The sequence below is a fragment of the Pipra filicauda genome, unplaced genomic scaffold, assembly GCF_003945595.2.
Source record: "Pipra filicauda isolate LSUMZ 115617 unplaced genomic scaffold, ASM394559v2 scaffold169_size1572857_pilon, whole genome shotgun sequence".
Lineage (NCBI taxonomy): Eukaryota > Metazoa > Chordata > Aves > Passeriformes > Pipridae > Pipra > Pipra filicauda.
Window position 1 is genome coordinate 153,395 of NW_024104206.1, and position 144,179 is coordinate 297,573.

The 144,179-nt window shown below is 37.0% G+C and overlaps 2 protein-coding genes and 1 long non-coding RNA gene across 3 annotated transcripts; 2 read left to right on the forward strand and 1 right to left on the reverse strand.

Annotated features, from left to right (window-relative positions):
- Positions 1-37,280: 37,280 nt before the first annotated feature.
- On the reverse strand, positions 37,281-93,219 carry ADGRA3 (adhesion G protein-coupled receptor A3). Its single transcript, XM_027713793.2, has 19 exons — positions 92,945-93,219; positions 79,148-79,219; positions 71,635-71,706; positions 70,256-70,327; positions 69,255-69,326; positions 67,600-67,760; positions 66,524-66,737; positions 65,505-65,669; positions 57,246-57,447; positions 53,978-54,127; positions 51,117-51,278; positions 50,651-50,854; positions 49,320-49,533; positions 48,964-49,172; positions 44,119-44,243; positions 43,449-43,572; positions 41,452-41,597; positions 39,057-39,152; positions 37,281-38,868 (listed from the first exon to the last, which is right to left on the reverse strand). The coding sequence occupies exons 1-19, from the start codon at positions 93,217-93,219 to the stop codon at positions 37,626-37,628; spliced, it is 3,978 nt and encodes a 1,325-aa protein (XP_027569594.1). The 3' UTR covers positions 37,281-37,625.
- Positions 93,220-93,596: 377 nt separating this feature from the next.
- LOC120322917 lies at positions 93,597-98,452 on the forward strand. The gene is made up of 3 exons (XR_005562884.1): positions 93,597-93,800; positions 96,244-96,392; positions 97,157-98,452. It is a non-coding gene; the product is annotated as an uncharacterized LOC120322917 (long non-coding RNA).
- A 23,224-nt stretch (positions 98,453-121,676) lies between these two features.
- LOC120322918 (cytosolic beta-glucosidase-like) lies at positions 121,677-132,582 on the forward strand. Its single transcript, XM_039379484.1, is given in 5 exon segments — positions 121,677-121,722; positions 122,067-122,129; positions 126,296-126,597; positions 131,494-131,631; positions 132,448-132,582. Coding segments are annotated over 5 exon segments (684 nt in total).
- Positions 132,583-144,179: the final 11,597 nt, after the last annotated feature.

Consider the following 144,179-nt stretch of genomic DNA (forward strand, 5'->3'; position numbering starts at 1 on the left):
GCATTTATATTTTTAATTTAATTAATTTACTTACAGATCTGGCTAAGAATCTCTTTCATATTGTGACCACTAAAGCTAGGAAAAAAATATTTAAATTTGTCAAGTTTGTTGCATAGTTAGAATTCAATTTATACAGCCTGAGAATGTCATCCATGGCATTATGTCTTTTCTGTCTTTTCTCATTGATGAATGACAGACCTTATACTGAAATAAGATATAACAAACCTAAACATGTTTTTGAGCTTGATAAATGGAAATGCTTTTAAAGGATGAATTAGAATTACCCTGTGGAACTTATTAATATAATATCACTGATCCTAAAAGTTTATCTAGGATTATTTGGACAAGATGACCTCCAGAGGTCTCTTCCAGCTCCAACGTTCTGTGGTTACAATGATTAAGAGTTTAAATAGCAAGAAAAGTAATACAGTAATAAATTTAGAGGATTTTGAAAAAAATACACAGTAGGGGAAAAAATCTCACCTGCATTATGCAAATTTCCACAGAAAAAGTAGAAAGAAATATTCCCCAGAGAAGTATTATTTTATTATTCTTGGACTTTAAGTCATTGTTCAAAAACGCCAAATCCTTTCTTTAATATATACTGTAAAATATTTCAAGGTAACAGTCAGTTCTGATAGGAATTTGCAGGACATAAACTCCAGCTACATTGGAGAATTGACTTATGAAGTGTTATTGGTTATGTATTAGACTATTTTAGCTATGAATTTCCGTTCTTATCTAGTTTTAATTTCCTATTTTTCAGCCTTCAAATTTTTGAAATACTAGATAAGAGAGTGTGTTACTCTGCCTCTTCTTGATATTAAATGAAGTTGGTGGAATTTTTGACCCTGAAGTTTAATTTTAGTGTAGTAAAAACTTGAGATCTATGCTATGTACTCATTCATTAAACCTAGGTGTTACTACAATCATATTGTTAGAAACTCTATGCCATCAAATATAAAAAGATCAGTGCATTATGACAGAAGTTTCAAACCATTGAAAAACATCATTTTCCTTTATGTCTTCAGGTAAGTGTGCAAATTATGCAAATACCAAAGAATATGAGGGGAAACATTTGTAAGAAGTGAGCAATGGGTCAGATCTCACTCGGCTATCCAGAGTTGTTGCTTGGTGCTCATGCGAATGTATTTACAAGCATACCAGTGCATTTTTAATTCTCCACCATCAGGGAAACATTACAGAAAGAAATACAGGGACAAGAGTCTGAATATTTTCTTCTCCTTAACATTCTGATTGGAGAGAAAAACATCTCTTCTCAAGTATAACTGCTATTACACTTCAGAAGATTTGAGCATTATTGCACTGAATATTTTAAAACTATAATGTACAAAAGACAATTCAATTAGTAGTAGGCATATTTCTGTATCAATTTATATCTGTATTCCTTTAGCATGTAATCTGTTCTGGACATCAGAAAAATAAGAATTTCCTTCAGAGGCAGCAAGTGCTAGGAAAGCAGAAGTGACGTTCATGGACAAATAAATGAGTCATGGAATGCTACTTGTTCTGTGAACCTAAGCATTGTGTTAGTCTGATATAAACAGTTAAAACTAATATCTTGAAAAATTAAGAATGTTATGTTGTAAGCTACTCCAAGCTGTGATTAAATATTGATGTGGTGTATATACATGGGTCTTATGGAGTAAATTGCAGAGGTCAGTGTTATTCTTTTTACCAAGTCAATGGTAGTTCTAAAGCCAAAAAAGCTCTGTCCGGGAGATGCTTTATTAAGTTCCATTTCATTGCCATATTTTAAGCAGAAAAGAAAGTAGCAGCAATCCAACTATGAGAAGATGATAATGGGAGATTCGACAGGTAGATGCTCCTATAGGTACCTATGGAATCATTAGTGCACTTCCTGGTATTAAGAATTAAGAGAGGCTCATCACATCTTCTGCTTCCTTCCTTCATCTTCTACACGTGTTATAGGTTATAAATCTGAGAGAGGAATTTTTATTTCCCTGCTTCCCTGTAAGAGAAACAGAGTTTCGAATAGGGAAGAGGGAAGGGAGGTAATTAGCCTTACAAAGGAATTAGCTCGCCAGACTGCATTCCTCGCTGATGGACCATCAGAGAGGCTGGGGAGGGAGGAGGGGCTGGGTCTGTTCAGAGGGGAGAGGGGCAGACAGCGGAGTTGGCTCTCGGAGAGAGATGGGGGGTCTGCGTGCAGGCATTTGGGGAGAGGGACTGGGATCTGTTTTTTTTTTTGGTCATCCTGGTCAGCTCGGACTGCTGGCTTCGACTTGCCTGGCTATCCCGCTCCCCGGATCTGCTGTGTTTCATCGGAGAGTTGTGTGCCCGCAGGAGAGAAGGGAGGATCGGAGAGTTGTGTGCCCGCAGGAGAGAAGGGAGGAGTTTTGAGATGCCATCACCTGGGACAGCGGTGAGTCCCGTGGCAGTGGACTGCTTCCCTTCCCTTTTTCCTCCCACTGAGGGAAGGGTCCCCCATTTCCTTCTCGGCTTCTCCCGTGGACCGGGACCGCCCTCCCTTCCCCCCCGGGCCCCCTCCGTGCGTGGTGACTGACAGAGCCCAACAGCGCCCCCTGCAGGCCTCGATTAGGACTGTGCTAAAGGACAGAGAAGTATTCATCCAGACCTTTTTTTTTTTCTAGGATTACTGTCTAGTTTTTTTGTGTTCTGTTACTGTTTTTGCCAACATACATATATCTTTTAATATAGGGTTGTTATTTCTTCTGTTTTTTCCACGCTTCCTCGATTAAAGCCCCCTTAATTATGAATTTATAATTGCTGAGAGAGAGGAGTTTGGTCTATCTTATAACTCATCCTCTTTAGCAAACATTCCAGTCTCCTCAGATTGAGACAACACCTCATGAAGAATGGGTGATAAAACAAGTCTTGTGATACTTCTTGGCTTTTGTTAACAGAGGTTCTTCAGGTTGGAGGCATTCTTTAATTTGTATTCACTCTCTTTCGAGAGTCTCTGTATGTACAGTTACTCTCACTTTTAACCTGAGATTGAAATCTGTCTGAAATCTAGTTTGGACTAAAAAGTCTATCTTCTATGGATTTACTTCTTAATTACATCTATATTTTAAGAGTTATATTAGCTTCTATTCATTGCTCAATGTTCCCTTTGGTTCCTGTAGGTACTACACTGTTCTCATCCTTTTACATGGGCTCCAGTAGCTTTTATTAGTCCTTGAAACTGTCTGGTTTAGGCTGCTTTAATTATCAAATGGAAAAGAAAGATTATTTATTGACAATCTTAGCTTTTTGGTAAGGCAGGAAATAATATAAAAATTACTGAATTAATTAATTAGAGCAGCAGTTTTTTCCTATATCAAATTATCAATGAATTCCTCACTTATTAAAATGTGTGGGGAGTAGATTTTTTTAAAAAAGCAAACAAGTAAAAGCTGATGAATATTTGTTTATAATGCTGATCAATATGTCTAATAACCTTTGCTATCATTTCCATGAGCAAGAGTGTTTTTCAGTATTTCTAAATTAATAAATTTTTCTTTGGCCACAGTGTTTATGATTGACAGATGGTGGCTGTGCAGTATATTTTGGAACAAATGCAGCTACCAGACTGTAGGTGGGTAGTACATAGAGCTGGCCAGTCTCAGCATTCTGTCCATGTATGAATAGCACAGTGTATACAGTAATTTTTTTGTTTGTTTCCTATTATTGAAAATACAATTAAATACTCTGAGTGTGAGTACAGGAATTTTTTGTTATAAAGGACCAGTTCTTCAGATGGTGGGAACTCTGTTCACTTGACTGATCAAGCATGGAGCTGATTTAGGTAATTGAGGGTGTGGCCACTAGTGCATATATCAGGAGTCACAGAGAGATATAAAGAAACTCTACTGCATTTTGTCTTATCCATACAGAATGAAAAAAGTGTGGTTTGTTCTATTGGTTTTATCCATCAGCTAGAAAAATGGTATCTCAGTCTCTGACTAGACTTTGCAAGATGCTCTCATAACATGAATAAATAATCTGGATTGTATTGCAAGAACACCAGCAGGCCATCAAAAAGCTAAACATGTGCTGTAGAGCATTTAAAGGTTGGGGAAAAAATGGTATATTCAGTTCTGCTTCTGCTCAGGAGACAAAACCAAAACATTTTTTCACATATCCCAACAGAAGGCTTCATTGTACTCAAAGATGAGTACAGTTTTAGAGAAAATGGGGGCAAAATTTAAAGGGATTCTAATTTCTAAAAATTTGATTTCTTAGATACAAACAACTGAAATGTGCTTATTCTCTGATAATTCTCATCCTAATCAAACTATAGATATAAAAGCTCTATCATTCCTGTTCAGCTGCCCTATCTAACCAACATGCTTGAAAAGGAAGAAGGTAGCTTCTGTAGGAAACTGGGTGAAACAAGGACTGGCAGACTGTGACTTGAAGACGGAGCTGAGCCAGTTGTGTTGAAAGCAAAGATCAAATGAATGGTAAGTTGCTGAAGGTGGTTTTGATCTTGACTTCTTACAGTGGGCTTGGCTTTTTGTATGCTGAGGGATCAGGAAAAGGTGGCAGTATGAATAGAATCTTTGTGAAAAGAAGAAGAAGCAGCAGAAAGAAAAGTGCTGTTGGAAAGCTGGAAGCAGGAAATGGCTGTGAAAAGGAATTTGGTCACCAAGGTACCCTGCAAGAAAATGCAGCAGATTGGTAAGAATAATGTCCAGGCAGGAACTTTGCAGAATGTAGAAGACAGTGTACATCAGTGTCTTCCATGTTGGGAAAGTGTTAAAATCTGCTGACAGAAGGGCTAAAGGCAGGAAAAACACACCTTTTCTATCACTCAGAGCAATCAAAACTGGGAATATGTCTCAATACTTCTAAATCAGCATGAGGAGAAAATGAAGCATCAAAGAGAAGGGTAAAAAACTTTCCCTGCATTTAAGAAGTTAATTTTGAAAGCAGACTATTGTGCAGGGTGATAGAAAATGCTCAACAGCAAAGGGAGAAATATAAAAAATTTTAAGTCAGGAACTGGCAGGAAAAATGGACCCTGAATTTCTAAAGACACCTTTCATGGATGCAAACTCATTTAACTACAGAAAGAACTAGAGAGGTGTGTTTTGTAGTTAACAGGCATGAGGTGAAATTGGCTGCTGTAGATGAGAATAGAAGGGAGACCCAAAAACAAGGTTCTACCAGGAACTGGTTTTACTGTGCCAGATGGGTACATTGACAGATGACTGTTATTAAACTCTGCCTTTGGTTAACTGATGTGTGAGATAAAATCTGAGAGACAGAGGCCAAATAAGGGAGCAGCTGAGGGTCTGAAAACCTTCTGGCAAAGAATGAGGTAAGAAACATGTTTTGTATTGCAAGTCTTGGCCTGTGTTTGAAAAAGACTTTAAGAGGAATGTGTACAATAGCTAGCTGGATTCTCTGTGGGTTGTGAGGTCTCGAGACTAGCTGTTAAGGTTTTGTGCTACTTCACTACTGATCTTGAGAGAGGAAACCAGGCTTGTGGGTGGTTGGAGGAGGAGGATGAAAATCACCAGGCATTTTTCATACAATCTGTCTGAAACTCATGATATGCTACGAGATACTGAGGTATACTACTGTCATATGGTGTTCTAAGAGACATGGCTGTCATACACAATGAAAAAATTGAAAAATGTCTGCATTTGAAGTTGTTTGCAGTGAACAATGTCTTAGCATGCACCTGTGTAACTGGAGCACAATCTAACAGCAGTAAGCAATGGACACAATATTTACAATGATGACCATTAATGTCAACATTCTGTGTTTTTATTCTTTTCATTCCAGATAAAAACTTGTGATTTACTTCTCCTCTTGTACAAATAGATCAAGGTTATCACATACCTGACTGAGTTCATCAAGTTCACCACTTGCATAAAAAATTGAGCATGATTCTTCCTTCTTTCTGTAAAATACAGAATGGCTGAAAGTAATTACATTACCATCAAAATATGTTTCATAATTGCTTATTTGTTCTGATTTTGCAGGTAATTAAACTTTTTTAAAAAGCACCGAAGCTTTAAAAGATTAAATAATCCTTGGCAAATACCTCTTGACTTTTGACTTAACCATCTGCAATGACCACAGCATTTGAAAGAATTTTTGTGAGGCAGCTGAAAAGTACCATGATTGATCCTTTTCTTTGGAGATGTATTGAATAGAAACTTAGGCCTGGTGAACAAGTGAGGCACAGCTTATTTTTGTATTGAGCTTAACAGTGAAATTACCATGGTGATTCTCCGAGATTTGATGTAGATAGGTAGGTGTGACTTGCTATGTTTACAGATATGTAAGCTAAGTTAGTTCTTGAGGTGTCTCTGTAGAGAAAATCATGGATGTATCTGTCTCAGCGAATTGGTGCGATGCAAATTTTAAGTAATTACAGTAATACCTTATTTTGTCTCTAAATATCATGTTGTTAGGAAAAGAAAAAATATTGAGTGGGGCACTGAATAAGAAGACTGTTATTCAAAAAGTGTTTGCCTGAAATTAGATAAAGCTATGAAGGGGAGAAAAAAATATCTGTGTATTACTGTCACATACATAGACAATGAGAGGGAATGAAAACCACAAGTGAGAGAAGCTACCTGCAAAAGGATGGGCGAGTAGAAACCAGAAGGGTGAGGTTGGGAAGTAATTACGAGCTCAATGATTAAATCCTTTAAGCACAAATGGGGAAGGAACACACACTTTCAGAACAGTGAACTTCAGTGTTGTAACTGGTGGTAAGGAGACTGTGTCTGGTCAGGAGAACTCAGGTGGCTTTTTCCTTAAAGGAAAGTCATAATATTTTTGGACAGTTATGCAAAGAAAGCCAACAATCATATTTTTTGAACAATGTGTTTCTAAAAATGTAGGTGTTTGGGAAGAGCTTAATAGATGGCAATAGGTAAAATTAATTGGTTTTGAGATTTTATTAATAACATGCTTCATGTTGAGAAGAGGAGAGGAAACACAAAGGTTTTGGAGCATGTGAGGAAGTTATTGAAGAAAAAAGATATTGAAATCTGTATCAAAAGTTTTCTTCTTTTCAGTGTCTCTAGAAGAGATCTAGTGGTATACATACAGCTAGACATTAAAAGAAAGAGCTAGCATTTCACTGAAGTATAGAGGATGACCACTGGCATTTCAGGAGCAGTAATTATCTTGAGTTCTGCTTGATAAAGTAGCTGTGAAATGAATTTCTGCTAATGAGTTGAAGTTTCCCATTTTACCTGAATACTTCTTTTATCCACTTTTATACCTTGTTTAGAAGGCTGCCACTTTGCTATTATACCTCAGTTTAGCTAATGCTTGATTTGTACTGCCGTACCTTGGAGTCATCAATGCTGTAAGTGAATAAACAGCTGGCATTTGGAGTAAGGTCACTCATTTATTTTGACCAAATGACTTATGTGCGCCCCATGGGCATCACTGCTCTATGAATCCCAGCCCACACGTAGAAGTAAGCTCTTCTGTAACTGCCAGTCTGCAGACCCAGCCTGGCTTAATGACAATCAGACAGTGATTTTCTTTTCCTTCCTTTCTTCTTTGTCAGTTAGCACAGAGTCTGCAAGGCAAACTTATGATCTATGCTTGAGGACAACTAGAAAAATATCTCTTAAATGTGTTTCAAGAAAATTGATCATTACGAGAGAGCTTGCCCTCAACTTGCACTTTTTGACTGCAATGGCTTCAATGGGAAAAATGGTTGTTTAAAATGTCAAAGAAAAATACTGACTACACAAAATAAAGGTTTGTTGGGTACAAAAGCGCTACTTTACAAAGTCCCAGTCAAATTCAAGTTGAATACTAAGGAATTCAAGGAAGATTATATAGAACCGAAGGATTTGACAGTTCAAACTGAGTACTCACGAGACAATTTCTATAATAAAGTGACTTGACAGACAATTTAAAAACAAACATAAACCACTATTGCTTACATATTAATAAACAGCATATTGTAATATTTTCTTTCTACAAGTAGCTGTGAGAGAGATAACAGCTGGTATGGGAATCAGTAAGATTTTTGTCTCAACTTACAGATACTGGTTAATGGTTCCTTGTATAACATGTGAATGAGTATAACTGAAGTGTCATAAACCTCAGGAAATTCCCCAAATGCTCAATAGTAAGAGGGGAAAATCATGTATGATTTTCAAGAAAACTTGTTTTGCTGTTTCTTAATGTTAGGAAAGGTTCTATCATGTGGGCTGAACAGCTTGGGTATGCTATTCCTGCTCCTAGTCCTGCCAATTGATTGAAGTTCATCAAAGTCTCTCAAAAAGACCTTGAGATCAGGTCACTTAAATTTTTACATATGAATGTCACTGTTGGATTCAATAAACAAATTGTATGGATAAGATGATGATGATCATCAGAACAAGCAACAGTGCAAATCATTACTAGTGCAACTTCACCACTTCTTTATCTAAGTACAAGAAATGGTTGCTTGTTACTCATCTACAGTAATTAAATTAATATGACCCACGTGGTATTTTTATAGTTACTAAATGTGTCCAGATGTGGAAACCTCCACTTTCTTGACAGCCTGGGAAGTATTACTTCAATAAAAGGTATTGAAAAGGACTTAATGCTCTTGACAGTTAAGTTACTGATCAAATATTGACTGAAATCTGTGGAAAGATTTCATTAATTTTATGATATTTTGAACCAGCCCTGAGACTACTGTTTTGTGTATTAGAGACTTCCCAAACCAGTAACCAAACAAGGCATTTGTACTGCAGGTACCAACATATCATAAATGGGCATATCTAAAGTAAATTCTTCTGGCATCACAGAACTAAATACTTGGCTTTGATGATCATCTTCTGCTTTTCTTGCAGCTCAGCTACATTTTATAGGTGACAAAGAAGACACTCTATTTGCGTACCTAGAAAGTGCCCAAGTCTCTTCTGTGCTGTACTTGTCCCACATCATGAATATCCTTTCCTTAGACATCTTACTCAGGTTGTGGATTAAACATGAAATAGTAGTTCTAAACTTGACACTGATGCATGACCCCAGACACTGCAAAGGCTAATTACTTCTGAGAATTATCTCAAGTGCCTTGTACAGTAATCAAACGGGAATACTGTGCTAATACTGTAAATGGAGCAAAGGTCTCCTGAGTCCGAATCTTAACTGCAAGGATTTTTCTGTTGATGGGGGAACTTTCTGCCCTTGAACATATAACTGATGGCTTTATGATGATTTTCACTTAATCAAAACCTATCTGTCACTGGAGTTTTTTAATCATAAAGGTCAAAAGCTTTTCATATGCTTGCTATCATTATTTCAGTCTCTAACAGAATTTATTATTGAATATGTGTAGCTTGCAGAAGGAAATATGCACCACAAATTATGTTTGGCAATTCTTTGTGTATTTCTGAATAAAGCAACAAATCTTAGATCTGATATAGGAGGAGTACAGAGGAGACCTAAACATAAAAGCTCCTTGAGAGAGACGAATTAGCCAGACAAAGAGAAAGGGTAGACAGACAAATGCCCTGAAAATATGCTCTGGCTCCATTATTTAAATGTTTGCATGTAATTACAGAATGTACTGTACATGAATTTTTAGACCTCATCAGCCAAAGTGGATGGCAGGTACTTAAAATATTTCAAATTAGACGTGAGGCCCTGTTCTCCCTTCCTTTTGATGTCTGAATGCATTGACATTAGGTCTAAATTACAGTCTCTGTTTTGGGATGACTACATTTGAAACATCATGCCAGTTTATAAATCTCAAAGTGCAGTGACTTAATTCATCAGTACCTGTCTTTGCTTCTTACTCTTTTTCATCTTCTTTTCCTTCTATATTTATATCCATTTTATGTAGTTGTTCTGGTGTTTGTGGTGTTTGTGAAAACAAGGAAGTGCCTTTTAGAGAATATGCTGAAGATGGGATATAATAGATCTCATACCTGAAATGTTATTTTTTGTTACTTTGTGCACCAATGTTTAATTTTTTAAGCCAGAAAACCACTGATCAAACTTTCATACAGTGATTAAAAACCTGAAGTAGACTTGAAGGACAGTAAATCAATGGTTTCCATGTTGAAGCACAGGCTCTGTAACATATCAGGAATGATGAAGACTCATACCTCTTAGTTGTATACTTCTTCAACAGGGCTGGGGGCTTGGCTACCTTGATTCAGTGGGAGATATTTCTCTTCTCTCTGCACCTGGAGACACATCACAAAGCAAGCTAATTGCCCAGGGTTTCAGAAAAGCTTGATTAGCTTTGGGAACATTGAGGAATGCCTCCCCGTGCCACCCACTCTAGCTCTGCTCACTGCTGCAGATTTCTCTTCACGTACTCACAGTTTAGTTATTCACAGCAGTGTCTGTTCGCTTCACAAGAGAATAGCTGCACCCCCATTTTCAATGGATTCACCAAGAAATGAAAGACATAGATCTCTCCAAAGTGATCCAAAGACACCAGTTGTTTACCAACAGGATGGGAATGCTGGATAACTAGAGCCAGGACTACTTTGGGTGCTGGAGCTGCAAAATGGAACTTGGGTGAGAAAATACAGTTTGGAAGAGGCACCAACATGCCTTCAAAATGTCTCCAGTGCTAGTTGCAGTTTCTCTGCTAAGAGTCTTTTCAATGAAGAGCAGCATGTACAGCCTCCATTCATGTAATAACCTAACAGATGGAGAATCAAAGACCTATAAAAAGGGGCAGATGGAGTTCTAAAGGGAAAAGGAGCATCACACAGCACAAGAGGTGAGGGAATGAACTGCGAGGAACCAGGCAATCAGGCAAGTGTCCCTTCTGTTAACAGAAATCTAGATTACAAGGTGTAGTGGAATAGCCAATTTGGTATAATCAACTGATTTTGTGTGCTGGGAGATGTGATTTTTTACAGGCGTGAATGGGAAGCTGCTTTGGCAGATCCTGTTGGGTTACTGAGAACCCTTTAATTCCCTTTGTGAGAACTGCATGCTCTGGGTTGTGTTTCCAAACATTGTTTTTACATCTTTCACTATCTTTATGTAGTATGTTACCATAGATGTCTAATTGAGTGAGGGTAGGGGTAGGGAAGGATGTAAAAGTTTGCTGGCATGTTATGTGCTTTAGATCAAGCAGAACATAACTTGCTCCTTTGGCAAGTGGTTCTTCTGCAGAATTGCAGATAAATACCAGATGGGTACTTACTTTTTTGGCTCACATTTTTTGTTTTGAAATGTGTTGAAACATTTTTCTGAGAAGGACATGGTACCATCCAGAATCTCTGTCAGCCTTGCCTCATTGATTTGACTGGATATGTGCCTTAGCTGTAGACTAACCCAGGAAAATTTGTGGATTGCACACCTATTTCTCAGCTCGAGGACATAAACTGGAGGATAGAGTGCCGCTTCTTGCTCTTGATGTCATCACTTTTCTGAAGGGTGATAAATATGTACAAATAGAAAATCATAGATGAGACTGTCATCTAAATCTGAAAACATCCCTTAGTGCTGAGGACACCTGCATTAACTTAGGAAATTCTGAGCTTTCTGCTACTTTGTTACTGTAAAATATTGTCTGAACCATTTCTGTGGTAGCTTGTTACAGAAAGTTTGATCAGGTATATAGTATTCTTCCTACATATTATCACAGATACTCAATTTATGCTTCCCTCTGACTATCCAAATCCTAAATTAACACATAAAAAACCATGGGTAAAGGCACCCAAATTAAGCCCTTCAATTTCTGAGGTAAAGTGTTTTCCAAGCAAATTTGATGGTGCAGTAGGGATGACTTTTGAGGTAATGAAACTCTCGTGGAAATAGACAATTGAAATGCCAAGTCCTTAGCAGAGGGTCTTTCTTAAAGCTGCAATTCCTGGCTCTTTTCTTGAATATCACTGCTGCCTTTCCCACCATTGAAAACATAGTAAAGGAATTTTGTGGCGAGGCTTGTTGACACTTCCTTAAAAAATGAGTAAAATAAATGCACAGCTGAGAATACTCATCATTGTTTGTTGTTTATTTTACAGTCCACCCTGATCCCTCATCCCGTTTTTGTTTGTTTGTAGATTTGTTGACCTTCTTCACCTGTTTGTAAATCATTTGCATTGTTTTCTGAGTGTAGAGGACAGAAAAAGGGAGATATTTTGAAGAAAACTGGAAGAAGAGGTGTAGGAGTAAGAAACTTTTCATGTTGCTTCCTAATTCTTTTGTGTTCACTTAAGCTTTCCTGGTATGTTTTGGTCTCTAGTGTTGATTTGAGTTTTTCCATGTCAGAGAGATTATTATTTTAAAATAAAATAAATTACAGCTGTGAGAAAGGCTCACTGATGAGGATTTTGCATTACAATCATCCATTCTTTTGTGGTTTTTATTGTATTTAAAGAAAGAGAAATATGGCTTCTTCACTGTAGCCTTTTTAGAAACACTTCAGAAACTGGCTGAAGGTAAAAACCTGCTCCTTTTGATGAGCTATTGCTCTTTTAAGTAAATCAGTCCTTATTAAAGTAGTTATTATGTTCCGTTTCTCTCCCTTCTCAGCCTAGTCTCAGCACCTTTGCAAATAGAACTTATAGTAATTAAGTATATCCAAGGAATTATTTTGATCACTACAGCAACAATAGATTTATCTGCACACAAAATCCTTCTCAAAATCCAGAGAGCTTGCAACAAGAGCAAGCAACAACAGACAACTGCTACACAGCTGGACAGAAGATTGCCAGAAAAAATAGTCAGATCCAAGCTTCAAGAAACAATTTAAAATGTCTGTGGTAAGTTCTGAGGCATGGAGCATGAAATGTAAACATGTCTCTGGTTTAGCCAGTGTTTTTGATAGAAACTTGCCTAGGTTTTAGAACGTGTTTGCATGATCCTCAGCTTTGCCACTTATGACTTACAGGGCTAGCAGCTGAGTTCTCCAGCAAGAATCAGCTTCAGTCACAATGTGTTTATCCCTTTCCCCTTCACATTTTGATTAGGCTTTCAAGCTCACAATTGGACACCCGAACATAATTTCACTTGAACTTTCAGAGATCCCATGTTGCTGAGCTGGAGTCCTGGAGCAGCAGTTCCTCCAGGGCTTTGCTCCTGGCTTCACCACAGGAAGCCAGTATCAGATGGTTCCTGTAACTTCCTCAAGCTGATACCGATACTGCCAACAGTTGAACAAATGATAACTGTTGCCCACTAGTTCTCAGGGCTTGGTGGTGTTAGACTCAAATAACAATCTGTTATTTCTTTCTTCCATCTTTCTTTTAGGAATTACATCTTTTGCCTTTGTGTATTGAATATCTCTATTATGTAGGTAGAGTAAAACTGTTCTCTTTAAATCATTGTTATAAATAATTCCATATATGTCTATATGCCAGCACTGTAAATCTTTCGTCTACAAATTTTTGAAAAATAGTAGTTTTGTGTCAGTTTATAATGACATATTCTAACCTTCTTAAGAGAAAACTATTAAATTCAAGCAAATGTAAGCATTACGGCAGTGAAATTGGCTTTTTTTTTTTTTTTTTTGCTTTGGTTTCTGCTACTTAATGCAAAAGGGAATTGCTGCCCTTATAAGAAGACTGACAAATCCTATTGCAAAACTTGCTTAAATAATTTTAACACCATATATCCTCTTATCTACCCTGTTCACTTCTGAAAGTAGCAAGCTGGGAAATTATTAGGAAACAACTAGAGTCAAAACCAGCTTAAGTTGTGTCCCAGCCTATGCCATATAGAGAGAACTTAGTGAGAACTACGCTGAGGAGATAAAAAGGGTTCTTCAAGTACTCTTTATGCATAGAGCTGCTTGACAGTGACAGATATTGCAGGAGGCAACTGAAAAAGCAGGGCTGGGTAAAGAACTGATTGCAAAATCTGTGTGAAAAGTGAAGTATTCCTCATGGGGTTTGCACAGCATCTAGGGACAACTGAACTTTCTATCTTTCAGAAAGGTCCATGAGGAGAAACCACCATTGATTTAGGAATGAAAATAAGATGTATATTTTTTGTAAGTAAATAAAATGAACAAAAGAAATACCAGATCCCTTTCAGACCAATACAGTCGATGGAAATAACTTGGTGAAGGTCCATCTATCTGCTAGTTCTTAAAGGTCAAAAAGAACAAGGTCTGTCTTCGTCTGGATGATAAAAGCAAAAGGCTTATCAATATAGAGCTAAACTATATTGTAAGGCAGAAATTACTTAAACAGAGTTAACATACGTGATTTCAAATATTCAGTTTGGGTGTTTGAATATTTAAGCTTGGGGTATTTAATCCAAACACACACACCTCTCCACTAAATTAAAATGAATTTACTGTAATCAAGACTTGGATCATTATAACTTAAATACCTATCTCACAGCATACAGCTCTAAGCTGACTTCATGCTATGCATGAAGTGAACAAATTATTTGAAGACATGATTTACAAGAATTAGCATGCAAAGAAAAGAGATATCCAGAACTATTATTAGTAAAAGCAGTAGCCACTCTTCTTACTCTATTCGTTAAATCATTTCATTCCACGTGAAAACACCTTAGTCATGAAAAAGCCATGTTGCTCTGAGTGTCCTTTTTTCTTTTTTTTTTCTTTTAATTTAGTTTTGCTTTTCAAAGTCTAAAACCTTCAGCAGAAGGGAGTTGAAGCACATGTTAATCCAGTGCAGCAGGAAAACAGCAGTGTGTGTTTCTCCTTGCTATGAACATGAGCGAATGAAAGAGTTCTGCCACATCTTAAATGTTTTATACATTCACTTATTGCACAAAAGGATTTCCTTGTGACCAAGATTAGTTTTTGAAGGAAAGAAACAGAGTCTTGTGGGATTTGTTCCAATATGGTAGATTCACATCTGGAGATTCCTATAGTATGAGGTAGCTAAGATTACATGGGGAAATGTCTTATCTATGTGAATCACAACAAGACATAGGTATCCCACTAATAAAAAAGGTTTTGGAGCTTTGGTTTTGTACTGTGTGCAGTACTGCTGTGGTGGCAAAACTGAAATTGCATTGCTCACAGATTAAACGACGAAGTAGCAAAAGTTCTTAACTTATCCAAGGAACTAAGTTCATTTTTGGAACTATATTATCAAACAGTGTCTCTATAGAAGTGTTAAGAGAGATGCATTAAGCAGCAAGCAGAATTAGTACTCATTTTCACATGGACTTTATCCATACCTTAGTTTAAATAACATTTCCTGCTCTAGTGTATTCTGCTGGCACATTCATTATAAATTACAAATAGCAGAGGAACAATGTAGATTATGGTATCTTTAATAAAGTTTAATGGCTAACAAAAGATAATGTTGTAAAACAATCTCATCACTTTCCAACTGAAACTGATTTTCACTTCCATGATCTCTAAATAGTATTTGGAATCCATAAAAATTATATAATATTTAATCAGATTAGAGTACAAAAATCTATTGACTCTCCTTTGAGACTTTTTAAAATTACAGCATATGCTTTGTTAATCAAGCTCCTTGTTGCTGAATACAGGAGTCACTGTCCTCCTAGGAATGGGTTTCTGTGCCCATTTAATGCAAGAAGTGACAGTGTACACTAATCTTACTATATTGGTAGAAAGTATGTGACTTAATGCTTTTACTTTCCTCAACTTAAATTTTCCAAAAGAAATGGATTGTGTTATTCAGGCTTGTGGAATTCCTGTGCAAGGAATGCAGCTAAACTTGCAAATCAACTCAATGATGTTCAAAGCTCTAAAAGATACCTCAAAACTAATCTCCCTTTTAGCCATGGTGAAACTCAGAATCAAAGAATCACAGAACATGCCAAGTTGTAAGAGACCAACAAGGATCATCAAGTACAACTCCTGGCTCTGCACAGGACCATCCCCAAGAGTCACACCATGTGCCTCTTGCACATTGTCCAAATGCTTCTTGAACTCTGTCAGGCTTGGGGCTGTGACCACTGCCCTGGGGAACCTCTTCCAGTGCCCAAACACCATCTGGGTGAAAAATCTTTTCTAATATCCAACCTAAACCTCCCCTGACACAACTTCAGGCCATTTCCTTGGGTCATGTCACTAGTCATCACAGAGAGAGATCAGTGCCTGTCCCTTCTCTTCCCCTCACAAGGAAGTTGTAACTGCAATGAGGTCTCCCCTCAGTCTCCTCTTCTCCAGGCTGAACAGACCAAGTGCCCTCAGCTGCTCCTCATATGGCTTCCCTTCAAGGCCCTTCACCATCTTCTTTGCCCTCCTTTGGACACTTTCTAAGAGCTTTCTTATATTGTAGCACCCAAAACTGCACACAATATTCAAGGTGAGGCTGCAACAGCGCAGAGCAGAGCAGGACAATCCCCTCCCTTGACTACCTGCCCTGATGCCTGACTGCCAGGGCACTGCTGACTTATATTCAACCTGCCATCAACCAGCACCCCCAGGTCCCTTTCCATGGCACTTCTTTCCAGCATCTCATTTCCCAATCTGTATGAACATCTGGGGTTGCCCCATCCCAGGTGCAGAATCTAGAAGTTTCCCGTGTTGAACTTCATATGGCTGGTGATTACCCAGTCCTCTGATTTGTCAAGGTCTCCCTGCAGGGCCTCCCTGCCTTCAAGGAAGTCAACAGCTCCTCCCAGTTTTGTGTCATGTGCAAACTTGCTTAGTATCCCTTCCAGTCCTGTGTCCAAGTCACCTATGAAGATGTTGAAGAGCACAGGGCCTAAGGTGGAGCCCTGTGGAACCTCACTAGTGACAGGTGGCCAGTGCGATGTTATCCCATTCACTATTACTCTCTGTGCTTGACCTGTGAGCCAACTGCTCACCCACCACACGATGTGTTTATCCAGCTGTGTGCTGGACATTTTGTCCAGAATGATCCTGTGACAGACAGTATCCAAAGCTTTACTGAAATCCAAAAATATTACAAAAATTAGCTTCCCTTGATCAAGTTGGTGGGTTACCTTGTCTTAAAAAGGAAATCGGGTTTGATAAGCAGGACTTTCCTCTCATGAAGCCGTGCTGGCTGTGACCGATGATTGCGTTGTCTTTCAGTACCAAAAAGGTGCTTTTCAATACCTCCCAGAATAATCTCCATAACCTTACCAGGCACTGAAGAGAGGCTGACAGGCCTGTACTTTCCAGGGTCCTCTTTCTTCCCCTTCTTGAAAATCGGGACAACATTTGCGAGCTTCCAGTCAGCTGAGACCTCTACAGATTCCCAAGACCACTCAAAAATCATCAAGAGAGGTTGTGCAATAACATCAGCCAGCTCTTTGAAGATTCTTGAATGTATCCCATCAGTGCCTATAGATTTGTAGGGATTCAGCTGGAGCAGCAGACTCCTCTTTCATACCAGGCTCATTACATATAATTTAGAGCACCTCTTGAAGTAACAGTGAGTGACATCTAATACCACTATGAAGCAAGAGTCTGAAGGAGTTTCCCAATTTGGACAAAACAGTGCATTCAGTTTTCCTTCTGATATTCCACACAATGCATTAAACAGGAAAGACACATTTCCTGACCAGACTAGGACTGATTGGGAACGACGCAGACCCTAAAGCTGTCATTGCTCAAATACACCAGCTGAAACATCTGTAGGACCTGCCTGAGGCTATTTCCTTGTACCCACCTCTCAAAATCCTACGCCAGCATTCTGTCAGTTTTGTGCACTAATTGTTTCATATATCCAGCTAGAGTAGTGGTAATTAAGAATAATTGGGAAAATGCTGGTTTTAATCTTTAAATGAAACAACCAATAGAATTTAAACTGTAACAGGAGTAACAATTACTTAATAAAAGTTGTCTAATATTTCTCTTACTAGACTGGATTATCAATAACAGTGGCTCATTCCTCTTGTAGGAAAATATAACAGCGGCAGAAAATCAATGCTTTGAGATAAACATGAAGTCCCACTCCTGTCTGACAGCAAAAAAAATTGTGCTCGTCTTCAGTACAGATGATCTTGAATTTATAAATTATATTGATGCTCCACCCTTACCATATTAGTATATCACTTAGCTATAAACTCCACACACATAAATACTTGATACATTTTAGACCTCCAAATTTCAAAAGCAAATCTTAAGTCATGTTGTATTTTTGTGGAGCTGGGATAATAATAGGAGGTGTCAGCCAGCAGGAAAGAAAGATTTAATAAATTTTGGAATTAAAACTGAATCATACAATATAAATTCAGTATTCTATTCAAGAAAACATTAACATTTTATAGGTCTTTGGTCTTGTTCTCCATTTTCTCAATTTAGGCTCCAGGCAGTTCAGGATGCTCGATTTATACCAATTACATGTGATTGCCTTGTGTACTCTGTAATGCTTGGAACAATCAGGGGAGGTAAGCATCTCTGTTTCTGAAGCAATAATAGGTTTCATTTCAAATATGTTCATTATATAGCACATACTTTGAAAGATAGATAAATCTGATTACTTTTTTGTTTACATCCAACTACATGGTAGGATATTGCTTGCCTCAACACTCTGCTTGTGGATTCTTGGTAGGGTAAAAATCAAAGAAAAATAAAGCTCTGAAAGATTTTTCTTTTTTTAAACCAGTAAAATACTTCATTTATCTGGGAGCGAACTGTGTTCATTTAACAAAAATCCAACATTAACAATATTGTGGGAATGAATTACACACCAGGCTAATGTTGCTTCAATGCCTTTCCTTTGGTTCAATTAGTTCCTGTGTTAACTAATAAAGAGGACAATATTACTTAGATAAAATCTACCTTTATTTTTAGTCTTCTTATTATAAATTAAGGATTCGTATTTTGTTTCTTTAACACCAACATGGCTCTTGACTGGAGTCTCCTGAAACTGATTAATTTTCCAGGTCTGCCAGGGGGAAGCAGACTCTTGGCCTTCTCCTTGAACAGTGTTGGAAATGCCAGGCTTTGAGTGTGATCCATTATCAACCCCTGTTATGTCACTGTGGATTCTCACACTGCAGGGTGTGTCAGAATGTGCAAGATGAAGCATGGAGACACTCTTCTTGCTGCTCAGAGCATGCTCATGGAGTAGAGATGAAGACACCAGCAAGGACTACATATCACCTGAGGTGAGCAGAAGTTGTGGAAGCAATGTTCATAGCAGAACCCTCAATGTCTCCTCTCCTAACCAGACCTGCAATTACAAATGCTTGCTATCATATTGCACTCCTCTGTGTATGTGCTCCACTGCTCTGTTGTGCTTGGTTGATCTTGGGATTCCTTTTTTCAGCCACAGAGAGGGAGTGCTCCCTTGCTGAAGTTTTCTCCTGCCAAGTGGTGTGGATTTGAGGGAAGGGGCTGAACATAGCATTTCTGCTTCCTTACAGTCTGATGTTGCACAGAACATTACTGCTTCTATCCTAAATATGACCACATACTGTTTTATGTGTATAACCTGTCTTACGCATGGCATGAAAACACCTACTATTTGGATCTTATTGAGTCTTGAGTATGGAGTGGAACAACAGCAACGCTCTTCAGGAACTTCTAAGTATGCAATTTATTATTGAAGCAGTAGCTGGAAGGAAGAAGACCAAAGAAACAGAAGGAGTGAGACCTTATGTGTGCCAAACACCTTGGACATTACAAAGGTGGGTCAAGGATTGCAGGGGTGCAGGGGCTGGTGAATTTAAGCAAGCAGATCAGGCACATGGCAACCTCCTGACTCCTTAATAACTTGTTTTTGTACGAGTCTTCTCAATTAGCAAAATCCCCTTTTATAATGCATAACTGTAGTTAAAATACTTTATTTTAACCTGGATTTTTTTTCTGTACCACAGGTGTAGGGCCTTTGGGATACATCCTCTTGTATATGACTACCAAGTTTACTCTTCGTAGGAACAAAGATGTTCTGAACAGAATTAACTTTAGAAATTATTAATAGTGACTCATACTCTCTCATAGTCTCAAAGAAAATGAAATTGGTTGAGTAAATGAATACTCAGCATAAGGGTTTGTAAGAGCAGGGCCCAGGACAGAAGCCTTTGTCAGTTCACTTCCTTTCAGACACTTACTTAGCAAAAAGTACATTGGGACTGTGGTTTGTTTTTCAGAGATTAAGTTAAAATACCTTTATGCAATTCATCACGAGGAATTTTCAATGGTCAGATGGGAGGCTGGAAAAAAATAGATCTTTTTTCTGAGCAGAAAAACAGTCCTGTCCAGCTAATCCATTAGGGATTTAAATTCTTCCTTTTGTGGTCCGCAGCACTTAATCTGATTTTATTCAACCTGTGTTGCTCTTCTGGCCCTCTAAATCTCTACAAATATGAAAACAAAGGACAACTTATTAATATAATCTTCCATATTTACCAAAGTTTATAGGTTAATGGTTCATGATGTTGCCCTTTCCCTTCTCATTCCTCTCTGTTTTCACAAACATACTTAATTATTTAATTTTAAAGCCTACTAGTTCCATCTCAGTAAAACTAGCTTCCCAAAAACTAAATTATCCTTGTTTTAAATATTATAAGCAGGTGAACATCAAAATTTTGAATGCTTAAAAATCAAGTGCCCCAAGTATTGCCTCAGCTATTGGTGACTCTCACCAACTTTCTCACAGCGCAGGTTGAAATCACCTGCTACTTCTTCTCTCTCTTTTTACTTGGTATCATCTTCAGGTTATGGGCACTGAAAAGAAATGGAGCTGCACACCACACACAGTTCATTTCGGGATTTGTCTGCCGACCTTTTTCGGTGTTCCCCTTTTATTAGGGTTCCTTTGTAAATAGCACCTGGTGTTGTCATTCAGTAACCAGAATTCCCAGGATCATCCTAATCTAGTGCTTTGATCCCACACATTCACCTTGCATCATGTGGCTGTGTTCAGCCATGAGAGAACAGATGCTGCTATGCAGACCATTAAGTGGTTTTCCACTTTGAGAAACACAACATTCTCTTTATCAAAAACACTAGTCAAGGTCAAAACACTTCTTTTAGATCCTAATTAACTAAATGCAGGTGCTGCTGGCTTAACTTGTTCCCACACAAATTTGCTTGCGTTTTTTGTAATTGATTTCCTTTGGCCATTCTCTGTACTGACTACACTGCAGGGATTGGCAGTGAAAGGGTGTCTTCATACCTCCTGTGGTATTCATGTGTGGTGAGATCAATAGTGCTCTGTTACTGCTCTGTTACTGTTCCTCAGTAATTAATTGTGGCTAGTGAGCCTGGTCTGGTCCTCTCTGATTCCTTTGGACATGGTAATTTCTGTTAATCCCACCATAAATCAGGCTGTTAGACAGTTGCTGTGCTAAAATAGATGGCATTAGCTTTCAATTTCTGCAGTTACTGATTACGAGGCAGCTCTTAAAGGCTACTGAATGACATATGCTAAAGATGACTTCTTCACACATACCAAGATTTTATTGCGTAGGAGTCTTGTGAAAGTAAAGAACAGAACAAGTACTCATTCCAGATTTTTTTTCTGTATTTTTGACATTATATTTTCTGCCTTTTTTTCCCCCCTGAAATTAACAGCTGGAGACTGCAGATTTAACTGTTACTCAGTGGTTCATCACCATGACAAGTGTCTGAATTCAACAAAATTGATTTAAGGAGAAGCGCTGAAGTGAGTTGCATGACAGAATTTGATTTAGAAACCTGACTACCAAATGCCTAAATTATGCAAATGAGATTTCGATACCAAAAATGTTTTCTGTCTAGAAGTGCATCTTGAGAGTTTAAACTTGGAGAACTCTGCATACTGAAATGAAGAGCAAGAAAAGACAGAGGAAAAAATGCACTGAATATGGGAGAAGAATATTTTAGTTTACTATGTCTATGAAAATGAAATTGAAAACATTGCAGGAAATTATTTAAAGCCAAATTCCACTAAGGCAAACTGGGAAAGTGCTTGTGACCTGTTTTAGAGGCTCAGTGGAGGAGCGAGAGCAGTCACGTAGTTCTGTAACTGCTCTCTCCCGTTCTGCAGTTTCACATCTGACAGCCCGGTGGCACATCTGCTTCAGCGTGTCTCAGCCCAGCTGCTTTGACCAAAGTAATAGTGCTTGTCAGGCACCTTTAGCAGGAAAGAGAGAAAGACAGACACATTTTGCCATATCCACAATTGATGTTCCGTGGTTCCACTGGTTGCAAATATACTTTTTGTGCCTGCTGGGACCTGGTAACCTCTCTGAATATACTACAGCTGATCCTTTGTCATGCACATTTTGAAGTGCTGCATTAATTTGAGATAGCTTGGTAAATCATCTAGAAACCTTAAAGTTGCTTTCAAAAGTTGTCAGCTCACTCCTTAATAAGAATTAGCCTTGTAAGTGCATGCCTAACTTGTGTCATTGAAGTGGAGGGTGAGGCATTGAATGTGATATTGATGCAGGGCAGAACGTTGGCAATCACAGTAAAACAGCACTGTGCTGGTGCTGCTCGGCCTTGATCAGAGTCAGGACTTGCCAGCTCAAGCCCGGCACCATGCTGATGTATCCTGCTGTGTTGTTGTCTCAGATAGCATCGCTGTACAGTACTGTACAGTACTGCCCACGTGTTTATACAACTGTGGCTGGAATACCTCAGAAGTCATACCCTTATATCCCATATATCCCATATTGTGATATGATGTGCACTATAAGTTAACTCCTTGTACTCCTTTTTTAAAATGCTACTCCTTGAAGCAGCTGTCTTCTTAGTCCAATTTAGTTGGAAGAAGCTCCTTTTAAATATTTACTGGGAACTTATGATCTACTTTTCTCCTTCATAACTTCCCATTTACAGTTTGTCCCAATCTCAAAAATATGTTTTCATTTTGCAACTTTGAATAAAAGTCTATAAAACTATTTGGTATTGCCGTTCTTATTACCCTGTCCAGTTTTACCAGAACAGTTTCCATTTGTCTTCCAGACTTCTTCATGTTTCAGTAACTAAATGAAGAGATTATAGATCCAGTTGGCTTTACAAGACAAAGCCAAGACTTTTGTAGCAAAATAGTTAAAATCATGCTTAGATATGAGATTGACCTGAAAATATTCTGTTTAAAGTATTAATAAGTGATAGTTCTGTGCATTTAGCCATGATTCATCATTAGCCTTACAGTGTTCTGAAGGGATCATGAAGATGACTTTCAGCAACACAAAACACATACCACACTTTATATCTCCTACCTTAATATGCAATTTACGCAAAATATTGTTGACTTTCTGTAGGAAACAGTGGTAGTCAGTCTATTCCATCAAGCAGGTCCCAGTCTCAATCTGATAAGAAGATGTCACTACTTTCTAATGGGACAGTATTATCCCAAATCAGTCATGATCCGCCTAGGGAAAGGCACCCCTGTAACATGCCAATTGGAATGACAATAGGAAAAATCTCTGAAGGCACATCTGGTTCTATGTCAGTCTGTTGAACCTTCTCAGGCAACTAATAGTCCATTGTCATGTGACTTACGGGGGGGTTAGACTTATAACTTGTTGGTCAACTTTTCTATGATGAGTTCTAAGAGCTCCTTTCTCAGACAAAATGAGCATGATATAAATTGGCTTGGAGAATAGCCTCATCATTTGCCTAGATGCAAAATGACCATTAATTTCATTATTATTATTATTATTATTATTATTATTATTATTATATATATATATATATCACAAGTATCGAGGCCATGCTGATGAGAACACAGCTGCGTTGGGCAGGTCATGTCTCCAGGATGAAGGACCACCACCTCCCTAAGATCTTGCTTTACGGTGAACTTGCCACTGGCTGCCGCATGAGAGGAGCCCCGAAGAAAAGATACAAGGACTCCCTGAAACAACATCTCAACCTTGGCCATATTGATCACCATAACTGGTCTACTCTGGCATCAAATCGGGAGGCCTGGAGACACACCATCTATAACGCAGCTGTCTCCTTTGAGAACACACGCAGGATCACCCTCGAGGAAAAAAGACAACGCAGAAAGAACCGTGTATTGCAGAATACACCATCTAAGGAGTCTTTCTGCTGTGCCTTTTGCAATCGGATTTGTCTGTCACGTATTGGCCTCATAAGCCACCAGCGTGCCTGCAGCAAATGTGGATAGAGCCTTCCCAAATCTTCGTTCGCGAAGCCTAGCCATGATGATGATGATGATGATTATTATTATTATTATTATTATTATTATTGCAGTGTAATGAAGTACAAATTCATATTCAAGGAATTTCATGCTACTTTATACATCTGTAATGCAAACCATTTCCACCCTGACTTCCACAACAGAAAGTAAAGCCGCAGAACTTCTAATGAATGAATTAATCATAGAGTTTCTTTCAAAACAATTTTTGTAATGGTAATAAATCCCAGAATTGCCATTGTTGTTCCTAGGAAAATGAAAGTGAAAATCCCAGACCCATTAAGAAACCAAAAAATTTGAGGCAAGATTTTGGAAACAGTCAGTTAACTGTTGCTGTTTTAATTCATGCATTCTCTGACCTAGTATTGTGGTTCAGCTTGCTCAGTGCCAGTTCTTTTCTTGGGGCAATTCAATTTGAGAAAATCGCAGCATGAGATCATATTTTTTGTCTTCTTGGGTATGGGCTAGAGGTGGAGAAAATTCAGTTTTGCCAAGGTAAATTAAGTTCCTCTCCTCATTGCCACTTTTGCTTAGGCAGGTAATAGGATTTGCATTTTGTTAATTGCTTACGGGTGAGAGGTATAAAAAGATTTTAATTTAACAAAGAATCTAATTTTGGATGGCACCCCTTCTCTCATCAATATTAATCTGAGGCTTTACAGTATTTTCAAGGATTAGTACTGACTTGGGAGAGAGAACTCCTCTTTATACCATGTTGCAGTGGTGGGAAGACAAGCTCAGTCAGTGATTCTGGGGAAAACAGAGCTGCCCTTGCCAGGGGATACCCACATGTTCTGCAGTGATTCACTGACTGTGGTTTTTGCAGTAAGGCTACTGGGGCAAAACAAAGAACTATGATCCAGGAAATATTTGCATATTTGCTGCATATTCCTCTAGCTCAGCTGCTTGCAATAAATCACACATGAAAGGATTTTACACTGCAGTATAGAAAAATGTGCACCTTGCAATACAGCCTTCAGAGCCATTTTCTGGGGAAAAATGGACATCTGCCAATGTAGTAAATTGTATTTTATAAACAAAGAAAAAAGCAGCAGCAGCAGCAAATAAAACCTTGATGACTTAAAAAAATCAAACCACAAGAATGTGAAATGGGATTTTACAGTGTGCATTTTGAGTCAGAAGAAAAGATGTCTGTGATCTCTGTGAAAGTAATTTATCAGCTCCTAAATCACCTGGGATCTTCTGAAAATATCCTCAGGCAATTTTACATTCTTTAATTAACTACCAGGGGATATTTGGAAGAGGGCGAAGCTGATGCATTTTATACACACACCCACACACGCATGCACACAACCCCTCTTTTAACTTGTAACAAATTCAAAGAAATTAGCAAAAAATATAGAATGAGTAGAATTACGCAGAGAATTTGTGTTCAGTTCTGACATCAGAAAACACAGGCTTCTGTTAGCCTGGACCCAAAGTTCTGTTCTTTTTCTTAGCCCAAATAAAGTTTCTGTTTGGCTAACAATAACACCAGCAACATTTCCTTGATATAAGTGGCTGGTTTATTTTTTGGTCATAGCTTTGTGCTTCCTTGCTTACCTTGTATCTTAAGTTTCAGAGGCTTTTAAGGATAGCTGAATATGGGGAACACTGGAGTCCATCAAATTAACAAGTCTGTCAAGACTCACCTGAGGTGCGTATGGTAAACATATACATAATTTGAGCATTCAAGAGCTATTGTTGAAAAAATGTTGTTAGTTGTTGCTCATGCAATGAATACTTGAAACTCCTAAATTCATTTCATGCTTTAAGCAACTTAATATCACTTGATAATATATTTCTTGTATCTTGAAGGAAGTTTGTGTGATAAAAATTGAAGTTATTATCTGACTGCATAGGTTTACAGATGGCATTACTTGTTTTAAGTAGTGCATTCATTAGCAAATAATCCCATGAAAATTATCATGACAACTCAAGACCTAGTAGTCTCCTAAACAGAATTTAAAATTGACTCTTCTAGCTCATACAAGATGCATGTGTATAGTTTGAATTCTATTGTTTTCCTGGGATTGTCTAAGGAAAGTTTTGATTTCCTGGTGTTTCTTGATACCTTTATGATCATTTTGCTGCCATTTTAGATAGAATCTTAATGAATGCTACACTTATGTGTAGCATCACTTATGTAAAAATGACCAGGAAAAATCCAGAAGACCAAATTTGTTATGGCATGGATTTGTTATGACAAGGGTTTTGTTATTGTTACATTCACATATCTATTTCTCTTCTGAGACTGAAAGGTGAATATTTCAGCACTGTACTCTTTCAGGAGTGCTGGGTTGCACTGAGACGAGCATATTCCTGTCCCTAGCTTTGAAATTATTTCAGAATCAGTGTCATTATGTTACAGTTAATAACAGAGAAGAATGTTTTTCATCTCCAGAAGCAATTTACAGCTTAGAATAAACTGGCACATAAACTCTTCAGAAGGATCACTTTGTGCATTAACTTCTACTGCACCTTACAAATCTATTTAACCGTGAGAGTCAAAATGTTTTGCTGAGCGGACATTAGAACCTGCCATTCTTTGATTAAACTTCTCACATGGTACAGTGAATGTTAAAATAGCTCCTTAATACAGGTGCAGAATACAAAAAATACAAGTTATGCATGCTGGGATTTTGAGCAAAAGCTTTGATTTTTGTTAATCTGCTAATACAAGAATAGCATATGAGGGGCTATTCTTCATTTTGCTGGTATTAACATTGGAACCAAACTTAAGCTTTAATACCAAGGCCAGCTGTTATCTGTTTCCCTACAGCTTTAACTTCAGTGTTTTGATACATTTTAAGGAGTGCTGATTTTTATTGATTATGAATCACCTCAATGTGTCTGACTCAATTCTTAACACATAAGTGGCACACACAAGACAGAGATGTCACCATAAATCAGGTTGCTTAATGCGACAAATATATTGGGCAGGGCTGGACAAGCAAGTCTGTATTCTGTGTCTGGGATTCATAGCTAGACTTTTTAAGTATTTGGAGTTAATTGTTTACTCCTTCATAGGTGATCAATGAAAGCATCAAAGTAATTGAATACATTATCTACAAAATAATGCAATTATTGGTTGGGAATACGTGTATGTTGTTGTTCTAATACGATTTCTATAAGAACCCAAATACAAAGACTTTGGCAGTTTGGGAGGGGGATGTTGGGGGTTTTTTGAGCTTCTTTTTCTTCTATTGCACCAAATTCAGAATAGGAGTTCAAGGTTTGGTAGTGCAGGATTTTGCAGAGCTAATAACAATACAAGGACCAGAAAACAATTTTATGTGTTGAATGCATATTAGTAAAAGGAAAAATAATGTAAGGATTTATTTATGAATGCAGTAATACTTGCCAGTTTTCTGCCAGAGCTGCACGCCACTCTGTTTTCTCTGCCACCTCTATAACTGAAGTAGACTTTCATTTCTGGAGATGATCTTGACTGTGTTCTCATTTGGGAACTTCTTCCATTTTAATGTGACTGCAGGCAACTTTGAAAGTCTGCTCTCTATTGAAATCCATGGCAACGCTCTCTCTGTGACTGAAACTGTCTATTATGACAGGCTTGCACTGCCTCCTCACCCTTCTGTTATTACTCACATTGTTACTTCAGATTATTATTGTTATTATTATGTTCCACCTGTATGTTTGTGATGAGTTTCCAATCCTTTATTTTGCCCACAACTGGTACAAGTGCCATGTCACTAGTAACATAACAATCTATTTACAACTTTGTCTTAATAAATTTTCTCTTCCATTCTTCCTTCTCAAATCTTCCTGGGATCTTTCAGGCCCTTGAAGTTATTTCTGCAATCATAGCCCTTTGGAGGCGTGGGAGGACTGAGAGGCAGGAGCAGCAGCAGACAGTGGAATCTGGTCCTTTTGGCCTCAGAGCCCTGTCATAAATGTAAAATCGTTCTATGAATCCCCTTTTCTTTCCCATTTTCTTCTTCCATTCCCTCTTCATCCATCCTTTTATGTTTCTTTGCTTCCGGTTCGCTTTTCCATGAATAAATGGAGCACAGTTCTAGGGAATTTTTGTCTCCCCACTATCAAATAGATTTGATTGTAATGCTACTGAAAGCATAAGCATTATTTAAGTCTGAGCAAAGGAAATGTCACACAACTTGCAACTTGAAACACACCAACTTTAATTTTGTCCTTGAAATGAAGAAGGGAATCTTTACATTATTAAAGGCTGGATTTTTTTTTTTAATTGCAACTTTCCTTAAAAAAAAGGCTTGTTCAGATCTGAACATTTTCCCATTTCTCTTGGTTCAATTCTTTGCTCTTTGTACTATATGTAGAATATTGTCTCTCCTGACTTTGTATGCTTTTAGTTGTCCTTCTAGGTCAGAGACTAGCTGTTGTCATTCAAAGCCCACAGAAAATTTGTGGGAAAAATCAGCTTTGCTGGCTTCTTCCTCACTGGGCTGTAGGCAGCTGTCTTTCTTTGTATGAAGCTTATACTTCTGGAGGAAAATAGAGCTGAGATGGATGGTGTACAGCATTCTGCATCTTAGGCTTGTTGCATAAAACCACGAATCAGCAGTTTCATTATTAATCTAAGATTTCAACTTTCTGTAGGTCATTTGGTTGATACATGCACTATTTCTTTTTCCTTATACTTATTGCCCACAAGTCAAATAATTCCAAATGAGTCTTTCTGTAATTCCTCCATGGGCTGAGAGCTGCCAGGTGATGTGCTACGGTGACAGCTCTCCAAGGGACAGCTTTTCCAGACTGAAAACCAGGCTTGTTACTTGCAGCTGTTATATGCGAGGTCAAGGCAGATCAGTTGTGCAGGTTAGGTTCTGGAAAGGAGCACGAATTTTCTTCCTGCTGCATTTTTAGTATGTTATTCTGGGTGAGCAACACCTTACAGTTAGTAGGTAACTCTGACTGCCAAGGCTGGATTTGATCATGGCTAGCGTGAGAGCATCAAATCACTGAGATTCCACATCTGTGAAACAAGGAGTTGGGGCCTCATTATCACAAAGGTGCACGGTACCAGCAGCTCCCCTTCAAAACACCTGTCTGACAGCACCCTGACTTTGATTTCATCTGTGCAGAACATGCAATTGAAATGGCAGAGCACAGGGAATGAGGTGTGAGCATTAAAAGGCACTCACTATAGCTCTGTAGTTCTGGACACCTATTCTGTAATAAATTGAAAAACTTGTCCTAATGTAAAAATACACCCTAACAGTAACTTGCATCTTTTCAGCATGCACAGTTTGAAAAGAAAAATTAACTTCCTTAAGGAAGTTTGCATATGTCTTTTTTTAATAGAGATATATAAACAGCCTTTTTTCAGTAGGCATATATTTAGAATTTCTGTCATGTGCTTTCAGAAATAAAAGGCTTTTTATTTTCTCAGGTATTCTTCTGTGCATTAAGAATGATGATTTAGCATTCTCTCGAGAAGACAAGGCTAAGGTGATACTTGTGGAAAAGCAGAAACACGTAAGAAAATTAACAGGAATAATATAACAGCTCTTAGAGACACCTCCAGACAAGCTTTCGCCTTTCTGTTCCAGATGCAAAATGACATCATGCTACCAGAGAGCCCATCATCTTTACATAGGTAAACAGTTGTTGTCTCCCAGAAGAAATCCTGTGACCTTGCAGAAATTTATCTTCTCTGCTTTCATTTCAATAATGTTGAACAAAGCTTTAAAAAACACTTCACAGTTAAATAGAGCCATCCTGCAGCAGAACCACTACTCCTGGGGAAAGGGGAAGGTTGTCCAGGGGACTTAGGGTGGGCTTTTTGGGTTTTGCTCATTAGATTACACAACTTTAGGGGGAAAAAAGTATTTTAGGAAAACAGAAAATTATATGGATCCTATTAGGAAAGATACTTGACATATGTGTTAAACAAGCTGAGTTACCAACTTGCTGAGTTAGCAGCTGTTACCTGTTAACTTCATGGAGGTGGGGAAGAGAAAAAAACTCCAAAAGGGCCTGTTTAGGTTTAGCACAAGCTGTTTGACAGCAGGGAAGAAATAATTTTACCCTAGTCCTAGGACTGTGGTAATTACACTGTCCTAAAACAAGGTGTTTTGGGAACACAGATCACTCCGCAAATCACTTTGGCCATTAATTGCTGCGGTATTTCTGGCACGAAATCTCACTCCAAATAATTTTTTTGTGACACTCCTGGGTCTGCCTGCCTGTTTGCAGACAAAAGATTCAAAAACAGCCTGGTAGGGGCTGAATTAGAACCATCAGATGTCAGCAATTAAACTCCAGCATTATCACCATGTCTAGACACGAGGCACTCTTAGGGCACCTCAGTGCAAGGAGCAGCTTCATCTCTGTGTCTTTACCACAACAAATACACTTTTACCTATTAAGCAGTATTAAAATTTTGCTCATTCCTTTTGGGATCTGCATCAGAAATCTGTTTGGTTTCATTGCCTGGGAAGGTTTTTTGGTTGTTTGCCAGCTTGGGGTTAGATTTTGTTGTTTATTTGTGGTAAGCATTGGACTAAAACTCTTCCCATCTCCTTTATCAGAAATACTGGGAAAGATTAGAAAATTCTCCTCACAATTCCCCAAGATTTCCTTTATACATGAGGTTAATTGGGAATTCTTTACAAAACTAATGAGCGAGACATAAGATGTCTTTCCTAGTCTTGAATCTAGTAACACTAAATATAAGGTGGCAAATATAACAGGCAAGAGGAAATAACACTGGTTGAGCTGATATATTTAATTAATTAAACTTGCCAGGTAGCTCACTTACATAAAAGAAAGGCAAGAAAAATCTCACACTATAAACCAGTTTTGTCAAAAAGATGGAGACAACGGCATTCTTCTTGTTGGCTGTTGAAGGTGACAGGAAAGCTATTGAGCCATGGACTGGAGGGAACAGTTGACACTACTCTGCCTGGTGTTATCATTGTGCAGGGGCCTTCATTTTAGATGGAAAGATGCATTTCTTGGAAACCAATAACATAAAACTGTCCTAACTCTAAATGAGGCATCTTTTTAAAGCTCATTTGTGCTATGCATGAGGTTCAGAGAAAGCTTCAGCTATGGGATAACCAATGACCTTACTTTACAGGATACGATAACATAAGTCACCACTAGGGACGTGTTGATGTACTGGTGGTGGTTTCCACATCCAGATCATGTTTCAGCTGAGAGGTACTGGCCAACTGGGTATGTCACTCCATCATGGTATTTTAGAGCAATCTGATGGGTTGTTCATTATCCACATGTGGAAGGAACAAGGTATTGGCGAGTGCACCCATTTTTCTAATCAAATCTTGAGACTGTAATGGCCTGAGAATAGGCATTTTTACATCTGCAACTGTATTTAATAAAAATGGCCTTTCAACTATCCTTTTCTGTTTCACATCAAAATCTTCTTCCCTACAAACACTCTCTGCCTTGTAGTTATAAAGCCGTGATTAAACTCAAGTACAGTTTTACTTGAAAATTTGTAATAGTAGTACATCTTCAGCCTATAAAAGCTGAAGATTTACTGCAGCCTGATCCGGTTAAGTGCTACGTGTCAACAGAATCGACAAGTTCATGTATTACAGCTCCTGTAAGAGCCTGTTGAAGTTGCATGTCTGGCACCTTTAGAGATAAGCCTCTTAACAAGTAGATGCACACTACGTCCGAGTATTTATTCTATTTTTAAATATCTTGCTCAGCAGCTCCAGATGTTACCAGGGATGTCTCTTCCACTGGGAAGAAAATTGTCCTTCCTACACGTTTCTACTTCACCAGTTGCATCCAATAGAAACATCATCACCTAACAGATGAAATTAAGTCTCTGCATACTGCAGATTTTTGCTGCTCAGATTTGGACTCTGCTTGATAGGAACAACTTACTCATTATGATTTAAAGGGAAATCGCTGCAAACAATTCAGAAAGCTGCTCCACAGTGTCACAATGTAGAAACATGCTGGGGATTGCAGCAGACAATCTGTGTTAATGTGTAGCTGGTAATAGATGAGGAACAAGGCTGCAGGAGGAACATTTGATGCTGACAGAAACAGAATGATCATAGTCATCAAATAGAACTTTAAGTGAATAAAGTGAAAATGTCAGGTATGTATTATATGAAACAGTTCATCCTATCAAGAATCCCATAGTGACTACACAGCAGGCCCTTTTTAGCCTTTGCAAGTGGGCTGAAGTTTTCCTCCTCCAGGTGAAAGCTGAAATTTACTTAGAACACAAAACCTTTATACAAAAGAAAAAAACAAGACTCATTTTATGAAAACTATGTCTCTGAAACAATCTCTAGATGCTTAAAGATTAATCTACGTTATTTTAACATTTAGTATTCTTTCATTCATGTAACTTGGATTTGAGGCTTTCCAGTGATGTGCCATTTGAAGAGGTATATTAACATTTTACTATATTCAGCATTTAAGTATCAAGTGCAAAATTTCAAGCATCTTCATCAAATAGAAACTAAAAATTTCTCCTCAATTTTATTTCCCTAGTATCTTAAGTCTTGCCTGATCTATTTCACCACAAAGCTCAAAGAACATAAGATTTATAAGTATTATTTTACTGAGTAAATGCTGACTTCAGAAAATGCCATGTTCAGCTAAGCACTTAATTTGTATAGTCAAATTGTATATTTTGGGATTTAACTGTGATTAATTTTCAAGAACTTCCATCCTCATTAGCAATTGCTGATTAAAGGCTGTTTGGATTTTTTAAACTAAAGTCACATTAGATATGTAATCAGCTGGCTGTGAGGCACGCTTTGAGAAGGTCAGCAAGCTCCATCTCAGCTTCTATCTTGCAACTTTGTAGAGTCATCCTTCTTTTGACTCAAGATTTGGTCTATGATATATGAGTGAGCCACAACTGCAGGCAGCAGAGAGGCCTGATCAGCAGCACCAGCTCTGCAAGGGCTTTTTAAGAAGTGGCTGATCAGTGAACATCAGGAAGAGGCCGCTTTCCTCACCACCTGTAGCCAAGGACGGCTATTTCCTACCTGCTTGTATGGAGGCAAGTTTCAGCGGTGAGGTGGTGTTGGTGGGCTAGTATTACAGAGGAAAAACTTTGTCATACTTACAATCTTACTAATCTAACAGTTTTCAAAATTTAAGTCTTCCATATAAAATAAATTGTACATCTGTATTCATAGATCCCACCACTCAATTTCCTCCTCCATCTCCCCAAATGTGCATATTCAACCAATCTTGGAACCAGAGAAGGTATATAAACCTAATTTAAACTAAAACCAAACTCCTACAACACAATAGACCCCATTTTTGAAGACAAGGATTAAAAAATCACATTTAAATTATTTTATGTTAATCTTGAACTACAAGAACCGTATTTCTCACAGATATCTATGCCATTAATCTCTAAGATCTAGAAATTGTGACCCAACAAAACCAATGCAAACTGATCCTTCACTTTGCTCAGGGATGTGAAAAAGCAGCAATACTACACATCAACAGCTTCAGCAAGCAGCAGTGTTAACAGAGAACTGCTAAAAATGGAATTAATTAAAAACGAAAACTTAGCAAAAAGTAATTGTTTCTTCCAACACCTGAAATATTCCTTAACCTACACAAAGTTAAAATAATTAGCATCAAAGGTGTTCTGATAACACATTATGTCTGAGCAAACAGTGATACAGAGAGCTCTTCATTCAGTAAAAGGCAAAATATCTGCACCTTCATGTCTTAATCATACATTCAAGCAACGACTGTTGCATGTGCTAATTGTCTTTGCAGATGTTCATCAAGCAAGTGAAAAGTCCTTTTCGAAAACATCTCTTTGCTCATGATAGTTTTTTCAAAGGTGTCTCTCTAATCCAAAAGTGAGTTTTATTTCCTACATGTATTTCCTACATTTCCACATGTATTAAATAACAAAAATACTTATGTATAATATAGTATGGCTACCACAACTCAATTTTTAAGCAACAAATGGAATAAGATTTTAAGCACTTGGCTACTTGGTTACCCAATTCAGACTTGTCACTGTTGGGTGTTCTAGTTAAGTGTATCTGAGCACAGCTACAGGTCTGACATTCTCTGTACTCAAATACTGTGTTAAACAATTTGCAATGTATGGACCCATTCAGGTAATTACTGCAGCCTCCAATAGTCGGTTTGATAGTCTGAATTGATCTTGGATGCATTGTACAAAGCTCTGCGACAGGACAGTGTTGTTAGGATTTGGGTTCTATTTTTCCTTCTTGTGAGTAGTTACCATTTAAGAATTCTTTAAGGAACATTTTGACAAGCGTATGACTCAGTTTTGATTGCTATTCTATTTTCCTGATTTCAAGAGAGTAGCTTTTAGCTTGTATCTGGCCTTACAGCTACCATACGGATAGGCACTCAACAAAAGAAACTTAAAGATATTACCAAAGAAAATAATTTAAGCAAATACCCAAATATATATAAAATATCTACATTTTAAAGCTATTTGGCAGCGTATCTAATGCATCTTAGACAACTGAATGCTTTGTAATTGCTGTTTGTGGGTTGCTATTTGATGTAGGGGCATTCCTCTTGGTGGCAAAAATACATTTTTGGATCTAGAAGTGAAACCCAGCAACTTGATCCTATCCCATTCCAAGTGCAGCAGGTCATGAAAACTGAATTGCAGACAGTAAGTGTAAGGGCATGTGCTAAGAGCAGCGATCATCTCTGAGACGAATTTGTATGTTGCACAACTGGCAGCAATTTAATCATTGAGGGCTCTTCAGATATAGTCTGTAGCCCAAACTCAGATACTTTTAGATTATATTTAATCAGCTGTCTACACTAATACAAATAATTTAAGCCTACTTTATATTATCTTTAAAATTATAGTGCTAGAAAAATATAATCCATATATGATGTGGAAAAATGTCAAAAGAGCCATAGATTGATTATTATCTGAACAAGGTATGACAGGGACTTAGAGTAAGATCAGTTATCCTTTAGAATCCACCTGCCCATTGCCTATAGCACTTGCCACCTTTTGCACAGGTTTTGTTGGAATTGAACAATAGTTTAGTCTTTCTTAAAACTGATCCTGAAAATGCCTTTAAAATTAATTCCATGTGTAATACTTCTGCATAGGTTGATGGTTTGCCCTGTTTTGATGAGATGATGAAGAACAAGCTCTTCTCTAAGTACCTAATAACTATCACTAGCCTTGGTACATATAGGGTCATTAATGTAAAAATATTTCTTAAATCATTGCACTAATAAACATGCTCAGTTCACTCACCACTATATACATAGCTACATTTGCTTTTAATATAAGAAGTGCTTTGGCTCAGATGATAACAAATTAAGACATTATTCTCTGATACAGGCAGACAAACACTGCACAATACACTTATCTGCTGTGTTTCTCATGAAGAATCTTAAATTGAAAGAACCTATGTAACAGAAAGATGGAAGGCAGGTTATAAGACTCTAAAAAAAAAAAAAAAAGTGGAGTTATTCAGTATAGTATCTTATTAAGGAAACTGGAAACATAAAATCTTCAGGATTTTTCATATTTTCCTTCCGAATAGTGTAAAGCAAGCTTCTTTTCAGAGCTGTAATTAAACTCTGAATGAAAAACCACCTACATCATTCCAATGGAAAAAAACCCCACCACACAAGAAACCCAGTTTTGCCCTTCTGTGGAACAAGAAAATAACTACAATCATTAATCAGATACCTAAAGGAGAGCAGATAACACAAAGTGGGGCAGTTTGTATTATCTACAAAAAAAAAAAGGGAGAGACTAGAAACAGCAGTAGTTAAAGCTGGTTGTCATCCCGATAACAGTGAGTGTATTTGCCCATTTATAGTAGTGGCAGAACAGACTTTGAAAAGCAAGTGTCACCAGGTTTAGAAGAAGAAGGGTATAAGCACACCCTGGTTTCTGGCTAAGAAACTTTTGATGGTTTTACCAAGGATAGGGATTGATGAGAGGAAAAAAAGTGTCAGTAGGAAAAAGGAGTTGATTGCAAGGAGGCATACGTGAAAAAATCATTAGAGTTTGCAGCCAGATGGACAATTCTCAAGTTCAGAGCTAAACTAGGCATTTAAAAAGCAACAGATGAGCCAAGGATCTCCAGCAACTGTGATGGCCTCACGGTGTGCAATACAAGTGACATGTATAGGGGAGTAGAGAGGCAGCATGTGAGAGTGCTGTTAACTGTAATCTCAGGGAATGCATTAACAAACATATTTTTATTTAATACATGTGGGTTTAGAAAAATGGGTATCAGTACCAGAAACAGGTAAAACCCCAAGCATTACTCTGCAACTGCAACATCAAATTTGTCACAGCAGCAGGATGACACAAAATATGATCTTGTTTACATTGAGGTGTCGGCAAGTATAGAAAACTACAAGTATAAAAAACCTCATAATTGACAAATAAGCTATTCTAGATTTCATTTTATATAAAGTATTTTTAGCTTGACTCTTATTTTTAATTACACTGTAATTAAATTTAAATTAGCTTAACTAGAACTTTTATTTTTCAAAATTTGCATTATTGTAACAAATTGCATTATTGTACATTATTGTAAAATATTAGCTATTTGTTCTGCAGGAATTTACATGCTTTTTAAACTGATAACCTGATTTACATAGTTCTGCTACTGAAACTTCCTTGTGTTTTTTTTAAACACAGACACTGTAGTATTAGAGATTATTCTGCAAGGGAGTGAAAACTGAACTCGGAACTCAAAATGCTCTCTCACAAGTCAGCTTGTACCGTGACACTGAACTCGAAGACTCTGATTTTGCATACTTATCATATTCTTACCAGGTTATCCCATGCCTACCTAACAAAACACCTGCACTATTATTCTCCCACACTATTGCAACAGAATGTGTTTTCACTGGTATTTACTGATGACCTTTGCAAATAAGCATCTGTTGTCTGTGACTGTTCATAACCTTCTCAAATACAAATGATTAAAAAAAATTTAAAAAACTCCATATGATTCAGGTAATTATGAGGGCAAAACAGATTATTATTCAAAAACATTATTGAGTAAGCTAAAATTCTGTACAATTGCAATAAAGTAAGTCACAACTATCTAAAAATATAACTAACTGATGCAGCAAGTACAAGACAATGATTTGGAGAAAACAAGTTGCCTGTATACTAAAAAATCCCTTTAAAACACAGCTTCTTCATTTCAACCAAATTCTAGGCCTTATGAAAGTGATTGAGCTATTTGTATTGTCTGTTTGAGACACCAAGCATTTTCTTTAGTAACTGAAGCTCCTAATTTTCAGATACTGAACTAGTAAAATCAAGATGGTATTCAGTGCAATAATATTTAAAAAAAAATAACAAAAAAAAATAAGTCCAACTTTTGGCTGCTTGGGAAAGTACTATTTATTATACATTTAAATACAAATTTGAAATGTGTTGTGGACATATCTGCAGGGTTACAGGTAAAAAATAAAAATGTACAAAGTTGTGTTCTGCATCTCTCAAGACTGATATTTCAAAAAAATTTTCACAAAATACCAAGAGTTCATCTCTGTAGGAACAGGAAGGATAATAACACATACAATCTTTTGCTCAGCAGATTATCTTTGTTCCCTCCCTGCATAAAGTACCTAGAGTTTGTAAACAGTCCTTAAAAGTGTTAATAGCTTTCAGGAATGTGTAATCACAGTTTATATGGACTTGTCCCATAATGAATTACAATGCTACACAGTAGTTTCGTGTTTCCATAACCCAGTTCTAATATTACCAGTACTGTCTGCAGTGAGCAAGGGTCCGTCCTGTCCACTGCTTTTAAGTGGTCCATTCTGAATGGCTAAATTTAAGCCGTAAGATTTTTGCTGGTTTTCCAGTTCAGCCACTATTGGTTTCCTTGGAATATCTTTTTTGTTGTTGGTAGCTATTGTTTTTTCAGTATTCCTACTACTTTTTGGAAGTGTACTGCAAGCATCACTGCTGTCTTGTTGGGACTGGTTATACTGGCGTTCTCTATATGCCAAATAGGCTCTTCGGCTCCTTGAGTGCCCTTCACTGTTGCTTTGTCGAGTTTTGGGTAAGCCATTTTGCACACTTCCTTCCACACTTGTGGGAACATCATATGCATACTCCCTCAATACTGCAAGCCTGCTGGCACGATGTCCCTTGCTTCTGTTCTTGTGATGCCGACTCGGGTGCCCGTTTGTCCGAAACTGTACCTCTAAGGGAGCTACGTGCATTTTGATATCATTATCTACTGAATGTTCAGTCAGGCTGTTATCAAGCTGAGGACCTGTGTTCAACGGCAAAGAAGTAGGGTGGCACTGAGCTGCTGCAGCTTGTAAGTTAGTTAGTTTACAACCTTGAGACGAGTTTTTTAGGCTTGAGGCACTTTTATTTGTGCATGAGGATTCTGCGCTACTGTTGGTGCATTTTGGGGCCTCCCCGTTAGTTCCGCTGGAACCGGAGGGCTGCACATTTACTTGCACTGAATACGTACTCCTTCCCGGGCAGCAAGTTGTTATCCAAGCATGCCTGACATCTTCCCTGTTAATGCAATGGTGCACCATAAGAAAGGCACTGAGGCATAAACATGTTGCCCCAAAAAAACAGCTGAAGATCAGGTCCATGGGATAATACAGGGAAACGGACAGAGCTCCGAAGATCCACAGTGTGACATACAAAACCAAAGTAAGGCCTACTCCCAGAAGCTGTGCTTGAAAACTGTGCTCATTCTCCAAAGCAGATGTGGAAACCAGTGACACTGACAACGAATCCTGATGAGCCAGTTCCCCGTGTTCGTTGGTGGCCAGACGCTGCTGTTCCTCGATGGGTTCCTTAAGTTCATATTTGCGTTCAGGGTGACGTTTTAGTTGTATAAATATGCTGAGAAAATACATACAGTTTATGAAAATTATAAAGCTAGCTGGTCCATAAAATGCTCCTAAGCTAGGTTCCCAAGTCATCCAGCAACTGTAAAAGAAACAAAACAAAGAACCAAAATTAACATCTTCTCACAAATCACTTATCTTTTATCAGTTCATTGAAATGATCTTGGCTGTGCTACATTTTCTGGAGGAATCAGAATTAATTGCAACAAGTATTGAGAGAAAAGTAAACCTATGAAATCTTTTCAGAATTCTCAGTTATATGGTACTTACTAAGGAGCATTAGGTCTGCTGCCATAATTTCGGATGTTTGCTGCAGCTGTTATTCCACAAACTATGATAGGGATCCCTCCACCGATAAGGTAGAACCTAAAAAGAAAATCCAGTATATCAATGTCTGCTTCATGGCAACGGATTTTATTCAGTCACTATGAAAGAAATAAGAGCTTTCCAGGATTTGAGAAATACTCAAGTTCTTTATGAAAATAAGGTGAATAAGCTTTGGGCTTTGGCAATATCAATTCTTCTCTAAGTCTTCCTCACAACAATTTTTCACCTCCTGTTGTAAGCTGCCTCTCTCACAGCTGCTCACTCCCACCTCCCACTTGCAGACACTGAACAGAAGTATACAGCATTAGAAGGAAGAAGCAAAAGCTGACAGTCAGAAGTTGTAAACTGCTAGAAGACAATATGAAAACTTAAAAGGAAAATAGTAAGTGGTATGTCTCGTGTTCCAGAGATGAACTTGCCTAATATATACTGTTAGGAAAATCAGCCATAAGAACTACTTGGAATTTTTTTGGGGTGGATGGCTTTGGTGGATGGCAGGTTGGTTTTTTTTTTATTTTTAATGGACTCTGTAATTTTATAGTATACACCTCCTGCTTCCCTATGGGGGTATTAATGAAAACTATACACCTGCACAAGAACAAAGGGCATATGTTGTTGGAGTATCTTTTCATTCCAATTTCTATGAATTCACACTGAATTAATTAGTGGTGGGTCAGTTATTACTGACAATCATTCCAATTAACGGCACTCAGTCCTGCAGCTTACATCAAACCAGTCCAAATTCAGATCAGAACACACAAGTGAAAACTACTACTGTGACATATGGGTGAGCAGTTTGTTTTATTAACAACAGACACCTATTCTGATGGTCCTGGACATTTCACCAGAAATTGCTCCTGTATCACTTGAGACACACAACAGTCTGAAATAAATTAAGACTTTCTTGTAAATTGAGATACACTGAGTGTATTATTTAGTTGCTGAATCCTACAAAGATCAAATTCAGACATTGGTTTATTCTGTATCTCGATGCACTAATCAGAAGCTGGCCAGATGGAGCAGATTTTTGTGGCAGTATGGGTACTACACAACAGGTAATTTTATTTTGAACATATGCCTAGAAGACAACTGAAAAAAACCCAACTTTCTGTGGCTCTTCCGTACAAAAACATCACACATCTATCTAACTGAGGAAATTCCTGATCTGCAAGAAGTTGCACACTGAGGAAGTCTGAAAAATCTAAAGCATGTTTGTTCTGTTCTGATACTTGTCTCCAGAGTTGCCACCATTGTCACTCATGAGGTGTTCAGATCTGAAATTGCATGTTCGTGTTTATGTCTACGCAAAGCTGAGCCACTGAGACTGGTAATTTTATTGCAACATTTTCCAAAGCAAGAACTTCTAAACAAATAATAAGGGATGAGGGGGAAAAAAAGTCATAACAGATGTTAAAAAGGCTATTCAGCATCCTGCTGAAGGCACAGCTGGTGGTGAGCATACAGTGAATACAACAGATTTACTTCTTAAAAGAAAAATAATAAAAGTTAAGGAAGGCAAATACAGTAATGAAGCGGTATAGTTACCTTCTAACTTCCCAATAAATACTTCTATATGCTGTATATAGTACTGCAAATTTTACTTGAAGATAATCAGAAAAGCACTTCTGTTTTTCTTCACTCTCTGTACTTCAAAAATCAAGCTCTTTAAATATTTGCCTATAACCAATCAAAGGTAATCAACTTCTGCCACCTTGTGGAGAATTTCAGCTTAGCAGTTTTTAATTAATATCCCCGGGCCCAGGAGGCAACATGAACAAAGTATGATAGTATTTTCTATGAAGAACATGTCACACAAGGTAAATTTCATAATTAGTTTTTCCCATTTCCGGGATTTCAGAAATAAAAATTCTACGAGGAATGCTTCACAAAGAACACTATTTTCATTTGATAATAAGTGACACCCCTATTTTTCAAATTATTTGGAAACAATCTTTGGAAAACATATTAAACTTTATTTACTGAAATTGCAGCATTTTTAACTGTGTGATAATACAGTTCTGCACATTCATTCTTCTGTGATAATTTAATGGGTTGTGTTGCTATCTAAAGTCTCTATCAGACCCTCAGTGTGATGCTGAAACACTACCAATTTCTTAACCGACATATCATCAACACAGCTTTGCATCTGTAATACACAAAGACCAACAATCCTTCAGCTCACCCTCCTTAATATAATGCTGAGGAACAGAAAATTCCAGAAGGAACTTTATTGACTTGGAAAGAACAAAACAGTAGTGACCTGCTACATTTTCTGCTCAGAATATAAACATAGCAACCTGGGAAATAATGACTCACAAAAAACAAACAACAGGCTCACCTCAGCATTGGTCTGGGTGGAGGAGGTGGCTCATCAGGATCTTCACACCTTTTTGCCTTTTTGGTTACCTGCTTGTAAATATTACGAGAAGTCACTCCCAACCACAGTACTGTTGCAAGAGTGGAATAATGGAGAATTATCCCAACCTTAAAACAAAACCAAGCAACAAAAAAAGAATTAACTCCCAAACACTTCCTTTTTACTGAGTTAATATATTAACCATTAAACACACAACTCGCCATAACGGAAAAAACCCACATCTTTTATTTTATGACTGTTCTAAGTGTCAAATCATTGTATTTTTCAAAAAAAGTAAAATATGATGTGCAAACCCATTTTTGCATCAGCTCAATCTGGAATGGCTACATAGCTGCTGTTGCCTCTAATGGAAGGATAACTCACTAATGGGGGAAGAACTTTACTAACAAAAATTTTTCAGATTACATATCAATCATACACTTGGAAACTGTATTTTACAAAAGACTTAACTTTAAAGTGTCTTGTGTTACAGGTATTATTCAAATTGAAACAAGTAAGGGAACAGCAAACTAATAATACTGTGATAAGTATGCAGCAGGTAGCAAAATACAGACAGGGATTTTAATATAATGCAAAAATAGAGAAAGCGTATTAGATATTTAACCAGCCCAAACATTAATAAAAAGTCTGCTTCACAGCAGAATCTGTTTGTCCTTACTTATAGGGCAACACTGTCATGACAGCACAAAAACAGAATGGAAGAGGTAACACTTTAGTTCCTGATGACTGCAATTTTCAATCACCAGTAAAAGCACAACTTTCAAACAGCCCATCTGTAACACAGGATTTCTCCTGAAGGATTACTGTCTCCAATGTAAGAAAAAAAAGTATGTGTGTACGTGCGTGTGCATACACATGTACGTGCACATAGGAGAAAGATCAAGGATATTTTTCATTGCAACATTTTGACCTGTCAACCCTAGTGTAAATTCAAACAAAAAGCACTACGGAATATTACAGTGAGCGATTAGAAACTGTTTTTGAATCATTGGATGCAAAGAGAAAACATGAAAAAAAATCCACTGACATTTTTCCAAAGCAGCAACTGCTATTATACTAAAATACTGCAACTGAATTGGAGACAGCCAAGTCTCAGAAGAGCAAATCACTAAAAAAGAGAAGTCTCAATAAAGCTAGTGATGTTTGTTTAGAGAAAGCACGCAGGTTTGAAACACTTCTCTCTCCCTCCCCTTCAGTTATACTGAGCAAGTGGAAATAAGTAGTTTAATACCAGATTTCACATGATCTGTAAAGGCCACATACAGGCCTATAAAGTAGTTTTACAATAGGTAAGTCTCAAAAATAAAAATAACAGACAAAGCTTATTTTTTGTGACAGCATTTTGGGAAAAAAATTTCTACTGCACTTCTGAAATACTTTCCTGGTTTTCCAGTACTGAACTAGTTTTATCTTCACTTGACTTCTTGAAAATAAAAGAGAATCTCTAACTCTGTTATGAAGACAGAAAGAGTTGGGGTTGTTCAGCCCGGAGAAGAGAAGGCTCTAGGAAGACCTTATAGCACCTTCCAGTGCCTAAACTGGGCTACAAGAGAGATGGAGAGGGACTTTTTACAAGGGCATGTAGTGACAGGACAATGGGTAATGGCTTTAAACTGAAAGATTAGATTAGATAGAAGTAATGTGGGTGGTAAAATACAAGCACAGGTTGCCCAAAGAAGTGGCAGATAAGGTCAGGTTGGACTGGTGCTCTGAGCAACCTGATCAAGTTGAAGTTGTCCCTCCTTATTACGGAGGCATTAGACTAGATCACTTTAAGGTCCCTTCCAACCCAAACCATTCTATGATTCTAAAACCAAACCAAAACATTAGTTTTTTGTCTAAATTTTACATTCTGATGAATGCCTATACAGCACTAAAGTTCTGTAGAAGGCAAGGGGTGCAAATACATACATAGAAGTATGAAACTGATTTTTTCGAGTGTTTGTATGTTTACTTACTGCTTGGCAAATGCTGGCATTCCTGGTCTGAGTTATGCCTCCAATAAACATCACACATGTCAGGAAAATATGAAAGCTTAGGTTAACTAGCATATGCCAGCTTTTTACACTGATCCTGATCACACTGTTAAAAGAAAAAAATTAGACAATATAAAACACAGTTGACATTCCTGGTTTTCAGAAACTAGCAAGATACACATGATAAATGACATATAATTACTGTTAATGATTGTTTGACTACCATATACTTTGTAAACAAATATGATCTCTGGCCTTTATCACAGGAAATTAAAACATCCTCCTATTAACCAGCTTTATACATCTATTTGGGGCTTGATTTAAAAATTTTAGGCTTTCAAGCTTTCACATCAACAGAAATGTAAAAGGCTGAACAGTTTGTTAAATTCTACCATCATTCTTGAGTGGTCTCTACTTTCATCATGAAGCAAAAGTCAAAAATCAAAGGAAAGACATGGTTATGAGAGCTAAATTATCATACTCAAGAAAGATGAAATAGCTATTTGCTTTATTGTTAGTCTTCATCAACAATTTTTATAGGGAAAAAACACCAAACGCATATTACTATATCATGCTCCAATCAAAAAGAAAAGTTAGTCAGTCCTAAGCATGTTAAAACTAATTGTTTTAGTCTAGTAATTTTGATTCATACCTGTGATGGTATATGTAACTGACCATGATCATCAACAGACACATTAGCAAAACCACGGCAGTGGCATAAGTTACTGGATGCAAAAGATCAGCTGGCTGTGTATATAATTCAGCTTCTGTCAAGTCCTGACAACAAAACCAAAAATAACATTAGTCCACTGTATCTTACTATTTTTTGAGGGTGGAGAAATGACAAAGCAAACACAAATTAAGAAGTAACAGGAACCTTCCAGATGAAATGTCTTCCTTCCCTCCCCACTCCCCCCAAATTGACTTTCCAATTATTTATTTGATGTTCCTGGGTTTCTTCTGCAATTACCTGCTATTCTGGCTGGATTCTAATCTTACAGAAGTAAACTTCATATATGCTTGAAGTTACATAGACGTAAGCAGCTTATAGACACATAGCATTTTCTTCATCTTAAAATACTTGTGTGTACAGCATGTAGAACAACTGTGTGTTTAAGTTATGATTATCTTCTTCAACAACCCAAAGAACACTACAGAAAGTGACCTCAGCAATTCTGTGAATGATGCTATAGACTGAGGGGACTGATCAACAGAGTGGAGGATACTCAGAGGGATGTCGGTGAGCCAGAGAAATGGGTTGATAAAACATCATGACATTTAGCAAAGGAAAACATTAAAAGATCTGCATCTGGGATGAAATAACCCCATGCACACAAAAATATCGGCTAGGCACTGTACTGATTAGAAAACAACCAAAGAACCACCCGAGGTACTGGTAGACAAAAGCTGACCCCAAGTCAGGCTACAGGTGACACTGCTAAGGCCACACTTGTGTGAGCACAAAGACAGCACATGGGTGAGCTGATAATTCCCTTCTGTTCAGCACTGTGCAGCACTCTCCTCAATTTGAGGCTCCCCAGCACAAAAAAGGCACTGACATACTGGATGGAGCAAGTCTAACAGATCACCAGGATGATCAGCAGGCTGAAGCACACAATGTCTGAGGCTAAAGATGTCTTCAGTCTTTAAGAAGGAATGGAAGAGGGTAGAAATCTCATTATTATATTGAACTACCTACTGGGGTGATATAACAAAAATGGAGTCAAACTCTTCTTGGAGCTGAACCATGAAATTATGAAAGGCAACAGACATTATTACCAGCAACATGGAAAATTATGATTAGATACAAGAAAAAAAATTCTGAAGTGGTCACATACTGCCCAGAAAGACTGTGCTCTTGGAGATACTGAAAGCTTGAATGAATACGACCTAGAGCAGTATGATTTGACTTTGAAGGTAGTCAAACTTTGAGCTGGACCAAATGGCACCAGATGTTCCTACCAGACTGTTATTCTATGATTACTGTTTGACCAGAATAGATAGTTGATTACTCAAAGAATTCAATGGCTCCATAGCATCAATTAAGTTTTCTGAATTCAATCTGAAGTGACATTTTCATTTTCTGAAGAAACAGTTCTGTTTGGAAGCAAGTTACAATTTACAAAACTTCCAGGGGTGGACATATACAGACACAACAGGATGACTCAAAAAAACCCTTTCAGTCCCTTCCAGCAGAAAATAAAGTAATTCTTCTTAGCTATGATTAGTGGAAAAATCTATTTTAAATAATTTTTCAGAATGGGTGGATACATAAAATTCTCTCACCTATAATTGTGAGTTAGTCACTGAAAGTTCTAAAGCTGGCAAAGTTCAAAAGTGTGATAGGGAAAAGGAGAACAAACCTGGCATTCAGAAAGAACAGTAAAACATTACGAGAAAGTTTCAGTTTGTTTTGAGAAAAATCAGTGATATACAATCCGGTTTTAAGCTTAAGACAGGTAATCTAATTTCATAGACAGGAAAAGAGTTTTTGAATTGAGGCTTACAATTAAATTAGAGTCAGCGGTCTCTTCACCATTCCTTGAATTGTTTTTTGATCAGAATATAAATGTGTTATTCCTAACTAACTCAACAACCTCATTTCAAACTAATTTCATCGGATTGTCAGTTTGATTCTTATGTGTTTCGTTTTCTTTGGCACTTGGAAAAAGATCATAAGATATTATGCCTCAGGCAGCCAGTGTCATCTGATTTCAACACTACCCATGGCCTGGATGATATCCAGCTGGAGATCCCTAGGAACTCACTGCTCTTACAAGCACGAGCTAATATTTTGTCACACCTGGACCATGATTATCGGGGAACTGAAAGTGCAGGACAATTCTGGTTACTGCTTCCAGACTGGCATCAGGTAGCATGATGTCATGCACATACTGGTGCAAATTTCAAGAATAAGAGCTAAAAATCACAAGATCTACAATAATCTAAAACATCTGAGAAAAACTCAGATGTTTGCTAGCTTTGCCGAGCTAGCAAAGGCCTTGACCCAATATACACTAACTCAGTGGAATTTTTATCAATTACTGACATTCTTTATCAGACCTACTAAATAGAGTGAGGGGAGCTAACAATGCTATTTCTGAGCTAAACTGATTCTAAATTCAGTAAAAAAGAATGACAGTAAAATAAAAGTAGAGATGACATTAAGAACATTAGGGAGTTCATATTCAACTAGCAGAACTCTTGTTTCTTCTCAACCACCACTGCTGCTTTTTTAACTTTGCTGGAAGCCTGTAATAATGAGTTTCCAGGTGAATCTCCTGCTTACCACTTCTATTATTAAACAGTAGTAAAGATAATTTCCAAATAAATACAAAGTTTTACAACTGTATCTGTCTAAATCACTAGATCAGACAACTAGACACTCAGTAATGTTTCCTTATCAGAGGACTTTACATGATGTTCTGAAATGTATGAAGACAGGTCAATATGTTACAATGTGCTTTCTTCTGCACACATACATACTAAAGTAAAGTAGCCTAAAAGATAGTGAAATAACTCCGGTTAAGTTATTCACCATCCAGCCAGCATGATGGACTACCATGTTCAGGTTCCTTCTACCACTGCTGTCCATGTATTTGACGTTAATGAGAACTGCTGAATTAAAAAGCAAACTTCTAAAACTGAACTCAAAAGAACTTCCTCTGAGCCTGGGATCAGAACCTAGACTTTCACAACACGATGAGAGTTTACAAAATGAAAAAGGTTATTATGGCTTTTTGGTTAATATATAGATAGGCAGTATGAAAACCTTTTTCAGCAGCCACTTAAGACATCCAGAGCTTCTGCAGTCTATTAACTGTGTCCAAAGAACATATATCAGCTAAGTATTATTACTCTGTGCCCCTCCATCTACCCCCATCCCTCCATTCTCTACATTTTGGTAAACAGTAAATATTAAAGGAATACCACTTTCAACCAAGTATACAATGGGAGCTACCAGCAGAAAGAAGAAAACTGCCCCTTTCCCTAACTTTTTTGATTTCTGATTGTCAACAGTTCTCACTATAATTCACAAAAAGATATTCATACAATCTTACCATGTATTAATTTAGAAATAGTCTTTACAGAAGCAGATTGAACATCCTTTTCATTTTTGTTTCTTCAGGTAACAGAAATGTGACCAGTTCAAAGCATAACCTCCCTTTACATGCATTCTACACATACAAGTGAAGTTTATTCCATTTTAAAGAATGCTGTTACATTTTAGGAAAGGATTATATATTTTAAAAATACAAAAAAAAAGGAACTCTAGGATTGTAACAGTTTAAAGTAATTTACAACAGTACTCTCAGAGGTAAAATGAAGAGTTGCTCTCTTCGAGCATTTTTTAAAACCTTGGCATTTAAATCAATTTTATTTATGTTTAGCTTTTTGGTATTCTACCATTTAATTCTCTTTTAAGGCAGATTTTTGAAACTTTGAGTTGCTAAAGAAAAATAGCAACTTCTCATCCACTGATCATCATAGAGGAATCCTCTTTCTTCCACACGATTACATAAAAATATATACGTAATTCCACACAGAGCACATTAACTACAACAAAACCCATCAGAAATTTAAAAGTTAACAGTTTCCTAAACCTCTTACTATTTCATTCAGCTTCCTATCAGCCTACCATTTTTATGTATCATGTTTTATCATTTAGTATCTGTGGTGATTACTGCTGAGCAGAGTAGCAGTCATCATCTGTAAAAAGGGAAACTGCTTAGGCCTGATTCTGAAATTAAGAGCTCTGGGAACAGACAAAGAAGTCAGTCTTCACAACTGAGGAGCAATAAAGAAGGTGTCTTGCTCCTTTTTCTTTCTCTATGACCATATTTTAGAATTGGTTAAACATTTTACTGATATCAATATGCTAAGACTAGAGTTTAGATACTTCTTTTAAGCAATATTTCAAAGATATTTTTGATAGTTACTAAGTGTTTTGATTTTTTTTTCTATTTCAATTGATGTCTTCTGGTAATAGACCTACATACTAGCAAATGAACAGTTAATTTGCAATGAAATAGCTGTCTTTGGTTATGGTTCACAGGAAAAAAAATACATGGGAAAACACTCCTGTCCTGCCAACACAAAGTCAACAAATTTAATCTAACAGAGAGAATACAGTTTAAAATAAAGGTAACAGTAGAAGAAAACCTGTCATTACTAGACTAAAGTTCATAAAAGCCTATTTGATTAAGGAGCTCATTAAAATGTCTTCCTATAATGTATTACTTGACATATGAAAATAGTTTTGTGTCTAGCATATTCAGTAATTAATTCCACTTGGACAGATTTTCATTTAAGCCTCACCTTACCTCAACATTTACATCAACAGGAGCGAAAACCAAAGATTTATTTGTTACGTCTAGTTTTATATGAAATAGAATGTGAGAATGCTTGTTCTCTTTAACACAAGAAAAACTCAAACAGAATTGCATCTTGAAGCATTTTTAAGTTCCAGAAAGAAATGCAATTCTAAGTGTCATACCATTAAGACGGCATAGTTGCTGAGGGAGTAGCACTGAATGGTAGTAATATTTTCGTCAGACAGAAGGATGTGACAACCATCAGATTTCCATCCCCCTTGTCCGTTCAGTAGATCGAAGTCCCACTGAGCTGCAACAGCATCTGCTCCATGTGCAATGCGCCGCAGTGTCACATTTATAGGGACATGGTGACTGGCCAGGTTTAAACCATCTGTTGCAAAGGAAATGTATGTGCACATAAATTTCTCAACATGTAAGGCATTAGATGCTAAAACCTTTTATTAGATACCCACTAGTCAAAACAAGGGAGTCAAAAATGTTTCTTAAAGATCATAAAAAAGTAATAATAAAAACAAACCTATCTTGGTGAGAATAACTGGAGTTACAACTGTGCGACGTTTCCCATCATCAGCCAGATTTGTTGAATTTCCTGTTGCTGGAAAAAGCTTTCCATTGCGAAATGCAATAAGCTGAAGCTTGTAGACAGATTCATCTGCTGGTCTGATTTCTCTTTTTTGTTTTTGGGTGAAAAGGGAAGCTGGCAACTGGATAGAAGCCTCTACAATTGTGTTCTAGAAATAAACAGATTTTTAAAGTTCTAAAGAGAAAGTGAAACTCTTTATAAAGACTAAATTAGCAACCCCTCTAACTGAACCATGTCCGAGATGAATGCATTTAGCAGACTGTGTATTGCGACAAACCTATTACACGGTGTTTCCAAGTAATCTAGGATAAAATAGCTTAATCAAGTTATTAAAGTCTTAAAAAATTAAAAAAAAAAAAAAAAAAAAGTTAAGATTCTGCAATTGCCTTACTTTTTAGAGAGAGTAAAGTTGAAGTCGGTTTCAGTAAAGTATTACAAGATTTGACTATCGGCAACTAGAAGCAGCAACCAAGGCAAGCATACAGACAGAAATGCTGTAATTGGGCACTAGTACTATTCAAAACAGAATATACAGGAATGCTGTATACAAACAGCATTTAACTTGTATATAAATTATACTTGGGTAGAGAAGAATGCACATAATTTCATAAAATTACATAAGCATAATTTCTAATATACACCCTGCAGTGACATTAAAGCAAATTAAGTGATAAAAGCAAACTGCTAAGTTGGTGAATGTAACTGAAAAAATACTTTTATGGAATATGAGGAAGTTTTTCCATTTTATACACACCCACATATAGAGATATATATACACGTGTGCGTGTGTGTATACACTATATGCACAGACAAACACAAAATTAACCTTTCAGGTCTGTTTTCTGTTTCACGCTTATTACAGTATCACTCTGAGCAGAGTATTTCAGATATTTAAGGAGACTGGTAATATCTGTTTAATATGTAATGAAGGTGAAAATACAGGAAAATAAAGACATATTATTATGAACTAGGGAGTGTTTCAGTTTCCATCCTTATGAAAAGGTCTGAAAGGATCCTTCAACTTAAGAACTTTGAATACCTTTCAATAGAAACCCACACCTATTTATTAAAAGCTGTGTCCATTAAAAAACCCACTTTATAATCAAAGTCTAATATCCCTTGTCCCTTTAATTCCTGTCACAGTCATTCTGGATTACATAAAAATGCTAATTTAACATTAAAATTAATAATTATAAACTTGCTTTCCAAATATTTATACATAAGGTATTATTACAAAGTCTGTAGGGAAACAAAGAGTATCTGACCTTTAACGCCAGACTTGACAGTGTATTTGAAACGTTGCACTTAAAGCTTAATTGTTTATCTAGATTTCCATCAGGATCTCTTCTCCCATAATCACTGAGTCCTGTACGGTCTGATGTAGCCACTTTCTGAAATACGGTGCACGTCATCCCAGTGAAGCCAGCAGCCTTTATTACGTAGGCCTCAAGAGCAATATTTGGAGAATACTGTGACGACAAAAATCAAACATAAAATAATTTCACACACCACAGAAAGGATAATAAATAAAGGAATTCTCTGCCTTCACAAAATAACCTGTCATGAAGACCTTTCCTGCTTATCTGGCAAGGATAAATCTGTTCAGAGTATTGCTCTTCTCCCTACAGGAATAGTAGACATTTCAGAAAACGCCCGCACTAAGAAAAATAAAAAACTATTTAAACTCAAGAGCAAGAAAACTGTCTTCTAAATAAATCAGTTCATACTTACAGTAGAATAAACTTGAGCTCCGTTTGCAAGCCGATACATAGCAATTTTCTGTAAACACTGTACAATTCTGGTACAAGCTTTGGCTTCCCTTTGTGCCATCCACAGAACACGTTCGTCAGCTAACATAATGTTACTTGCTATGTCCACCATCACATCACCAAGCTAACACAGAAGAGAAATAAGACTCTTTTATAGCTTTGAAAGTGTTCATCTAGTAGGATCACTATCACAAAATACAAAGCGACTTGACAGCACAAAAAGCAAAAGGAAACTGGTTGTTCCTGTTTCAGTCACCTCTTGTCATCTTGAGATACTGAAATACTTTGACTCAGACATTTACCTCCAGCAAAGAAAAATGTTATGCCAGTGTAATTTGTTTATATTTTACTTAGAAAAAAATCCATGATAAATACAGATATTTCATTAAAAGCAAAGAGAGGAATACTCCATGTTTGACTGTACTAATTGTTTAAAGGTGTATTTACAACCAACTTTAAAACCTAAAATAAACTTCAAATTAACAATAATACAGTTTGCACGTATGATTGAAGAGAGTAAGAGTAATACAGGCAAAAATTAGCACAGAACGCTCCTGTTTCACTTCCTTTCAGCAGGTCTAACTTTTTTTGATTGCTTTCTTGCTTGTCTTTTATTTTGCATGACCTGTTTTAGGTCACAGGAATACAAGAGACAGACAGTAAATACCTCTAAATAGCAGTACTGCTTTCAAACCATGAATTACATACTTTTAAGTTTATGTTCACAGCCCTCGCCCTGCCTTCTGTATGACAAATACAAACTATAAAGGGAACTCATTTATTGACGCGACAACTCTGCCAAAATTAACGAGCACCTACATTGACAACATTGACCTACACTGGATTTTCAAAACATTTAAGGAGCAGTGATAAATACTGGATCACAAAGCAAAGGTGAGTGTATTTTCTAGTTAAATTGATTGAAACGCAATTTATAGTTGCTAAATTTAGGGACTGGAATTTTCTGCTTGAAGAGAGAGAGGGTAGGGTGAGGAAGACATATCCTTTACCATCCAGGCTTCCCAATTTCTTTTCAGAGTATTACTAAAAAGGAGAGAACACAGTAGTTTGGGGTATTTTTTTTTTTTAATCTTTAAAAATAAAGGCCAGAATTGGAATATAAAAGTATTTACTACTTTTAGAACTGTCTCTCTGAGGGACAGAAATTATAATTACAACCAACACAGAGTCTCAAGTAAAATTTGCAGGCTGTAGCTGTTTTCATTATATTCTCCAGAACAAATCAAAGTTAAATTAATTGAAGGTCCTTATTTTAACTTATTACTACTTGAAAAGAGGTAGTAAGTTTTACACATCAACAAATGGTGATTTTCCAATAAATTATCAGTATAAGGATCCTGAACTTGAAGAAATGAAGTTGTTTCATACTTTTAAAGTATATTACACACTATTCTTTCTCCTGTTTATCAAGGTATGCACAATTTTTTCCAACTGTATTCTAACAAGACACTTTGATAAGAACTTTCTGAACATTTGTCTTGTTTCTTCTGATATTAAAGAGCTATTAAATGAACCTTTCTATAGTTCATAGTACTAATCTTTCAGAATAGCCACTGTAACACAAACTAAGGAACTAACAATAAGATGGTGTAAGTAACTAGATATGAATAACAGTGTCAATAACAAGTTTGTGGAGTAATACCCTCATAAGAAATTAGTCTCATTAATAGCTACTACAATTATTACATGAAACTGCACTCATGTTCCTTGAATATACCAGCAAATCAAAGGTTGGCTTCAAATCCAACCAACTGAGATAAAAAGAAACACTAAGACCAAAACTACCTATGAATTTAACCTATTTTTCCATATTATCCATTACCTTCAGATATGGCCGAGTAATGCCAGATTATGTCACTCTACAGACAATAAATCACAGCTGAGAAACAAATATCCTTTTAATGTAGTAAATCATGCAGTAATCTAAAACATGCTTCTATTTTAGACTAGGTAAAAAAAGCAGCCATTTAATGAACTGTGTGTGTAATTCCAAAATATGCAAAAAAAATCCAAGCTCTGATTGTGAAAAAGGAGATTTAGCTTGAAAATTCTCCAAGGAGTTCTGCAAAGGATGTAGAAATAGCATTTATGGTTTGCTGAGGGGTGGATGGGTAAAATTTGCCTTTTATTTTTTTGAACAAGTTTAATATTGAGGCATTGTAGTCTCCAACTTCCCAACATGCACTGTACAGTGAGATCAATAAAACCTCTGTTCAGCAGTGAAACAGAGAGTTCCTACCCATTGGTGGGATTATTCCACTACTTATATTTTTCTCCCCAGCAATGAGCATTCTCTAAGATTTTATTTTAATGTCTTATTTTATATCCTGCAAGATAGAAGAATACTGAAAACCTTAGAGATAAAGCTCAATATTGAATAAAGACAGCCTACCATGGTGGAAGGGGAGAATATAAGTCTTGTTTTATTCATTATTGAGAGGATCTCTGAGGCTTTCATTATTTGTATTTTTAAATAAGAGGATACCAATGAAAACCTGTGTGACCCACTCCATATTAAATAAAAACAGACTTACTGTACCTATCTCCCTGCTCCAGTGCTGACCAGAGGTGTTACTCACATTACAGGTCCAGTGAATGCTGGATCATCTCAGCGCGAATGCAAAGTCTGTGACCATGGGTCAGCAACTTCAGGGACCTACTAAACAAACAAAAACATGCAATAGAATCTGATAATCCACTAACTCAGTGCCTGTATCTAGTGTTGGGAAGGTTTCACTGCTCAGAACACTTAAGGACAAACACTATGATTATCTTTAAAGTGATGGCAAATTATCCAGTTACCTCTTTATATTTTTCAGCAAATCTTCCAAATTTCTCTATCATTTCAGCCACAAAAATAACATCCATCTTATCAGAAAAATTTGCTGCTTCAACAGTGTAAGCCAAGAGCTGTCTTGCCGTTGCCACTGCATTAGTAAGGTTGAGAGGCATCTACATAGAGAACAAAACATGAACATTTTGAAGTGAAAAGTACAAGGTAGAGACAACTTTTCATCAATTAATAAATAAGCATTCTCTCAAAGAGGAGAGCAATTTCCACAGGAATGACAGTGTTTTAAGTAACCAAGGACTACCATCCTAAGATTTTAAGCAAAACATTTCCTACAAGACTGAGAACCTGCAGATTTGTACCTGCAACCAGAAACTGGGTTTTGTGCTGTTGTCCTAGAAAGGAGAGAGGTACTGCACCAAAAAAAAGAGCAAAAAACCCCAAAACAGTACTGTCAAATGCTTATTTTAATTTTCACCAAAGCCTAGGCATGACAACAGAAAGTTCCTAAAATACAGCATTTTATAGCAAGAGAAGCTAAAACAAATTCAAACACACCACTGCTGTAGCATTCATTCTCAATTCTGTAATTATAGAAACATTTGGAAAGGAATACAAACATAAAAACCAAGACAGATCTCCTGTGACAAAGCTCATGATTTCATTCCTGAAGCAAGCCACATGCTGGAAAATTCTTCACTAAATAATACACAACATCAACATGCCTGAGCTAGCAGGGACTGAAAATGGGAAATTTTATATAGCACAGTGGAAAGCTGTGCAAATGTTATCAGCTCATGTTCAGATGCTGTTTATCCATGATAATCCAAACTAGAGAGGTTCTGTCTCTCTGGTTTGTGGTGTACAGATATCTAGTCTGCCCTACTAAATTTGCAATGTGCTACATAAGCACAACTCTGTCTTTGTCCCTGCTGTCTTAGCACTTGCACACAGATTTGAATGCAACTAACAGAAGACAATTTTTGCCAATACGTCAGAACTCATGTATTTAAAGTGCAAATAAAGTTTGAAGTCGTAACACACGCTGAACAAAGTCAACTTTCAAATTCAGATACTCTGTATAATTTCTTTGAATTTTTTCTTTAATCATCAATTACTTTTCAGCTAAAACTATACCTGTTCAATATACACAAACAAGAACAGTGCAATATACATGTTCTTATACAAATGTTACAAGGGCATCATTCTATTTTAAACTTAGACCCTTATTCAATTTAAAATGCTTGGCAAAATTCTAATGTTCAAAACAGCTCAACTACCTTTTTGTTCAAAGGCTCTAAAGATGCTTATGATTACATTTAAGATTAATCTCAGACAATAAATTTCTGCGCAGAATACTGCTAAAAATTCCAGACCTACTACATGTAAAAAGAAGGTGGCTCTAAGGAGTAAAAACAATGCTAAACCAAAATATGCGACTTCTTCCCTTAAAAAAAAAAATCTGAAACCTCTACTTCAGTGTACCATACCTGTGTACATGTATTTTTAAGCAGATAAGAGGAAGTTATCTACTTCACACATGAAAATTACACTTCTGCTTTTTTGAAGATACCAATCTAACCCTCACATTTTAAACTTCCTACCACGAAACTGGCAGTATTAGTCCACAACTGGATAAATGTTGGCTAACCAAAAACAGTTATAACAGGCTTAAGTAATCTAGGCTCTTAAGCAGCTGGACTACAGCACGTAGGCAGGAGTAGCATTGAGCTGTCACAGGTCCTGCAGGAAAATCTGAATTCCTAGGTGAGAAAAAAAGCAAATCAGCAGCATCAAAGTCTAAATAAGCAAACACTCAACCTTGCTGTGCGTCCCACAAAAGGACAAACTGATTCCCAACATTATCTTTCACCTGCTAACCAGCCATTAAGAAACATCACCCTTAAACATGTTTCTTGTGACCAAGTCATGGCATGCACCTCTAAGGCTAGGAATATAAAGCAGTAAAATAAAAATAATTATGTCAACCCTTAAGTTTCTCTTGGGCCAAAAGAGGCATTTCCTTTCTTTCCCTCCCTCCCTTGCCACCTCTCTTACACCAGTGCTCATGGGTTCCCAGGGAACTAGAGCTATAAAAAACTATGTATGCAATAGTAAGCAACTGAACACAGAGGAAACAAGTCAACAACAACCCACATACACAAAATGCAGTTCAATGCTTTTGCCTCCAACTGGATTTAGCCCCAGCAAGCAGACATCAAGACTTCACTATGTGTACAAATCTAAGACATCCAAAAGGGATGTTTAAATCCCAATTGTGTCAGTTAGGGGGCTGTGGTGCTTCTGATATGCAGCGTGAAGTTTACTCTAAAAGAATGTCACCTCACAAACTAAAACACTCCAAACTCACCCAACACAGAGAAATTCTACCTGGGGTCAAGCAACCACCATAGTCCCATGTTAAACATGGATGGTGCTACCAACATCATCAACTCAAGCGACCAAGCTGTATTATTAAAAACAAACAAAAAGAACAACCACCGTATAAACTCCAAAACACCACACTGAAGACAATGTCATCTCCATAGTTTCACCAGTTGCAATGATATTAGGGATCTGACAGCATGCACTGGACTGAAAAACAAGCTTAGACCAGAGGTTCAAAGCTTTATGGACTAATTTACAACACAGCACCTACACATACAAGGTTGGGTACATCACTGCAGAACAGTGCTTCTGAAAGTGTGCATTAACTAGATAAGCCTCAAATAGAGCCTAGAGCTGAAAAATTTTGTTTCATAGCTACATTTAAATTCTACAACACTCTCATATCCTGGTAAGTGCTAAAAGACTAAAGAAACCTATTTAATACTCACTTTTTTCACTAGTCAACTCTCATTGGTCACAGAGGTTTACAGCAACAAAAGCAGAGCAGAATTTGACTACTCTATTAGTAGAATGAAAAGAGCTGTTCTCCATTACAGCTTGAGCCCGCCTTGCTTCTTTATAGCACGTGGACAGGACAGAGCATCAGGTTGACAAAAATAATCACAACAAGCACCACCCTCTTATGCTTTATATGAGTACAAAGAATAAAATTTCCCTTGCACTTTCAATCTGGGGGCACTCAAGAGAGATACCAAACCAAGCTCTTAACCTAAACCTGTAAGTTCCACTACAGTACTCAGAGGCATGTGTTCATCGTAAGTGATCTAGACCACCATTATTACCAGCTTAAAAAAGATGAAGAGTTCTTTGAGGTTTTATTTTCATTAATCTGATTTTCATAATTTGATTTTAAAGAAACGCACAAATTACCTGATTGAACATATAAAGAACTCGAGTCACATCATTTGCATACTGGCACCTGGAGTAGTCCTCCTCTGCCCAGTACCCTCCCCTGTCGCATCTGCGCCAGGCTCTTCTCTCATCTTGTGAGTTGCCAGGATATATCCCACTGCCAGCAGAATAACGTGTACACAGCAGGTATGCTGTGATGCCTGCCAATGTTCTAGGCCACCTGGGGAGTCAAAAGGAAAAAAATCCCCACATTTAGACAAATTTACATGACAAGTAAATAAAAGGATTAAACACTACAACATGAAATAAAGAGACACTCAAAACTAAGCATCTCTAAACTATTGAAAAGGCCACCTTGGCTCATCTTCACTGTTTTCAAGCTGTTCATATTTGTTCCATTAACAAAATGAGTTCTAATGCTAACATGCTTTTTCAAAATTCTTTCATGAGGTTTCAGGTGGAGAGAAGAAGGTGCTTATAAAATAATTAAAAACAGTCTATTTTTTTTATAAAAACCCTTCCCTACTTCATGAAAAAAATCCCTGTTAACACTATAAAAACAAGCTGAATACTAGTTTTCTACTTGTCCTGTTTATATGCATTAATGTAACTTTCAAACAACTGCATTCATATCAGTACCAAACTGCAGATATGAACAGAAGACTACATTTACAGTACTTAAGAAATAGTAGCAGCAGTACAATCACTTTGACCGCTCCTGCAAACAAACAAAATACGAAACAGAATTTAATGGGAAAAAAATTTGTTAAAAATGTTAAGAAAGTAGAAAATAATTCCTTTCACTCAAGGTATATGAAACTAAGTACGTCTTAAGAAAACTTCTAACATTCTCTCCACTTTCTCCTCTAATTTTACTGTGAATTTTTGTCTGTATAAACATATACATAGATAAAAAAGAAATAAAGAATAAATACGAAAATTAGATTGCAATACAGCTTTAGTGCACTGATCACTCATGAGATCAGAATTGATTCAAGGAAAACTAAGAATAGAAAGAAATCATGCCTGAATTAAGCTGCAATGCTGAGAGGAGAGAAGGACAGGGGCAAAGAATGCCCTGATTCTGGCACTCTCTCCTGTTCATATATGCATAAGCAGTATTTTATCAATAATATTATTTTATCAATAATATTTTACCATAAATAAGTCAAGATCCTTGAACAGCCCTACGAGCTAACACAGTTTTTCTCAGTTTTAAGTATTTCAAAGGGCCTTGTCCAAAGCAGCTGAATCCAAAAACTGAACTGGGCAAACAAAAAGTTCCGGTGCATTACACCGTGATTCAAAGTTTGCTTTTATATCGGGACTGCCTGTTAGTAAATGGCCATATATTCACTGCTATGGGCCAAATTAAGAAATGCTGAGAATATATCTATCTTGGAAAAAAAATAATCCTGTGTTTGCAGGAGGATGAAGTAAGCACCTTGAAGGGTGTTCCATTTCCAGGAAATTAAAAATTTAAATACTATTGCCAAAACAGACAAACTGAAAAAGTCAGGACCATTTTCACTCCTTATTCATCAGTTAAGTAACTCCTCTTACTGAAGATGCTAGGATTAATCACAGTTCTTCCTCAGAGAAGAGAATTAACTCCAGGGATGGACAAAGGCAAAAGGCTACACTTCTCAATTATATTAAATAATAGAAGAGATTAACCTTTTGAGGTATACTGAAAGTCTTTATCTCAAATTCCTATTTGTGGCAGTGAATCTGATGAGAAACTTGTTTAAACATGTTTTAAAATGGCTCTTTGTGGTCCCTTTGCAAACACGTGTTTCTTCTTCCCAACACCCCCCCACAGCAACTGTTATCTCCCATGCAGCAATGTCCTGGGAAAGGTGTCCTGAGGCGTCCCATTGGTCCTTTGTTAAACCCCTTCCTATTGGCTGTTGACCCTTTACCTGATGGTTTTTTCTGTGTGACCCTGAACTCGTGATTGGTTCCCCTTTGACCCTCCTAAAAGCTTTATAAACCCCTTCCCAACAATAAACTCTCTCTGGCCTCCTCTCCACGCCCGGTGTGCTGTCTCTGTGCCTGCCATGGAGCCACGTGGGTGGTGGGGGGAGGGGAGGGCACCTCTCCCCTCCAGGCTCGGGGCCTGAAAAACCCTGTTTCTGGAGTTCCCCTTCCCCGTCCCACAAGACGTCGGAAATGGTTCTTCAGACAGAGAAGGAACTAGAGCTGGGCTCCCCCACGTCGAGGATGGGGAAAGGGAAACCCATACCTATTTATTAATCAGTTCCAACAGAACAATTTTAGCATGTTCAGTAATGGCAGAAAGACTCTTACTGTAGGCCATTTTGACCATTACTTAGGTTTGGGCAACAAGCAACAAAAAGATGGCTGCTGATGGCATCCCTATATTGCACAGGTCACTGCAACAACTATAAAAGAATTTAAAGTCAGTAAGAAATCTAATGAAAAAACTAGATGATAAATACAAACTAAACTAGAAAACAGGGACAAATTTAACTAAATTTTATCACAGCTTTGGCATTACACATAACTTCTCTATATTGTAGTAACATAACTTTGTTAAGACACAGAGACTTGTTCCTACAACCATCACCAGAGTATTTGAATACTAGAAGAGACAGCAGATTATTTGGGTATCATAGCAGAGCTTCACCCAGCCTAGCAAATATGCATTCCCTTACATTCAGAGCCTCAGCAACCACTATCAGAAAGGAAAACTTATACTAGACTTGGTGGCAATGGAGGTAGTTAAAAGAAAAAAGAAAAATTTAAGAATAATTAGCACAGACTTTTAAATGCCTGGAATTATCAGAGGTATTTTAGAGAATGGAAATTAATTAAAAGAACAGGTATGGATTCTGCAATGGTAACATAAGTTTTTTACCATCTTTTTGCCCATAAAGAAGAAAAGGCAGCAGTAAGGAAAAAAATCTTCCTTACTAAAAATAACAACAGCCTTGTTGTGAATTGCCACAATCCCAGCAGTAACTTTAGTGCAACATTACATGCGCTCTAGCAAGTTAATAAAAACTTCACACTGTATCACGTCTGGCCAACTCTGATCATGGAGAGAGCAAGTTATGGATGTGCTGGGGGGTGGGAAGGAGGGATAGGGGGATACAATACATGTAAACTTATCTAAATTGCTGAAATTCAGTAGGGACTGATTCAACACAGAAATAAATTCTGTTTCAGCACAGACTGGAAAAACAAGTACAGAGATGAAATACTTCTATGTTCCCAATTCTTACGTTTCCATAATAAGCCTTCAATGAATGAAGCCAAAGAGAACACAGGCGGACGAGGACAAGTAATAAATCAGCTGACACAGCTGTTAGAAGACATGCAGGCCCACAAATACCTTGCATAATACACCCAAATCTCCACTTCCAGAATGCAGAGTCAGGTCTCCAGAAACACGCCACTGGAGTGCCAAAACATAAATTCCAAAACCATTTATCAATGCTGAAATTTTTATATTAAGTTTCCACATCAAAGATGTCACTTTGAAAGCAGTATTTGTCTCTGTCTTTACAGACAGTTTTCTAAAAGTTGTATTTTTCCAAAGCATTTTCAGTTAAAATGTGGTCGGCTTAGTTTTGACTGAATGTATTGCCTTACAGACTGAGTGCCACATGGCCTTAGGATAATTTAAATTCTGTGGTCCTGACAGATGTTTATGACAGAACCGCCAAGACAAATATTTTCACTGAAAAGTGGCACATGCTGTTCCTTTTCTCACTATTCACATCTAGTGGTACAGAATTAGAAAAAGAGGAAACAGTTTTTCTCTGGTTTCTCAGGTTAGGACTCAAATGAAAAAACAAGTTTTTCAGGAGAGCTTTAATTACTATGTTCTTAAACAAGTATGATTTCTAAGCTATATATATATATATATATCTTCTGGAATTTCTCTAGTCATCAAACAAAAAAGTGAGAGTTTGAGTGTTTAACACTACTTCAAAGGCTATTAGATTTTTATAAGATTATTTATTTGCCTTTTCTCCCTGTTTTTATCTCCACCTTCCTATTTTTGTTACCCCTCTTTCTCTTTTGTTACTGCTCTTTTATTCCTGCTGAGTTTCCTTTGTGTTCATCTCCCTACATGGTATTTTATCATCTTTTGCCATGACCTTCTCAAAAGAATACAAGCAATGCCAGACAGTCTTATAGTGTGTGCTACTTTTAGAACAAATTTCACAGAATCACAGAATATGCTGAGTTGGAAGAGACCCACAAGGATCATCGCGCCCAACTCCTGGCCCTGCACAGGACCACCCCAAGAGTCACACCATGTGCCTGAGAGTATCATCCAAACGCTTCATGAACTCTGTCAGGCTTGGGGCTGTGACCACTTCCCTGGGGAGCCTCTTCCAGTGTCAAAATACCCTCTGGGTAAAGAACCTTTTCTAATATCCAACCTAAACCTCCCCTGACATAACTTCAGGACATTTCCTTGGGTCATGTCACTGGTTATCACAGAGAAGAGATCAGTGCCTGTTCCTCCTCTTCCCCTCACAAGGAAGTTGTAACTGCAATGAGGTCTCCCCTCAGTCTCCTCCAGCTGAACAGACCAAGTGACCTCAGCCACTCCTCATATGGCTTCCCCTCAAGGCCCTTCACCATCTTCATTGCCCTCTTTTGGACACTTTTTAAGACCTTAATATCTTTCTTATATTGTAGCACCCAAAACTGCACACAATATTCAAGGTGAGGTCACACCAGTGCAGAGCACAGTGGGACAATCCCTTCCCTTGACCAGCTGGCGATGCTTTGCCTGATGCTCCCAGGACAGGGTTGGCCCTCCTGGCTGCCAGGGCACTGCTGACTCATATTCAACCTGCCATCGATCAGGACCCCCAGGTCCCTTTCCATGGCACTGCTTTCCAGCATCTCATTCCCTAGTCTGTACATACATCTGGGGTTGCCCCATCCCTGGTGCAGAATCCAGCAGTTTCCCGTGTTGAACTTCATATGGTTGGTGATTGCTCAATCCTCTCTCTAATTTACCAAGGTCTCCCTGCAGGGCCTCCCTGCCTTCAAGGGAGTCAACAGCTTCTCCCAGTTTTGTGTCATGTGCAAACTTGCTTAGTATCCCTTCCAGTCCTGTGTCCAAGTCATTCATAAGTAAGATGTTCAAGCGAGCACAGCCTAAGAAGAGCCATGCGGAGCCCCATTAGAATTTAGATATCTACAGACACATTTTACTGTTCAAACTAATGTATTATTTGTATAATGAATTGGAAAGCTTTCTACTAAACCAGACATAGAAGGTGGGCAATTTAAAACTCACAGCTTTCTGCCATAATCTCACATACACAAAACCAATCCAAATGCACAGTGTCATGAAAAGAAATGTTTTGTGAGGAACAGTGTCCCTTATCCTCTTCCCTCTCTCATTCACAATACACCACCTATGGGTATGAGTTGCTTTGCAACCCAGGATAGGGGAACTGATTCCAGCTTCAACTACATTCTCTTTATTCCCTATTTTTGCTAAATGAATGTTAAGCTGTACTATTCTCAGTCATGAACTGTTTCCTCCCAATACCTGTATGAGACGAGCTGAGGAGGCATTCTCTTTCAAAGGAGTTGGAGAGTACATCCCTCCAGCAGGCCTCAAAAGGTGAATAATGACATGAAATTCTCACCATCCAAACAAATGCTATGTAAGTCTGTATTCTTAATTTCTTGTGAGTCTAATCTTCAATATCTTTCACAGTTTACCTATCTGCTAGCAGAAGTGCAAATGTGGACTGTATTAACACTCTTATTTCACTACTCTTTATAATTAGGTGCTCAAAATTTATCACATATACATAAGAGTAGACAGCTGTGGGGGGAAAAGATGGCTCATTTATGTTAAGTACTGTAATTTCATTTCAGGGGGAAAAAAAAAGCCAGTCCATGAGATTATAAAAGAATTCTTTCCTTCATATATATTAATTCTGTTTTGAAAGCATTCATTTCTTAAAATGAACAATAACTTTCAGTTACAATGAGCTTTTATATCATAATTTAATTAGCTTACATATAGTCCAGTATTTTTTAATTATTACATCCTACTAATTCTCTAAATTTAGCATGATAATTACAATTTTAAAATATATTATGCCCAGGGAGTAACAGCTCTCAAAAAGTTAATTCTTATATTTAAGAAAGAATTCTATCAACTACCATCATAAAATTATGTTAAACATAACAGTTAAAGGATTTACTGAAGTGGAAGCACTTTAACATACAAACTGTATTTTCAATTTAATCATTGATTGTAACACATTCAGGGATATTAGCTGAGTAAGACTTAAAAGAATATTTAAATTAAAGCAAATAGATTCTATGATGAAGTTTTTGCCTAACCTTTATAAACTATACTAAACTATTACTGAGCCAAAGACACTGAAGACAAACGTTTTCTGCTACTTTGCTATCCCATCTCTGCAGGGATAAAAGTCTAGATGCCAGTTTTGAAACACCTTCCAAGCTAAAATGACTAACCAGTTCCAACTAAAAAACTATAAAATCAAATTCACCTAGGATCATTTACAGCCATCTGCTCTGAAGCATTTCTCACTAGTCAAAGCCTTATTTCCATATGCTCTCAAAGGTGAAAAATTACTCTTTCTTATTACTCTACCTAAGTTATGAGTGGAAGTCTGTTATAGTAAACCCAGATATCGTGAACTTTTTGATAAGCTGAACATTTCCTGAAATCTTATTTCTTTCTACTGAATTCCAGAGGGGGTAAATCCTATTCCACTGAACAGTCACTGAACAGCACAGGTTAATTTAATGGAAAACACTTTGAAATAAGCCTTTACCATCTGTTTTCACCTTTAATGGCTAATCAAAGAAGAACGATTCACATTTGTATCATAAAAAAAAAAAGCATAAGTGATTTAAATAGATGTGTTCTTTGATGAATACAGCATGCATCTGTTTGACTTTCTTCGCCTTTTACCTTAAGCAGGAAGTTCTCATTTTCTAATGTAATGCTTATCCCTCCAGTTGAAACCACCACAGTGTAAAAAGAAGATATGCACAAAGTTTCTTATATAAATAACTCCTTACAATGTGAAAGTGTAGTTCTTCAGTAGTTCCAAATTGCCTCTGTGCAGTAAGTGATCTTCACACTACTTTCTTTACTAATAGCTGCTCATACTCAGCCAGCAATTGTCCAACTAATGAACATAAAGAAGATGAACTTGGAACTAATGCTCTCAACCAGGACTTTACTTAAATTTTAGCTACAACTGGAGGAGGCCTTTTGTACTTGAAAGCTTGTCTTCCCTCCCCCCACAAATTATGTCCCAACAACATGCTTTAACTTACTTTTCATTTCTTAATATAAAAGATTTATGGTCTTAGACCGACTGTGTACAAAGATGATGACTTCAAAAAAGTCTAATGTACACAGGGAAACATTATAACTGTAAACAAAAGACCAAGCAGAAGATCAACATAGCCAAGCAGCATAAGAAAAGTGAAATGAGCAGATAAAAGCAGTTTTTACAACATTAAGAAACCCTATGCACCATAGGGAACACAATGCTATTACATACACTAATTCTCAGTAGGAGCTACTGCAGGGAGGTATAACACAGAGTAGTTATAAAGGGAATTACCTTACATATAGAGAATCTATACAGAAGCTATCTGTTACAGCTGGCACCTCCAGGAGTAACGTGTTGTTAGAGTAACCAGCAGCAGAAAGATCAGAAAAGGGAAAACAGGTGAAGAGATAAGAACAAAAGATAAAATACTCCGCAACACCCAACACAGTGGAACATCAGAGCTGCCACTACAGTCCCAACAATCATTAAAAGGAAGCAGCACCATTCATATTACTTACTCTAATACAATGGGGGAAAAACCCCAAACTATGTTGTGTACTTCTCATATAGTGATTCTGTTGTATGTGAGCAGAAAGATTTTAAATAGAGAATTATAACCTGGTGGAAATCACCCTATCACAGTATGTAGTCCAACTCTAACTTACAGGTAATCTAAAAAAGTTTAATTCTATTCCAATGATTTCATTTATATATTTCAAATATAATAGCTTACTTTCCTTATCTTTCAAGGATGTGTTAACTGGCTGAAAGTTTAACATTTCATGGTATAGTTTCATGCACTTCTGTCAGCATATAATACTTTTAAACAGGTAATCTATTAAACACAGTTTACATGAAAACATCCACATAGGTGCCTTTAAAGCATAAAATCTTAGAAACGAGATTAAATGGACTTTCTTCTGAAAAAAACCCTGATGTTACTCACCTGAAATCCCCTTTATTGTTCACAACCCTCTCTGGAGGGCAGTACTGTGCAGAACTTTCTAAGACCACAATGTCTACTGTCCTTGTGTTATTCCCACGTCTGGTTTGCACATGACAACCCCAGTTTCCTGTGGAGCCAGCCTGAATGTTTGAGATTGTCAGTGCACTGGGAAGATAAAACAAACAAATAAAACTCAGTCTTGCAATAAAATTCATATAAGCTTTACCAAAAGATGATATACAGAAAGACAATGGAGAAACAAATTACATACAACCATGAGTGATCTTACAAAACCAGAGCTATCTACAACTCAATGTACTGTAATTAATAGAGAATTATTTACTATTCTTCAAACTCTCAATTTTGCCAAGGTAGGGAAGAAAAAGGACAGCCATGGGAAAAAGTCCCTTGACTTCAGAAAGAAGAAATGAGAAGTCCAAATTCCTTATGTGTTATCATTGCTCTTCAACACAAACCATTCAGTTGTTCCAGAAAGGCCAAATTAAAACAAATTTCCAAATGCACGATTTCTTATAAGGATCAAAGTACTAATTTACTAGTACAACTACAGGATATATAACCACTCTGTAGATCCTGAGTAAGTCTAGAGTGAGGAATCCAAAAGTAGTTCAGTTAAATGCCTTGTTTTCAATATTTTCATCATTTTAATATTCTGAGAGAACAAATGTGGCCTACCACAAACATATTTTACATGAACTGCATTGAGTAAAACTTGAAAAAAATTAAAACCCTACTGTAACAGTCCTGGGCAACCTGCTCTAGCTAATCCTATTTTAAGCATGTAGGTTTGACTAATCAAATCTCTAGACCTCCTTCCTCAGAATTTATAGTTAGGAGGAGATATGTGAAGTTACAGACTACTTCCCTACTTGGGATGTTTCTGCCTACATATGTTCATTCAGTGAGGATATGAGGGGACCTTACTGGTTATGGAAACAGTCACCAAATCAGAGCAGAAAACAGGGAGTGGGAAATACGTTTTCTCCCTATGGATTCACCTTGCAATCAGTGAGCAGTTATGAATCATGTTTTTTTCAACGAAAATACCCTGGGACTCATCTGTTTCCACTATCTTCCCATCCTGATACCACAGGACTTTCATGTCTTGATCAATATACGAAGCCATACACTGGAAGGGTAGACTATCTCCTTCAAAGACAACCTGACGATGAGATGGAGTCATATAGAAAGACGGTAATTCAAGCGGTGGTTCTAGAATTCAAGAAATAAACCCACAATTAATAGTAAGAATCTGTTATAGACATAATTTTCAAAAAAGGAGAAAAATACACTCAGTATCAATTATTGATATAACTTTGTAAATTGCATCTTGCAAGATTTATATAAACATTTAGTGCATCAGATATTGAAAAATACAAATTATCATCATATTCTTTTTCAAAATGTGTACTCCTTTACTACATTTCAGGAATCTTTTGCTAGCCCACATACGAAAGAGTGAAAAACAAATTTGAAGGAAAAATACATTTATGCATTTTAGTTCTTCACAGTTTCTCACTACTAAGACTCAAAAATCACAAATACATATAGATTTTAATTTTTACAGACGGAATAATTGTAATAAAAGAAGACGTTAAGCAAGTTGATAATGGTTTTGTCACGAGAAGTCTAATTAAGAACAGAATCATCATGTAGGAAAGTAATTGAAGACCTTTTTAACTTCAGAAATTTGGGATTAGAATAATTCACACATCTAAAGTCAGAAAGCTAGATTCTGGAAAGAAATTATCAGTTTCCAATTCCTCTTGTGAAGTTTAGGTAAAGATCTCTGAAAAACACAGGTTAGCAGAAAAAAGGAGTTTCTCTCTTGAGAATGCTAGTCATCCTTTGCTTCTACAGACTAACATCCACAATCATCAATTTACTTATTTCCAAAAGCAAGCAACACTGAATCACAACTAAAATTCAGCCTCTGAAAAGGATTCGCTATTACCACTGTCATACAAGTGCTGAATTTTAGGAAAACAAAACAAAGCAGAGAAAGTTTTTTCCCTAATATTAACAGAACATAAAATGCTTTAGAAAACAAGTATCAGTTGCCAGGAGTGCTTACCACAGGTCAGAAGCTCCTGCTTAACACCAGTCACCGTCTGTGACTGAAGTGACTTGGGATAGGCACATTTTGTCTCGCGTACAGTTATATTTCTTTCTTTTAACCACTGATGCATCCACAGTATGTTGCAATCACAAAGAAGATAATCAGTCTGAAATTCTCTGCAACAAAAAATGGGTATTTACAGTGATAAACCGCAAAACTCCAAGGTCTGAAAGCTTGACATCAACAGCTGTGCAATGCCTTTCATTGACACAGACACACAGAGAATAAGCAGTGAAACTCCAGAATACAGTGGAGTTGCCGGCCTCTACCCACTAGAATACACTCTAATCCTCTGCAAACTGTGATCTGAGAACAAAAGAACACACTCCCTGAAAAAAAGGAATTCTCTCCATAAATGAGGAACATCTAATACTAGCACATGAAAAAATTTCTAGCAGTTTTGTTCATGGAGGGTGTTCATGCATATGCATCATAACTTAAGAACACACTTCATTGCTTAATTTTATCAAATACTTTAACAGTAAAATTAAGAGAAACAGCTTCTCACCCATTTCTCTTTCCAGAACCACTATTCACACAATTTTAGTCTGCTTTATCTAAAAATCATAAGGTTTTTAACTGATTCATAGAGTCTTTCTGTTAAGTTAGTACTTTCTACTAAAAAGTTATACCAAACCTCCCCACAGATCTCTGTTGAAGTCAGCTAAATTAAAAGACATTAATATGAACTGATTTTAGAAATTAGTATTTTATCTGTTTAGAAACAGTTAAAAATATACCAAAACATAGTCTAGTGAAAACTTCTTTTTCATTTACAAATGTCTAGAGGACAACACAACATCACAGGCAGAACATTTCAAACCCGAAATCAACATTCCTGTGAAACTTCATTTGGTGTTTGTTCACAGGAATTCCTCCAGATACACACATTTTTAATGTCAAGGATTATATCCAGGTTCTCCTGTCTGATCTGTGGTGTTCTTGGACAGTAATCTTTACATACCCAGTTAAAACACCAGGAATAAAAACTTACAATTAAAAGCTGGAGGAGGAAAAGAAACATTTGCTTTTATAAAAAAGAAATTAACTCAAGTGTCAAAGCCAGAAATCAAAGTTTCTGAGAAAGTCAGTACAGGAAGCCAATTGTCATGACTACCAGGAAAAAATGCAAGCTAATCATCAGCACTGAATTTTCTTCATTTACTTTCTTCCTTACAACTCATGACTCTAAGAGAGCAAAATAACATGAGGTGGAGATGTACCCACTGTTACATGTTACAAAACTATACTGTTATTCAGAGACTAAGATCTTTCTTAAAAGTATTTGTTCCCCTTGTTATAGAGGTATAAAATGCTATTTATTTCCTATAAATGATAAATTCAGAATAAAACTTTTGGAAGCCCAGATGCCAATAGAGCTTTGTTCTTTCAGAACTATGTAACAAATAGCGAGCAGCTTTTGAGGGGGGTTGTACAAAGACCCAAATATCTGTACATACATACACCTGCCAAGTGCTTATTCAGATAAGAAAAAACAGTTAAGAGGATTAAAAGTAAAAATGCAAAACAAAGCAAGTGTATATAATATGTTTTTTTGTTAAGAACACAAGGGATCATGCAAATTAAGATTAGATGCAGTAAGTACTTACAGAGACCTCAGTGAACCAAGATGATCAAACGTTCCCTGCGTAACTGTAGAAAACAGGTTTCCAGAAAGATTCCTGAGAAATAAAAGTATCATGATTTTAACTTATGATCAAAAAACCAACATATGAAATAAAAAATGCCCATCCTCTTCAAGATAACACTATTATTAAAAACTACAATATACTATTATGACACTCTCTCATAGTTCACAAGACTGTAAGAATAATAATCAGGTGTCAATAGCTTAGCAAAATATCCCAAAATAAACTGTTCCCCAATACTTCTGTTTTAGCTGAAGAATTTTAAGATTGTGAAAAAAAGTGAATGCAAATACTTGATTTTTATTTAAAGCAACAACCAGCACATGTTGAGCATAGCTTTCAAGAAGTTTGAAAACTCTGTTCACAGTGAACTGATGTATTCCTATTAACACGCTATAAGAAGCATGTTTGATCAATTAGAATATTTTTTAAAAATATTATACATACCACTTCCTATATATATATATATATATATATATATATATGTATGTATGTATATGTATATATATATAAACAAAATATATCAGTGAAAGAAGCCAAAAACCAGGGCAAGGAAACATTTCATAATCATACGTGTTATCCTCTAAAGTAAATGAAGAACTACAAAACATGCAAGAAAGCCAGCAAAACATACCCACACCGATGCCATGTTACAAGGCATGGATATTAAAAGATTCTAAAACTCTGAAATATTTTTCTAAGGAAAATATTTTGTACAGTCTGCTAGTCACTTCCACCTCCCCTGCTATACCTTCTGAGAAACTGGAAAACTTGCCAAGGCCAACAGAGCACGGAATAGTATGGTTTGGGTTGGCTCCACTGCTCTTTAAGCTTGCTACTGAGTAACAAAGCTGTCTGTCTTTCAACCCACACTTAAACAAAGTACTCCGCTTGAAACAAAGAATGTTAACTTACATAAAGCTAAAACTTAGGTGTATTTATATAAAACAAATTATACTTACAATCTAATAAGGTTTACAAGTCCTCTAAATATATCTGCATTCAGGCAGCCTATTCTGTTATTAGTTAAGTCTCTATAAATAGGAAAAAGGAAAAATTAGAATGAACTGGTTTATTTTCAAATGACATACAGTCTGCTAACAGAAGTATATGAACTAAGATTCATGAGTAACAGATTGCACCACATATATATTTGGTCTTTTTCAGCAAAACCCCCAAGGTACTGCTATATAGCTGTATACACATGCATATAGACTCCTTAATCCATTTCTTAAGTACTTATAATTGCCCACATACAGTTCAACGGGCTGAGCCTCATCGGGAAATTCTCTTAGAAAAGGATAGGCTTACATCCCTACCAAATAAACTTTCATATTAATATAGCATATTCATCACATGTGCCACATCATTTAATTTTTTAACGTCAGAGACCTATACTAGTACATTTATTATACATAAATAAGACTACTTCTATATTTATATCTAGATAAATATTTAGGTGCTATATATTTTTCAATATAGGTCTTAAATCAAATTGCCAAACATTCTTAAAGGAATAAAAATTAACCTTGCAAGTAGTAATGATCTAGAACTAGTCCTTCAATTTTATTTTTAAGGTTTTCAAAAGTGCAATTACCAGCATTATTTCCTTTTAAGTGAACCAGATCAGTGACAAATCAACATATATACCATAAAAAATTAAGAAAAGCAGGGGTGGGAAGGAGGTAGTGGCAAAATCACCAAGACTTAAAAGTTGTTACACACATTCCAAAAATCTGGTGTTAAAAAAAAAAATAAGGGTAAAAAAAAAAAAAAGAGAAGCCAACATGCTAAAATCTTGTTTTTCTAGTTTCATCTGGTACAGAACTTTTACAGCCAAGGCATAAATCCCCCAAAAATGTGTTAATGGGAATTTTGGCATAACCTTCAATAAAGCAGCATTAACAGCGCAGTAACTTCAGCATAATATTAATAGCAAGGGACTCTATGTTCCACTCTGCCCTATGGAAAAAAAAAATCGTAAGGAGTTTAGCATTTAACAAAAAAAGACTTGATGGCATCAAAGCTCTGAATAAACATTCACCCAGTGATGTTTCAAGCCACTGAAATACAAGAAGAAAGGAATAGTACAAGAGACTGTCAGTGAGAACAGTGCGACTGCCAAGCCACAAGCAGCGGATGTTCTTCAGTCATAAGACTGAAAGCAGGCTTTGTTTTACACATGTGTGCATGAGTGTGTGTATAAATTTAGACAGCATATATATTCAACTTTTAATATATAATAGCTTTGCTGTCTACATTTCCAGAACCTAAGACTTACTCTCTCTGAGGGTTGTTGTGTTTGTTTTGTTTAAACTGACTAGCTAGATATACTACTTACAGTCTTTTCAGAGATGAAAGCCCCAGAAAAGCTCCTGGATCTATAGTACTAATAAGGTTGTTCTTAAGATCCCTGTGGGGAAAAATTAAGACATTACATGTACCATAAATTACACTTTAAAACAGATATACATGCATGAAGATACACCAAACTTGCCTTAATTTATTTGAGAATCTCCAAGAAAAAAAAAACAACCAACCCGCATTTTTACTTTCTTTGATGTAGCATCTTTCAAAATTTGAAAATCTGTATTTTAACTATAAGGAGGAATAGAAACAGCATGTATTCCCTTAAATATACTATCAGTTCATATCACATGAAAGAGTATAGAGTCAAAGATACTTTTCCACTGTGTCTGAATAGTCTACAGTTACGCAGGGTGAGACATTTGCTTATTACACAGTACGATACTGTTTAGCACAATGTTGTCTTCTTTAGTCTAACCGATTTTCAATACTTCAGTAGTGCCCAACATCTACCAAAAGGAGCAAAACACGATCCTAAAAATACACTGATGACACAACATTGCAAATTTCCACCTACATTGCTGGCACAAAAGCAAAGCCCTGGCTGAAGATCCCAAATAAAGCTGGTGAAATAACTCCAGAGCAGATTATTAAATCTTAAATTCCCAGGGACTGTAAGGAGAAAGGTAAAGTAACCATGGCATTAAATTGCTTTACAAGTGATACAGGATTTTTAACTCCCAACTTGAGATATTCTGAAGATACAGCTTAATTTGAAAGGTCACAGAAAGCAGCTGACAGCATTATATGGTTTTGAACAAACTTTATCACTGCATGAATGCTAAAATTATTTCTACCTCCTTATTCACCCAAGATTTTTATTAGACTACTATCTGAAACTTCACAGACACTTATTAGTACAAGTAAAATTTCTCATTCCTTGGTAATATCTGAACATTCTGCATTCAAAAAGAAAATTAGTGACTTCATTTAAAAGCTGTTTTAATATGCAAGAGTAGAAAAAACATCTAAATCTACTACAACATTAATTCTTCCTGAAAGAGAACAGTACAAGAGGATAACATCTACCATCACAGAGACATGCATGACTGAAAATATAATTCATCCCAAGATTTCACAACAGCATTTCCTGCAGACAGATTAACTAATCATAGTACAACAATGTCATGGTATGTGTATCAAACTCGAAGTTGTAAATAAAAATTTTTAATACTTGAAATACTTTAAATTTACCTTGCAATACATTAAATTAATTTTCATATACACACTTCTCTTATCCCAACTTTATTTTCTTGCCCTGTACAATGGCAGTATCAGGAGCCTGAAGAACTGGCTCTTTCAGCAGACTTTTAAACACAGTACCACACCATGACAAATCGGAGAATATTAAATGTTATTAATTGTTTATTTACCAACAGTCTTTGGAGCAGAGAAGAAAAATTATACTTACTGTTCATATTTTAAAATTTCAGCTTAAAATTATGTAACTCCCACTTAAAATCTCACTGTTGAAAACACTGAGGGAGAAAAACCTTGACAACATGCCTTGGAAATCCACTAGTCTAGGCTATCAGTGATCTTTAATTTCACTCCACAAAGTCAAAGAGTACTCCCTGACAAAGTTCTTTCTGAAATCTATTGCAATGGATTCATATAGATGAATGTCCAAAGTGTTGGAATTTTCTCAATCTGCAACTACAACAGTCTCTGTTTTGTTTTTTTTATCCCTCCCAGTGGCAGTCCTTTGTAGGCACTAGCTACGCATCCATCTACCAAAAAGTATTAGGAAAGGAAAACTGTGAAATAAGAGATACCTAAAGATGCCAAAATTAACAGTGACGACATGTCTGGCAGCCCTTCAGAAACAGTAAAAGATATTCACACACAGGCTGGTACAACTACCAGGACTCCAGCATCTAGAGCAGTTTTGACATGAAGAAATTACAGTAATGGTTAAATCAAACACACTTATATGATTCTCACATAAAAGGGTGGGAGAGAGACAATCTCATTAGAAAGTTGCACTTGGATTTGAAGTTTTCATTGTTTTTATGCTTATAAATACTTATAAATAGTTTTAGCAACAGGAAAATTAATCATCTCAGACTTTGATTTTAAATTTCTTTGGCAAAGCTCAACTGACAAGATATACTTATTTGCCCAAATAAAAGAAAACCTGTCCAAAAAAACCCAAAAGAAGAGGATTTGAGTTAGGGTAACATCTTTTATCTTACAGTAACTACATCTTTTGTCTAGCAATTAAAAATACTGCTAAAAAAAATAAAAATGGTAATAAGCAATCTGACACTGAGAACCTATTGAAAGATTCTAAATTTTCTCCTAGATCTAAATAACAATGCAAGTAAGGATGCCCCAAATTTATCAGTGAAGGTGACTAACTGATGTTACAACAGTAGAAAAACTTAGGTTTTAAGGAATGTGTTGAGGGTAGTCATGTAGTTCAAACTGTGGCACAAAGTACAACTAAATCAGATGAACTGCCCCACTGTTATGTACAGTAAAGCCCTGAAAACCTCAAAGGATGCTGATTTTACCATCACACAACTCTCTGTTTAACCGTTTCCATTATAAAAGATATTGTTGTGCCCAAATGGAACAGTCCTTTATCAAATCCATGATTAAGTGGGCAAATAGCAACTTCCTAACAAGCAAAAACATTTTTAAGAGCCTCAATGCCACATCCAGTGTTCTTGTTAAGATGTGAAAAATATCCTAATGAAAGATCACTTAAATTTAACTATGGTTGAAAAAAAAAATCCTTTTGTTTCATTAGACTTTAAAATGAAATGTTTTAGTAGCTAGTTGTCTATGATTTAAAAGTTAGCATCACAGAATCTTCTGAGTTGGAAGGGACCCAAAAGGATCTCTGAGTCGAGCTCTTAAGTGAATGGCCCACATGGGGATCAAACCCACAACCTTCGTGTAATCAGCACCATGCTCTAACCGAGTGCACGTATACATGCTTAAAAATTTACTGCTTTCTGTCTCAGCACAATGAATACTGTCTTAATTATTAATAAAGCATCCTGCAGGCACAAACAAACTATGCATATATACACATACCAACATGTATACATTATTTAGCTTTCTCAACTACCATTGGATATATTATCTTTTCTTCCTTAACACAATTTGAAAATCAATGTCAAACAGGAAAGGTATGAGCTACCATGGACTCTTCCTATAATGGAATGCCTTTTCAAAAGGGAAGTGAGGCAAGAAGACAAAGTAAGAAGTTGCAGAAATAGATTTTACATTACACAAAAATCAGCCAATCCTTCCCACATCTCTATAGGGTGTAGATTTTACGCAGGCAAATACAACAGAGGTTCATGACTCAATTTTTTTGTTTCACAGAACCACAGAATGGGTAAGGTTGGAAAGCACCACAGTGGGTCATCTGGTCCAACCTCCCTGCAGGGTCATCCCAGAGCACATTGCCCAGGATTGCATCCAGATGGTTCTTGAATGTCTCCAGTGAGAGAGACTCTGGGCAGTCTGTTCCAGTGCATGGTCACCTGCACAGTAAAGAAACCCCTTTTCATATTCAGGTGGAACTTCTTGTACATCAGTTTCTACCCATTGCCTCTTGTCCCATTGCTTGGCACCACCAAGAAGAGCCTGGATCCATCCTCTTGGCACCCTCCCTTCAGATATTGATAGACATTGATGAGGTTCCCTCTCAGTTGTCTCTTCATGAGACTGAACAGGCCCAGCTTCTTCAGCCTTTCCTTGTACCAAAGATGCTCCAGTCTCTTAATCACGTTCATACCCCTCCAGTGAACCTTCTCCAGGAGCTCCATGTCTTTCTTGTACTGAGGAGCTCAGAACTGGACACAGCACTCCAGGTGCACCTCACTAGGGCTGAGCAGGGGGGCAGGACCTGCTGGCAATGCTCTTCCTAATGCACCCCAGGATACCACTGGCCCTCTTGGTCACAAGGACACACTGCTGGCTCATGAACACCTTGTTGTCCAGCAGGATCCCCAGGTCCTTCTCTGGAGAGCTGCTTTACAGCAGGTTGGCCCCATGCCTGTACTTGTGAATGCGTGCAGGACCCTGCATCTGCCTTGTTGAATTTTGAACTAATATCAAAATATAGCATAACAATGTCACTGGACATTAAATATTTAGCATATTTTTGTACAGACACTTTTATTACCACTTAGCACAGTTAAAGTCTTTGACCTGATTACTATTATTTGCATGCTTTCTTTCCTGCAAAAGTAGATATAGACATAGCATAGTCATTTCCTACTATAATTAACGAACATTTCTGTCCTAGTTAGAACAGCTGGGACCAGTTCATCACTGTATGGGTGTAACCCAAAACTGTGTATTCTATAGCCTTCCATGCCATTTCCCAGAAACTGGTATCAATAGACTATTTAAACCCTCTGCCCAGAGCAGCCTGACTCCTCAGGCTATAAACTAGGTGTTAAGAGGCCTGTGAGATAGGAGGGTGCTCCTGTCCTCACACCCATTGTGGAACTCCCTGCCCTAGGGAAGTACTGGGCATTCCTGCCTGAACTGGAGAATATATAATCTTGGAGTCTTGGGACTTTTTTAAGCACTCGTGGGATCCAGAGGAAGACTGCAGACCACGGCTCTCAACCAGACTGCAACCACCACTTTTCAACCAGACTGCAACCGCCATCCTCGACCAGACTGCAACAGCACTCTCACCAACAGGTTTTCCCCTCTCCTTTTACTTTGGACTCAGGGGGCCCAAAGAACACCACTCTGTTCATGCCCCAGGGTGCTGGGTTATACATTTGGGTTTTGTGGGTTAAAACCAATTGTTTGTCTGTATAATCGTACTTATTGTATTATTTTATTAAATTGTTATTCTGACTTATAATCTCTCTTTTGAGTTGGGTTCATTTTCCCTGCCGGTTTACCTTTAAACCGGTACATTTTCACCCTCCAGTAAAATAAAACTCTTATTTTGGTAGGCTTATCCACCTCTTCACAAAATAATGGATTAACAAATTCAAACTTTCATAAGTTAACATATACGAACAAAATTATTAACAAATAGATTTGAAATTGCTACTTGGGGCCACCATTTTTAATGTACTTCCTCACAGTTTTGGTACATACAAGCAACAAATAAAACAATCTCTCCCTTTCAATAGTAACAGTGAAGAATTGTCAGACGGGGATAAAGTCAAGAGATATCACATTTGAGTAAAGCGATAACCTAAAGTGCAAGAACTTGCCAGTTGTAGATACCATATACCCAAGTTTACCTGAAAAATTGATAAAATAACAGAAACCATTTTAAAAAATGCAAATTTTTATTAAAATGTCCAAGAACTAAACAAGTTTAGTACATTACCAGATGAATTATGAAGTTGTGATTATTGATTAAAATTCAATCAATTATTATGCAGATACATGTTCCTGACATTCATTTAATTTACTTTTTCAGAGGCCTTAGTTAAATATATCAATACATCTAAAGTCTACCTGAAAACCACTAAAGAGAAATGGCAAATATTTTTGCTGTCAAGTACAACATCACAAAAAAGGAACAAACATAAATGAAATGCATATAAAATTGCTCCCCTAGTAATCAGTAATGTTAAATGACAATGATACTGTCGGAATTAACTATTTAAATGCTGACTGAATTTATTTCTGTTATCTCCATTTCATCTCATAAATTAAACGTGGGGAAAAGAACTTATCTACAAAGAAAGAAAACACTCATAAGGAAACAATGCGAAGTATGAGTAACAAGAAAAAAATAAAAATAAGCAAGAAACTGTAAAAAAAGTGCAATTTTCAAGGCTTGTTAGTTATCACAATGAAAATTAAGGAAAACCATTTGAAACTGAGTTATGTTCAACATAATGTGAATGTTTAAAATAGTTTCTGTGGCTTTCAACTAATTTTCCTTTTACTCTTCATTATCCATTTAAGTTTGAAAAATTATTTTAGGTAAAATAGTAGTTTCTGTCCAAGAGCACTTAGGGCAGAAAAGTTTACTTTTACTACGGCTAAATACCTATTGCTTTTAAATAAGTCTTACACATACAAAAAAAAATAATCATTAATAACTAGTGTATCACACAATTTCTCCCTCCGTTTACGATGAAGACACCTGGCCATTATTTATCCTTTGTTGATGCACTAACTCCTACAGCAGTGCATATAAAAAGAGTTCTCATTCAGATGAGACCATCATACCTTCTAAATTACTGCTATCCCAGCTCACTTTAAATGCTCCAAAAATGATGCCTTCCTGATGTCTTTGCCTTTTCATGAAAGAAGATACTAAAATAACCTAAAAAAAACCCCTTACAAAATATATTAAAAAAACCTTACAAATTACAGGAGTTAAATGGAAGAAAGCCACATTTCTATGATTTTAAAGAAAATTAGGATTTGGACTCATGGAGAAAATGTAAATTATCATCTCAATCTAACTAGAGTTTCAAGTATTTCCTGTCTGAAAATTGTAATGAGTTTCAACAAATAACAACTGTCAGCAGATGCCTTTATTACCTAAGCAAATGCCATCACTGCTGATAGCCTGGCTTCTTTGGCACAACAGCTTACTTCTCCAATAAAGCTCATCTGCCAGTGCAAAGACAAATCTTTCTTCTGGTACGTGGGAGAGGAAGTAGTGGAAGTGTTTGAATTTATTTAGGTCAGGTGACTGGGATTGGAGCCCTGAAGTTTTAGAGGAAGAATAAAATACTTTTAATCCCCTGAAGTCAAAAGTCGTTTGGAACTCTTCCTAGATGCTGTGAGATGATTATGAAACTGGCTACTTTCCCAGTCAAATGGCCTAGAAAAACCCTTATCTCTAAAGTTTATGCCTGCTCCCAGGTAGATCAACCTGCCAATCCTGACCTTCTACCAGCTGGAAAAAAGCTGACTGTAACAGAAGCTACAATGCTGCTTCTTATCCCATAGGCAATATATCATCTGAAAGGGAAAGTGAAAACAGGAAGCAAAAGATATCCAAGAAGCTACTCCCATCAAACTCACTCCTGCCCCCCATACATTTGGTATATACCAAAGTTGTGAAGTAAGCACTAAAACTTTTAAAATATATGTCAACAACAAACAACATAAATCTAGCCTCTTTTAGAGGCTCTAATACATCCGCTTCCCCTACAGATATACTTTGCAACTGTTCGACAAAGGGTTTGACACTTCATAAGAAAAGAAATTAAAGAAGTAATTTTTTTAATAATATAAGCTTTTGTATTACAAAACCACCAACAACAAAGCAAATCCATTCGTCATAGCATTCCAGTGAACTTCCCACTGAAGCTGCCCTCTCACCTGCAGGTGAGATAATCCCTTTTTGCTGTTACATGCCATTCATAAAGAGAACGCTTAACTATGTTAACTCTTCAATCACAAAGAAATATATGTTCTTTATCTTGATGTCCCTTAAGACATTTTGTTCTCAGAATTATTAATGAAACCTAAACAGTATATCACTTAATTTTTAAAGTGAAAATAGCTTTTTAAGAAGTACTTACAATCTTTCAAGAAGGTGTAATCCAGAGAAGGAGCCATTCTTCAACTCTGTTATTTTATTGTTACTCAAAATCCTGTAAACAAAAAGAGACAAGAACAATATATTATAAGTATGGTAACAAAATTATTTGCTGCAGCTAACACTTCTGGCATAAATATTTTTGTTTAGCAGCCTGTATATCAAACTACAATGCCTAGCTCATTGTCTTGAGGTGTATACAACAGCACTGCTTAAACATTACCAATGAGAAAAAGAGGATTTTCTATGTTATATGTCCTAAGTACCATGCAAGCTTACATATTTAATATCTGAAATAAACATACCAGTCTAGGATTATTCTAATGGAAAAACCCAATTGGTGTAGTAGAAAATTAAGTATTAAAGAACAAATCTGTACATTCAACGTTCTTCTTTTCTGTACCCATTTTGGTTTTCCGAACCAGGCAGCACATGCCTGTTTCCAATTTCCTCCACTGCCACTTCCAGCCACACACACACACTCACTTCTCCCAGGTTGTGCCACCTTTCCCAGCCATTCTTCACACTTTCATCCTACTCCTCAATGTAATCTTTTTAAAACATCTGCAAATAAGCTCAGCAAGCATTCCTATCTATCCTTTCTTCTCTCTAAGGACCACATAACTGTGAATTTCCTCTTTCATTGAAATAACTGGATCAGGCCCATCTAGCCAAGCACCCTATCCTCCAAGCACAGCCAGTCAGCAGATGCAAATTATCCTCAAGGTAGGAAATCCTTTGCATAGCTTGATGTTTCCTTACTTAGAAGGACCTGCTTTCTATAGAGCTACATATTTCTCTGTTGGTATCTGCAACACTCCTTACAAAAGGCTTCGCAGTACAATGCTCCATGCCATAAAGAATGCCTCATCTCACTCGTTTTGAAAACGCCTTCTGACAGCTTTATTTGATGTTCCTCAATTCTTACAGTGAAACACGCAGTAATCAATCCCTACCTACCCTCTCTACCACGTGTAATCAATCCCTTCCTAACCTTCTCTTTAGCATTATTATGTAGAAAACTAAATGTCTCCTTACAGATGTAAACCCCATGCTTTACTTAGTTATTCTTCACACAAAAGTCATTTGTGCCACCTTAAGCATTTCTGAGCTCTTTCCAGCTTTATTACACTCAAAATTGTGAGGTAAGACCACCAGAATTGAAACAGTATTCAACACACAGACAAGTCACAAATCTACATAGTGGAATAATGATGTCTGTTTCTTACAATTGCTCTGATCTGCCTTTATCACTTGTGCCAAGAATCTAAGATTCCTGGTCAGCTCAGTGCCGATCATCCTATATATTAAGACAGAATTGTTTTCACCCTGATACATTTTTCATTTTTTTCTACAATGTGCTGCTGCTGCCATTTTATTGCCCAATTAGTTTCATAAACTTCTTCCAAAATTCTTTGTTCTACCCTCATCCTTATTACATCAATCAACTCACCCAACTATATCAACCCCTTACTCACAGTTTTACAGGTCATTAAGAAATAAGTTGTGCATTACAGGTCTCAGTGACTCCCCTTCACTGAGAAGGAGAACCATTTACTTCCACACTCTCTTATATCCTTTAGCAAGCTAACTACTGATACAATGATCCTCCATTGAAGACTGACAGGGTATTTTCATCAAATGCCTTTGGCAAGGGACTGAGACACACCTTCTAGAAAAGCATCTATGTCTCATTATACTGGATCATTCTTGTAAATATTTTGCTGATTCTGAAGAACTCCAAAGATTTGTGGGGAAGAGCTTCCCATTAGAGATGATGTAAATTTTACATGGTACCTGTATCTTTATCCAGGTAGCCAATATATTTATTATAGATTCTACTGATTTGTTCAACACAAACATCAGACTTGGAAACATGTAGGTGGTGATGCACTTACAAAAATGAGCATTTGTCATCCCTCCAGTCCTCAAAAATCAAGTTCATTCTAAGAAAGACTTCAGACATTCATCATATGACTTCTTCATCCCTGAGTTCTTCTAAAAGCTCTCCAGTTGCACCATCTTGTCCTGGAAATTTATTCACTCTGTCAGACTGTGCCACAGCTTCTGCTACAGTCACTTCAACTTCAGACAGGTCCTCTATCAAGTGCATCCAGCAAATGCAACATGTCCCTGCACTTCTTCACTTACACCAATTACATCTTCAGGCTGGATAACTATTTCTGCACCTAAAACTGACACTATGAGATTTCTTTCTGGTCTACAACATCTTTCAAACATCCTTTACAATAGCCATAAACCAAACACACCCCCACACCTCTCTTTCCTCCAATGCCTATAATTTACCATCATCTAATGACAAGGATTAATACTTCAAAACACATTATGAATAAGAAAAACTAAAATACATAAGTAATTCAAGAAAACTGCATCATTTTGACACAACCATATATTACTCAAAGTAGTTTTCTTCTTCAGGTTTCTCAAAGATTGTCTCGAGCCTCTGTGGTTTAGACAAACAGTGTGCAGGCACGTTTATTTCTAAGAGCTCTGGCTTTGAGTCACTCTATCATCTCACATACAGAGTCACGACAGCTGAACAAACCACTTGAAAATCTTTCCATTTCCAGTTTGATGGAGGGAATTTGAAGCCAATCTTAAATTATTAACAAAGGTAACAAGTTCTGATGCCAAAAGGAGGAGATCCCATTCCTTCTCCTCCCATTATTTCTGCGGGTCATCTTAAGTCATCTCTGGTGCCCACTGCTCCACAAGCAACAGACGTTAAACTACACATTTACCCAAGGAATCTTCCAAGATATAAATTTATATGTCAACTGCAAAGTGTGATCAACATAGTATGTATGCTACACAATCCCAGGTGAAGACTGATCACTGGAATGGTGAAAACTATGAGGGGAAAGAAATACTTAAAAGTATACTGAGAATTTGCTATTTTATGTGCCAATAATGCCTGTGACATGCACTAGAGTGTCAGCTAAGAGCAATTGCTCTTGTGAAAATATAGTTCTGTAGTCAACTACATTAAGCTATCTTACAGGAAGAAAATAAGAAAATTGCCCCTTGGCTGCAGCTGTGATAACTTAGATGACTGAACAAACGAAACAGTGTTGGTTTTTTTTTAAACACACATACAAACCAAGGAAGCCTGGGTACTCTTAAAAAATGTATATGTATTTCAAGGAATCTTTCCATCAAGGAAGGTACAACATGTAACAGAAAACCATGAGACACATTTGCAAGACTGCAAGTGTGGTGGTAATAATAATAATTATCATCTACTAATGGGAATGCCTGCAAAGCTAGTAAAATTTAGCTGAAACACTAAAATCAGATTGAAACTACTCTCACTTCTACTCAAAGATGAAAAGGTTTCAACCTAAATAGTAAGTATTATCTGTAAAAATAGTAGGTAGAGGATTAATTCAGTAAACCCAATCAAGTACACCTTTATTTCAACATCCTTCCTGGTTTCAGAAATGTATGCAGGAAGAAAAATAGTAATAATATATAAAGAAATAAATGAAGGAGCTTATAAAAAATCATTAATAGTTAATGTAAAGTGAACATAAGGCATAACATCAGCAGCAAGAAAAGACAGACCAATTTCAGACTTATGGAGAAATTAAAAAAACAAACCACGAGGTTCACAAAACATCTAAATCAACGCAAGCAACCAAATTATAAGCCTTGGTAGCACTGAAGTAACTTGTATCTTAGTTATAGTTTACTTCATCTTAAGATTAATTTATCTGTACTTTTGACAGAAAAAGAAGCTATTCAAAATGCAGCCAGAACCACTTCAAAAATAGATATAACTGACTGAACTTAATTTAAACTAAATAAAAGTTACAGTTCTGTAAAAAAAATTAGTTTTCTGACATTGCCTATAAAATAATAGGCCTAAAGTAGAAGCCTTTGAATATCTGTGCACAAGGTAAATTTCTCTCTTGAGTATGATGTACAAATTACAGTCAGGCTGATTTAGTATTTTCTCTGCAGAGGCTGTTAGTTGCTCAACCATAAAGGTTTAGTACAATAAATGATGGATTTTACAACACACCATATAACCAAAACCACTTCATCACACTTAAAAATGTTGTAAGTATAATCTTAAAAAAAATGCAGTTTAGAACTTGCTATTAATATATTTAGTCTATACATTATTTGAAGCATTAAGAGATGTGGCATAAGAAGACAAAACATGATAAAGCATTCACCTCAAAGTAGATGTTTTATAGTCACTTTCACAGTTTCTGTGCATTAATGTACAGTGAAATATGGACTATTATGTACTACTTAGACACAGGATGTTATTTGTGATCAATAATAATTCTAAGTTACTAGTTTAAGACTATAATTTTTCCTATGAGGCAAGTAATTCTGAAAATATGCTAACTTTTCTATCTTTAGGAAGTTTAAAAAGAAAACAGTAGAGAGCTACCACTGAGATGAGAGCTCCACTCATTCCTATCTTGTTCAACTCTTCTTTAACAAATGACTTTGCAATATAAATGATGTATCTGAAGATTTCATGAAGGTGTTTCCACAGCCCAAAGGCATTGTTGCTCCATATCAGATTTTTCTTTTCTTTTAAATGATCAACAATGCCTGCTTAGAACACACGCATTTTGCTTGTCCAACCCTTACATATCAGAAAACTAAAATTTGGAATTAACACAGGCAATGTTAGTCCCTGTGTTAAAAAACACAGTCATGGGAATTAACACAAAAAACTTGGAAGAACAAGCAGCTGAAAAGTAGGTTCAAGAAAGAATCATGGACATCTCAAATCACCTCACACAACAGATCTCCCTCTTCCTTTGATTGAGCAGGAGAGTTGTAGAGACAGAGGTGGTCTGAAACAATGCACCTCAAGAAAAAATATAACACCCCCCTCAAAAAACACCCCCAAACTCCCCCCAGCTTTTCACCTGTTCCAGAAACATTGCTGAAATGTTTCTTTGTTGAATATAGCTTGGATCAGAAAGCCCTTTTTCCATTTTGCTCCATAAAGTAGCAGAAGACTTTGGCAAACCTCTGCAAAGAAACAACTCTGACTCTTAACTTATTGGTGAGACCTTTAGCAGTAGATGCACAGTTGGTAGCCTGCAAAACATAAATGCAGTCGAACTCAAAGTCTGTCTCTTGTACTACAAAGAATTTTAGCAATAGATACTAAAGTTGATGTACTAACTTCTTTATATAGAAGGAAAAAAAAAATCACAGCTGTTTTTACCATTAAAATAAGAAAGTAAGCACTAAGTGGAAAAAGTTTTGTCCTATGAAATGATTTTGGCTAGTCAGCTATAAAACAACCATCACTAAGACAGCAGTCAACGAGGCAGGAATTCAGAATGCATCTCCAAACTTCACATATGAATCCTTTCAGTGGATATTATTAAAACACATATATCCATTAACACTCCTAACCTGTAGTCAAAATGGCCATCAAGATGCCTGTATGAAGACTGGGAGACCGTAACTTTTAGCTGAATGCTGAAGTAGCTTCCAGAACACATTTTAAGAGATTCAAACAGAGAGCCAGGAAATAGAAAATAAATCAGATCATTTCACAATGACTGTATAATCTAAGGACTGGGAAAGCGGCCACCAGTACAAGTCAGACTAAAATAACCATCTGTGCAATGAAGAAAAATGCTTTCTGCTGAAAGTTGTGAACATGCAAAAAGGAATACATTTTTCAAAGTTTATCTTGTACAAGCTGATTTAACACAGATATAAACCCAATATTTTTCAACAGTTAGTATTTTGCCTTCTAGTGAGTTAGAGGTGTCAAAAGCAACATAGTAATGGATTGAACTGAACATGAACAGTACTTGCTTAAAAGTAACTCTGAAATGAAAACACTTCACCAAACTTTACACAGTGAAAGAACTATGAATCTTTCCAAAGCCCCTAATGAAAGGAGACAGTATTTTCCAATTCAACAAAAGCATTATAATTGAGGAAGCTTAGCAATGAAATATTTGCAAAACAGAAGTTTGGAAGAGATAAAAGATTTCCTATGCTATTTCATTATAATGCATATTAAACAATATTAAAATTGTAAACTAAACCACTCACAAGTAATGAAATTACAGAATTAAAGCTCTATTTATATTGCTCAATTTTTAACTGGTAATGTGCTAACTTTATATAATCTAATGAGGAACCTTTGGTTTTCCTACACAATCCCTACATTACTCTAGCATCAATGACCACTACGCACTGCCATTAGAGAAGTTTTTTCTTGATATTAGTGGCCATATGCTTAATTTATTGCTTTTCATTAAAAACAAACTGTTCTTAAGGAGAGAAATTTATTTCTAGTGAAATACAGTGTCAATCACTGGAACAATTCAGCAACTTTTTCTATGTAAAAGTACTAAATAATAATCATCTTAGAAAAAGCACAGAACTGAGGGGCAAAATAGAATGCAAGAATAAGTAGCAATGTTGCTGCAAATTAAATTACTTTCAAAATAAATTATTGTGAAATTACAACCTTACCAACCAAACCTCTCTTTCTCATACTTATCCCATGTTCAAAAGCCTACCTAAGAAAAAATTCAGAGGACACAGCAACATCCAATTTCTTCCAACACTAACTCTGAGTTGCCGTTTCTAAAAACTAACAAAAAGCACAGGTATTCTAACCCTTGTGACCATTGCATTTTAGGAAGCTTCCTCCAAGTTCTCTCTCCCCTGCTTTTATCTGTAGCATCTGCATTATTTTAAGAGATGATGATCAACTTTTTCTGTAGTAACCATCCTGTCTTACTACCTTCTGCTCCCTCCTGAGTTTCCCACTTAGCCACCACTTGTATACTTTTCAGGATTCCCACTGACTTGCAGTTCAGTGCATGTTTGCCCAACCCAGAAAACCTCCATACATACATGCCAAGAGTGTAACTCACTTCACAAGAAATACTGCACATGGATGCCTAGCCAAACACTCCTAACTTTAGCTGTTATGGCAAATAAATTCAATGTGTCATATCATAGAAGTATTAATTATAGCATACACTGTCACACCCAGTCTCACATGAATTTACACCTCCTATCAGGTGTACCAGCTCTCTAGAAAGTGCTTTGTCTAGACACATTAACAAGCACTTCCTGTCAGATGCTGGCACACAAAGATACATTTACAAAAATTTATATCCTAATCCTACAGAAGTAAACAGTTTTTGGATAGTTTAACTCCCTGAACTGACTAGGCATGGAGCCAGACAAAGGCTATTACTGAGCCAGGGAGGGGAGGAAAAAACCCTCAAACATCCACACAGTGAGAGACTGGGAGGTGAAGGTACAAACATCAGCTCCAGTTTAGGCTACAGTTTTACTGACAGCTGGATGCAGATGTAACATTACTCAATCAGAGGGAGAGATCTCCTCTATCGTGTCCTTGCTTCTCATCCCTGTGTCAGAAGCTGGAAGAGAGGGTTGAAGGGAACCTCCTTTCTCCAGCACAGAGCTGTAAGGTCACCTCACTACAACCCACAGAAACTTTAATGAGCCCATCGACACACAATTTTGAGAATTGCTTTAAATTCGTTTTAACACCAGAGGTTGTTATCCTAAAACAAAAGTTCGAGAATCAGTTGTCTGGGATGTTTGACAGGATGTTTTTAAAAATCTGAGTTTCAAGGTAAAACGTACTCTATAAAAACACAGGTTAGCCAAAAACGAGTTCTTGTATCTGACAGAAATAAGCCTTTGTGTTCAGATGGAAATAGTGGAATTAAGCTGCCTATTTCTTAAATGTCTTTAATCAATCTGCATTTATTACGTTTGGGTTTTTTCCCCACAAAGAGCTCTTAGTTGGCCTATCTTACCAAAAATGTCAAGTTCCTACTCCAGAAGTGATGACTCTGCAGCCCTGCCAAAACTGGCTGACCAGCTTGGATCACACACACCACCAAAGCAGCTTGGCTCCTTTGGGACCTAGAACCTCTGCACTGCAGTGCACTGGACCCCACTCACTCTAAGGCAGCCTGGAGATCTGAAAGACATTAGTGCACTGCACCACTGGACGTGCCCTGTGGCATTACAGCAGGTGGAACCACAAAGCAGTAATCCATATAAACACTCTAAAGGCAACAAGACATTGCAGTTTTCACTGCTAAACACACAAACAGTGAAATATAAAGGTGAAAATAAAATTCTCACCTATTTACTGTGTAAGGACTAAAGATATTCAGTAAACTACTTATTATAATTAATATTTAAAATGTATCATTTATCTCACAAAAACATACTTTATCTGAAGTTTTTACATTTAAAACAATTTATTATCACTGATGAAAAGGAGTGCTCAACTGTTTTTAATCTTCATGGATTAAAGAAAGCATTTAAACTGAATAGATTAAATTATAGACTATTATGGTGATGATACAGACTAAATAAGGCAGTAATGACAAATCCATGAACCTGCACATATAAACCATTAAATTATGAAAAATCTAAACTTGTAGCTCCACAGTTGTTTTAAATTACAAAAATGACCTCTGAAATGAGACACAAGTAGTGATTTGTTCTTCATCCCTCCAGCACAAATTCTAGTTTGAATTCTTTTACCCTTGGCATTAAATAAAAGTTTTAGTATTTTGCAGTTCTGCCAAACTGAAACAAAACCAGGAGTACTACTGATCAATAAAAGACAACAATAAAAGAAAAAAGTATTAGTTGTGAAGATAAAATCTGTCTTCCTGAGGCTAAATACAGCATAACACATTGAACATTAAATACTCACTGAAGGGTTTATGAACACTTAAAGAACATTGCTATATAGGTAGCTTCATAGGAATAAAGGTATTGGGCAATTTTACATTAATAGTGTAGCTCAGAGAATTTAAAAAAATAATTTTTTCCATTACAAAAATTTAAATTTGCTCTCCAGAATTTTGCAGAACTTATCTCTCTCCACCTCCCTTATTTCCAACTCACCAGGAAACAATACGTAGCTCTGATGCAAAATCTGAACCCCAAGCTTGTTGTATCTATGGTACAGAAGCCATATTTCTAATTACCTCATGTATTTAATCAAAAGTATGAAAATCTCATTGTAAAAGGCACCTAAGACACCTAAGCACCTAAAAATGCTTATATAGAATAGTTTTTTGGAAAAAAAAAACAGTATGAATTGATACAATCATTATTGCATGAAGACTATTACCAATTACAACCCAACACGTGTGTTAAAGCCATGAAATAAGAGAACACTACATGAAATAAGAGAACACTATTCAAACTTGACTGTGTATCCCAGTGGATACATATAAACAACATAACATGCTGTCTTCCAAAGCTGAATAGTTATTCAGATGGAACTAAATATGGTAATTTAGAAGAAAACGCTGTTCAAATTGTGACTTCAGAATTTTCTTGCAGTGTTCAAATAGACACAAAAGTGCACACGATAAGAGAATACTGTATGTACCCAATATCCTGTAATAACAGCAATGAATCAGCGTTGGAAAAGTACATACAGAAAAGCACAAATGTGATTTTTAATATGGTTATCTTCTCAACAAGGGAAGCCACACAAGTTCTGACAGATATATACTGAATAGTTCTACTAGAACACAAGCCTACGAGAAAATGAAACATTCTAATGACTTTGAAGAGTTGGATGTCACTAGTAAAAAGGTATGTACATGTACTGTGAATTACTACATTGTGGCTACAATAATTCTCCAGTACTGCTTCTGTACTGCCACGTGTTCACAAGTACAGTGCATTTTGCATAGCCTACATGTCCACCAGTCAAAGAAAATTTTCAGCTTTAATGGGAGTTATTAGCACTTTGTACCTTCAAAAAATGTTACCACTGCCCAAGTTATTAGTACTGACCACTTAAACAGCCTAAAATTGACTATTCTAAAAAAAAACAAAACCAAAACAAATCAAACAACAACAACAAAAAAAAAAAAAAAAAAAAAAAACAAAAAAAAAAAAAAACCACAAAAATCAAAAAAGAAACCCAACAGCTGTCAAGAGTACCACTGAGTTAGCAACAGAAATGTACTTTAAAAGAAGAATGAAACTTCCACAGAAGACATTTACATTACGTGACTCAGGTAGTTACAATGTAGTCCCAAATTGCGATACAAGCGGCTTCCTACAATGAGAGTGACATTTTCCTTTGAAACTTTTTGAAATTTTGAATTTGTGTTACAAATGGAAAAGCTGCAAAGATATTTGGAAAGCCAAGTTAAGTATGCATTTGAGACGCTTAATGAATGCAGTTTTATGTGATTTTATTTAGGAACCGAACACAAACTGTAACATTTTAAGATGTTTCCCAACAGCAACTCAGTTAAGTGTGTCTTTGAACAGCTCTGAACACAAATCCAAGTCAGTGCTCTGGTTTGTAAATCCTAACACTTTTTTAAGTGCAAACACTGATACTCCTAGGTTCCTATAGCGATATGTGGTTAAGCAAAGTTGTTTGTAGATCATTAAGTCTCCTGATTCAGAAACACAATTCTTTACTAAATATATGTTTTTTCTGTGTTTATTTAGACTCCTATTCCAATAGCATATACATAATGGGTAACTAAAACTTCTCAACGAATAACAAGTATCACAACTTCAAAGGCTTGTCTTCAGTGGAATTACACATTCTTTTCCAAAGAACAAAGTAATGGCTAATATCCAAAAAGTTATGGCATCATCATTTGAGCTTCCATCAAGAAACAGGACAAGAAACAATGGATATCTTATCTCAGCTTCTGTCTCAAGAGTACAAGGCATTCCTTACCTAAATGCGCATCATGGCAATGGCTTCAGCATCTACTGAAACTCAGAGCGTGTCAAAGTACAGAGTTAACAACACTGGGTGAACGTATCTTCACACCAAAAGCATCTCATCTGGCTGGTTAAACTACAAAGGTCAAAGTCATCTATGGTGTTCATGTAGATACACCCTTCATTTGCATCCCCATCAGTTGTTATTATATAAGGCTAGGAAAAAGTCCCTTCCCTAGCTATAACTAAACTTGAATTCACCTTGGAATTTGACCTACTCTGCCTAGTAAAGCAACAGCTAGTTCTACCTGGATTCTAAAGGAATTTCAATTTACCATACTGCCAGAAATCATAAACATTACTTAATCTCCCATAAATATCTCTCCGTACTTGAATACTCCTCTTCTAGTGTTTCCTTTATTTTGCCTCTTATCAATTGAAATCAAGTTAAGATATTTTTTCTGAATTGTAATTCTAATAACTGTATTCTATAATATTGGCCCAAATTTCTGGTACAATAACATGTTTTGTGGCAAACACAGGCCAGGGCATTTCCTAAGTTAAGTGACCTTGCCCAACTTCTCAATATCATTGCTGACCACTAACTACAATGGTGTGCAAGAAGGAAAGAAGCTGGCCTGCATCCTCAGATGCTACTCATTTATCCTAATTTCTAGCAGTTCTCTCATTTCCTCACTTTTTAGAGACTTGTCCTCAAAAACATATCTCTGGGGAAAAAGAAATTGTAAATGCTAAATGCACAGTAGTTGATCTGCTGGAAGTCTAAGAGTCTGACCAATGATAAGGATTAAATCACGATTTCTAAAATGCATATAAATCACTTCATTTGCATCATTCCAAGCTCACTCAAAAAATAAGAAATTATATAAAACTATACAGATCCTTCTATTTAAAATTGGTTTGTGCAAAATAAAGAGTCAACATAAAAGAAAACTGAATTAAAATGCAGCTGACCTACACGGTGATCTATTTTCAGCTATTTATCTCTGAAGTGATCGACTAACACAAAAAGATATAATAGAACTAGTAGTTATCTTAATAGAAGAATCCCACAAGAATCAAGATTCAAGATAACTCAAGGCAGTTTGACTCTAATCAGACAACCTTCCACTATCCATCAAGTGCTGCAATTCTAAGTACCAGCTTGGAAGAAAAAAGTAATTTTTGGCAAAAGATTAAATAACGATTAACCAAGCCACTACTAATCATGATGTTAGTGAACTGGCACTTGGCAACAAACCCCATAAATCACCAACACTTTCTATCGAGGTTAAGATGGATTTGGTAATAATAAAAAAAATAAAATTAAAAAATTAAAAAAAAAAAAAAAACAACCAAAAACCAAAACCCAACCAAACCACAACAAAACACTCAGATATAGAAAGTCATGCCTCAAGAGTCAACAAACTCAAAAGATTCTAAACCTGAACACAACAGTTAGTGTCCACTCTCTTAGAAAAAGCAGGACCACTGATTTAACACTCCCTGCCTTATATTTAAGCAAAATTTCAAAGTGTTCATTACATTATATCAACAGTTATAATATTTACTACAAATAACAATGAAAAAATATAGTTTCTTGCTACATCTACTAAAAAGTTCAAAACGGAAAACTAAATGTTTTAGAAGTTACTATGAACTTCAAAGGCCAGTTAATCGAAAGCAAATAATCAGCATATGTAGATATGCTCTATATACACACTAGATATTGGAGTATGAAAACAAGATGAAAGACCTTCCAAATTCTTCTGTCACTGTAATTATGAAAAAATATCCACTCACAGCAAGGTTGCTGTGTTTTATATCTGCTTGTCTTTCACAGCAATCAGAGCTTCAAGTTTTTTAAATCAGCAATTCAGTTCTTTGAACCAAATGATCCCCACAGTCAACTTCAGCATATCAACAATATTTGATAACTTTATCAAAGTTTTTATGGATAATACCATATTTTTAACATTTAATCAGCCACAAAGCACTTGAAGCTAACAAAGACTAAAATATATTTGTTGCTCAAACAGCCATTACTTTCTACTTTTTACTTGGTTTTCTACTTTAGAAACTTGATATAGGAACATTTATGGTCACTTCTCACAAGTAATTTACAAATATTCTCTGAACCCTCCCAGATTGCCAAGTGAGGACTACTACTTAAGCTTTTTTTTGGCTTTCCCTTTTCTTATAGGTCCAGGTCCAAGCATCTGCTGGGTCCTCACCTCAGTAAGGCTTCCTGAAGGAAGCCCTTCCTTGGTGTTTTGGTGCTGTCAAAGTTCACAAAAGGGGCAGACAGATTGTTGTTCTCATGACAGAACTACATACATTCTGTACTTTTTAAATGTTGGATTACTAATAGATCTTTCAAGCCTATTTTCCACTTAAGCAGATAAATATGTTGAGCTAGACCCCATAATTCAGTTTCTTTTCATCGACTCTTTGTCTACTACTTGACGGCACTTGCCGCTGGGTTCCACTTCTAGGATCAATGTGATCCAGTGCCGATGATGATCCTTGCCCACGTCAGGGGTGTTGGACCATATGATCGTTAAAGCTCCCTTCCAACAAAAACCACTTTATGAACTTCTTTGCTAGAGTGACCGGTTAATCTCTCACGAAGGAAAACGACTTGCAAATCCATTTCGTACTTCGGAGTAAATCGCGCATCGTGTTTGAAACTTATTATTCAAATGGGTAGGACAGGTTTGCCTCAACACAAAACCAGCACGCCTACTGAGAGATGCGGGGGAGCGTGGGGATGCTGTTCTATGGGGCGTTAGCGCCTCTGCGGGACGGTCCCGCCCCTCCGGTGAGTTACGGGACGCTTCACCCCATCTAAAATCACCATCCTGGGAAACTAAGGGAACACATGAAAAGCACATCCGCTCCAGGGCCTTTCTCCAGCGGCAGAGGGGGGTGACCCGCGCCTCCAGTCCCGCCCCACCTCACCCCGCAGTACCTCAGCCCGCATCCCCGCCCCGTCCACGTCGCCCCGAGGCCGCCCCCACCCCCACGCGGGGACGGTACTCACAGGGTGACCGTGCGGTTGGGCAGCGCCTCGGGAGGCAGGACCTGGGCGAGCTCCAGGTTGCTGCAAACCACCTTCACCTCCACGGGGCCGCCGGCCGCCGCTTTGCCGGCGCTCTTGGGGCGCCCGTCGTACTTGCAGCCCGGGGGCAGCGCGGCCTCGCCGCCGCCCAGAGCCGCCAGCAGCAGCAGCGCGGGCAGGAGGAGCCGCGCCGGGCGGCGGCGGCGGCAGTGGCAGCGCGGTGGGCGGCACGGAACGCGACGGCCCGCGGGCGGCATGGCGGGGCTGCGCTGGGGCCCGCGCCGCTCCTCCCGGCCACGGGCGGGAGAGGCCGGCAGGGGGGAGGGAGAGAGGGAAGGGGCCGGGCCCGCCCTGGCCTAGCCCCGCGGGGGCGGCACCGCCGCCATGCGGTGTGGGCGGGAGCCGCGTCCCTTTGTGTGGGGCCGGGCGGGCCGAGCGCGGCGGCAGCGCCGCCTCCCGCCGGGGCCCGACCCCGCGGCACCGAGCGCGCCCGCCGGGCCGCGGCACCACCGCGCAAGCGCCGCGGCGGCGGCCGTGCCCCTGCGCCTGCGCGGCGTGGGGCTGGGGGAGAGGGAGCCGTCGGGCTGTCGTGTTTGTGACGGCCGGTGCCTGCGGGACCCCGCGTTCTGCACAGCCCAGCGCCCCTTTGGCGCTTCGTGCGCCCTGTCCCCCTCGAGGGATCGAAGTAGAGCGCTTTGGTTTCTCTCTCTGCTTCCATAATTTGCCTCGTGCCCCTCAGCTCCATTCTAGCGAGTGGGAGCGTTGCCGTTCATGCTCCGTGGAGAAAGGACAATCCCCTGCCGAAGTTCTGAATGGCTTTCCAAATTCTTAACTCGAAGTAAGCAGCACTTGTGAGACCTTTGTCCTCAAATCATCCCTGTAAAACGAGAAAAGCAGTTATTCTCGCTTGACAGCCAGAGAGCCACATTTTCTAAGTATGAACCTCAAATGTAAAAAAAAAACCAAACCAAACATAGAAACCCACCACCACCACCCTCCCCTGTCTACACATACACACAAAAAGACCCCAAAACCAAAAACCCGAAAAAACCCCTACCTACAACGTGTGTTTTCATTGCACACTTGGGCTACTTTTCTGGGTGTAATTAGGTTGTGTTCTCATATTTCCTTGCAGCCAGGCCAGCCAGGCGCAAACGTTTCTGTGCCAGCGACAGCTGAAATTCTCAATACATTCTTTGCCTGTGGTAGGTGTGAGGAGAATAAAAGAACTGTTACCTAACTCGCAATCAAATTACAAGAACGAGCAGCAGCTACTTTAAAAATTTTAAGATAGATTTTGCAGAACTTGTGGGAAGTTCTGGTCCCTCACTCAGAACTTAAGGGTGCTCCATCCTTGCAGAAGAGCGCTGGTAAATAGCACCCTGCAAAATACCTGATATTGCACAGAAATGCCATTTTAGATATTGACAGTAACAGCTGCCAAAATGAGTTTTACAAAATCTTTAACTTAAGATGTCCTTGAATAATGTCGACCACTCAGATTGTGACTCGGTTTTAAACATAACCTAATGAAAGATTCTGACAAACCATCAGAACTGTGGATTGGAGCAAGAAGAACAAGGTTACAGTAAAAACATCATAATCACCCTTTACTGTGGCCTCTTACAAATGAAAATGGAACCTGTCCCCGTGTACTGAGATTGTTGACCAGAGTGCAAAGAGGACACAGGTCTCTGAACTTTAATATTATGTTTGTGCGCCACTGAGTCACTCAACAGGACCAACCTGATCTGGGTGAGATGCGAGGCCACTGTTACACTGGAACTAAATTAGGTCAGGGCACAAAATGCAAAGTTGACAATGGTTTTCTACTCTTATGCTGCAGTTATACCAACTGTAAGAGAAGAGAGGTCTAATTAGCATAAAATTCACCAGCGTAGAGTTAATTCTTCCGTTTTGGGCTTTGTTTTAAACAAATTCAGGCTGCAGAGTGAGTTTGTATTGGAACAGTGCTTTGTATCATAGAACCTTATCATTTTTGATCTGCCACCAGGAGTTTTAAAGCTGGATTGACTGTATCAAACCATGGCCCAAGATACCTTTTCCCTCAGAAGTAGTGCTGGGTTAAACACTTCTTCCCTTTTGCTGCCTTCTTCCCATAACTTTTGGCTGCATCAGTAACATGTCCTGATTCACTGCACAACTACATAAAAGGTCTGTGCTGGGTGAAGGATCACCATGGAGAAAGGGCATAAAATTGCCTCTTCTGGCAGCACAGGGCAGTTTGTACCAGTTTAGACCATTGATCCCACCAGAATTTTGGCTTTGCATCACCCCAATTTCAGCATAGCTAATCAAGATTGTACTACTGAAGGGAACATTCTCGTGGTTTCCCTCAAGCTACTTGCTTCTCTACCTGGTCTTGCATTTGTGGCAATGCATGTGTTTTGACAGTTGTATCAGTGAGATGATCCATATGATCGCGTAGTCTAAAGGTGATGATGGGAATGGGCTTCTGGTGTCTGTGATCACAGCCCATCTTAATTCTCCATTTTCCCATAATCCTGGAGAGTCAAATTTGTTGTTATGACTTTTCATCTTAATGTCATGTCTCATTGTGTGTTACTTGCCCTTTATATTTATGAACTATCTGCTCTATTCTTTTCTTCTCCACTGAAACCACCCCTACTAAGATCTCTAACCATGGATCTCAGTTGCAAAACTAGAGTTATAAATTATGCCTCTGTTTAAACTGCAGCTGTTGAAACCTACACGTGTTGTTCTCTGATTTTTATTCTAAGTATGACTGCTTCTGCAGTGAATCTAATTCCGTGGTCTGTTGTTCCTTACCTGTCTTCAAAAAGCTCGAAGGCTTCAAGGAAAAGTCTCTTCTTGAAGGCTTATGCTTTTCCGATTATCTTTCCTCTTTCGTGCAAATTACTGCAACTTCCATTCTGCACCAAATATTTGAAAACGTATTTTCTTACATTGACTCAGGAAAGCTCGTAATCCGAAACATATGTCTCACAGGAGTCACCTAACAAATTTCACGTATGGGTTTTTTTTTAACTGTGATATATCTTTGTCAAGTTTATTAGGTCACTACTTTTATTGTAATTGTAGTGGTCTAAGGATATAAAAACAAAGTTACATCATATGTCTGCTTCAAAAACCAGAAAGTCCTGTTGCTCCTAGCTTCCCAACAGCCCCTTTACCTGTAGGTTATATGCCCTCACTCTTGCTCCATCTGCTTTAGTTATCTGATTGTTCAATAAACCGATTCAACTCAACAACTAAGCTAGCCTTTTTTTTGTGTTTAGTTTTCTGCCAGGTTATTGAGTTGTATCAACTTAGAGAAAGGTTAAAAGAGTGTCAGAGGTGGAGAAAGAGGAGGGCACGAGGGAAGAGAGTGAAACCTCCCATCTAGGCAGCAAAGTAAGCCATCCTCAGCAACTTCAGGAAAGACGAGGTTTGTATGGGGAAGCTGTATCTTTTATTATAATAGCTAATACAGCTGATAAAAAAGGAAGCAAGCTGTTCCCAATACTTACTGGCTGTAGCTGGGGTAGCAGCTACTCTAAAATATTACCTCTTTCTGACATTGTTTGCTTCTTTTTCTGTATTGAAAATACACAAACTTTCTTTCCCTCAATCCCCTCAGTGCTGGTAATTTTGTTGGTGCTTCCTTGCAGTGAGACATTAACTTGAACTTTTTTGAATGCACTTTGCTTTCAGATTCCTAATAAGCATACTTTGTCCTTTTCTGTGGTTTCTCTTCCCTTTATAAAATTTGCCACTAGTACATTCAATTTTGAAAAGTAATTTAAAGTGAATGTACTAGTGGCAACTAGGGAAACCACAGAAAAGGACAGTTTTTCCTCTCTTCTTTCTAGTCTCCTAATTACTAACTTTTTGTATCCAGTATATTAAAAAGAAGGGTGTGGGAAAGAGTGGAAGGCAACTAAATTCTTATCAGTGTTTATGTGTAAACAAAGGTAGCTTTGGCAGCACTTCAAATTCTTTATTTGTCCTCAGATCAGAGAGATAAATAGGAGCTTGTATGTGATTTGTGTCTGTCTTGCATTCCGATTGTTTTGTTACTCCTGTCCTTTTCTTTTATCATCCCTTATTTTATATCCTTGCACATTTTTCTGGGCTATCATCACCTTCACTGAAATGAGTGCTTTCTAATTCTCCTCTCAAGGGACTCCCATGTTGCTTCATATCTTACAGGTTTTTTTCTTGCTGCCACAGAGTCTTCTACCTACCACATTTCATGGACTGGGACATCATCAGCTATGTTTTGTTTGCTACAGCAATTATCAGGGAAGAGGAAGCATTTGGTTGCCCTCAGCCATGTCTGCAATACTGTGGTTATTTGATATTCCAAGTACAGGGAGGTGATGATAACTGCTGACACATGCTGGCTTGCTGTTGGTAACCACTAAATCCAGGCGGGTGCAGAGTCACCTTTGTACAACAACTACTTCTTACACAGCTGCAGATTGTAGTATATCCATGCCTCTGTCAGCCAGTTCAGTGAGTTACCCCAAGCTCTGCTGTGTGGAATACACAGATATTTCCAGATGCTTGGCTAGTGTTTGTCATGTTGGATATTCTCCATTTGTTCTCAGACACAGAGATATTCTCTGCAAGCCCCTCTCCCAGTTTACTGCAGTCAGAGGTCAGAGATCCTCAGTGTCAGTAGTATAATGGGAAAAATAGAGCTTTTAGCCTCAGTTGGGAGTCTGAGGAGAAACACTATTTCCCTTTACCTGATTGTTCCTTTAAGTAGACATATTTCAAGAATAGCAGACATTCATTGACTTAGTTTGTCTTATAGAAAATGTATAAAACATTTTGGAAACGTATAAAACATTTATACAACAGCCCATGCTGTTTATTTAGAGGTGTTTGGGTTTGGTTACCAATAAATCCCAAATTAAGTGAGAATTAGACACTGAAATCTTTTATATTAAAACTTGAAATACCACCAGATTTCTGCAGAAAGAATAGTCAGGACCTGAACATTCTCATGCTTGATTTTCACTTTCTTTGCTGTGTGTGAAGGAAAAAAAACATTCTATGTGGATTCAGCAGACTCATATGGGAACCTCACTCCTCTTCTGCTGTTCTAGTCTATAACTGTAGATGGAACACTGACTTTGAAATACAGTTCCATTGCTAAATTTTAGAAAGCAATGTGTACAGCTTGAAAATATGTAAAATATTTTGGGAAAGATTTCTTTTTAATATACAGTTCCATCATCACATTTTCAGTGTTTGGCTTCCAAATAATTGTTTCGTATCATTTTGAAACATCTTAGCTTTCTGTGTATCTTATATGAATTTTCATAAAAATAAAAATAAAGCTATAGAAATATATATTTGCATGGAAGAGGAAGAGATAAATATAGTTTTCATACAACCTAGAATTAAAAATTTTCTAAAATGTGTGACCATCATTCCAACCCCTTTTGAAAATATTTACATCTGTTAGGCACATTACTCAGCATTAGTGTACTTATAGGCTCCCAAGCAATAATCTGCTAATAAAAATGGAAATAAAATAGTTTTCCTTCTACTCCTTATCATACTTTGTTAAATACTTCAATAGATGTTATAATGTAAGTAGGTTTCAAACACTCAGAGTTGTTGGGAAAAACAAGTATGAAAACAAAAATTGGACTACTTCATTACTAATGCAGTTGCTCTTATGGCTTAAAAGAAGGCAATGGCATTCCAAGATGGTGGTGATTATGTCTGGATAGATAGATGTGGATTTGCACTGTTGTGTGAACAATGCATATGAAAGAAAAGCTGTCTGATGCTTAAGCAATTCAAATGGTTCGGAAGTTAAACTTCCTTAACAGGAATACTTTGAAGTATTTCCTTCACTCCCAAATCTTATCACCTTAGATTTTACAGAACATTAACCCTAGAAAAGTCCCAATTTTATTGGCTGCGTAATGTCGCCTGAAGCAAGAGATTCTCTTTTTCTTCCCTGCATGACATCTCAAACTCAGGCGGAGAATTTAGATGGAAAAACAGAAGGGAAAAGGCTAATATAATAACGAAAATAAAATAGACTACACTGGCCAGAGACAAGCAGCTGAGTCTCACACTGACATGGGACTGTAGCTCAGACAATATTCCGCAGGACTGAGCTAGGCCTGGGCAATAGTAAAAAAGAAAAGGAGGGATGATAAGAAGCTCATCTGGACTCAGAGGTGTACCCACAGCCCATGGAGCAGGAGTTATGAACACATGAATGACAATAAATAACAGATTGCCTTTGAAACAGAAGTTGGGGTCCTTACTGTCAAGAAATCAAAATGCATCTACGCTCTATATGGCATATGGACACCTGGCACAATCAGTACCATGCAGAGAGGAAGAGGAGGGACAGGCACTGATCTCTTCTCTGTGGTGACCAGCGACAGGACCCAAGGGAATAGCCTGAAGTTGTGTCAGGGGAGGTTTAGGTTAGATGTTAAAAAAAGGTTCTTCACCCAGAGGGTGGTTGGGCACTGGAACAGGCTCCCCAGGGAAGTGGTCATAGCACAAAGCCCGACAGAGTTCAAGAAGCATTTGAACAATACTCTCGGACACATGGGACTCTTGGGGATGGTCCTGTGCAGATCTAAGGGTTGGACTCGATGATCCTTGTGGGCCCCTTCCAGCTTGGCATATTCTATGAATCTGTGAGATGGAAAAAAAGCAGTCAGTGGATGGGAGAAGCAATGAGTCTTACCGTGGCACTCCGTCAGAACTCAAACCCATACCTTTCAGCAGGTGGAGCCACAGCAGTAGGTTATAGCATGGCTGTCTAGTTGCAGAGCTATGTCATTAGAGAAGTGATCTCTGTGGCACCCTCAATTTCTAAATAAAGCCACAGTCTAAACAATCTGCAGTGAGACTTGTACTGATCTTTTGTCCCAGTACATTTTATCCATAGGATTACTTATAGTTCTGGTAAGCAATCACAAGGCATAAAAAATGAAGCAATAGGAAGCATAGTAATAAATAGCAATTAATACATCATTATAGGTTTGCTTCTCAAGACAGAAGGAAATGGGGAAAACAATGCATTTTGATGTCAACATCAGCAAAATTTCTGGATCTTGATCTTTGGGTACTTAATCATCCTGACATCTAGGCACTTTCACAGAAGTTTTGGCAGTGAAGCTATCCAGGGAAAACTTTTTGTTCAAGCAGGCCCCGCAGACTGCTTTTTTTGTTTCTTTGGTTTTTTGTTTGTTTGATAAACACAGCACAGTAAACATATTTCAAATTGTCTTTTGTACTTCTCAGGCCATTGAGATTCAAGTATTTAATTTAGACTTCATTAAACAGTTATTATATATTAAACAAATAGCAGCTACATACTAAAACATATTTGCAGAGTATTATGGCAATGCAATAGGTCCATATCAATTTCACTGTTATGAATCTATTACATAACTTTTAATCCTTGGTGAGTGTTTAACAATCAGTATTCACGTAACATACACTAACTGTCCTATTAAATCTGAATTAATTGTGGCTCAGGGAACATTAATTTAAAAGGTTACCTATTTTCCCAGCAGATCTGATCTTTGTTTCATATTTTTCCATTAAAATTAGTGTTAAAGACAGAGTAAATTTGTTTCATTTAGAATATAGTTATTAAGTGCTCTGAATACCTGTGAATCATGTTCTGCTAAGCTTCTCTGCTAACAGCAATGCTAAAGATTCTCTTCCATTTTCTTCTAGTGTAATTAGCATTACCTGGAGATAATAAAATATCCCATATTTGTTTAGGAAAAGTAATCCCTGTTGACTGAAGGAACTGACATTCAGCAGTTCATTAAAATTAGTGAGTCAAAATTTGTCTCTGGGATTTGCATATTTCTAGTTTGCAAAATGACCAACTCTCAGGAAGGGATGTAAGATTGAAAATTTTTGAAATACTTACTTCTTTAAATGAATCATGATCACCACAGTGATGATATAAAAGTGCCTCTATCACTGCAGTCCTCTGCACAATGAATATGAGAAGCTGCAATAATGCTGCATGTAGACCTTGATGAAGACTGTACAGACAAGAGCAATAATTGGCAGAGTGTTTTGGTATGAGAACTGAGATAATTCATTGGAGAAAGGATCAAGGTTCCTTGAAATTAATACCAGGAGAAACGAATCATATAGTCTAACATATACTATAAAAATCCATCACAAGTCCATATTGACCGGAGGAGATTGTATCTTATTCAAGCTCTCTAGAAAGATATTTCTGAGAACACCCAGAGGTAGAGAATTCATTGCTTCTCTTAGTAATCTATTTCCAATGACTGTTCACCTTCAGTTTTAAAAACAATTTTTGCTATTTTTAGAAACTAGTGTAAAGGCATTATTCAGCACTGTGTATCTAATTCACAGGATTGTATCCATCCATAATCGTATCACCTCTCAGTCTTTTTACAGCCAAGCAATGTCTATCATACAAAAGTATTCCCAGCCCTTCTGTGGATCTTGTTTTTACCCTCTCAAGTTCTTCAATATGTCTAAAAAAAGTCACCAACACTGTATACAGTATACCAATACTAGTCTCATCAATGCCATATAACTTTTTTCATATTTACCAGTATTTTCTATGACTGTGTTTTGTTTTTCTGCTGGCTGCACATTGAGAATTAGTGTTTGGGAGCCCACTGAACTGTCTGTTGTTTTATAGATCTACCTTGAGTTCTTTGTCTTACCTAGACACCATGCCCAGACATACCTTTATCTGTGACAATATGAAGATGCATGTACATTTTTAAGTACAAATAGTACAATGGGCTGCTCCACATACTGCATGTTAGTTTTCCATGAAAGACTCCATGTTTCTGAAATCAAACTTTTGATGATGTTCTGCTGATAGACCTCATACCTTGATGCTATAATAACATCTGACATCCAACCCACAAGCACAGCTGAACAGGGTTCTGTCTTCTTTTCCCAGAACTGTTCCCACCAAAACCTGCGATTTTCCAATTAGAATCGTAGTGTAATTTAGATTAGAAGGGACCTCTTTACATCATCTGCTTCAGATCCAGCTCTGAGCAGGGCCAACTCCTCTGTTAGATTGGGTTGCTCTGGGCCTTACTTAGTTCTGTACAAGATCATATCGAAGTTTAGTGGGTGGTTGGGCATTGGAACGGGCTATGTAGGAAAGTGATTGGATCACAGCCCCTGGAAGTGTTCAAAAAATGTGTAGATGCAGTACTTAGGGACATGATTTAGTGGTGGATCTGGCACTGTTAGGTTAATGGGTTGGACTCGATGAACTTAGAGATCTTTTCCAACCAAAATGATTCTAAGATTCTACGACTTATTGAAGGTTTTACCTGAGGAACGTGTATCCTGTTGTTAACATATAGCGCTGATTTCTTTTAAACCAGAATGCAATTTTTTCTGGTGCTATAGCACTCGGAGAAATGATATCTGCAAAGTTACCTCAGTCATTTAAACTTTATGTCAAGAAATAATAAGCTCAAATATGTACTTTTAAACCCATCAGCTATTAATTTAATTTTTTTTCCTGTTGATCAGTTCAATCCTGTGTTGAACTTGTATTATACTTTTTCAGATTAAAAGTTCATGCAGGTCATTATGCTTTGAATACTGGCACAACAGTAAGATTGCTTCTGTTCTCTGAATTTCATTCAGCTTTACAAGACATTAAATGGAACACCTCTGAGTAAGAGAAGTGCTTACCAGACTCTCTTTGTAGTCCAATGCTCAAGCTAAATGAGCACTGAAAAAAAAGTATCCTTTATAGATGCTTTATGGCATTCTCCATGCCCACAACAGAGACAAAATCAAATATGTTATTTTTACAAGACTTCCAAATAATCTAGTTCTCTACTGTATTTTCTCTGCTGCTTTGCAGACCTGTTAAGTTTGTCCAGTGGTTCATATTTTGCGGCATCTTGCAGCTGGGCTGTGTTCTCATAAGTTTGCAATGCCATGTTGTACTTTTTCTTCCACTCTATACCACTGGATACCAGATTGCATTGCCACTGGCAGGCTGAGTCACAGAACAGGATGCAGTCTGGCCTGATATGTCACATCAGGTGAGCAAAGGATTGATGTTCAGAAGCACATTCCTAAAGTGTAGATAAGCACTGGTTGGCTTCACAGTTGTTGTATAGAATCTTATTAGATTTTGAGTCTGTATTTGATGCAGAGATAAAAGAGTGTTATGTGAGGACTCTTCCACAACTCCTTCTAGGGTCTTGATTATCTGATGCTCTCTCTCTCATGAAAGTTGAATATTGATGGAGCTGATGGCAGTCATTGCCGTGAAAGAGTGCAAGTCTCATAATCTTGTCCAGTCTGAGAAAATAGGGAGCGTTTAAAAAGAGTTAAATTGTGCTAGTTAAAGAAATCATATAAATAGATTTTCTATCCTTTACTTTGTTTAGCTGTTCTTGGTTGACCATTGAGTTTAAGGCCAAGATCCAAAACAGTGATGAGATTTAAGTAATAAAATATTCTTGTGAGTTAGGTATCAGCTGCTTAAGAACCAGATATTTTCAAATAATACCCAGTTTCTTTGCTTTATTAAAAATCCATTTTTTTTGCATCTCATTGTGCTGGTTTTAGCTGGTGTAGAATTAATTTTCTTCACAGTAGCTAGTGTGGGGCTATGTTTTGGATTTGTGTTGGAAACGGTATTCATAACACAGCGTTGTTTTAGCAACGCTGAGCAGTGCTTACACGGAGTCAAAACCTTTTTTTCTTCTCACCCCACCCCACCATCTAGGAGGCTGAGTGTACACAAGGAGTTGGGAGGGGACACAGCCAGGACAGCTGACCACAAGTGACCCAAGCCATGTTCTATACTATATAGCATCGTGTTCAGCATATAAAGCTGGGGGAAGAAGGAGAAAGGGAGGCACAGTTGGGGTGATAGCACCTGTCTTCACAAGTAACCATTATGTTTGATGGAGCCCTACTCTCCTGGAGATGTCTGAACATCTGCTTGCCTGTGGGAAAGGGTAAATAAATTCCTTGCTTTGCTTGATTGTGCAGCATTTCCTTTGCCTGTTAAACTGCCTTTATCTCAACCTACGAGTTTTCCCGCTTTTACCCTTCCAGTTCTCTCCCCTGTCTTCCACTGTGGAGGCGAGCAAGCAGCTGTGTAGGGCTTAGGTGCTGGCTGGGGTTAAACCAGAGATTACATAATTTCTGGCCCTTGCCATCTATTTCTTGCACTGATGTTGTAGCTCTAACTCTAGTTTGACTGGAGCAGTGATCTTTAATCTCAGCTGATTCACAATCCAAAAATACTAAACAAACAACAGTGCCAACATTTTACTTTACTATCCCTCTCACCCTGAAGAAATACACACTTACAGAAAACAAGAAGTACAGGCGTCAAGAGAGGGTATGATCTTGTAAGACAAAGGTGGCAGGCACTTCTCTAATCCTGTTTAAGCAGAACTTTCTCCTTTGCCCACTAAATCATTTGTTAATCAAACTAGATTTTATTAGTCAAGTGCTACTGTTTACTGCTCAGTTTAATATCCATCTCCATTTCTTTGCCTCTGGAAACCAAGTGGAGGCTAAAATTATATTATAATTTAAAAGAAGAGAATAAGTGAGGGTTGAAGAAAGATGAAGAAGAATTATAGGCCCCTAAATTTAACTTCAGTACCTGACAAATAACTAGAACAATTAGTAAAGCAAGAGCAATCAGTATGTAAACAGGTTGGAGAAAATACAGTGATAAATCGGTAACACATTTGTAAAAAGCACAAATGAAATGAAACCAAACTAATTGGTTTCTTCGATGAAATAATGAATGCGTAAAGAAAAAGTGGAAGACATAATTTCTTAATATTATTAAAACACTGATACTGGTTGCACATGGCATTCTCAAAAAGAAGCTAAATAAATTTGGATTATATAGAACGAGCATAAAATGAACACACAGGTAAATAAATACTGAAAAAACTTTTCCAGTTGAGCTGATAGCTGAGAGGAGATCAAAACCACCCTGCATGATCAAACGTCTTACATAGCTAAATTTAGACATGAAGAGGATTTTTTTTGCTTTTTTTTAAAGTTAACCCCCCCCATAAAACAGAATCTCATGTAAGAAACACCTAAATAAAGAAACTGAGCAGACCAGCAAAAATGACAGCCATTTTGGTTCTATGCCAGCACCAGAACAGCTTACATCAGCATAATTTTTCTGCTACACAGCTGAGTTTCTTTATTTAGATATATTAAATACTCCAATGCATATCTAAATAGAGCTTTGATTACTGTAGGATTATCTCAAATTTTATTGATGTTTCTTCTGTTGACTGATATTTTTGTCCATTCATCTAAAAATCGTAGGATTCATGAAATGTTTATGCCTTTTTGTTTTGACTGAGTGAGAAAAGATGTCTAGTGGCATCACGTCTCTGGGATCTTTTGCTCTGTCTTCTTTATAAAAGTTAATATTCTTATGATTATCTATTTGTTTTTACAACAGCGAATAGGCATGCTGTTGGCAGGTATGGCCACCAATGTGTTTTGGCACATAAGAGATTATTTTGGCTTTTAAGAATACAGAACAAGAACTTGTTCTTGTCTCAACAGCTGATGTGCTAAGAGACAACTGGTGATAGAGACATGAGAGCCCAAGATATCAATGAAAGGGTCTTTGTAAGACTTATAGAGAGCAATTGTAGCAGGAACATCAGAGCCCGCATCATTATCAAGACTTTTCATTGCAAATTAGAGAAAAGGAACATTTTTAGAAGTCTTAAAGGAGGATTGTAAAGTTAGTTTTGCAGATTCTTTCAAGACAACCTTCCCAAGTGGAGGAGCACAGCACACATCTCAACAGGAAGTGAGCTACTCAAATCTGACAAGAAAACATATATATTTTAGATGTTAGAATAAAAATATAGTATTGCAAGGGCACATCAATTAAAAAAAGAAAGAAATGCAGAGCACAGAGAATAGGCAGATGCAATTAACAAAGTGTTTTACACAAGAAAAAGCAAATACCATTATACCATTAATTGTTAAGAAGTTGATTTTGTCTGCGCATAGAGATTTCAGTAGTGTTTATTTTAAAGTATAATGAATAAATATCCAACGAATAAACCCCTGGTCAGAAAAACTTTTGCCACAGTCATTTCTACACTCTTAATATAGTCCAGATAGCATTGAAGTTGAAGTAAATGCAAAATTGCTTCTGACTTCCCCAGAAATGGCTTTGCACTCATAAGCAGTGTGCCTTCTAATTTCAGTACCACATGACTTGAATAGTTAATTTTTAAAAGGGCAAGGATAAAATATCATTAGATAGATTGGGGTTACAAAGTTAGCAGCTTATATTTAAAATACTAGAAATATACTGCATTGAGTTCTTTCAGGGGAAGTATCGCATGTAAAGATGCAAAGAACGAGGTAACTGTTCTCCACCATAATGAATGTTACCTCAAATGTGCATTCATTCCAGTACAATCACAATATTATCTTAGCATAAATTTAGAAGTTCAAAACATATAATAAAAATGAATGGATTTAGGTTTTTTCCCCCTTATAACTCAGTTTCTAGGTAGGCACGTTCATATGCATATTAGATTGCAAGTGCTGCTTGCTGAGAACAAAATAAAGGATACATGCAATTTACAAAGGATAATTTTTTCTTATAATGAGTGGACTAGACAGTGAACAAGAGTGACTGTGGAGTTGCTGCTACTGGAGACCCACATGGCTGGGAGTTGATGCAGTGTGAAAACAGAAGACACGAGATCTGTTAAGTTAGTCTCAGCAGGTAGTAAGGGCATTTTAAGAAGCCCACACACCTCTTCTTTCTGAGGAAGTAATGTGCCAGGCACTTTTTTCAAAAGTTCCTGAGATTAGTGCATCCTATCTAATGTCCCAGTTTTTACATTCCAGCTAATTGCCAGGCTTTTTTAGACATTGGTGTTTTGAAGCAACACAGCGAAGAGAACAGAAGACATGGCCTCCAAAGTTTACAATTCTTCTTTGTAAGTTACAATGGATACAAATACTTAACATTCTACTCTAGAACTAAAACCATTACTTGTAGCATACCTAAACAGATTTATTCATAGGTAACAACACTTTCACTTAAAATATACCTAACAGCATCTGATTTAGGGAGATCTGGTCAAGCTTATAGCTCCAAATACTTTTAAGGAATGTTTCCTGGAAGATATGGAAGGGTAGTTCTTTCCTTTTTAATTGAGAAGCTGTAGCATAAAGATGTATGTACAAACACACACAGATAAATAGTTCTCAAACAGTTTTAAAGTGATTTTCAGATCTGCCCCACAGAAGTGCATGTGGTCACATAAATGTAAGTAAGAATGCAAAACAAGAGAACAGATGTTAAAATAATTATACCTATGTCCTTTCTGAATGCTTCCAGCAAAAAAAAAAAAAAAAAAAAAACAAAAAACAACAAAAAACAACAAAACACAACTGCATAAGGCAATGGGGGTTGGGTGGTTCCCTGAAGGTGAATAAATTTGAATTACAGCTGTATATGAAATTTCAGGCTCAGATCCTTATTGCTCATAATTAGTGTTCTCCAAGTGCTAGTCTACAATGAGAAACAGAAAAAGTTAAAACTTGGAAGATTCTTAAGTGAACCAGTAGCATAATTCATTTTCAAAGACATACCTCCCACAAATCTCTAACAACAATATTTTTCCAATTAAAGAGGTACAGCTTCTTCTGAAGTGTAGCAAAGAGTACCATGCAGAGGTCTACTTACAATTATCTAAACCAAGAATCAAAGACAATATCTGAGTAAGACTAGGTGTCAGGAACAGGAAGATTTTCAAAAGGCAGAATTGCATAACCAGATGACATTTAGCCAAGGGAAATAATGCAGTGTGTATTATCTCAGTTTCATTGAGCCTAGTCAATCTAATTGCCATTTGCAATCTGGAAGACAGCTTTTCTAACATAGCATTGGTTCAGATCTCTTGTGGGACATATATCCAAGACATGCAAGGCTTTGAAGACATGCACTGAAAAAAGCCCTATAAAACTAGCCCTTGCAGATGCTGCCTATAGGAGATGCACACAGCTGTGTATGGCTGTATGGCCATGGTAGCACCAAGATCAGCCCAAGCTTGCCACCCGGATATTTATGTGACTCTAATAGATTGCTAAGCACAATTGCTATCACAATAACAGTGCTAACAGCACTTAGACTAGTTAGCTGAAACTCTAAACTCAACCTCTATAAGTGCACAGAGCTAATCACAACCTTCATTACAGAATAAATTTACTGCCAGAAGAAAGAGCATCACTCCTGACACGGTGTTGAGACTCCCTGTTTCCTTAAAGTGCCTTTTGTTCAGTTACTCAGCCTAATTTCAGAAAGATTGAACAGATCTAATTACATGCAATTGTCAGCTTTAGTACACAGGGCCTAAGCCTTAGCACAGGGTGAGAGAAAGTTCATTTGCTCACTGGAGGTTCACGTGTGTTCTTCTGAAAATGCTGATCATTGCCAAACACAGAATATTCACATAGCTGGATGCACTGAATCTAATCCAGTATATCATACCTTATGATCCTAGCTGATTTCGGGTTCCACTGAAAAAGTACTAGTTGTGAAAATCGTAAGAGAAAGGGGAAGGTGGGATGACCTTCTCAGGCCAACTGCAGGCATAGGGAGGCAAACCTGCGTGAATTACAACTAATTCATTCATGATATAGGAAAAAAAGGAGTATTGAAAGTGCCTAAAAAGACTTCAGTTTATGACAAATTAAATTATTCCATATGTGAAAATAAAATGCTTATTTTAGGGTCTTAAAGATGCACAGCTGAAGACCTTCTTCCTCTCCTAAATGCAAATGCTATTAAAATCACTTTTTCAGCAATTAAAGAGCATTAGGTAGACTTTCAGTGAAGATAAATTTACCTCAAAAATGTATTCATCACTCTCTTCAAAAGTAAAGCCCCAAAGCAAAATGCACATAGTTGCCAGCAGCTTTAGTTAAAGCTAAAATTAGCCATGCTGATTAAGTGGATTTTGCATAACCTTAACTATTAATCCTTCATATTGGTCTTCTTTTCTTTGAAAAATCTTTAAGTACCAATAACCTAAAGGTTTATAAAGTCACTTTTTAATACTACTTAGTTAAGATTTAATCCTTTGTATAATAGTTAACATTGGCACCATCTTTTAATAGCCCAAGATTTCTAACATGCACTTGCTGAACAAAACAGACATTTTCAATTCCAGGGAAATAATGGCAACACACACAGAGCAGAAGAACTTTGATTTAGAGAATTAAAAAATGTACTTACAAGAGATAAAATGAAGCTAACAGTAAATTAATCTCTCAGTTTTCACCCTTTCCTTAAATAGTGTTCTTTTCATGCTTAATTCTTTCCCCTTCCATTTTCTTTAACTCAGCTCCTTATTTTCTAGGCATAAATTACATTTTCCAGTGAGACCAATAATGACTTTGACTTCAAGTCTCTTCTTGAAAGCAGCCCCTGTTTTATAGACACCTCCTCTGAAAAGGTGAGATAGTACTGAGTCTTGGATCATTCTGTTGCTGTCAGAGGGAAATTAAATTACCGCCTTTAAAAGTTGAAATTGTTCCTATTTTCAGAGTAGGTCAAGGAGGAATGAGGTTCTTCATAAAGTGGTGCATCTTTGCAGACTTTGACTCTTGTTTAGGGCTGGTCCTCCTAACAGAGGGTGCTCTCCCTAAAGATTTATCTAACACCTTTTGCTTCAGATTTGCTCGAGGCTAAGAGTGCAAATATTAGTTACCCAAGCTCAGCCGACACCTGGAAGCTCATTAGTTTACCGTAACTCCTTTGTGTGCCTCAGCATTTCATAGCATTTGCTCATCTGCCTGTTTTTTTACAAAAAGTAATCAACCTTCACATTTTGTAATAATTTGCATTTTCTGATATTTATTTTTTTTAGCACCAATAATTTGAAAAGAGTTTGGCAGCCTCAGTAATCCTGCTTCCTTTACTTTGGAAAATTAACAAAAATCCAAAAAAACCTCAGAGCTATTATAGGTAGCTGGTAATTATAGCTCACACCTCTGTTTTGCCAGTCAAACAATTAAAAAAATCAATTAGAAGGCAAATTATTAATTGAGCACTAAACATTTTTGCTCTTTTATATCAGCTAAGCTTTTTTCATCTGTGTTCAAGCATTAATTCTTTAATTGTTTTAAACATCACTTCATCAGCAGTAAACTCAGAGCAGCTGACAGTTGTGTTTTGTTTATATATTTGATCAATACAACCAGCTGAAAACTTTCAGATCATTGATCATGTCATGTTCTGCTGAGTAATTGGCCAGTAAAATGGGATGTTTGGAAACTGATGACTTAGTGGTTCAAGGGTCAGTCCAGCAAGGAACTGAAGCTGGCTAAAACAGACTTTCTTTTCCTCTTTGTCTTTTTCTTCAGTAGGTGGTCTTCTGGATGATCCATGATCTCATCTGCAGTTTTCATGATGTTTTTCCTCTTTATTAAGGAGAGATTGTTGTTCCATTGATCACTTTAGTCTGCTGTCTGTACTGCATTGTAAAAGTACTAGTAATGGTATTTCAGATGGGGAGCGTAGTGACATTTATAGGGTTTTTTTAATGTTTTCTTTCTATCCTTTCCAACTATTTATGACTTTGTTAAACTTTTACCTTCACAGTTGAAATTTCTCAGATATGATCATTGACCAAAGGTCAGTTTTATCCTAGGGGTCACTTATTAAGTTTGAGAAAAAAAAATTCATCCAGTTTTGTGATCTTAAGTCATGTAACAGTTTGCTTTTTCTTACATGAAGGGTTGTGGATTTTTTCTTACTAAACTTTAAGCAACACTCGTATCTGATGACTTTGAAATTTAACTCAGAGAACACAGTATAGACATGTTCTTTTCAGTGCTTTGTCAGTCTGTTCCTATTTGGTAGAGTTATATAGATTATCCAAGCTATTTTTCTTTTTAAATGGTATGGGCCATGTGTGGAAAGAAACAGAGCTTTAAGAAACAAATGAAATTATGAAATTGCCAATGTTTGAGAACCTGAATGATTTCCTCTTCTCTTGATGGGATTCCTGTCTCACAATAAGTGCATACAGGTATTTATCTTGCTAAATGATGCGGTGACTTTGCATGAGAAACAAGCACCCAGGAGAGATTGCACAATGGTCAAAGAATCATTAAGAGACATAGTGCCTGCAGAAGTGAGTGGGATGAGTGAACTCATGGGATTTTACAGGTATCAGGTGTTGTGAGTGGGATAATGGCATTATTCCATAGATTTCCCTGAATTATGCTCAAATAGCCAAACTTTTTTTTTTTTTGCTATTTCCAGCTTTAAACAAAAGTTTCCTTCATTTGTCATAGTGATGAATGTCTACACAAACCTATGAATATATATACAAATATAGTTTGAGAAGAGTTTGTATTCAAGCTTTAATGATTGTCAAGAGGATAAATTTTAAAGTGGTAGTTGGGCAATGATAGAGATAAACCACAATGGAAAAGCATAGCACTTTTTGATGCTGCTATTGTTTGCAGATAGGTTTGTCACATCTGTTAAAATTCTAGTCCTATAGTCAAATACTTATCCATCCTCTTAGTAGATTGTGATCACAAATCACTTCAAAAGCAGTTATAATTATGTCTTTTATAAAATCTCCTCTTTCCCTTACAGATTCACAGGAGAAATTTGAATGATAAAAAGGTAATCTCTAACGTCATTACAATTTTCATATTTGAATTGGTTGTATACTGAACACATGCCTTTAATATTTCCTTCTCCACAGAAGCTGAGATTCTATAGTATTGACTTTAATAGGCAATCATTCAACTTTTAAAATACAAAGTAAATTAAGTACAGGAAATGGTATTGTGAAGTTATGGTTGAAAAGATACATTTCAGCATCCACTCAGCAGTACATGCAGGTTACTGCAGAGAGGGGCAGAGATATGTGAGTTTGGGTTTCAGGTCTTCTTTCTGACATTTTAACTTTTCAGTTACAAAGCTCTGTTAATGTCAGTTTTTGAAGGAATGTATGAAGTTTCATATGCTGTTGAGCACTTCAAGACGTGCTTTCCAGAACAAAGCAGAACAGTATACTTGATTTCAGAATATACATAAATATGAAAGACAATTAAAGCTAACAAAAAACTTCTAGCTTTCCATTTTTTAAATTACATATTCTAAAGTAAACATATATCTGCAGGTTTCTGCTCTTCAGAAATGTTCTCAGTGCCAGATAATTCTACAGTAGATGTGAGAAGGTGCAGATAGGTATTGTCCTCTGAAAGGGACATTTGCCTGATGGAAGATCTAAATATTTTCCTAATCCTGATATTGATTTCTTCTGTGGCTTTTGAGAAACCATTTCTCTTTTCATTAGGAACTCTTTTCTCCTGTGTAGTGTCTTTCCAGGGACAGAGAAAGATTTGTGCATAACAGCACTAGAATATTTTTGCGCTGGAGTGCTTCCAGTATTGTGGCAGGAAACAACTGGTATCAGTTGATTTTTTTTTTTAAAGATTCTTTGTCTTTTGGCAGTGTTATTTCCTACGTGTGTTCTCCTTCCATTGTTTCATCTGTGAGCTCTTCTCATTTTAAAACTCAGCATATTCAAGGGGAAAAAATGAAAAAAAAGTATCAAAAAAGTAATATTACCTTACTTTTAAATACAGAACAAACCAATACCTAGAGAAATTAATGGCTGTAAAGTGTGCTATGCAAATAACCAGGAGTTACACTAATCAGAAGATCTCCTAAGAAAGTGCTCCGAGCTTGCTTTGTCATGCTGACGTTCTCTTTGAACTATTGTAGGAGAACAAAGATTTTGTTCTGTTTAAACCTTCTCCTTGAATGGCAAAGGTACGCTTAAGGCACTAATCCAGCTGGATAACAATTGCAAGCTCTGTAACCAATAGCACATGACAGAGCATGCTGAGAAATACACACCTTGGGTCTGTTCTAGGCATTAATCCAAGGCTCTGTGCTGTAACTGCAGGAAAAATACCGAACCTGCAGCCTTTAGGAAACCCTTAGAAATCTTATATATAGCATATCTTTATGAGGACTTGGCTAATCTTGATTGGAAGAAGGAGAGTGAAATAAAAATGCAAATCATTTTTGCAATACCCATTTAACATCCTATTGCCGTAGTGGAAGTTCAGCCATGTTGAAAGAAGACTGCAAAAATAGCTTTAAAAATATAAGTTACAGTCATATGAAGAAAGATATTTTGATGGAAGAAAAATTTAGGTAGCATTCATGTGTTATTTTCTCCTTTATTCCAGTTGATTAAATTCATTTTGGTGAAGGCTAAGATCTGATCCAACTGCCAGTGACTTTAATGGAAAGCTTGTGTTGATTTTGTTTATAGAGCCTGTGTCCATATAGAGTCTAAAATGGAAATCTTTTGGTATTCTACTTGTGGAAGTGTGATAAAATTTGCATTTTTCCACTGCACTCTGAGGAATTTTGCATTAAGATGTTTAAAAGGAAAAAAAAAATGAATATGTACAGATGAGATCTAAAAATTAAAGATTATTATGACTTTTTATTTTTTTAACTGTTGAAAACTGACACGTTTTTTAGAACCAAGATATTTTGTCAGAATGCAGCATTATGGTATACTGTTTATCAAAAAGATATCCAGAATGACCAAAAAGAAAAAAGGAGAGAAATTTATAAGTTCAGTACTGGATAACCAGTACATGCTGCATAAGACACTCACCTGGTTATTGAGGAATGCACAGTCTAACCTGACTCAGGCTAAACAAGAAATGGATTCTTGAAAATCTTTCATCTAACACCTCTAATAATCATTGGATCTATTCTTCACTGTTTTACACCACAAGTCTGGTCTGCCTTTTTCTTTTCAGTTTCCAATTTGTGTGGGTGGTATGGATCAGAAGTGTCTGAAACATGAGGATTTTGCTGGAAGAAAACAAGATAGCTTTAGTATCTCTAGACACTGAGTGAGGAGTGAATCAAAATTGGGACACCGGTGACTCATGCTTGTCAGCATACCTCTCTTTCCCTATCTATTAAGATTCCTTAAATTTGGACCCAATATAAGCCTTGGAGAAGAAATACACATTACGTAAGCTCAGTGGAGAATTTTTTAATTTTTGGTTGTGTAATCTGCCAAAGATTCAGTCTGCTTTGAGAAAGCTTCAGCCCCTATCAACTTCTTTGCATTAATTGGATTGGACTGTTCCTACAGATATGGAGCAGGCTCCATGCTAGAATTCAGAGGCCCAACAAAACTTTACCTGCCATTTTCCTGCTTCTGCCAAAGGATATATGTTAAAATAAAACAAAGCAAAACCGACACTAAGTTCAGGAATAGAGTCCAGAAGCAGAGTATAAAAATAATTGATAATCAGTAGAGCACAATCCACTGGAGAACTTGGAACTCAGCGTAAAGTTACTCACTCTTTGGCAAGGAAACAAATAATTGAAACAGTGTAAGCTACAGTAATAGTCTACATAAAAGGTAACAGCTTTGTTGCTGCAACTTCTTTCCTTGGTGCAGATTGAGAGAAAATGATGTGGGTAGCAGCACCACCAGTAGACAGATTTTAAATACATTTAATATGCTGCTCTACGTATTCTGCTAAAATAATGATAATTTACAAAATCTGCTTTTCAAAAGCTAGAAAAGAAAAGATTACTTTTGCCCTCTCTACCCCAATCTATGCCATAGATCATGATGTAGTCTTTTATTTACATAAGCACCTATGGTTTTTTCTACAGACCTCCATGGGAATGTGTGAAACCAGAAACGTTTCTAAGAGTTCAGTGTATAATTGCACCCAACATCTACATCCTCACTGCTCTAAATATTGCCTTTGATGCAATATTGATCACTCAGAAGCCAAAAGCTTAAATACAACAACCATTACTAGGTCTATTCACAGGTTCAGTCTGAAAGAGGCAACTAAGAGAGATACAAAGGAGACGGATGCAAAAATAGGCTTGCTTACCCATAAACACTTTTGTTACGTGGTTATAAAAGTCTGGAGTATTTCATCACAAGGGGAAAAATGTGTCTGATTTCACCTACACTATGTGACTGTTCAGTTTACTCTGTGCCAAGCTAAAACATGAGGGAAGATCTAAAGAGCTTAAATGAATGAGATGCTGTATTCATTCATGTGACTTCTTTGGTAAGGAGACAACCTCTAATGATAAAAAAGGCAGTGCTGCACCATTATATCTACCATATCCTTTAATCTTTTTTTTTTTATTTGTGTGTTGAAATCAAGCAAGAGAGAGCTATGCTAAACAGTTGAATCAATTTTTTTCTTCTGATTCTATTAGTTTAGCTTCAGGGTCAGGAACATGTTTTGTGATATTTCCAGAATAACATAATCCTAAGACATCACTGCTCATCTGTAATACTGTTTGGAAGACTAGAGAGAGAGAGAGAGAGATAAAACACAAGTTATTTGAAAAATAACCTGTATTTACTGAATTTCAAATAGATCTTTGAATTACTTTGTCAAATTAAAGTACTGCTGTATTACTTATCTCCCTTTCCAGGTGTAAGGAGTAGTGTTCACTAATATTTTGCAGGATAAAATTTTCCTTTCTTGCAAAAGGAAAAAAATACTTACAAGATAATGGTGTAGCACAAATCTAATATCAGCTACTGTCTCTCATAGTATGCTGCTGCTTAATAGTAGATAGTTCTATACTGCTGATATAGGGAAGTGAATTTTATGTAAATGCACTAATATAATGGGATTTCTTAATCCTGACTGGTGGAAGAAGCTTTTCAAGCATATTTACTAAAGTCATAATCATAGTCAGTGACATGAGAAACAGTATTTCTTTAAGAAAAAGAAAATGAAAGATACAGTTTCAGTGCTATAAAAACTGGTTGCACTATTTCAAGCTAATTCTGAAAAAAATTGTGAGGCTCTGCAGGACTTTATACATATCATTTATACATATCATAAATGTTGAAATAATTTTGTTTTGTCAAGGTATCCCCAATACAAAGTTGGTCTAAGCAAAATCCTTTCCTTGAATGTGTTAAAATAAATAATAATGATAATTAGAAAAAACCAAACCAAAACAACAAAAAAACACCACCAAACCAACAACTTGAAAGGAAAAAAAAAAAAAAAGTAAAATGTTTTAAGAATTTTTCTAGTTTATTAGTGTTTTGGTGAGAAAATCTGCATGAGTGAAAAAAAGAAATGTTTCTGTGATCGTTTAGTTTTAAAACCAGGTTTATCTGATGGTTTTGATTTTTGCTTTATTGTGGTCTTATGCATCTTGCTGGAAGCATTTCCCTTAGTATTAGCATCTGTATTGGGTCTCCTTCAAGTATATCCTCTGGTACCTAATATTATAATTGCACCAGCTTTTCAGGCTTTGCATCAGTTACAACACCAATATCAGTCAATCCATTTATTCAGACATGTATGTCTGAAAACATTAGTTTTCTTTCAAATTTGGTTGGCCCTGGCTAGGGATTTCCACTGATACTGTGCCTATAAGCATTCAAACTTCCCAGCAACGTTTCTACCCACCATGTGATGTGATGAGCGCACACCTCTGCCTTCTGGGAATGCAGTGGTAACAGGGGCTGCTGACATCTTGATGGCATGTGGGGTCAGAAGTAAGAAAATAATTCCTATGCTGGGAAATATGTAAGTTGTGAATGTTAGAATGGGAGAATAATATAGACATGATGTATATAATCTTTCAGCAAAAAAAGCCAAGTAGTATGACAGGTTTCTAAGGGTAAATGTGATTTAGCTGTTAACAAGGGAGAAGTTTCAGAAGCACCAAAGCAATCAGATACTGGGCCTATGTTTTCCAACAAACCAAATTTGACCTCTGGTTTTGTATTCATATGGACACTTAAACGATGTTCCAGTGAGGTAACCCTTGGATAAGGTGCTGGGATTTTGAAGCGTGTGTAGTGATAAAAAATGGGTATACAGGTTTTAAAGCAGAACTTGGTATGTGCAGTGAAGATTCTATGTGCATGATTTTGAAAATTTAGCTGTGTAGTGAAATAACCTACAGATTCATGACATAAATAGAGAAATTATACTGCTTTCAAACATGTGGAAGACTTTGTCTTGTATTTTAAAAATGTTAGTAAGTTCAGTTAAGGATCATTCACATGTGTCTTTCTAACAGTTGCAGTGAATCTGATTAGTTACAGCAGATATTTTCCTGGCAAAATCATATCAACCGAGTTTGCCAGTAGATAGCTCTACAAACATCCTGAAGCTCTCAGTTTCTAGAAAATGTAGACAGCTCTCCCTGAAACATCAGTGAAAGGGTGCTGTCTCATCAAACAGGGTGCATTGAAAGGGATCAGGGATCTACCTATGCTTCTGGTACTCTTTGTATTGTTTTTCATATATACATATCCTCCTTTTTTTATCCTGACATTTTTGCATGATGGCTCATTGTTTTTAAGTTATTCCTCTAGAAGATGAATGATCCAGAAGTGTGGAACGGCAGGACATGCCAAGATATAAATGAATAGAGCACGGTTTTACATGAAAGGGCTTCTGCCAGGTTGTCTACTGAAGTGTGCAAATTTAAATCTGTGGATCAATGCCCTGCTCTCTGCACACTCACTGTTGGGTCACAACATACTGACAGTGACAAACTCCCGAGTGGACAAGCCCACTTAAAAATACTGTATGGAGGCACTCAGCAATAAAGGACAATTGCCTTCACATCCAAGAACTACCAAGGACTTTTGAAGACTGATGACCAATATGGAATATCATTTTAAATACATACCATACATCCTAATGCTGTTGCCATGCTGAATTGCTGAAATAGGCTCTGGTAGAGGGAGTGATGTAACATCAGTTTTACCCTCCATTATAGTTTCTGTAGAATTATTCCCAGCAAGATTAATTTGTGTGAGCTCCTCCACTGCAATTAACTTGCTCACAACTATCTTTAGCTCTCCAAGATATTGTGTACATATATCTGACATTGGAAAGCTTGTAGCAGCTGGCATTACATTGGCAGTTTCCTCAGCAATATCAAAATATTCAAGCTGCATGATGCAATTACCAGAAGCAGTGGGAGAATATTTTATTTCTTCAGTCTCAGGCTTTTTTATGGTCTTTTAGCCAGTGGCTCACTGTTATGTCATTCACTTCATGAAGGACAGCACTGTTATATGGATGGCTTACTTCTAAATTTTCTACGAGGAAAAACTTCCATAGCTGTAAAGTCTCTAACCATCTGACTGATAGTCTGTTTTTCCAGTGCCCATGCTATATGCAGAAGGGAACTGATCGTTGTAGACCTGCTTTAAGATGAGTCATTACTTGTTTACTTTTTCTTTAATGGTTTCGCCCAAATTTCACTGTTTATATCTACTGCTCAGTTACAGATTCTTGCCTAGTTTTCCTGATGTTCTTAATTTTAAATCTCTTCCAGCATTACAGATTTTTACCTGTTACCATCTGTTGATTTTTTACCCAAATATTACTCATCTGTTTTCTAAACTGAATCTCATTGCAATATTCTACCTGTGTTTCTAATTTTCCTGTGAACCCTTGAATTATTTCTCCATTTTCAGCAGCGTGCTCAGCTCCTCCTAGTTTAATAGATCTGCAGATTTCATTAATGTACCATTTACTCCCTCTTCTAGCTCATTATTGAAGCTATTAAATGAGATCAGAAGTAATACTAATCTTTATGTACTGCACTAAATACGTCCCTTCAAAGTTATTGTTTATCATTACCCTTCATTGTTTGTCATCACCCTTCATTTCTGTCAACATGATAGTTCATTTCCAATTTGATTTAAGTTTGGGAACAGAATTTTGACACATTGGAGATGGGAGAAGAAAGGCTAATCAACAATACAGCAGAGGCTTCTAATTAAGGCTCAGTTTAAGTCCTCTGCTGCAGCCACAGTGGAAGGTGGAAACTGTCTCCATAACTTAACTGAGAACACCTTAAGCTCCGTGCTAAAATATCCTAAAGAAAACAGTATACTGCTGAAATTCAGGCATATGACAGTATAGCTTCTGCTCTCTATTCATTAATTTTATATTATTATTAAAAAATAAAGTTTGTATGGCAGACTTCAAAGTGTTTTAGTAAATTTGTTTTCTCAACAGCAGCTCCATTATGTTGCCAGGGAGAGAAGCTAAATTAATGAGTAGCAATTACAAAGAGAAGTCTCAGAAGATATGAATTTCTATCTTTGGTCATTTCAGAGACATAGAGTCTTGCTTCCAAAGAAGCTATATCTTTCTGCTGTTCCTTGCGCAGTGTAAAATTTCAGGAACAAGATTTTAATTTTCACCACCCCTTTAAAGTTCAATTTCTGAACTCTGTAGTAAATACTATTAAACATATTTATGATACATCATTAGGAAACATCAATTCAGTGAGGAAGATCTCCTTTTCTCAAGATACAATTCCTCTGATAATAATTAACCCTCATGACTTAAAATCCAACACAAAGCCTGTTCATCTTTCACCTTAATAAAATATCTAGCATTTTGTAAAGTTAGGTTGCCAACCCTTAGCATCAGGGCCAATTACTCCTACTCTTCATTGAAGTGCCAAAAAAAAAATCTTTGTTCAAATACATTTGGACACCCAGGAACTGCTTGTTTTTTTATTACGAGTACTTGGCTTGAGCTCATTTGGTTACATATAGTCTGTGTCAGTGCAAATGTGAAGACCTTAAACCTAGTCTGGAAAAACTGACTCTAGATAGAACTTACAGGTGTCATAGTTTTATACTTACATGTCATAAACAAAACAATGGGAAAGTGAAATACTGAAATCCAGGTTGGGGCCAGGTTATTTGTTGGATGTAGGGGAAATTGTCAGAAGGTGGGTGCATCCTAGAGGCCATCACATGCAGTGGGTCTGATGGAAATATAATTGTAAGTCCCTCTACTGCAATAAGGAGCAAGTTCATGAATTTAGAAATACAACCAGAAGTGGGATCACAAATGTAGAAATTAGGTTGCCAGAAAAGTTTGAGCTTAGTTGCTATAAGTGCAGCTTCTCTGAATTTTGAAACTCTGCATCTTTCAGTATCTGCCTACTTATCTGACATAACCTTCTATCTCATTACTGTGAATCTGCCTTAACCTCTGAGGCAAATTTTGTTCACTTTTCCCCAGACTGCTTATGGAATATTTTCCTCCTACTCAATCTCTCCTAAAGCCCATCTCTGTCTCTGTTGATTCCTAATAGGGAATCAGCAGTGACACTTTTTAGCCTTGTTTTTATGGTTAAGCATTTTTATAAAACTTTTTATTGGATTTTTATTGCTACTCTCTCCTTTCTGCCCCTCTCCCCCCTATTATTGAGTTACATGTTTATTATATCTATTGTGAAATTGAATTGTATTATTCTGTGGGAAAAGATTTAATGTCACATTTTCAAAGGTGCCTAGTAACATTTAATGATGTAAAAAATAAACATTATTACTCTGGTTCATTAAAACTTATTGATCATGATTTAAGGTGGCTCTGATGAGTTTTACTGTTAACTGTCCTTACCTTGCAGATGAAAGCCTGAGGAGGCTGATTCAACCAGAAAACATTAACTAGTTCATTGCATTGATTTTTGGTCATCTGTATAATACACGTGAAGGATATGTATGTTTGTCTAGACTATGTGTATGTTTGTCTAGACCATGTGTCAGCATGTGTTTTGGGAATAAGTTAGTATGTTGTACCTCATTTCCCCCTTTGTTCCTTTGTATTCAAGGTGCTTTTACCTTTCCTTTGAAAGACACTTGAGAAAATACTTGCCTGCTGTGAAAGCCTGATTTATTTTGCATTGCATCTGCACTGTCTGGTTCTGCAATGTGCATTTTGGAATTAAATCAGCTTCTCTGCATCTGTACAAAGGATTTTTTTTTCCTTAAGAAGTTGACTCTTTTATTGTGCATTTCTGGCAAAAGTATGTGCATTGACTTTATTAGTGGCTTTTCTGTATATGTTAAGGTTTCTTATTTTCACTATCAAAGAAAGTGTCAGTTACATGTAAAATACTTTGCAGAAGTAGGTCCTCACCCAGAAAGATTTCAAAATCAAGAAGTGAGTAAAAAATAAAAAATGCTAGTGGTCGTACATTACAGCCTGCAGTCCAATACGTGCAGATACTGACCTTGGCAAAAGCGGTGCGAATGTAGTGATATAATAAATGGGGGGAAAGCTCCAGTAAGTAAAAAAAAAAATAAATAAAAATTTGCAGTAGTGCCATCTAGTGTGCCAGGTGTTGCAGTTTTCTGGGAGGGGACAGTAAGCTACTTTCAACCCATCTCACTTGTTACCTGACTCTCCTCCTGCTGCTACTCCCTTTTCAGCCCGCTGACAGGAGAGCAGTAACAGCATTGACAGAAGGTAGAGGAAGAGACCTGAGGGCTGTTTTGCAGATGCTGATTCTGGCACACATGCCATAAGGTTGTCATTGCTGCGCTAAAAAAAATGAGCATCCACGGAGTTTTAAAGAAGGAGAAAGATGGCTGTTCTGTCTGTACTCCCATACAAATCTTGCTCTTCTACTCATTGGTTTCCCCTGTGAAACATGTAATGGCTAAAACATCCTTTCTTAGCCACTGCAGGCAAGTTTTTTTGGTGTTGGGAAGGAAAAGAAAAACAATTTTGATGCCAGAAAAGAAGAGGGGTTGCTGGATTTTGAAGCTTACTGGAAGAGGAGGAAATTAGTTTTTGCCTGGTGACTAAAGGAATTATGTTGTGTAGAGGGCCCACAAAGTCCTCTGTGTGGGAGGTAGGAGGTGAGAGGGAAGTGAAGGGAAACAGAGTTCTGTTTTGTGTACTAATGCTTTGTACTAGGAGGAGCCCCTTTACCGTGACCACCCTGGGCTTTTCCACTGCTGCCTTTTCCACTTTCACTAATAACAGACTGAACCTCTCTGCTTTAATCCTGAGATATGCAAGGTGCATGGCTTACCCTTCAGTGTGTGAAGCTGCACAGGGTTTATTTTTGTCTTCACTTTAGAATCTGCTTGTAAAAAGTGGAAGAGCGATCAAGCCAGAAAGCGTTGTCTGCAAATGAAGCCAGCATCTCCACAGCACACATAATGCTGTGTATTCACCTGTCCTCTGCAACTGGTGCCAGAGGATATTGCTTTTCCAGTTGGATTTGCTTGGGGTGCAGCTACAGCAGCATATCAAATTGAAGGTGTCAATTTTTAGCTGTTGAAGTGTTAAGGAAGTTTCAAGTGAACGAAAAGTCTGGATCCAGGAAGGAGAGTGTTTGATCTTTGCCTCGTTATGTAGACACTATATCTGATGCGAATCATGTAGCACTTCTGTTTAAACACTTCTCACTTAAGCAGTAAGAAGAGTGTAAAGGATGTTTCAAATCTCAGAAATGTGGCTAGGTAATGGAAATGGAGGAGGAAGCTAGCTAGTGAAAGTGGGGTGGAAAAAAGCAGATATAAGTAATTTTTCAATTATTTCTTGCATATTTCCTTTCTGTAGAGCTAATTTAAGTAGATTACTATTGGCTATTCTGAGACTGGACAGGAGAATTGCCTCATCAGACAGTGGTACTCATTAGAAATCTTTGGTTAGAAACTCATCTCCAAAGATTATGAAAAACAATGAACCGAGAGGTTAACAGTTGGATCTGTGGAAATCATCCCCCAGGGACATGTGTCATGTTCCCAACTGAATAGGGGGGTTGATAAAGTGATTTGTCCAGCAGAATATGAAAAGGTGCTGCAGGTTAGGGAATGTAAACACATAAACATGTAAACACAGGGACACTCACAGCCATAACCCCTCCAAACTTTATCCTTTCATAAATGTGTCTTTAGAAATCTTCAAAATACATATAGACCTGATTTTCTCATATTATGCCCTGCAGCATACAGGCACTTAAATCCCATTGATTTCCGTACCTAAATGGGAGTTGTAGATCCTAAATTGTCTTTGAGGATGTAGCCTTTAGTTCTTGGTTATTGCTGAAATTGAGAGTACTTGCCCCTGCTCGGTACCTTTTAACGAGCTCAGTTCACTTCACCTAATAGACTGCACAGCTCGCTGTTCCCAGGGAATCAATATTCTGGGCCAGATTCTAACTGGAGTCCTGCAATTCACACAGCTCTACTAACTAATTTTTAAAATGTGAATCGTGTGTGCATATAGAATGACATTATAATTTCCTGCCTTTTGAGTGGCTAGATGTGCAACTTTAATGTTCTCTTAATGTATTTTTAATGAGCTTTCTTAAGACTTCTGAGTGGGGAAAAAATGTTAAAAAAAATAAATCTATAATATGGTCTAGACACTACTCAAATGACCCTTTTCTTGCAGTAAGAAACTCAACAGGGAATTCCTTCTCCTGAAAGCTTTGGAGGCTGTGCAGCTTCCGACTTAGAGGCAGCATGATTGAAGCAATAGTTCTTGTAGAGTCCAAACTCAGTTGCTGCACATATCACAAGATACACAGTGGATGAGGCAAGGGCTGACAGACTACTTTATTTTTTTTACTGTAAGCTATGTATTTATGCACAGCACAACCTTCTCCACTCTGTATATTTCAAAGCGCTAAAAAATCATACCAATTGTACTCTGCATGCTCAAAGTGCAGATTTCAAAGGTTCATGACTCAGTCAAATCAAAATCAATTTGCACCAGAACACTCAAAAGCACTTCTTCTTACTGAGGGCCATTTCTATGCTAAATTTCAACTCTCTGCTTGATTTTTTTTTTTTTTTGAGAGACAGAGGGAAAAGTTGCAGAAAATTCTTATAATGTTAAAAGTGATTTTTCTCACTTCTTTCATATGCCAAATAGTCAAACTGCATTAACAAAATTTCACTTTTTGGTCAGATACCAGACCAAGAAAATTTCACTCCAAGAGGTGAAAACACAACTGAATTAGAAGAAAAGTGTACTTGGAAAAGTGCGTGAAAACTTGCACACTCTGATCAGTAATATTCCTGCTTTACTAGCTGCACTTAAATGGAAAAGCATTCTATTTTGTTCTGTTGTAATAATTGCAGAGAATGGGGAACATGTATCATAATAATTTATATTATTAATTTGATGATGTCATGTGCTGATTTGGTATCTAAGTCTTACCTAAGTGTTTTAAATGTAAAATCAGTTCCTTATCACTGTTCTTTCCTTGCCCCAAAGCACACTAAAACTTCGGTTATGTCTACACTATGAAGTGCTGTGTAGCATGGAGGTTTCTGAGCATACTTAGAGGTGCGAGCTTGGTTCATTGGAGCAGAGAGAGCTCTGTGTAGATGAATTGTGGCTCAGCAGGATGTGTTAGTGTATGTAGAGCTTTCTGTTGCCTTGGCTGAATTCCTTCCTACTCTTTATTTAGGTAGCTCAGATACTCAGGGCTGTACAAAGAGGCTCTTCCAACAGTATGAGGAATGCTTGAAAGTGGGTCTGTTTGCTACAGCCCCAGTCAGGGCTTTGTAGTGGCTAATGACCACTGGAGTAGTACTGTATACTCTGCTGAAAAACAATGCCTTTCCCCCTCCCTCCCATCTCCTTTGCTGGAGGAAGGCAGGCAGGTACTAAGAAATCATTCAGCATCTGCTCTAGATAATGGTTCTTAAATGAAGCTGTGTTAGCTGCCCGTTATGGCAGCTTTTGGCTTTCCTTAACTCCAACCATAGCTAAAAAAGGAGCTGCGTCATATTGATATGGTGCAAAAAGCCTGCTCTTAGAGGCTTCTAAAGTCTAGGTACCACCAAAGAATTACTGTTATTTTTTATTTTCTGCACTTCTCTCAAATTTGTTTATTTCAGTAGTCATGTTTGAAGTCAGATGCAGGATATAGAAAACTTTTAGTACTGTATTTTTCCAAGGAGCATACAGAGAGAGCACAAAGTCTGTGATAAATTCTGAGATTAAGAGAAGCTCAAACTGTCTGGATCTAAAATGTGACCTACTTTGAAGGTTGTCCCATGTAAAATTTAATTTACTGACCAACCAAATGTAGATGTATCAGTGTTCGTGTGCTGCAATAAAATTCTGTAAAGATCATGAAATGTGACAATGATCTTTGAAAAGCTAGGTTATAGAAATGATATTACAGATTTTAGTAACGATTTAAATTAAGTGTCTTCAATATGCTTAACCTTGCATTAAACTTAGATTTAATAAGACAGATGTGTATTAAGTACTGAATATACTTAAGGGAGCAATCTTGCATTGGCAGGGGATGGACTCAATGACCTCCTAATAGTTCTCCTCCATCTCTAATTTCTATGATACTAATTGATTATTAAAACACTTTTATTGAGGATTGATATGTAGCTATTATATAGGTATTAATCTTACAACCCAACTGATATTTAATTTATACATAATTTTAATACACAGTGTCATTTTAGTTTTTAAAGAGTAATCCTGGAACCGTGCATTCACTGGGACTCTGAAAATTCTTGGTGGTAAATGAGGTTGGCCATTTTAAGGTTAATTGCAATTTTATGATTAAATCACACTTTGCAGGGGTTTACGGCGTACAGTAAGTTTACAGAGCTCTCCACATAAAAAAATGAAATATTTTTCTCATCTACAGCATTGCTCTGGAAAGACAAAGAAACTTGTAATAAAAAAGGTGCATTTATTTGGATTAAATACTGTATGTTGTTGAATGTCAGACAAAAACTAAATTTTGAATATTTTAAAGGTAATCTGTTTATCTCAATTTTGGAATTGTGAAGAAATTTCCCAAAACTCTGAAAGTTTTGGGAAAATGGTGCAGTGGTTTTGAGCATTCAAAATTCATTTCTGTGAATGTCTGGCTAAACAAAAAGCAGAAGTTTTGCAGAGTCGTGTTATTAATTCAGCTTGTATATGCCTAGGGCCATGGCTCATAATGGCATTCCTTTCTTTTTAACAAACTGTCAAGCTTTTCAAAGGACATCCTGAAAGCCATAAGTGCCTATTTGTTGGATGTATTTCTCATACCCTAAAGGCTTTCTTTGATATGGACCGATCTTTTACATTTATGGATGGAAGTTGCATTAGAAAATGCCCTTTGTGAAAACCTATAATATCTCAAGAGTGGCAAACATCTGATTTTTGGCTAAGGAACTATGAAGAGTGTTACAACTCTGAATGCTTTTCTAAAACAGGATTTTCAAATTGTTAGTAGCAAGCAAAAATATGAATAATTGCAAAACCTAATGCAAATATGTATTAATGCTTGGAAGTTCCTAGTTAATTTAAAGTAAGGAGCAGGGAGGGAATACTGCTCATTTTGCCCATGGGATTTTAAGGGGTTTGTGCCTACTTTGTGATAAATATTTACATGCAACATATGTCTTTTGATGTCAAAAGTGTAACGACCAAGTTTTGTTCTTCAAGCAGAAGGCTGGAATGCAGATGGAAAGGGCCCTAATGTCTGGGACATATTCACCCATCAGGGAGGAGATCGAGTTTTCAAGAACCAGACTGGTGATGTAGCTTGTGGCAGCTACACTCTGTGGGAGGAAGATTTGAAATGTATCAAACAGCTTGGATTGACTCATTATCGCTTTTCTCTTTCCTGGTCACGTCTGTTACCTGATGGGACGACAGGTTTCATCAACCAGAAAGGCAATTGTTTCTTAAAAATAGAAGGTTGCAGCTTTAATTCAAGGTTATTGCTGCAGTCTGGCATAATTAATCCAGTATGCTATTCTGCAGTGTAGCTTTGAAATTGCAACTTTTTTTCAGAGTAATTATGGGATGATTTTTTTATAGGTTTGCAACAACTTACTAATTAATATTGTAGATCCCCTTGGATAGCACAATCTTTTGGGATAGGATTATTATTATGTTTCCTATGTATCTTTTTGCTTACTCCAGTTTTTTTAATTGTAACTCTAGATCATTTTACTTCATCAGAATGTTTATACTTACAGGGATCCTAGCCATGAGAATATTTTTGGATGACTTACAATAGACAAGTTATCTTATTTGGCAAGTGCTTTAGATAGCTTATCAGTATACTCTAATGTACTGAACTTCAGATTGATTATTTTGCACTGAGGGACATACTTTTCCCAGATATTTTTCTTCAGAAAATTAGAGAGGATTCTTCAGACTCAGATAGGAACTTAGTTCTCTGACAAACAGAAGCCAGACCCTGCTCTGAAGGGTTTTCACTCAGTAGGCAGTGTAAATATGTAAAGGGATACAGCCCATAAATAAGCTGGTCAGATTGCTAGAAGTCAGATATAAAATTTGCTTCACTTCTGATTCATTTATTTTAATTCCATTGGTGGTGACTGGGGGAGATATTAAGGTCACTCACTAGGAAAAGACAGGAAAGGGTAGTTGTTCCTACAGAACACAGGGAATGGAAGAAAGAAGAAATAAAGAGAATTGTGAAGAATAAAAGCAACTGAAGCTGAACCAGCTAGTATGTGAGAATCAAAGTAGTTGGCTGAGGTCTCTTGTATGCTGGGAGGATAATGTTCCAAGGAGAAAAAAATCAAGGTATATTTGAACGAACCTCTGAATCTCACTCCTGCCTCCTACTCTTCTGCATCTCAGTTCTACCAAGAAGATATATATCGTTACACTTCTAGGGTAGTAGTTGCATTGGAAATTCTTTTCATTTCCTGTTTTGAAGATGGAAGGATGAAAGGCTACAAGGGATAGGACTTCTTAGCAAATGCTCTTCAGGTTATCCTTATCTGTACTAGGTGGATACTAGCAGAAGCAATATTTTCCTCCTGAATTTTGGTCATGTAGAGCTTGGTTGTTCAGTAGACAGCAGCCTATCCTCTGCATCCTGCAGATTAAGGTTTTCACCAGAGAGTGGAGGAGCCTTTGTTTCAAGATTTCAGAAAGGGGGGCTGGTAAATCTGCTGTAAACAGACCAACCAGCCATTTTTCCCTCCAGAGCCTGATTGCAAAAACCGTGCCAGTATCCCAGAGAGGCTTGAATGGAAGCCTTTTCTTTGCCACCAAAATTTACAATATATGGCCTGCTTTCACTGGCACAGCTTGCCTTTCCCTAGGAACGCTTTTTGTGGTGTGTTGAATTTAAATTTGGCTGAGTCGTTGTGGTTTCTTTGCTGTACTGATATTCCTTCAGCTGGGGCTGCAGGCACTGTAAAACCCCACCGAGCTCCCGACTGAATGGGCTTTGTTACTTAGTTGTCAGAGTGGGAGATAGCAAGCAGACATTCTGAATGCACTTGGTAAGGAAAGCTAACATTTTGACAAAACTCAGCTTTAATTTCAGAAAATGTTCACTTGATCCCCAGTATAAGCAGTTGCCTGATTAATATTATGAACTTTACATTTAACGAAAGGGCATTGGCGGAACTCCAAGTAGGCCAGATTTCATTAAGCAGGAGTTCACTTCTCTTGTGCAGTGATCTGTTGAAGCAATTGTAACTGCATAGCATGGAAAGGCCATCATCTTCTATATAAACATTTTTACAAAGAGCATGTGAAAAATTAGAAAGCTTAAAGCTATGTCCTTTCAAATAAAATCATTCGCACCAAATGAATCACTACCAATTTCACACCTAAGATGTAGGACATTTGAAAACCTTTAAAACCACTGTTTCTAAGTTAGTGGAGTAAGGGTCTTTTAAAGCAGTGATCTTGTAGATGTATTGTTCCTAAGGCATGTCAGGTTTTAGGTTCAAGCTTACACCAAGTTTTAAAAGTATTTCTGTACAGTTATTTTTACCCTAGAAGGTGCTCTGTGCAGAACAAGTGAGCTGCTAAACATCCCAGCTAAACAGCTGCTAAACATTAGGGGTTGGTGCAGAAGAAAACAGAAGTCGTAGACATGGGAGTACTGAGTCTGTGAGAATTTGATGTTTTACCTCACTTCAGCATGAAGGTGGGGAATCAGGATGGGGAGAGATAATGACAGAAAAGAGAAAAGAACATCCTTCAGTTTCCAGTGACAAAGTGGTCCTTAATATCTCTAATCCCAAAATTTTGCAATATCTCCTCAAAACCCTTATAAATACACTTCCTCTGAAAAATGTTTTCTTCTGTGTTTCTGCTTCTACCTGACCTGCAGATACAGACAGAGAAACTAGATCAGCCAACTGTGGAAGGTATGAGACAACCTGGAAAATTGACTTGACATTCACATTTTTCAGAGATGCAGTTCTATTTCTCCTCATTTCCTATAAAAAGCATAAATCTTTTTCAATGTTGGTGTTTAATTGAGATGTAAAAAATAAATGATAGCTGGTTGCACTTAAATGTTATAAATTGTACTGTATAATTTATAATCTGAAAATCAGAATGAGAAATACTGGTGTCCTCTAGGTAAGCATTCCTCTCAATATGGTAGAATAGGATCCAGTACCAGCAAAGGATTTCTTTTTTCACAGTTTAAGCTTATGTAGTCAAATTTGTAGTTCCACCAGCAAAGAGTTAACACACACCTAGTCCCACTGAAGTCAAACAGGTTCCATTCAAAAGTTACAGTAAGAAGATGTATTTGCTGCTAATTACTCTTGCAAATTGTAAGAATTTTCTTTTCAAAATTTATAATTCTAGTGTATTCTTTTCTCTTTACATGGGTGCGTGCTCAGACACAGGCACGTATTTCCTCAGAATGTGGTTTCTTTGGTGCTGCATTCAGAAGGAAAAGCAAACTACCTGTGAGATTTATTGTGAATTACTTTGTAAACAATCTTATTGAGTCTTGCTGTGCTAAGGGATGTGTAGGCACTTGTTTGTTTAGGACAAGGCACTGTCTAAATCTGGGGTTCATAATTGATTGCTGTTTGGCAGAAGCTATTTGGCAGAAATTCTTAAGATCAATCATTTGAAGTTGGGTTAAGTTGAAGTCTAATATATCCTTTTAGGAAGAAAGTAGTATGGTGTTCTGCGTTGGCATTTTTAAACATCAATACACAGTAAACTGAACTTGAAAATAGCAGGAAATATATGGTAAAAGTATAGAACAAGTTTCCTGCTTTGGATTAAACAAAATCTCTGGTTCAAAAACTGTTAAGAATAATGATCTAAGCCATACATAACCTCCTAAGCATATATTTTATTAACTTCCAACTTAGTCTTCCTCCTCCTCCTCTCTGCTGTGCTTTCAACTTCTGTAGACCTTTCTCAGTTCTGTGTTTCAATACAGCAAGACCTTGGGATACATATTTCATAAGCACCTATGACTTATTAGGATATATGGTAGTCTAAGACTCACAAAAATATTATGAATTTTAGGTTTCTGAGGTTATTAAACACTTTGATATACTTAGCCCAAGTCTCTGAAGCAAAGGCTGACTGATTTCTATATTCCACCAGCATGGTAGAGACCTATTCCTGGCTGGAGCCTCTAAGCTTAACAAATAATAATTCAAGGCCACTGTTGGACTTTTCCAATTACCGCACTAAACCAGACAGTTCAAGTTAAAGAGCAAGTTAATTGATATTCTTTGAACCAGAGCTTATGATATATTTCAATATCTAGTGTTTTCAGAAAGCTTAAAAGCAATACAGTTGTGTTTGGATGTAAGCAAAATTAAAAACACCTATTTGAGAGCTTAAAGTATCCTGATATTTAAACTTACAATGACCTCTCAGCAGCATAAAAATAGTCCTTTAGGAAACATATTCATGTCAGCCACTGCTAAATCTGAACAGAAGGTGAATTCCTTTTAAGCCTCTAGAAATACATCCCTAGTGCTGGCCAACTTTAACAACACATCCAGGAAATTAAAGTTGATCTCTGTCTTAGCAAGAGGGGGCAAGAAAGGTTGGAAGTCATGAGCTTTTAGAGAGGTGAGCTAATTCCTTCTTGCAGTTAGAGGGACCGAGCAGTCTGCAGCAGTGGCAGTGTAAAAGGATGAGAGATGATTTCTTCGATAAACTATTGCCAAGCCATTCAAGTTGATGGCTAAAGAAACCAGTGCCTTAAACTCCATCTAAAATCTACTAGAACACAATGAAAAGCTTTAAATCCCATATAGATCTAATGAGGGAACTGTTGAATTCACACTATTGCAAAATGTTGAATACATGACAGTATCTTTGTCTTGATACTGGCACAATGCTGAAGAATAGAATATTCTAGAGAAAACAGCTAATCCAGCTAACCAAGTTCAAATTATAAAAGATCAGTTTAGTTACCTTGCTGAGTGTGGCATTAAACTCTTTAAAAGACACAGTTCTCAAGGAGAGAAATGCTTTCATTAGAACAAATCTACCTGTAACACTCTCAAGCATCAGGCTTTTTCTAACACGCTTGTATCTTGCACATGCAGTCAGGCTGCCATTCAGGCATTTAAATGAAAGGATTATATTTTCATGTGACCAGCACCCATCAGAATTATTTTTCTCTTGGGGAATTGCTGTCCACTGATCTATTTTGAAAATTTGCATCCTCATTTCATTTTATGTGCCTGGTTGGAAGATTTTGTGTGCTGAGCATTTTTACCAACTCAAGGGTCTTGTAACTGTAGTCAGCATGCAGTTGAGAGGGAATATTTGCATTTTATAAAAGAGAAAATGTGCAGTGAGGTTTCTTTAAATGATAAAATGTAATAAAGTTATTATTAAAGCTTTTTTGTTCCCTTTAATATTTTCAGGAGTCAATTATTAATGCAAAACCATTAATAACCTGGGAAATGGCATCCTGCTCCCTGTATCACTTTGGCTTACCTCAATCCTTAGAAAACAGAGGACACCAGAGATCTGAAAAGATTGTTAAGGCCATTCATATTCATGTAAATTATTGCTTCAGAACATTTGTAGACTGAGTGATCATTACTAATGGGCCTTATGTTGTTGCTATAGGTGGTTGTGAAAAAGGTATAGCCCCAGTATTGGTACCAGATCTTACAAGGCAGATTATAAAGCATAAAAATCACATGTTGATGCAGTTGTGGTAAGGTATTTGGAGAAAAGACTGTGGATTTGTGCCTATAGCTCTGAACTCAGATTGATAGAACCTCTCTGAATTCTGTTGAAGATTTCTGAGGAGCCCATCTGAATGGCATAAGGCATTGTACAAGATATAAATAAACAAGTCACCTTGGGATTCATAATTTAATTTTTGCTCGTTGGCTATAAAGAGTGGGAACCTTAGTGTTTTCCTATTGCCTTTGTACCTGACAGCAATTTTACAGTTCGAAATGACACACCAGTGTTATGTTATCTTTTGAACTCCAGAAATGATCTTTCTGATGCCAGCAGTAAGGCTTTCCTGGCATGCATCTACTCCTGGCAATGGGACATGTGGTGACTGCCAGTACCAAGGGGTTAAGGAGCAGTGACAATAAGCAGATGCTAATGCAGGAAAGATATTTTAGTCTTCTCATTAAAATAAGTCATTTCACTGTCTTCATGGATATTTGCACAGTTTTGCTTTTCCATTGTTAGTCATAAAAGGTCAGTTCATGGAAAATTAAGTTAATAGGGTCAGTGCAATTTGGTGAAAACTAGTTTTAGTTTGTAGCTTAGAAAAGATAGAGGGTAATGCATCTGATTTTATGGGCTTTCTTACATCTGTTCTGAATAAAACTTCTGCTCTCTTGTTCTAGGATACATATAATAACCCTATAATTTACATCACTGAGAATGGATTTTCCCAAAGTGACCCTGCTCTACTTGATGGCAGTCAATGATGGGAGTATTTCAGGCTGATTTTACAGGAAATTTTAAAAGGAGATATTTAAAATTATGAAAGATCAATTGTGCAAACTTAATATAATTTTACTTTGTGCTTATTTTCATTCAGCAATGACCAATGATTCTTGAAGCTAAAACTTCTGTAAATCAGAGTAAAGTGATGTGATTGGAAAAAATGTTTAGCTGAAAGGAAAAAAAATAGTTTTAATGCTATGCCCCACGTCTTGGTGTAGAAACAAATGAAAAGATGCTCCATATATACATAATTTCTAAACTCAGTTTTGTAAGGTCAAGTTCTTCATTGAGCAAAGCAACCACATTCAGACGTGGTTATCATTCATACTTCTCACTGTGAAGAATGTAAAGTTGAGGGGATCTAAAAACCTGACCAATTCCATCTCATTATTCTTGCACAATACAACCTCTCACACACAATGAGGTCTGTGTAACAAATTATTTCTCTACAGGGCCATTAAGTCACTATAACTCAGCTTCTGCCTTCATGTCAAAGTGGTCAAAAGTCTTCGGCACTGATAAAGCTCTGTTTTTAAGCTTTATCTATAGTTTTTATATTGGTCCAATTTCCAATCTTCTAAAAATTCCTTCCTTACCTTCCTTTTGTTGGTAGTATTCTCTAAGGTAATTTACAGAAAGTAGGTCTTCTCACTATGTATCCAGTGAAATGTACTTGAAGATGCCAGTTCATTTAGATAACAGCATCCCTGTTGTATTTGTCCAAAGTGATCACAATCATGAATGTCATATCATAGTTCAATAGTTTTTTGTAGCCATTTTTCCATCTTCATACCTTTTTTTTACTTTTGCTGTTTATATTCTTTATTTTATCCTTACTTTGTTAGAATGTTCACTTAAAAGCTACCTTTCTATCTTCTTCCTTTTTGTTTAAAGTTGCAATTTACACTTGTCATCCATGCCAATTACATTTTTTTCTACAACTAAGTACAAGATGCAAAGGACAATTTTCTGGCACTGAAATCAACTGGTGGGGCCCATTTGTATCTGAAGCAGACAGACCAGTTACCAGCTGTCTTAGGAGAGCACTTCTGAGGCTGTGCCATATCTGACCCTATGTCCGGAAATTAATAGTTGGCATGTGACAGCAGTTTTTTCAAGGAGTTTTACTTATAATTTTGTAGACAAGATATCTGGACTTTCTCTGAAGACGCAAAGAAATGAAAAAACACTGGATTCTCAGTGTTTGATGCAGCGGAATTCATTTACCAAATCTAGTTGTTTTACAATGTTTTACAATGTGCAGTGGCTTATCCTGAGGTAAACATTTAGGGTAGGTCTGATGAATCACACTTTGATGCATTTGTTGATGCTGTTCTCTTCATGCCTAGTAAGGAATGAAGGGAACTAACTTGGAGGTAGATGCTTATTGGGAAACATCAAGAGTTGAGTAAAATTAAGCTTTACCATTCAGTCCAGCAAAGCTTTTAAACACGTATGTGGTCTGACTGTTACTAGTGCAACCTTACCCGAGTTTAGTTACATATGCAGTTCGAAATTAAGTTGGATTGATCTTTATCATTTTATTCACTGAAAAAACATGGTGGAATGCTGGCTGAAACAGGTCCCTCTATGCAAAGATAATTAAATCCATCAGCTGTAAGGCACTCTATGAAGGCATTTCAGTAACATTATCCCCATGTAACTTCTTTCCTGCTACTCTGAGTAAACAGTTTGTCAAGGCCACTCTGTGTGTACTGACCCAGGAATGAGCAACCCATTTCAAGTTTTCAGCTCAGATTGATGCAAAGCAGGGTACTCAAAGATGTTCACTTTATTCAATGCTTAAATGCTTAACCATTTATTAAGTGTTACATGAAGCAGAACAGTTTAATTGCTTTGCATTCAGTGTCTACTCTACAACAGTTTCTTATCTTTTGACCTAACTTTTGAAATTATTAGTACTGGCTCATTCATGCAGCGGGCTCTGAGTCATGGTAGGGGACTTCAGGGATTCTGCTGAGGGATTTGGATATGTCTACGTATTTTTTTGGACTAACAAAGAAATAAATATGCTTCACTACAAAGGAGAGTATATGTACAGTTTTTACTGCACTTGTTAATAAAAATATTTTGGTATGTTGTACTGGATTGATAGCATCCCCATTTTATCTTCTTTTTTTCATTAAAAACCTTCCTAGCTTTTAGGATACATGTTTACACTAACTATGTTAATTTTGACAGCCAAAATTTTCAAAATAATAGAGATCTTCCTTTTTCAAGATCTTGCATTTTAGAAAGAGCTATGCTCTAGTAACTTGAAAGTCAGACACTTCAACATCTCTCAAGCTACATGTCCAAAATTTCTAACATTTTTACTGTCATCAGGACTATTTAAATTACAAGATCTCAGAGGACAAGAGCAGTCTTGAGTTGGTACATCATCCTTCACCTAAGACTGTGATCACGTATATGAGTAAGTAGTAAAACTGCTGTATGTTACCCCTATGCTGTCACAGAAAATTGAGATTTTTGTTTTTTAGTTAGTTAACAAGACCAGAAAGAGCAATATAAATACAAACTAGAAAACAGAAAGCAAATAGCATGCAGCTACTATAAATCACATCATTGCTGTTATAGATGGGTACAACTGCTGCCATGTTGCTTTTGCAATATATGAATAGATAAAAGCATCAATATTTTCAAAAATGTGGATATACATATTTAGCACCTCTACAGAGCCATAAGCATGCATGGTGCTTTACAGATAAATGAAAGTGATGTCTTCTTACCCCAAGGAACTGAAAATCTAATTTAGATACAATGCATGAAGACATGATGAACAAAAAGCTGGATGAGAGATAAAGAGAGAACATAGGTCAGAATAGGCAAATGGTTTTTACGACAGTTGCTCTTCCTTAATTTTATGTAATTTATGTTAAGCATGACATCTAGACCAAAGATCAATGCTGCCAAAAAAAAGTAGTTGAAAGTATTTAGTTTTGAAAAGTGGAATCTTCTAAAAGAGATAATTTAGTTTCAAAAAGTCTGTGGAGGAGAGCAGTGCAAATATGGGTAAACTATTGCCAGAGGCAGCTGATGGAGAAAAGAAATGAAGGTATTTCATAGTCTGACTGGTAGAAGATTATTAATAATGCTGAAGGGGAGGGAAGAATTAATTAAATAAGTTTTAGGTTGCAGAGGGCTGCAAGAAGTAGGCACTGGAAGTTAGTAGAAATAGAAAGTAAAGAAGTTGAGGATGATGTGATGTGATATGAGCAGAGGCAAATAAAAGGAAGATGAGCAAGAATAAATGTGAACAAGCAGGACTAGATTTGGAAGTAAATAGGAAACATATGAACATTTAATTTGGAGTCAGCTAGAAGGTCAGCAGTAAAGGATGCAGGGCAAATAGGAGAAATGATTGTGAGCAGAAAAGGATGGGTAAAGCTTAAGATTCAGATGGTGTTAATTTTCTCCTTAAATATGCTTGAATGAAGCAGAAGAGAAAATGAGATACAGAGAATGCTGACTGCAATGGGAAGTGCAGAGCAGAACTAAAACTGACAGTAAGCAAGGTGGTGCAGTTAAGGAAGATTTTAAAAAATTGAACTTCAAGTTAAATGCATTTCCTTCTGGATAGCTTTTTGTGTTCTTTTTCCCTTGGACTTCTTAGAATTGTTACAAAACCTTTTATATATTTTCATCACTGTACACTTTGAGCTTGCTCTCATGAACTAACCATTTAGTCTGTGTTGTAGATATGTACAAGCCTGCTTTTGCTGCATTACCATCCACATAAAACAGTGGGATTATAATGCAATACTGTAGTCCATGAAAATATGATTTATTGTTAAATTAAATATGGATGTCATAATGTAAGCCCCTCGGGTCAACTATAAGCTTGAACGTTATTGAAAGAGCTGCAGCAGCAGCTCTGTTTCTTCATTGCCACTGACAAAAATGCCTCTACAAATAGAATACAACAATGCAGACATATTAAGGAGTCTCTGAGATGTGCTGTCCCTGGTATAACATTGCCATGTGACATTTTCAAGAACTATAAATACATTGACTGCATTATAGTGTAAAAGTTAAGAAGCTTTGCAGTAGTCACTGCAGAAGCATTAAAATCAAGCTGAATTTATTGTGAATACTATAAGGGATTCAAAGCTTTTAAAAACCCAAACCAACCCCAAAAAAATAAACCGAGAAATACTTAAAATCATGAAGATATAGGAAGGATAGGACAATATTTTTATCAGGTTTTAGCATAGTTTTAAAAAGTCCAGAATACACAAGTAAAATTCCATAAAGTTCCAGTTAAATGCCGTATTATAAGTTCCTATCATGACAAGAACAGCCACATATAATTTCTTAGGAAAAATGTATGAGACCACCTTAGACAACAGAAATTGCCACTTTGTAGCAGTATTTCCTTATTATTGAAAGTTTAGACCTCATTTTTTCACATTAATCCTTTAATCTGAATATTTTAACCTGCAAAAGTGAGACCTTTTTTTTTTTTTCAACTCTTAATCAGCAGTTTTCCAATGCAAAATTATGAAGGAACAATTTCTTTCTCCAAAATGACCTGGAATTAGGGTAATAGAAGCCAGGTTAGTACAACAACAGAAGAAGTTCTCTGAAACAAAGATATGTGAGTGAATTTCTTCCTTGTCAGTGTCTTAATTTTGATTGAAAAATATTAAATTAAAAGGCAGATTATGCAGTAGCTGGTAGATGTCTATGGGTTGATCAGATGGTCCCTGGGAAAAGGACTAAGTAAGACATGGGAGCTTTGTGCACAGTGTTAGAAAAAGGGCAGCTAGACTGAGTGGTGCAGCAGTTTGTTGAAGTTGGGAACTGAGATGTAGCCAGTATCTCTTCCTCACGCAGTACCTGGGATGTGCTTTGGATCAGAAGTAAGTAGACCCCAGCCTCCGGTGAACTGTTAGTTTTCAAAAGCGTTAGCAACTGCAGCACAAAAATAGCTCCTGTTCTGTAAAGGAGAGATATTGTATGGGAGGATTTCGTTACCTCAGAGAGGATAATCTAAGCAATTAGGCACTGTGGATGTTGTACTACTGCCAGATAGCTCATGATTAAGTCCCTGCTAGAAACCTCTTTGGGGTATTAGTCTTGTTACAGACATACTATTTGCTTTGCTTAGCAGTACTACCACATTGTTGAAGCAAAAATCAGGAGCCTTCAACTTTGCTGCTGGTTGCCTCAGTTGTGCAAGCAAAGACTGGGGATCTCAACCGCTGTCTCAGTTTGAAGAGACTGGAATGTTTGTTAAAGAGGATGAGTTATGAGACAGACCAAACTCCTCTCTCAGCAATCGTAAATTCAAAAATTAAGGGGCTTTAATCGAGGAAGTGTGGAAGAAAAGAAGAAATAACACCCCTTTATTAAAAGATATATGTGTATTGGCAAGAACAGTAACAGAACATAAAAACAGCTAAACAATAGTCCCATACCCAGAAGTTCCCTTCAAACAAAAGAAAAGGTCTGGATGAATACTTCTCTGTCCTTTAGCGCAGTTCTAATCACGGTCGGCAGGGGGCGCTGTTGGATCACTGGCGGTCCCCACATGGGAGAGGGGCCTGGGGGTTGGTCTCGGGTTTCGGGAGAAGCCAAAAAGAAGATGAGGGACCCTTCCCCCAATGGAAGGAAGGGGAAAGGAAAGCAGTTCACCCCCAACAGGACTCACTGTTGTTCTCAGTTGATGGCACCCCAAAAGCTCCTCCAGCGAGCACAGAGACTCTCCAATGAAAACGCAGCAGGTCAGAGCTGGAGACAAAAGACAGCTCACAGGCAAGTTGAGGCCAGCAGTCAGGGCTGACCAGGACAGGAAACCAGACAAACAGGTCCCCAGGCCTTCTCTCCGAATGCACCAAACACCAAATGCACCTGTCTCCGTCCCTGAAAGAGAACCCAGCAGTCTGCCTCTCTCCCCTCCAAGCAGAGCCAGCCACCCCCTCCCAAATATCCTCCCCTTTTCCCCCAACTTCTGATGGGCCATTGGCGAGGAATGTGGCCTGGCTAGCTAGTTCTTTTGTAAGGCTAATTAACTCCTTCCCCCTTTCCATTCAAACTCTGTCTTTCCTACAGTGGGGGGGCGGGGGAAGAAAAATTCTCCTGAATTTCTAACCTATAACAACCACTAACCAGTTTTTAATCTCCAAATCACATCTATGTGGCCAGAAAGTTAGAGGCAATTATTGCTCACCTGCACTTTAAAGAGTTCCCATAGGAAATGATTTGTACATGCACAATGTAATCCCCACATCAGAAGTAGCTACTGTAGTGGTTTTGATTCTGTTTTTTATTGTACAAGATGAAAGACAATGACTACTTTGCTGAGAAAAAAACAACCCTCACAAATAAAAAGGAGAGATTTTTTGCCTTTATGATGAATAAACAGTCTTTTATGAAAATTGTGAGTTTAAATTCATCAGATGTGGATGGCACATAACATCATTTGGTTTGATATCAGTTCTATGCCACATGCTTCATTTGGAGTTACCTTTCAGGGGTAAATGTACTGAATCCACAGTGGCACATCATTAAAATATACTGTGGTAATGTTGTATCTTAGAGACAGCTTTTAATTTATATCTCCCCGTTTTAGGATAATTCAGTTTTAAATAACTCAGGCCCATTAAGTGCATTCTGAATGCCTTTCCTAGGATTATGTACAGGATCAGTAATAGCAGAAACTAAGTTAATATGTAATGCAGTTTAGCTAAGCTTTTCCATATTGGCATTTATCTTTCCTGGAGTTGAGAGATAAGTTCAGTTTATTAGAATAAACATCTGTACTTATATACCTATCACCTCTTATTCACAGATTTATGTTCTATAAAATGAGATTTTGCCTTCTAATATACAACAGGAAACATATTTCTTCTTAGAGCAGAGCGCATTACTAAAATTATTATGAAAATTGATTCAAGAGGCATTAGAAAATTAGAGAGAAAGCTATTGAATTTAGTGGTGCTAATACAACTTTTATCACAAGATGTTCATATGTTCCTGAGTATTTTCCATGGGAAGTATTCATGCCTTGCTTCTCACCTTTCTCTCTAAATATCTGTTCTTGACCATTTAAGAAGTTGGATCTGTGATATAATTGTCCTTATGTTCATTTGACAATTACTGAAGAATGGATCTTTTCCAAGACATATTTTTAGAAGTGAAAATAGGAGACTGAATTAAAAGATAAACTTAGTTAGGGTCTACTACATTTAAAAAAACAACTCTGTTTTGAAATGCTTGGGTGAGTAGCTAATATATTGCTATCCGGCTTCCAAACTAGTTATTTTTCATTATGTTTCTGTGATAATAATAGCTGATAGTTTGATTTCATGGGAGTTATTGTCATTCTATAGGGCTGAAAAGTATATAAATGCATCTGTACAGGGAATATTACAATGTCAAAAAAAGTAGTGTCATTGCAGACCTACATATATCCTGCCACAATGTCAATATAAAAGGAAAGAAACCATATTGATCAATAGAGCGGAATATCAGAAGTGATTGGATAAAATGCAAACAATGCATTATCTCTTATACAGTCTTATTAAATGAAAATACAACTTTCAGGCTATAACAGTGCATTGGATTTGAACTCACATATGTCTGGGTGTTTAAAGCCAATGCAATTTTTACTGAGCAAGTATATGCTCCTTCAATGCATTAACACATACGTTCAATATGACCTACTTTATAATTGCAGTGGGAGTTTACCTTTGCATTTTTTGATAGTTCTCTGTTCAGATTCCCAACCATAGCATTGCATTAGCTTATTTGCATTGAATCAATGTTTGCTAAGGAATCTCCCATTTTTACATAAAGAAGTACTTGGCTTCGTTACACAGGGAGTGAAGTATCTTGATATCAATGTTAAACGGTGGAAATTGAGGTAGCACAAGTTCAGTGTAATTTAGCTGAGGTCAAAAAGCTGATGGGATAATAATAGGAATAATACCTGGATTTTTCTGCTCTCCTGTCCTGACTCTGTATGTGCAATGTCACATTCCTGCTGCTAACACATTTAGAAATAAACATTCCTATAAAAGGATATGAAGATGTACCTGAATGCATTATATATGCCTCTCAAAAACACTAATGGGAAAGTCATCTACTGAACTTCTATAGTAGCTGGAAATTAAATTCAAAATGTTACTGTTTCAAATATATTAAGGACACTTATCCCTAGTGTGGCAAGTCTAGTGTTTGAACAGATTTTTGAGGAGTTAATAATTCTATTACACGGTGGAATAATTTGCTCAGAACAAAGGTGGATGGCTATATTTCTGGGAAATGAAAAATCAAATGATCAAATAGTAAAATAAGTTCAAGGCATTATTCCTCTATAAGAATGATGCATCTGTCCAGATATAATAAAATTTAGAATATATGAATTGGAAAAAAACCCCATAGCTTTTACTTCTTCATGCTAGAATAACAGAAGACCAGTAACATGATGTTTTCTAGAGTTCCCTAACAATTTATTTTAAGGAAGGAAGAAAGAAAGAGACATAAGAAAATTAAGTTCTCAAAAGGAGAATTAATTTTATCATGTTCATGAATGCTTAAAAAGAATTTATTTTTACATTTAATATTCTTACCATAATGTAACAGTTAAATGTATTTTCCTTGTTATTCCATGAGAGAAGGAACTCTCTGTTGGTGTCACTATTTTACTTTGTAAAAGTAACACCTGAAAATAAAGACCATCAATATTTATAGCAATTCTGTGTTCTATTTTCAAATTGTGCATCCTGGTACATTTACACAGCGTAAAAGTGAATTGGAAGCATCAGAATATAGGACTTTTTTAACAATTGGAGATAAAATCTGGAGTGAATTGGACTTGCATGACAGTGCTTGCTAGTGTTGGATTCAAAGGGTTAATTGCCAATTAAAGGAAAGAAGAAAATGCCTCTGCAATGGCTGTTTGCAAAACATGGAAAGAATATCTGAAAAGGTTCTTTCTCCTTCATCTCACACCATGTCTCCTCTGTGTTTCAGTATTTAAGAAGTCTTTAGGACACTTCCATGTTAGTCTTCCATTTTATTCCCTCAGCAACATGATTGAATTAGGTCTAGCAAAGACTTTTGAATTCCTAGAAACCCTCACTGTCTTCTCAGCTAAAGTGTGATTTTTGTTGCTGATGTTTTTTCTGTTGCCTAATTTATTGGAATTCAGGTAACATTGGTATGAAACAATATGGACATCAGCAGCAGCTATGGGAGTTTTAGTAAAGGGTTTAAGCAAAAAAGAAAAGTTTTGATTTTTCAGAAAGGATCAACTGTATGTGCCTTAGGTGTTTGAATGTTTCTAAAAAGAAGTCAGAACCCAATGACAGTACTACAGTAGTTTGCACTCTTCTTTCTTGGAAATTAAGTGAAGCATAATTTTACAAAGAATGTTCAAAATCACATGTTTTTAAATGGTGCGTGTCCTTATAATGAATTCTTACTGTTTACTTGGATGATTTAAAAAAAAAGAAGTGGCAAACCAATGCTGGCGTTACTGTGGATACGGGCTCGGCACTCCCAGCGAAGAGCTCATGCAGTATATTTTCTGCCTGGGCTAATATCTCACAGTAGTACGTCGTCTCCTGCTGTAACAACTGAAACTGCCATGCACTTTTCACATTTATTCCTCAGTCACCGTGCATTGTAAAAATCCAATCTAAAGATCTTAAAGGAATGAATAAGCATGGCTGAATGCAGAGCCAGAGGAAAATGCTTTAGTCCTTGCAGAAGGGGAGAAGAGAGTGCTTTTGGCTTCCGCAGCTTCTGAAAGTCATTCGAAAGCTCTCTCTTGGACTTGCATGCCTTTTATATCTGCAACTCAAACTGTCGCCTCTGATCTCAGCAACTAGCTTTATGCTTGTCTGGCAGTCTTTTTCTCATGAGCTACCCCAGCAGTTATGAGCAGCTGGGTGCATAAGTAAACAGTCTCCAGGTTCTACATCCTGTCCTTTACTCAACATCTTTATAAGCTTCTAAAAAAGTTCCTTCACTAAGAAATACAATTCGCAGATCTGAGTGGGGAAAAATCACATCACTCCTCTCTCAGGTATTGACTTTGCAGGGTGGGCATTAGCTTCAATACTGGATCCGCATCCCGAGACTTCAGTAATTCAGTGTTTCTTAATATAGGTTACAATAGCAATTAGAGTTGAGCAATTCCCTTCCCATTTGTATTCTTTTGAGTGTTGTGGATTTTTTCTGTTCCTTTTTGACTATCGTGACATTTCTCTACTTTTTTATTCCCTGCTTCCCTTACTCCCATTAGTCCCGTGTTTTCCAGCAGGCAGATGCTGATTTTCCTCATCCATGTGTAATCCCAATGAAATTTTCATTTTCCATATTTTATAGTGTGCTGCTATTCACCTTTTTTAACACAGGCAATAGCAGTCCAAGGGAGAAGAATTCACTAACCTCCTGGGGAAACTAAAAATGATCATAGTCTAGCAAGTCAATCTTTAAATGTCCTTTGCCCATTCCACCCTCCCCTCTGCTACTCTTTAAGTATTTAAATCTGCCCCCTACCAGTCCGACTTCCTCACCAGATGGTGCCTTCTGACTAGCTCTGCCTTTCTTCAGAGGATGAATAAGTACGGCAAAGAGCACAAGGAACTGGTGAGACAGCTACTAGAATATTTCATCAGCGCTAGTGTCCACTTTTTTAAAAGGACAGTGAAAAATGGGAGAGCTCAGGAAGGAGCCACAAAAATGATTTGAGGGTTGGAGAAAATGCCTTACTGTGGGACTCTAAAGAGCTCAATCTGTCTAGCTTATCAACAAGAAGACTGAGGGGTGACTTGATTACAGTGTACAGGTACCTTCATGGGGAAAATATACTGGGTACTAAAGGGCTCTTTAGTCTGGTGAAGAAAAGCATAAAAAGAGCCAATGGCTGGAGGCCAGACAAATTCAAGTGAGAAATCAGACACATTTTTTTAAAAATGCAAGCAATTAAATATTGGCACAAATTATGAGAAGGACTGGATTCTGCACTCTTGCCTTCACATCAGTGCTGAGTGTAGTTTGGAAGATATGCCTTAGCCACATGAGTTTCGGATACATTCCAGGGAAACTAGTGAAATTTAAGAGCCCGTGATTTACTGAGGGTAAACCTAGATGATCTTTTGATCTCCTGTTTTTTTATTCTACAAATTTAAGAGTCCTGGCTACAATGACTGTTCATAAATCATTAAAAGAAAGCTGGTATGAGATGTACCCTTGCAGTATTAGACACCGGTTTTGTGGAAGTAGATCTGTATAAATAATTATTTCATTAGCCTAAAGACAAAGCTAAAACAAACAGAGCAACCAACAAAAATGAATGGAGTTATCCACAGTATATGATTTTATTATTTAGATTATTTTAAATTATTATATTTTTTTGAGTCAGGACACTGAAAATATATACCTCCTTTTGTAAAGAAAAGTCAAGCTGATTCTTTGGAAAGATTTTTAATTTGAATATTTATGTTTTTCCCAAGTCTTTTCAACTGCCTTTTTTTTTTTTTTTTTTCTGAAAGAATTCTACACTTCTTACACCATAATTGCACTTACGGTATGCTTATTTTCAATCAGAAAACCACTCAAGCTTTGTCCAGGAATACGGGGAAACATGTTTCAT

Coding starts and splice junctions, on each gene's coding strand:
- ADGRA3 (XM_027713793.2), bottom strand. CDS start 93,219: ATGCCGCCCGCGGGCCGTCGCGTTCCGTGCCGCCCACCGCGCTGCCAC. Junction 71,707..79,147: donor TTACACCTTCTTGAAAGATT/GTAAGTACTTCT, acceptor TTTTCCCCACAG/GGATCTTAAGAACAACCTTA. Junction 49,534..50,650: donor TGTCAAGTCTGGCGTTAAAG/GTCAGATACTCT, acceptor GTTTATTTCTAG/AACACAATTGTAGAGGCTTC.